This window comes from Sorex fumeus, unplaced genomic scaffold (assembly GCF_029834395.1).
Source record: "Sorex fumeus unplaced genomic scaffold, SorFum_2.1 ptg000155l, whole genome shotgun sequence".
Taxonomy (NCBI): domain Eukaryota; kingdom Metazoa; phylum Chordata; class Mammalia; order Eulipotyphla; family Soricidae; genus Sorex; species Sorex fumeus.
In genome coordinates, this window is record NW_026606212.1 from 755,216 (window position 1) to 898,606 (window position 143,391).

At 47.5% G+C, this 143,391-nt stretch overlaps 2 protein-coding genes, 1 non-coding gene and 1 pseudogene across 3 annotated transcripts; 1 reads left to right on the top strand and 3 right to left on the bottom strand.

Annotated features, from left to right (window-relative positions):
* Positions 1 to 11,748: 11,748 nt before the first annotated feature.
* Positions 11,749 to 12,218, bottom strand: LOC130016463 (ubiquitin-conjugating enzyme E2 L3-like; annotated as a pseudogene).
* A 3,253-nt stretch (positions 12,219 to 15,471) lies between these two features.
* On the bottom strand, positions 15,472 to 31,967 carry P2RX4 (purinergic receptor P2X 4). Its single transcript, XM_056107142.1, has 12 exons — positions 31,756 to 31,967; positions 27,972 to 28,119; positions 24,731 to 24,802; positions 24,566 to 24,638; positions 24,045 to 24,141; positions 21,344 to 21,424; positions 21,106 to 21,247; positions 20,874 to 21,010; positions 19,011 to 19,104; positions 18,815 to 18,880; positions 18,469 to 18,564; positions 15,472 to 18,272 (listed from the first exon to the last, which is right to left on the bottom strand). Exons 1-12 carry the CDS (start codon positions 31,887 to 31,889, stop codon positions 18,246 to 18,248), a joined length of 1,167 nt encoding a protein of 388 aa, XP_055963117.1. The 5' UTR covers positions 31,890 to 31,967; the 3' UTR covers positions 15,472 to 18,245.
* Positions 31,968 to 51,906: 19,939 nt separating this feature from the next.
* On the bottom strand, positions 51,907 to 109,439 carry P2RX7 (purinergic receptor P2X 7). Its single transcript, XM_056107218.1, has 13 exons — positions 109,315 to 109,439; positions 90,048 to 90,216; positions 88,687 to 88,755; positions 82,360 to 82,432; positions 80,449 to 80,545; positions 79,710 to 79,790; positions 78,600 to 78,729; positions 72,848 to 72,984; positions 65,419 to 65,509; positions 62,819 to 62,884; positions 62,580 to 62,729; positions 59,601 to 59,702; positions 51,907 to 52,634 (listed from the first exon to the last, which is right to left on the bottom strand). The coding sequence occupies exons 1-13, from the start codon at positions 109,437 to 109,439 to the stop codon at positions 52,182 to 52,184; spliced, it is 1,743 nt and encodes a 580-aa protein (XP_055963193.1). The 3' UTR covers positions 51,907 to 52,181.
* A 33,717-nt stretch (positions 109,440 to 143,156) lies between these two features.
* On the top strand, positions 143,157 to 143,218 carry LOC130016530 (U7 small nuclear RNA). Its single transcript, XR_008791240.1, has one exon. It is a non-coding gene; the product is annotated as a U7 small nuclear RNA (small nuclear RNA).
* Positions 143,219 to 143,391: the final 173 nt, after the last annotated feature.

The following is a 143,391-nucleotide window of genomic DNA, read 5'->3' on the forward strand; positions in this document are numbered from 1 at the left end:
ATTTTTATGCCAAAACTCCTTCATTGTGGACTCGGAACCATGCCAGATATACCTAGGGAGTGTGTGTGGGGTTTAGGGTCGTGAGAATGATCCGAAAACCCAGACCATGGAACTGACTGTTGCATTTGGAAGGAGGCAAGAGCAGGTGTAATGGCGGGGGAGGGAATCTAACTCCCCTCCCCTCCCCCACAGCCTTGCCGCCCCCAGGCTACTTAATTGAATTTTACCTTTTTTTTTTTTAAAAAAAAATTATTTAAATGGGTAGAACTTTAGTCAGAAAAAGGAAAGGGCTTCAAACAAACTTAATTGCTTCACAAAAGGGATTTTTCCAGCCCTGGAGGGGCTTTTGGAGGTTGTATGGGAAAATTGGAAAATTGACCGCCCCCCCAACAAGTTTCTCCAGGTCGGTCTTTGAAGCAGTTGAGTGAAAATCTCGTGAATGTCTTATAGAAACGGGCAACTTCAGGGTGAGCTCTTCCCCTCCAGGGACATTTCCGGCCTGGGGCAGACAGACCCCGGTAGCTGAACTAGGGCACCGCAGTTATTTCGCGCTTCAGGATTTATCCCCTCGACTCCGGGCTGGAGTTAGAGCCAGTGAAATCTCTGCCTGTACATTAGCAGCTTCGCTTGTCTGTGGCCTGCGTACGTTAGAGACGGCCGGGGCTTTATTTTCCTCTCAAGCACTCGCTGATTGTCATAGTCCCACGTGTACCCTGATTCTGGAGGGCTGGGTGGGAACTGCTTTCATCCTGATGCTGCGCTCCCTTAGGGTCTGCACGGTAACATTGGGGACCCCCTTCCGCGACAGAAGCGCTGCAACCCAGAGCACGGCGCCTTGCACGCCACTTCCCGTCCCGTAGCCAAAAGTCCAAGGACTTTTTGACTTTTTGACTCTGCCCTTTTTGACTCCCAACCAATACTGGGAAAGTTTGGTTGCTGCCCGGGGCGAATTCCAGAGCCATAGGAGGGGGACTGGGGAGTGAGTTGGGGGTGGGGGGTTGCCCTGGGAGACTTTAAGGTCTGCCTCCCCTGGCTGTCCCAGATGAGCACGCTTAGGAGGCCCGGGTGTCAGGAGGTTCATAGGTTAATCCATTGTGGGGGACGTGGCGAGGGCAGGAGAGGCAAGCCTGGCCCCCCAGCGGAGGGTGGGGGAGTGGGGAACGTCTTCCTCTGGTCTCAGGAGCAGGGGGTGCTGGTTCCCCCCACATTCCCTCCCCCCCATCACTTCGTGGGCCCCTCCCCTCCGTGGCAGAGGGGGTTGGATTCGTTGGTGCAAGGCACCTTTTGGTGGTCGTGGCCCCCTCTTGCTGTGCCCGGGGAGGGTTGTTCCAGTGTTTCCCAAGGCCGAGAGGTGGTGCCCACATTCATTACCCTTTTTAAGAAAAGAAAAAAAAAAAAACGAAAAACCAACAAAACAAACACCAAAGAAAGTGGTGGGAAGGAACTGCCCCCTCTGCCCACGGAGTCCAGGTACAGGTGGAGACGGTGGCTCCCTTGTGTGGCCGAGAGGCCAGCTCTGAGGCTGGTGTCTGGAGCGGGAAGGTGGGGGCCGCTTTCCAGGAGAGCAGACGGGTTCCCCGGCCGCTCTTTCTAATGGCTTGGAGGGACCAGCTTGGTGCAGCCACCTGGCCTGCCTGCAGCCTTGATGGAAGGACAGCGCCCCCCGCCCCCCCTCCCCCGTCTTTCCTTTGTCCTGGTCCCCGGTCCCTTCCTCCACTGGTCTGAACATCCCCCCCACCCTTTCCATTCCTGTGACTTAGGGCTCCCGTTCCTGAAGCCTTTCTGGAACAAGGAGACTAAGACCTGGGCACAGAGACTCAGCCCCACCCTGATGCTCCCTGCATCTCCTCGGGGAGAGCCACATGGGGGAGGGGGTGGGGCAGGACCCACGACCTCCACTCGCTTCCAAAGGTGCTAGGGAAGGTTTCCGGGTCGTGGGATTGGCCACTTTTCTATTCTGTGATTGACGCCCGACGCTTGTGTTTTATTCCTGATCCTTTCTACTATGCATTTTCCTTTTATCAGGTGTACAAAGTTAAATACTGTGTATTTATCACTTAAAAGTCCATGAACTTAAAGAGACAAAATTAAAAAAAAAAATAATAAGCCTTTGGTGTTTTTCCACAAATGTTGAAGCTTCTCTGTAAACTTGAAATAAACAGACAGCGAAATGGTGCAAAGACCAGGCTGCTGGGTTTTTCGTGCTTGTCGATTTCAGTCCGTGTTCTCCAGGTTGTCTGCCCTGATGTCTGTTTTTCTGCTCAGGGTGCTGGTGAGGTCGAATGCTCATGGTGCGGTATTCCGTTATTCACCCCTGATTCGAGCAGGGGTGCCCGGGACGCCAGCATCTCTGGAGGCAAATTCCAGGAGGGAGAGAGCGCTGGTGCCAAGCAGGTTTCCTGCCTCCAACACAGTCAAGGAGTGACCCCTGGGCCCTACCAGGCGTGACGCCAGAACAATCAAAAAGAAGGAATGTAGATGCTCAGCAGGCCAGAGCACTGCTCTGCAGCTGGCAGGTCTGAGTTCCAGCCCCAGCACCTGACGATGCTCTGAACACCTTTGGTTTTGTTCCCCGGAAAATGCAGATTCCCAGTCTCCAAATATCTTTTGTTTTTTGGCCACATCCGGTGGTGCTTAGTGGTTACTCCTGCCTCTGCACTCAGGAATTATTCCTGGTGGTGCTCGGGGTAGCATATGGGGTGCTGGGAATTGAATCTAGGTCGACTGTGTGCAAGGCAAACACCCTCCTCACTGTCCCGTCTCTCCACCTGCCCCCCCAGTCCTGGCAAGTAAACAGAAAGATTTTTTTGTTTGCCTTTTTGGGTCACACCCGATGATGCTCAGGGGTTCCTCCTGGCTCTGCCCTCAGGAATTACCCCTGCCGGTGCTCAGGGGACCATATGGGATGCTGGAATCGAATCCGGGTCGGCCGCATGCAAGGCAAACATCCTACCCGCTGTGCTATCCCTCCAGCCTCAAGCAGGAATTACTTTTAAAAGGCAGCATGAGGGGCAGGAGAGATAGTCCAGCGGGGATGGTGCTTGCCTTGCTGACCTGGGTTCAATCCCCAACATCCTGTGTGGTCCTCTGAGCACTCTCAGCACCACTGGGTGTAGCCCGAAAACCAAAGTGAGGGGTGGAGAAGCCTGGGCAAGTGCTTTCTCAAAGGGGTTTGGTGAACGTTCCCCGCCAGCCAGCTTGGTCCTTTTCCCGTAGAAGCTGCACTTGTGAAATAAACTGTTCCCTCTACAGGGAAAGGAGTCGAGGCCAGGGGAGGGTGGGGCTGCTTTCTGCGGGGAGAAACACCCAGAACACCCAGTTAGGGAGGAAGTGAGAAGCGGCTCATTTTACAATTCAGATACTGGCGTGTGTGTGGGCTGGCGTTCCTCGTTCCTCGGCTGCGGGTAGAGTGGTGGGTTGGGAGGCCGGGGAGAGCGAGTGGAGTGTGGAAACCATTTTCAGGTTCCCTCAGAGTGTGGTCCCTCACTTTTACGTAAAACTGAGCAGAGCCAGGAGCAGTCACTACAGGAAGCGTCTGAGCTCGAGGAGCCCAGCATCGAGGTTCAGAGGAGGAAAACGGAAGGAAAAGGCCTATGCCAGCCTCAGACCCTGGGGAATCGAACCTGGGTCGGCTGTGTGCAAGGCAACCGCCCTACCCGTTGTGCTATCACTCCAGCCCCGATAATAGCAAAATACATTTTTTTTTTTTTTTTTTGCTTTTTTGGGTCATACCTGGTGATGCACAGGAGTTACTCCTGGTTCATGCACTCAGGAATCTCTCCTGGCGGTGCTTGGGGGACCATATGGGATGCTGGGAATCCAACCTGGGTCTGCTGCATGCAAGGCAAACGCCCTACCCGCTGTGCTATTGCTCCAGCCCCTAAAATAATATTTTAATGTTTGATCCTCAACCAACCCGAGCTCTTCTCCAAGGAGGAGCACTGGTTCCTTGCGACTGGCGGGAGGCCCGACAGACACGTCTCTGGTGGGGACAGAAGGCCGCAGCCCGCATGCAAACCCAGGGGTGGCCGCCCCCAACCCTATCCTCCCTCTACATGGGCCACAGAGATGCCAGCTGTCTGCTGGCGACTAGAGTGGGCGCCTGGGAGGGGCCGACAGCCTCACCAGGGTGGGGAGCCGTGCACTGGAAGCTAAACTTGAATTGGAACTTTCTCTAGCAGGGAAACATTTCCTTCTTCCTGCAAGTGTCTTGATGACAACCTTGAAGGACCCTTGAGTGGTCGAGAAAGACGCTGCTTGAAAGATCCCTGCAAGGACACGCCACAGACCCCTCACGACAGTGAGGCTAGTGGCGGAGCACCCGTCTGGGGAAAGTAGGAAGTGAAGCCACTTGGGGAGGGGCAGAGGCAAACGGGTGATGCTGGTGGCCACGGCCAAGGTGCCAGGCTCTGTGCCAGGCCCAGCTCGGGGCTCTCGCTCGCCCCTGGAAGATGAGCAGGGAACGGTGGTCACTCCTGTCCTGCTGAGGCATTCACGGATCCATGCTTCTCCTCCTGAGCTTCTGCCGCTGTCACAAGCTGCCTGCACTGGACAAAGGTGAAAATGAATGAGCCGGGGCTGAGTGATAGCACAGCGGGTGGGGCATTTGCCTTGCACGCGGCTGACCCGGGTTCGATTCCCAGCATCCCATAGGGTCCCCTGAGCACCTCCAGGAGTAATTCCTGACTGCAGAGCCAGGAGTAACCCCTGTGCATCCCCGGGTGTGACCCAAAAAGAAACAAAATGAATGAGCCTTGGTCCCTCCCCCCAGTCACACCTTTCACTGGAAGGAAAAGCCCCCCCAAGGGCATGGTTGGGAGGGAAGGTGGGGGAGAGGGAGGCAGTGCAGGGAAATAGCCTCAGGGGTTAAATGGAGAGTCCAGTAAGTGTGAACCCTGGGGGGACACCACGAAGGGCAGCCAGGGGCCCCCCTCAGGCTGAGCAGTGGAGCCCCTGCCACTTATCACCCCAGCAGGGCCGATGTTGATCATGGTGGGGATGATGTCCAATTTCCCAGTCTGCAAAACAGGAAGCAACCAAGAGCCACTAAGGGTGGGCCAGAGAAGAGCAGAGGAAGGCTCGGGAAGGCCCTGGAGCCCCTGGCCAGCCTGGAAGAGGTGCTCCAGGGGGAGTGGGCACCAGGCTACCTTTCCAAACACGATGGTGTTGAAGCGGATTCCATAGGCCTTGAGCGTGCGGTGCCCGGTGCCACCCAGGTCCTTGAAGTACTTGGCAAACCTGGGGAAGGTCCAGGAAGCATGAGTGAGTGGCTGCGGCGCCCCCTGAGGACAGAATCCCACTGCACTGGCCGAGCACATTGGGCCTCTCCTTGGCAGAGGAGAGTCTGGCAGCAGAGGGCCGGGCTGTGTGGGAGGCCCTGGGAGAGAGTCAAACACAGGCCTGGGCTCTCCCTCAGCGCTTCACCAAACTTGCTCCCCAAGCCTTCCTGACACCCCGGAGTCGCCCGCCTCTCTTGGGGAGACCCTGGCCACTGTACAGGAAGGGGACAGCTCTATGGGCCGGGGACTGAGCTGGCAAGCACACCGCACTGGACAGGCTTCTTCATTAATCGTTATTCCCTGTGGATGAACTGTAAGAAACTGGCAGATGTGCCTGGTGAAGTATGTGGCCTCAGAGGGATGGACACAGTACACAGTACCCCAGGGAGGACCCTCACAACACTGTCGTGCCCAGTAAAAGAGGCCAGGTATGAAAGGTCACGTGATGTCACTCACAGGATGACCGGTCTGGGCAAACCCAGAGGGCCCAGGGCTGACATGGTGAGGGGGAATGATCGCTAAGGGGAAAGGGTTTCTATTGGAGGTGATGATGAAAATGTTCTAAGATTATTTGTGGTGACAGCCGCACCATGACAAACATTCCAAAAATGATGGAACTCTAAACTTTATAAACTCATAGGAAAGCCAGATCTAGTACAGCAGGTAAGGCGCTTGCTCGCAGGAGGGGCTGCTGGTTCTGTGCCAGGCACCACAGATGGTCCCTGCTGGCATCGCTTCGAGTGATGCCTGAGCTCTGCCATATTGGCCGAAGAAAACCACACACAAAACTCACAGGAAAGGAAATGTGGCTGAGGGCTGTGGAGGGACACCGGGTCATTTGCAGCCCCGCGTTGTGTTGTGGAAAAAAACCACCAGGAGCCGAACCCTCAGCCCATGATGTGTCCAGTCTACTGTCCAGATTGGGGCCCAGCCTGTAGAACAGGAGGGTCTGGATGCTGATGGAGTTCCGAAGGATGAGTGTCCTTCTCCCCACCTGGAATTCAAACCCACGCCTGAGTTCTTCCCGGCGGTTCCTACAAGAGCTGTGTACCAGAAGAAACGGCGCCAGCACAAAAATACCATTTGATGGTTAGGTAAAAATTACACAATCTGGGACCTGACAGACTAGTGGGGAAGGAGCTTGCCTTGCATGTAGCGACGCGGGTTCAAGCATCCCATATAGTCCCTAGAGCCATCAGGAATGATCTCTGAGTGAAGAACCAGAAGCATTGCCCAGTATGGCTCAGAAACAAAACTTCCATGATCTAACACTCTGACAAACAGGCGCCAGACTGCGTGGAGGGCAGGGCCCGGTATTTCCTGCTGCTGCTGGGCGCCATCCCACAAGTCACCACTAGAGGGAAACAAGTAAAACATGAAAGCTTGGGCCTCTCTGGCTCCTAGAAGGGCCTAGGACAAGGGCCCGGGAGAGAAGGGGCGTGGCTACAGTTTGCTGCTGCTTTTTTGGTTTTGCTGTTGGGCCACAACCAGAACTTTTGAGGGATAGTCCTGGGTCGACTCGGGAACAGTCGGTGTTGGGGAACCAACCGGGACCTCCTGCATGAGAAGCTCATGCTCTGCCGGAGAGCATCTCCCAGCTCAGCCCAGACTTTCCTGCTTAAGAAGTGGCTGCCCTGGAGTGTTAGTACCGTGTTAGTACAGCCAACTGGGGTTTGATCCCCAGCATCCTCTATGGTCCCCCGAGCACCGCTAGGAGTAATTCCTGAGTTCAAAGCCAGGAGTAACCCCTGTACATTGCTGAGTGTGACCCAAAAAGCGTCCCCCCCAAAAAAAATAGAAAAGAAAAAGAAAAAGTGGTCGCTTTGACCTGGCCTCTGAGGAGGTGCCTTTGGCATGTTGGCTCCGTGCACTGGGGATAGCACCAGCCACCATCATCCCCAAGGCACAAGAAATGGGGCCCACCTGAAATTGTAGCAGGGGGACACATTGTGGTTCATGTCCCTGGGGTCGAGGCGGCGGAAGGAGTACTTGGGCAGACAGAGGGCGGCGGCTCTATCCAGGTTGCAGGCCCAGTTGATCTGGATCCCCATGATGCCTCCCTGTGGGGTTTGAGCGGAGACGGAGGTGTAAGACTAAAGCTCTAAAGGATTTGATTTCGCTCGCTCCCTCCACGTTCATGAAACACCTTCACACTCCTGGATGTGCAGAGTCTGGACTGGGGGTTCTCTGGGGGTGCTTGCAGTCTACCTTAGGGACAAAGGGTGTGTAGACACCACCTTGGGTCTGACAAGGTGCTGGCAACACTGGGGTGGTCCGGCATCATTCCAACAAAGGCCCGGCACAAACCTGGCTGGGAGATATGGGGATTGTGACCACAGAAAAATCCTCCAGTGTGTTCCCCCCAGGATGGTTTGTTCCCTAATAATTTCTTTTATAGGGTTTCTAAGAATTCTAGGAACTCAGCTGCAATATAAACTTCCATTAAATTCTGGTGGACACGAAAAAACCCAGGCCATAATGGTCCTCCCGTTGTTCATCGATTTGCTTGAGTGGGCCCAGTAACATCTCCATTGTGAGACCTGTTGTTACTGTGTTTGGCATATCGAATACGTCATGGGTAGCTGCCAGGCTTTGCCGTGCGGGCGAGATACTCTTGGTAGCTTGCCGGGCTCTCCAGGAGGGGTGGAGGAATTGAACTTGGGTTGGCCATATTGGCCGCTTGCAAGGCAAACGCCTTACCCGCCTTACCCGCTGTGCTATGGCTCCAGCCCCCCAGGCCATAACATTCCTTTAAAAAAATTTAAATTCTCTTAACTTCCTGATTCAGCTAATCTCTGTGAAACTGTGATGTCTTTTACCACAGTGGCCTACAGCAAACCCTCCTTTGCTTGTTCTTCCAAAGCGCTGTTCCCCCCTTGAGCACATCTCTCTGCTTTTTCCCACTCTGAGAAGCCTGTGTTCTCTTGACCGTGGGGTCCCCGCCTTGGGCTGGCTGTGTCCCCCCTGCGGGGTCCTGAGGTCATGCTCACACGACGACATAGGCCATTGGCGAACAGCTGCAACGTGTGGTCCATGAGCCGCGCTTGCCTGTTGTGGATTTATTTGCACGATGCACCGTGTCTTGTATTCGAACCGAAATTCGGCCAGCAACGTGCAGCACAGACCCACGCCCTTGCCGCCACCGCTGCCTGCATCACCCAGGGTCTGTGTCCCCACCTGCCTAGAGTTCAACCCGTGGAGCCCCGCCCCGGTCCCCGGAGCCCCGCCCCGCCTGCCAGAGCCCCGCCCCATCCCGGTAGACCCGCCCCTCCCAGCCCCCACAGACCCTCCCCATGCCCCAAGCCCCGCCCCATCCCTGGAGCCCCGCCCCGTCCCCGGAGCCCCGCCCCGTCCCCGGAGCCCCGCCCCGTCCCCGGAGCCCCGCCCCCAGCCCAGTAGACCCGCCCCTGCCCCCGGAGCCCCGCCCTAGCCAGCCGCTACTTCCGGCTGGGCAGGTGCGAACTGCACGGGACTGGTCGGTGTCACGAGGTCGCGCTGAAGGAAGGAGAAGCCCGGGAGCCAGGGGCCCCTGAAGAGGAGAGCCGGCCCTCAGCAGAGTGGGGGGACGGCAGCCATCTGCAGAAGACGGGGGAGTAGCCTAGGAGGGAAGGGCGAGACCCTCAGCTGTGGCGGGGGCAGGGAACGGGTCCCCCTGAGGAAAGTTCCCCTCAGGAGCGAGGTCTAGGCGGCGGGAGTGACCTGACAGGTCTGTGCTTGTCAAGACAAGTTCTGTGTGACAGAACTTGGGGGAGAACCTCTTGTGGGGGGCGGGCTGTGCTGAGGGGCCGCCGCCCTGTGAAACGCGCCCCGCCAACCCCACGTGGTCCGCGGGACCCAGAGCCCGAGAGGCGGGTCTGTGGCCGTCCTGTCCGCTGGGAAGGTTTTTGTCACAGTCCAGGGAGAACTGGGAAGCAGAAGGAAAGTGGAGGCACCCCGTCCGGCCCCAGCGCTCCAGCATCGCCCCCGCCCTCCCGCGGCCCCTCAGCTTCGCTTTCCTGGGTGCGAGCTGAGTTTGGTTCCGCCAGAACAGCCTCCAGCTGTTCATGAGCACGTCGCGTCTGCCAGGGGCCGTCCAGTGGTCAGAGCGGGCCCGGGCGTCCCGCTTTTGTAGGGGAAGACTTCTACCAGGCCGTTGTGCATAAACGGCTCGTTTGCCAGCCTCGTCAGCCGTGGTGCTTTCCGTTTCCTGCCCCACAAGACTTGTTTTCCAAACGTCACTGCAGGCCGGGTGTAAGGAACAGTTCTCTCTAGGGACGGTTTCTCCAGAGAGTGGGCTTCGGTCCCTCACGGCTCTCCCCGATTGCTTCTAGTGTGTGGATTCTATGCATCTTTTTTGTTGTTTCTTGGGTCACACTGGTGGTGCTCAGAGCCTACTCCTGTCTCTGTGCTCATGGATCACTCCTGGTGGTGCTTGGGAGACCATATGCATGCCAGGAGTTGAATCCCTGGTCTGTAGCCCCACGCGGTGCTTTTATTATTAACCTTTTCTAAATATTTTTAAGAGTCAGTACATTTTTTTTTTTTGGTTTTGTTTTAGGTTTTGGGTCACTCCCGGCAATGATCAGGGGTCACTCTGAGCTCTGATCTCAGGAACTGCTACTTCTGGCACTGCTTCAAGGGACCATGTGAGATTCCAGGGATCGAACCCAGATTGGGTACATGCAATACAAGCACCTTACCTGTTGTACTATCTCTCCAGCCCCTAAAGTCATTTAGAAATATTTTAACTTATACATATATATGGGGAGGGGGTTATTTTGGCCACACCTTGCAATGTTCAGAGCGTATCCTGGCCCTGTGCTCAGTGTTCACTTCTGTCAGGGCTTGGGAGGACCATATGGGATTCCAGGTTCTAACTAGTTCGGCCACATGCAGTTCACAATGACTCCCTATTCATTGTACTATCTGGCTCTGACTTACATATTTTAAAAAAAAAACTTCTTTTATAAAAAAAAATATTTTTTATTTTATTTTTGCTTTTCGAGTCACACCCAGTGTTGCTCAGGGATTCTCCTGGCTCTGCACTCAGGAATTACTCTTGGAGGTATTCAGGGACCATATGGGATGCTGAGGATCGAACCCAGACTGGCCGCATGCAAGGCAAACACCCTACCCACTATACTATCATTCTGGCCTCCTAAAAAAAAAATTTTTTTTTTTTGTATCTAGGGGTCAAATCCAAGGCCTCAGTCATGCAAGGCAAGGGCCAGCAGGGTGCTGGTGACCGCAGGTCGATGCTGGCTATGGCCGAGTCCTGCCAATTCTAACCCTGCAAAGGGTCAAAGTGTGCCAAGGGAGGAAAGGCTGGCCACCGTGGGGCTGCTGCACTGAGGAGCTGGCGCAAGCTCCCTGGCACATTCGGGCGGAACTTGGTGACAAATAAACGTGGAAATTCAAATGGGCATTCTGGCTTCTGCGTTGTCTGCAGCCTTTAGCGTATCTTCTATTTGGCTGCAAGAGGCATGCCCTTCTGTTGAGAAATTCCTCGTAGAGTGCAGTCAGTGTCCTCCGGCTGACAGACCCTCCCAGGGGTCACCACAAACCTGATGTTCCCAAGCAGGCAGGGCCAGGTTGGGGTTCAGTCACACACAGAGACATTGGGTTTGCCCATTTAATCAATGTTACTGTGGTAACAATTTGCCAGATTTTTACAGAAAAGTTGGGCCTCCTTTTTTATAGCATGGGGAGGGGGGTGCATAGTGGAGGGAAAATAAGTTAATTAGATTGTTTTTTTAAAAAAAAATTAAAAAAGATGTTATAAACTGGAGTCAGGAGAATTTGAACCAACTTCCACACACCAGGCAGTGTGGCCGGCACAGGAAATGCCAGCACGGTCTCTTCTGTGTAGGAGACGAGGCCTGGATCTGGGGAAGTGAATAAACTGAGGGGCTGGAGCGATAGCACAGCGGGTAGGGCGTTTGCCTTACATGCAGCCAAGATGGCCGACATAGGTTCGATTCCCAGCATTCCATATGGTCCCCTGAGCACTGCCAGGAGCAGTTCCTGAGTGCATGAGCCAGGAGTAACCCCTGAGCATCGCCGGGTGTGACCCAAAAAGCAAAAAAAAAAAAAAAAAAAAAAGCAAAACCCCCCCCCCCCCAAAAAAAAAACCTGAATGAGGCAGGGAAAAGGAGAACCACAACCCTTTTTTAGTTTTTTTTGTTTTTTTAACCTTTAAGGACTAAATGTAAATTGAAGATTTGGGATAAATTTGGAAAAGAAGAGAAACACCATTCTTTTAAAGTAGATTGAAGCAGTGATTTTTAAAACAAAGAAAGCAGAACTAGAACATCTTAATTTTTTAATCCTTTCTTTACAGGTTACCTAAACCACTTTTGATTAAGAAAACTGTAGAAAGTTAGTAACTGCCACAGGCGAGCGGCAGGCGGTGGCAGATGTCAATTTTCCACAGAGTCCTGCTTTGCGGGTGTTTGAATGCTCACACTTGCTGGAATCAATCATGACAGATTTAGACCACGGGTCACTTTTCCCCATATTTCTTTGTAAACTCTTCAGCATTCTTACAGAATTTTTTACGGTCCTTAGAGTATTCTTCAGCTAGGTCAGCCCAAAGTGGGTGCTCAGGCTGGGGGTCGTTCACCAGTGCAATGAGGGACTGGATTACTTGGTTAGTTTTGGTTGCCTGCTTCCAGTTTCCAGCACTAATTGCTGGCAGACAGACCTGCCCCTTTTCATCAATGTTTGGGTGATAGATCTTTGTTTTAAATGTGATCTTCGGTGGTTTGAATGGGTACCCTGCTGGAAAGTTTATTTCGATTCTGAAGGCCCCCTTTTCTTATGGAGGATTGTCAGGAACAATAAGCCCTTTCCAAGTCAATAAATTAACTTCATCAACCTGGTTGTTACAAAAGTTTTTCATTCCACATTTGCGGATTTCTTCAAGCTCCTTCATCGGCCTCCTGCTGGCCGCCATCTTGGATCTGGTCTCCAGCCCAGTTTTTAGCAATAAACATTTAAAATTTTAATTTTTCTGTTTTGTGGGGGGGTGGGTCACACTCAGCAATGATTAGAACTTGCTCTTGGCTCTGTGTTCAGGGATCACTCCTGGTGAGGTTTGGGGACCATATGGGATGGCAAGGATTGAACCCTGGTTGACCACATGCTAAGCAGATGCCCTACCTACTGTATATCTGGCTCTCCCAATTTTAAAAAATTTTATTTTAGACATAGTGCTATTGTGTACTTAGTAACAGACAGTATTGTGTTAACTTCGTAAATTTTCTTTTGTTTTTGGACCACACCCGGTTGTGCTCAGGGCTTACTCAAGGCTTTATGCTCAGGGATCACTCCTGGTGGGCTCAAGGGACCATATGGGATGCCAGGGATCGAACTCAGGTTGGTTGCATGGAAGGCAAATGCATTATCTTCTGTACTCTCACTCTAGTCCCCAAACTTAAGTTTTATATGCCCCTGGAATCCACAAAGTAACTCACTTTTTCTGAGACATTTGTTATATTGTGACATCTGGAAGGAACCCACAATATCTCTTATGTGTCTGTATGTATTTATTAACTGGGGGAACCATGTCTAAGAAAATGTTTTTTCCCCTTTTTATTTTTCTAAGGATATACTCTGAGATATGAATATAAAGGAGCCAATTTTCTCAATGGTGGGGGAAAATTATTTGTTGGGGATCAACAGTCTGCCAGCTACAGGTAAGTTTTCTGGGAGAAGGCTTACTTCTTAGGCACTATAGCTCTGAAAACTGGTAGAGGTTGCATCAGGAAAAAAATTATACCTATATTTCTTTGGGTGGGCTGGAGCAATAGCACAGTGGGTAGGGCATTTGCCTTGCATGCCACCGACCCAGGTTCGATTCCTCTGCCCTTCTCGGAGAGCCCGGCAAGCTACTGAGAGCATCCCGCCCGCACAGCAAAGCCTGGCAAGCTACCCTGATGTATTCGATATGCCAAAAACAGTAACAAGTCTCACAATGGAGATGTTACTGGTGCCTGCTCGAGCAAATCAATGAACAATGGGAGGACAGTACAGTGCAGTACTATACTTCTTTGGGGGAAGATCAAGTTTCTTTTTCTTTCTTTTTTTTTTTTTTTGCTTTTTTGGGGTCACACCTGGCGATGCACAGGGGTTACTCCTGGCTCTGCGCTCAGGAATCACCCCTGGCGGTGCTCAGGGGACCATATGGGATGCTGGGAATTGAACCCGGGTCGGCCGCGTGCAAGACAAACGCCCTACCCGCTGTGCTATTGCTCCAGCCCCTTCCTTCCTTCCTTCCTTCCTTCCTTCCTTCCTTCCTTCCTTCCTTTCTCTCTCTCTCTTTCTCTTTTTCTTTCCTTTTTTTGTGGGGGAGGCTCCCTGAAACAAAAAAACCTCAACATGAACATAGCATAGTAGCCAAGGATAGGAAGTGAGGTGAACTATGGTCCTGAGAGGTTGTTGGTCTGAGTTGGTTCAGATCTTATAGGCCATGGTATGGACTTTTGATTTTAGTTAACACAGGAGAGCCCGGCAAGCTACCGAGAGTATCTTGCCCGTACGGCAAAGCCTAGCAAGCTCCCCGTGACGTATTCAATATGCCAAACACAGTAACAATTGTCACAATGGAGACGTTACTAGGCCTGCTCGAGCAAATCAATGAACAACAGGAGGACAGTGACAGTGACAGTGACATGACAGAGTATTCAAATTGCCACATACCAGGTGATGTGCTTTGTTTAAGTTTGTAAGGTGCCATTGACCTTATTGTATTAACAATGGAGGGAACATGTTAAAAGTACCTTATAGGTAGCTCAAATTTTACCTTTTGCAAATAAGAAAAGTAAGACGAGGTCTACAGGGTTCTCACTGGTAGTCAGTGAAAGCCCAGCTCTACAGATAGTCCCTTGTTTCTTTGCTAGGAAGCTCTGAAAAGGGACTGTGTGCAATATCATTCTAATGCTTTGAAGGAATTTTATCTTGTCTCAAATCACTTTGTAAAGCATAAAATACTCACACCCTAATTACGCCCTATTTGCTTATTTTGTAAGTCTAGATTTTAATTAGATTGAGTTTTTTTAAAGTGATTTTCCCACTGGGACTCCTTCCTATCCTAAAATATTCTGCTCACTCTAATTTTACCCTTTATTTTTTTGCTTCATTCTGACATTTTTCTGTGAGGCAGACAACTTGAGCTTGCCCTATATTCAGTATCTGGGGTGCCACCTTCATATCCGGGACGGTGTGTCACAGCCCTTTTTGGATGAGGCCTTTGTGGCACATTCAACCCCTGCATGTTGCAGACACTCCCAGTAATCACTTGCTGTTTGCGGGTTTCCTCACTTCCCAGTCTGGAGCATGGCCTTTTGGGTCTCCCCGCAGCACAGGAGCAGAAGCAGATGCTGAGCTGGCAAAGCTGCTCTCCTCAGTGCATGAGACCCGCAACGATGCCCGCCTGCTTCAGCTCAGGGGTCAGTGATTGGTAACTTGAGCCTCACTGAGTATCCAGAGGTGATTCCAGAAATGGACTTCTCCTGGAGCTCAGGAGAAGTGCTTGGGCACTGTCCAAGTAATCATACTACTAGTCGGCATCATTAAATGTCTGGCTAATTCTTTAAACAATGAGATTTTCTAGCATTTGTTGCTTTCTCTGATCTGGGCGTGGGTTAAGTGCTTTTCATATATTGACATTTATAACATGGGAGTTAAAACACCCCTACACACAAAGGTACAACTGAGGTTTCTAAGGGTTGGACAAGCCAACCAATACCACGCCTTAAGCGGTTGCTGAGATAGGCTATGAGCCCAGTTTTGTTTCTGGTGTCACAATTCTACCCCATTGCCCTGTGCTGGAATAGGCACCAGAGGCACAAACCCTGAGAGGCTCTGTGCCTTTGCGGAGCTTCCTGTTTGCATGGGAAATGAAATACAACTCATAAATCACAGTACTCAGCTGTGCTGCATAATAAGGTCCTTTCCTACTGTCAAGTATGAAAATTACTTGGGATGACTCCTAGCAGATCTTGGGGGACCATTTGGGGTGCTGAGGATCAAACCCTGGTCAACTGCATACTAGGCAAGTTCCCTATCTACTGTACTATCTCACCAGCCTTCCTCACAACATACTGTATTATGTGTAGTGAGTGACTCTGATGAATGAATGTGTCCGTGAATGAGCTGTGATTTGGGGGAATCTTCTGGAAAAAAGGAAGTAAAGGGAATCCAAGTATGATTTATGTGTTTTTTTTTTTAATGATCAAAAGTCATGTTAAGACATTAGGAAGGTCTTTTAAAGCATTCCCTCTGAAGAGAAAAAGGCAAGTCCATTCCCATCTCTCCATGAGGTCAGAGGAGTGAGAGCAAGCAAGCAAGCAAGGAAGCGGTCAGGTGTTGAGCAGATGCTGAGCTGTGAGGTTGCTGAACAGCTAGCTACCAGTCAGAAGAGTGAACTGGAGTACTAGAAAAAAAACCCACAAAACCTGATTCTCCATGGGATGCCTGTGGCAATATTATTTTAAGCAGTAGACTAAAAATACAAATATGACGTGTTGTTGTGGAAGCATCAGGCATTTTATACACAGTTAACATCACACATCCCCCATTCACCCAGAGCATCTGGGGGAAGGTGAAGACAGGCAGTCTTCAAGTAGATCAAGGAATTCTTTTGTCACTTGAGATTCATACTCCATTTAGGATTCTATGAGGCAACAAATGCACTGGCATCAGAGGCCATCAAAATATCTATACTATTCACATAGAATTCTTTTTTTGTTGTTGTTGTTTCTTTTTGGGTTACACCCGGCGATGCACAGAGGTTACTCCTGGCTCTGCACTCAGGAATTACTCCTGGCGGGGCTCAGGGGACCATATGGGATGCTGGGAATAAAACTCGGGTTGGTGCAAGGCAAACCCCCTACCTGCTGTGCTATCACTCCAGTCCCCAATAGTGTTTTTTTTTTTAATGTATCAAAATGGTAAACCTTAAGAGTATGGGGGGGAAATCACAGATTGTGCATCATATATAATATTGAATAGTGGTCTCTATTCTTCAAAATAATTGCTACAGTGAAGTTTATTATCACAATTATGAAAAGGAAATCCTTCGGGAGGAGCTTACAAATACCCATTTACATATTCATAGTGGCTGATGTAGAGAAATGATAAGGGTTGGGGGGGACTACTCTTCAAGTACCCATCTAGGTTTATTCAAGGCACAAAGCTAAACTTTGCAGTTTCTAACAGCAGCAGTTATTTCCCACCATAGGAATGTGACGCAAGTTGCACTGTATTGGGTAACTCAGCTGTGAGATTTGATGGATTGCAGGCTGAAGAGTGAATTTACCTGATTTGGCCATCAGCCTTTCTAGAATTACCAAATAGAAACCCAGGGCCCCTAAGGATGGACAGACTTAGAACCAGGAAAATTATGGGCAGAGTCACCATCAGATCTCCTCTCTATGTAGTTATCTGTTGCTATTTAACATTTTCATCTAAAAAGTAGTGGCTTAAAAGATTTCATGGGATCCAAAAGATACTATAGTGGGCTGGGTAACTGCCTCGCACAAGGCCAACCTGGGTTTAATCTCTAGCACCCATATGGTCCCCTGAACCCCACCAGGAGTGTTCCCTGAGAGCAGAGCCAGGACTAAGTCCTGAGCACTGCCAAGTGTGGCCCCCCAAAAGGCAAAAAAACAAAACCAACCCCCCCAAATAATTTCATTCTGTGTGTCCAAGTTGTCCTCTTAGATGTCTTGGTAATTGTGGTCAAGTTAGAGACGGAAGTTCCTGAAATCTGGTCCGACATCTCTCCATGTGACTTCCAGGCTCTCTGTCCTCTGCTCAGGACTGTCTCAAGATCGGCATACTCATCTCTGGGGGCTGGCTTTCTTTCCAGCCAGGCTGCCAAGGGCCAGGAAGTGGGGGCCTCCAAGGCTCAATTTACCTAGTAGTGCAATGTCAATGCACAACTGGAGAGAGCAGTCAAAGCTGCACTGATGCAAGGGCCGACCTAACCTCGGGTCCTGAGATATGCGTCAAATAACTTGGGGCCATTTTTAGTCCTCCGCATGCTGCAAACAGGACCTAGGGGGCTTTTTTCATAGTTTCCTAGTCTGACATTCATTTTCCTCATTATGCATTAAGGAGAAAGTGCAGTGTTGGCCATCAATGCCTCGGGGAGATAGTAGGCTGGTGAGAAGGTGAGGTAAAGCGGTTAAAAGCCCAGGATCACATTACTTTTTAGGGACAGAGCCGAGACCCAAATCTAAATCTCCTGGTTCATGGTCCATGCTGAGGACCCTTGGTTTGTCTGATTTCCCAGGACTCAGCTCTCTGACTCCTACAGAGAGGTGGGAGGAACGTACACTTCCCTCTGGCTGAAAATTTGGCCACAGACCTTTGCAGGTGAGGCTCAAGGTGTAGGCAAAGGCTCCAGGAATGACTGCCCAGCCTGAGCCATCAGTAAGTCCTTGAAGCCACTCTACTGGCCTTCACTCTTGGGAAATTCTTCCCGTATTCTCCAGCGGCAGCAGCTGGGCAGGACGGCAAAGTCAGCCAGGTCCTGGGAGCCGAAACGCCAGGTGATATAGCACCTGTAGGCACAGTGTCGCAGCTCACTTTTGTGGGGGGCGGGGAACAGCAGTCCCAGTGTGCAAAACACAGGTGACCAACCTAGAGGTGACACGCAGGGTCCTTCCTTCCCATCTAAAGTGCTTGAGCTGGGCAAGTAGCGCGGCCTGTCACTGTCTGATGATTGTGGGGGATTCTGCAGACGCTGGGCCTGGGTATACAACACTCCCACGTCCCAGGGCCAGGGCTTGCCTGCTCACCCGGCAGGGCAGGAGGTGACCTTCCATGCTTCCCATGGAAACCCTGCGCCCCAAAACAAAGGCACCTTCAGGCTCTGGGGAAGTAGAGCCTGCATCCAAAGCTGGGATATTCTACCTGGGGTGATCTTTTTTTCCTTTGTTGATGTGCTTAGATAACGGTGCCAGAGGGCCCCGGGAGGTCTCACTGCTCCTGTTCCCCAGCAAGGCCCTGGAAGAAGAACACACAACACGTCACTTATTGGGACGGGTTAGAACTGAAAGTCCATATGAAGAAAGTAGGAAGTGAATCCCAGTTGTGATGGATTAGAAATGGAGCAGGTAGGCGATGCTGGGCTGCCCAGCTCAGGGTTCTCGCTGAGGTATGTGAGGCAGTTAAAGGGAGGTAACTTTGGGATGCAACCTACCTGCTCATAGTCTTCCACATATTTGTATTTCTTCTCCCGATAGTAGTACTTCTTCTTCATGCAGTAGAGGACAATGACGTCACAGAGCACTGTTGCCTGAATTTAGGAAAGGGAAGAAACTTGACCTTGCAAGGTTTGGTCCCTTCCCCTAGCCCACACCTTTCACTGGAAGGAAGGACCCCCACTGGCATGGTTGGGAGACGGAAGGTGGGGGAGCAGCACAGGGAAACAGCCTGAGGGGTCGAATGGAGAGTCCAGTGTGAGCCCTGGGCGGACACCGCTAGGATGGCCAGGGGCCCCCCCTCAGGCTGAGCAGTGCCCCCCCAACGCCCCCCCCGCCACTTACCACCCCCAGCAGTGCCAGGCCAGAGCCGATGTTGATCATAGTGGGGATGATGTCGAATTTCCCAGCCTGCAAGACAGGAAGCAACCGAGTGCCACTAGGGGCGGGGGCAGAGAAGAACGGAGGAAGGTGTGGGGAGGCCCCGGGGCCCCTGGCCAGCCTGAAAGAGGCGCCCAGGGAGGAGCAGGCACCAGGCTACCTTCCCAAACACGATGACGTCGAAGCGGATGCCGTAGGCCTTGATGAGTGTGCGGTGCTCGGTGCCACCCGGGTCCTTGAAGTACTTGGCAAACCTGGGGAAGATCCAGGGAGCGTGAGTGAGTGGCTGCAACCCCCCTGGGAACAGAATCCCACTGCACTGGTCGAGCACCTTGGGCCTCTCCTTGGCAGAGGAGAGTCTGGCAGCGGAGGGCCGGGCTGTGTGGGAGGCCCTGGGAGAGAGTCAAACACAGGCCTGGGCTCTCCCTCAGCACCACCAAACTTGCTCCCCAAGCCTTCCTGACACCCGAGTCGCCTGCCTCTCTCGGGGAGACCCTGGCCACTGTGCAGGAAGGGGACAGCCCTATGGGCCGGGGACTGAGCTGGCCAGCACACCGCAGCACCGGATACGCTTCTCATTGACCTTTACTCGGGAGGGTGAGGGGCCAGACTGCGTGGACGGCAGGGCCTGACATTTCCTGCGGCAGCTGGGCGCCATCCCACACGTCACCAGTAGAGGGCGACAAGTAAAACACGAAAGGGGCCTGAGAGAAGGGGCGTGGCTACAGTTTGCTGCTGCTTTTTTCTGTTTGTTTTTTCCCCCTCCCCCCCATGGCCCCAGGCCAAGCCCCAAGCATTTCTTTTCTTTTTCTTTCTTTTTTGCTTTTTGGGCCACACCCGCCGATGCTCAGGGGTTCCTCCTGGCTTTGCACTCAGGAATCACTCCTGGCGGTGCTGGGGGGACCATATGGGATGCTGGGAACTGATCCTGGGTCTGCCGCGTGCAAGGCAAACGCCCTACCCCCTCCCCGCTGTGCTATTGCTCCAGCCTCTGCTTTTTTGTTTTATGCTGTTGGGCCACAACCAGAACTTTTGAGGCATAGTCCTGGCTCTGCTCGGGAACGGTGTGGCGCTGGGGATCAACCCGGGGCCTCCTGCATGAGAAGCACATGCTCTGCCTGTTGGGCATCTCCCAGTCCAGCCAAGACTTTCCTCCTTAAGTGGCCGCCCTGACCTGGCCTCCGCTATCAGACTGTCAACTGGGCTGGGCTCAGCATCAGTCCCCTCTGCCCCGCCCTGGCCCCTGCTATCAGACTGCCATCTGAGCTGGGATCAGCTCGGCCCCCTCCGTCCTGCCCTGGCCCCTGCCATCAGACTGCCAACTGTGCTGGTCTCAGCATCGGCCCCCACTCTCCCCTAGTTGATCTCCGGGTGTGAATGTGAGGGATTCGTGCTGGATTGGGGGGCTCAATCCAGTTTGGCTGGTGATGGGTGGAGGAGAAGCAGCCGAAGGTCTCATGGAGGAAGAGGAGGAGAATTTGTGATCGTGAGTGAGCAACGGATCCCCATGATTGCCAGGAGCCACCAGAAGTTATATGAGGTCTAGAAAGAGCCTGTCCTTGCTGGCACCTGGATCGGGGACCTCTGTCACCACCACTGTGGCAGAACCGGCTGCCCCAAGCCACCCACCGGTGAGCAGCAAACCCTGTGCATCAGCCCTTGAGCCAAAGCCCCAGGACTCAGCGGAGAGGATCAGCGGAGGCATTTTCTGAGGCTAAGACTGGGGTCCCCACCCTCAGGGCACATCCTCGGGGACACCAGGAGCAGTGTGGGTGGGGGTTCTGAAAGCAGCCAGCCTCTCCGTGGCTCTGCCCATCCTCCCCGCACCGCCCCCAGTCCCTCTGGTTTTTTGAGGCAGAACAGAACAAGGTGGCTCGAAGCCCAGGAAGTCACAGGTACAGGACTAGCCAGCCACTGTCCCCGGCCCTCCCCCCCCCCGATGAGGGGCCTTTGGTGCATGGCTCTGTGCACTGGGGACAGCACCAGCCACCGTCATCCCCAAGGCACGAGCAATGGGGCCCACCTGAAATTGTAGCCGGGGGACACATTGTGGTCCATGTCCCTGGTATCGAGGCGGCGGAAGGAGTACTTGGGCAGGCAGAGGGAGGCGGCTCTGTCCAGGTTGCAGGCCCAGTTGATCTGGATCCCCATGATGCCTCCCTGCAGGGTTCGAGCAGAGACGAAGCCAGCTTTCCTCAGAGCCTGTTCTAGAAGGAGTTGGGTCACTGGGCTGAGGCAGCCGGGCCTGTGCCTACCTCCACAGCCATGTCCTGGAAGCTGTGTCCCGCGTACTCCACTATTTTCCCCAGACGGAAAATGGGGCAGAAAGGATCCGTGAGGGGGTCGTAAATGCAGGACTTGAGGTAGGTGGTCGTGGTGTTGGGAAGGATATTCCTCCTAAAGCCGTGAGGAAGTAGAGAAATGAGAAAAACTTTAAGAACCAGAAGCTTCTCTCAGCCTCGGGGGACTCACAAAACTGACGGTGGCACTTACTTGCTGAAGTTGAACTTGGGGTACCAGATGTTGTTCTTAACCAAAAGGGTGAAGTTTTCCGCAGCATTTAGAAAAGCAGGACTGGAAAACAAAGATGCTGCACTGTGAGTGAAAGTCCACCTCACAGGCCTCAGCTGTCTCCACACAGCAGTACACACGTCCCATGACGTCTTTGGGCAAGAACGAAACATTTCTAGCACTTTCTATTCTCTGCTGCCTAAACAAGTCAAGAAGCGGGGCCTGTGTTTGTTTTGGGGTTGGGCGCTGTCTCTGGCCAGGGCTGGGTTCCCTTTGTGATGCCGGGTGGAATCTTGCTCCTCGCCTTCTCTCCTGTCTCACGGCCCCGTTGGAGGAGGGCTCTGTCAGCGCGCCTTCTGTTCTCCTACTGCCAAGGGAGCACTTGGAACAGGAGCTGAGCAGATGAGCTCCTCCGGCAGCCTTAGCTGTCACTTTGGGTCTGGCCTCTCTGAGTGCTCGAATCTGGTTTTACAGGTTAGAGCTAGAGAAAGTTCAGGTGCAGGCTGAACTGACCTCATCTCAGAAGTACACAAAAAGGTCGTGCCTGCTAGCTCGTGGCCTGTTCTCCAAGTTCCACGTCAGCGGGACCGCAGAGAAAGAGCCGGTAAGTGGCAACTGGGGGGTTCAGTTCCTGGTCCCTTATATGCTGCCAGGAATGACTGTGGAGTACAGAGCCAAGTAATCAGGGATTACTCAGCTGCATTTGACTTGGAATTGGAAGTTCCAATTTTTGGTGTCTTTTTTTGTTTGTTTGCTTTTTGGGTCATACCTGGTGATGCACAGGGGTTACTCCTGGCTCATGCACTCAGGAATTACTCCTGGCAGTGCTCAGGGGACTATATGGGATGCTGGGAATTGAACCCGGGTCGGCCGCGTGCAAGGCAAACACCCTACTCATTGTACTATCACTCCAGCCCCTTTTGGTATCTTTTGACAGGAGCATGTTGATCCCACTCTCTGAGCAAGCTCCCCTGCCCCCCCCAACCCCACACCCCACATACATAACGTCAGTTATCTGTTGATGCAGCAAGTAGAGCTCTTTCTTTTCCTCAGGGATTCAATTCCCCTTATTTCTGTATCTGATGTAATTTTTTTTCTTTTGAACTTTAAACTTATTTATGTCAGGTATCATATTGAGGGCTGCATGACTGCATACAAGAAATGCATGCATGTGTTCTGCTACTGACCACATCCCACCACAGGCCAGGGTTTTAAAAAAATACCTGCTCGGGGCTGGAGCAGCAGCACAGCGGGTAGGGCATTTGCCTTGCACATGACCAAACCAGGTTCAATTCCCAGCACCCCATATGGTCTCCTGAGCACCGCCAGGGGTAATTCCTGAGTGCAGAGCCAGGAACAACCCCTGTGCATTGCTAGGTGAGACTCAAAACGCCAAATAAATAAATAAAAACAAACAAAAAACCAAAAACACCTGCTCTATACCATAATCTCTCCTCCACATGTCTGTATCTTGTACAAAACTGTTAACATGAACTGATCTGAGGTGGAACTCACAGAACACTTAAAGAATACCGTTTTAGGGTGTGGTCATGTAGACCATACTTGGCAGTACTCAACGGCAGTGAAATAAACCTTTATCTCAGTATATCTGAAATATTACTCTAACGTAAACATGATGAAATATTATCATTACTTTGGTGTTCGGGTCACACTTAGCAGTGTTTAGGGGGCTCCTCGCACCGTGGTTCTTGAGGGATGTCATTCCTGGCTGTGTACAGGGGACCGTGCAATGCTGGGGATTTATCTTGGGACTCTGCGGTGGTCTCCAGACATTCTAATTAATGAGCTGCTTCCATGTTCTGAATCGAGCACATATCACATGCTGCTGTCATAGCCTACTGGGGACGCAGCCACGTGTCCCAGGTGCCACAGCCTCATGGGCCAGTGGCTCCACCGCGAGCACAGCTCTCCAATCTCCACCTCTCACAAGTGAGGATTCTGGCCAAACATGTCGTTCAGTGTCAGAGTGCCAGTCCCACATGTGTGAGGCCCTGGGTTCCAGACCCAGCATCGAAAATAATGAAATGCTACCCTTCTTTTTTTTCAGTACTTTCCTAGTTGCAGTGGCTGGACTAAGAAATCTCCAAGCCAGGGGCTGGAGAGATAGCACAGCAGGCAGGGTGTTTGCCTTGTATGCGGCCTGCGGCCGACCCGGGTTCAATTCCCAGCATCCCATATGGTCCCCTGAGTACCACCAGGAGTAACTCCTGAGTGCAGAGCCAGGAGTAACCCCTGTGCGCATCGCCAGCTGTGACCCAAAAAGAAAAAAAAATAAAAGGAATCTTCAAGCCAGTTCTCAATCTTCTCTTTGGTCCCCAGATCTCCAAGATGAGGTAACACTCAGCTGTTGACCTCTGTGCCCAGATCAGCCGTGCTGAGGTTACTGTCTGTGGTCAGATGGATGATAAATGGCATAGTATGTGTGTGTATGTGTGCCCGTAACATATGTACTTTAAGGCTCAGAGAACTGTTCGCTGTCAGTTCCTGGAATAAGTCTTCTGCAGGCTTCCATAATATACCAGGGGCCCCTGTCTGATGCCTTGTGATGAGTGACGCCTGAGGCCACAGGGACACCAAGAGAACAAAGTCACATACACAGGCCACCTTCCCTCTGGCCTGGGAGCAGAGGCTTGGCACCTTCCTTCCCATGGCCAGGACTTACTTTGGCACCTGCTCGTCTTCCTCCACCGGGCACCAGGCTGCCACCTCGCATGTCTTCACGGTCTGGTTGAAAGGCACACACCTTCCCGTTGCAACTCCTACAGAAGCGAGGGGAGATGCAGGTCTTTTTGTTAGGAGGAGGAGACCCTCCACTATGACACCCCATGCGGTGACTTTTGAGCCATGCTGGTTTGGAGAGTGTCCATTGGTGTGTGTGTGTGTGGGGGGGGAGTTGGGGTTTGCGGGAATCCTAGCTGTATCTCTGCTCTGCAGTTGCTAGACTTGGGGTGATGTCAAGCCTTAGCACTGGTGAAGATCTGAGATGGCTTTGGGGGGAAATCAATGATGGGGTGAATGCCAAGATCCTCACCCCCCAACCTGTGCCCCAGTCTCTAGGGTGGCGGGAGGCAGATGGGTCACTTCCTTATCCCTCAGGCTGCACAGTGATAGGTACCCCTCCGGGGGAGTGGCCCGCTGCCTTGTCTAAGCATCTATTCGGGGGTCACGGCCGCACACATGTACCGCTGCTGTGGGTGCCGGCAGAGCCCGCGGAACAGTTGGCATCTGATTGACACATGGTGGACTCATCTGGAAACTGGAGGAAAAAAAGAAGTGAAAACAAGTTCCGTGTGGACGCGGCCCCAGCGGGCAGACCGGCCCTGAGGCTATGTCCGAGAAGATTCCTACCTCAGGACAGAGGCCTTGTGTTTGGTTCATGGTGGCGATGATGTTGGTCATGATGAAGATGGAGTTTTCTTCCTGCAGAGGGGGCAACGGCAGAGAGCACACTGTCGTGTGTCCTTCCGAGAACAGAGCAGAGTCTGAGCAAAGCTGGAGTTCAGTCTGCCGGCTGGCGCCCTTCGCTTTAACACGTGCACAGCGAAGAAACCGCAGACAGGAGAGGAGCACAGCAGACGGAGCACACGCATCACATGTGGCAGCCCCAAGGGGGAGTGACTCCTGAGTGCCACACCAGGACGGCCCCCAAGCCACCACCAGGTGTAGTACCCCCCCAACAAACATCCCCTCCCCCAAGCGCATACAGATCTTCTGGTCTTCTCGTCTCTCCTGTGACTGTCCTCACTGAAAACGGACCTGGAGAGATACATGTGACTGTCTCTTCACGGCAGCTCCATCACAGGAGCCCATGGTGGACACAGGCCAGTGTCTCTGGACAGGCAACTGGGTCTGCAGTGTGATCTGTTTGGGAAGCTGGGAAGGAACGGAGCGCTGAGGATAGGCTCCAACTCGGAGGAGCTGAAGCACGACGTTGAGGGCACGGAGCCATCACAGAGGGCCGCACATCGGATGAGCCTGTCCACAGGAAACGTCCCAAAGCGGCAAACGCAGAGGCAGGAAGTGGAAGGGTGGTTGTCAGGGAGGGGGCTTGGGGGAGATGTGGACAGACTGCTCGGGAGTACAGGGTTTAGATCAGGAGTAAAGCCTGAGCACTGTCAGGTATGGCCCCTAAACAAAAAACAAAATACTTCTCTCCAACCAAAAAAAGTTTTGGGAATTAGACTGAGGTGCTAGGTACACAACTTTGTAAATGTACTAAAAGCCATGGAAAATTCCATTTTGAAGCACTTTATGATAAGTCAGTTTTACCTCTTGATATTAAAAATTCCTTCACATAAATGGTGCCTTCATAAAACTTGACTTTATGAAATCAAGCAATACTTGAAACAGCCTCTGCTTACTCAAAGGTGCAAAAACAGGAGCCTCAAAGGTCTCATATCTGGCAGGGGCTCTTTCCTGACCAGAACTAGAACAAACAGCACATTCAAGACAAGACTAAGGACTAGCATTTAACACTTCCTTTTGCAAAGAGTCCGCTCTCTCCTATGTAGGAAGCTCCAAGTGTTGGTTTAAGGGCGCTGGAGAGCAATTCACCGAGGCTAAGACGGAAGAATGAAGTAGGACACCCCAGCGTGAGTTGTAAAAGGCAGAAACTCTGAAACGTTTGACTTGGCTCACCCCCTCATAGGCACCGGCGTTCATGAAACACCTTCACACTCCTGGGTGTGCAGTCTGGACTGGGGGTTCTCTGGGGGTGCTCACAGGATACGTCGGGGACAAAGGGTGTGCAGACACCACTACACATCTGACAAGGTGCTGGCAGCCCTGGGGAGGTCTGGTGTCATTCCAACAAAGGCCCAGCACAAACCTTGCTGGGAGACATGGGGATTAGTGGGCACAGAAAACCCTCTAGTGTGTTCCCCGGCACCCCTGTTGGACCCAGGGCTTCTGTGTGTCCCTGGCACCCCTGTCAGGACCAGGGGCTTCTGTGTGTGCCATGGTACCCCCGTCGGACCCAGAGCTTCTTGTGGATGTTCATTCAAGGCTGCGCCTATGCTCCTGAGGGAGACCAAGCACTCGTCTCCTTTTCATCTCCTTCTTTTCTATTTTAAGTTCAGAGAAATTTCAGATTGAGATGAGCCAAGTAGACGCAGGCAAACGGATATTTGCTCCATTTCTGCAGAAGCGATTGGGCGTTGTGAATGCACATGAAGAGAGCCCCGTGGGCCAATGAGACCCCAGCCTGCCTGGTCCTCAGGCACTGAAGCGGGGCCTGGACCTTTGGGGTTCAGTCAACTTCCTGAGTGTGATCTTCCCAGAACGTGCCAAGATGAGGCCGTGTCTCCACAGGCAGCAGAGGCCCCTTTGCTGAGACAGGTGGCTGCCAACAGCACCCCCACCTCGAGCCTGCTCGGAATCTGGTCCCCTTTGATCGTCACGACTCACCCAATTTATGTGCTCTCTGGGCACCCTGCAAGGCCCTTCTCCTGAGCAGGCAGGAAGACAGTGAACACATTTGAGGACAGAGGGATTTTCTGAAGTCTTTATATCCCCTGGCAGGACGAGCCAAGGTTATCCGCCTTTGGCCTGCCAGGTCACCCTGGCACGTCTGCCATCTGGAGGAATCTGCTGGGGTTGGCGGTGCTGAGTATAGTTATCACAATGGCTATGGAAAGTCAATATTTAATTTAGCTTTGTGCTTACAGATTAGAGCCGAGGGTTCTGCATCGAACAACTTCTTCCCTCTGGTTCCTGATACAACCTTCTGTTAGGTATCTGTTTCCTTCTTGTTTGCTTTGCATCTCCAAAGTTTTACACTAAAAATATTTACCGTGGGTTCACAATACAACACATACAACAACGTGGAAAGATGATATTTTGGTTGAATTTTCCCAGGATTTAAGACATTATCTTTTTTCACTTTCCGGGGCTAGAGAGATGACTGTGGCTATGCTAGTCATGTTAGAGTTGAAGAAACACGATTGAATATGATCACAGAGTTTAAGCAGAAGGAGATCAGGCTGGGATGTGTCTCAGCACACTTGCCTTGCATGTGTGAGGCAGATCCCTTACCTTGCATGTATGAGGTCCTGGATTTGAACTCCAGGGTTGCCATATTTCTTTTAAAAATCGATTTTGGGGGCTGGACCAAGAGCACAGTGGATAGGCCATTTGCCTTGCATGCAGCCGACCCGGGTTCGAGTCCCAGCATCCCATAGGGTCCCCCAAGAACTGCCAGGAATAATTCCTGAGTGCATGAGCCAGGAGTAACGCCTGTGCATCACTGGGTGTGACCCAAAAAGAAAAAAAAACATAGAAAAATAGATTTTTGCCACAAAGATCAGTTTGGGGGCTAGAGAGATAGTACAACATGTAAAGTATTTGTCTTACAGGCAGTGACCTGGGTTTAATCCTCAGCACCACACTTGTTCTTTGAGCATTGCCAGGAGTGATCCCTAAGCAAAGAACCAGGATAAGCCCTGAGCACTGGTGAGAATGGCCCCCGTCCCCCAGAGAATTTCCCTTGCCTTTCTCGAACTGAAACTGTCAGTCTGGTTAATCAGTGATAGTATGCAAGTGTGCACAGTCAGTTTAAAAGGGGAGCAAGCGAAGGCATACGGAGGCCTACCTGAGCTGGAATCACGTAATCAGCCACATCCCAGATCCGGAATCCCAGCTTAGAGGTATTGGTCACAGTCACGCCCTTGGCTTTGGTAGTTACCGAGCTGACCACAGAGTCCATTTCTTGGTAGCCTTTTTCCCACACAAACACCCACCTGCAAAGCAAAGCAGGTATCTTAAATTGCCATTAGATTCATTGCATCTGAATTCATGCTAGGGGGCCTATGTGGGCCCAAGGCTACATGTACCAGGTTTACTTATTCCCGTGACTTTGCAAAAACTATCTTCTAGAGAGCTCTAATTCTACTTTTTGTTTTTGGTGGAGCGAAATCTGACTTGCTCAGGGCTTACTCCAGGCTCAGCACTAAGATCACTCCTGATGAGGGGGAGGGGAGGGGGGGCTTCTGGGGTGCTGATGATTGAACAGCCTCCTGCAGGCAAGCACTCGACCTGTTCTACGATTTGTCCAGCCCTTCCAACTCTGTTTTTGCAAAGTGCGGATCAAATCTGTGCGAAGCGTGATGATGCAAGGGAAGCAGTGATTAGCATAAAGAAAATACTCAGTGCTGTCTGTCTTGTTAGATATTTGAGTGCTTTCTATGCCTTAAGACCTGCACAATTATACACAATGATGTGGGTAATTCTTTAGTTTATAATACATCACTGTATCACTGTCCTCCCGTTGTTCATCGATTTGCTCGAGCGGGCCCAGTAACGTCTCCATTGTGAGACTTTTGTTGTTCCTGTGTTTGGCATATCGAATACGTCACAGGTAGCTTGCCAGGCTCTGCCGTGCAGGCGAGATACTCTCGGTAGTTGTTAAAAAATTTAAAAGTATGACAATAGCTATCATTTGAGTACTCAGAGACAGGTGATGTTCTAAGCTCATTAGATGCATTATTTAATTTGAACCACTTTAGGAAACGGTTTAGGAACCACTTTATTTATTTTTTTAAAAGAATTTTTCAACAACTTATTTATTTATTTATTCTTTTTTGCTTTTTTGGTCACAGCCGGTGCTGCACAGAGTTTATTCCTGGCTCTGCACTCAGGAACGACTCCTAGCAGTGCTCAGGGGGACCATATGGGATGTTGGGAATCAAACCAGGTTGGCCGTGTGCAAGGCAAACGCCCTAACCGCTAAGCTATTGCTCCAGCCCCTAGGAACCTCTTTAGATACTATATTCTATTTGATAGAGAAAAGACACAGAGAGCTTAAGTCACTTTCCAATGGCCATATAGCTAGTGAGTATCCAACTCTTTTTGCCTTTTCTATAATTTAGACTTTAGGCATCCTTCCCTTCTATGAAGTGGGGATATTTCTATCCATCTGAATACTAAAACATCTAAAGGTGAGAAAAGATAGTGGTTAGGGTACTGGAACAAGACTGAAGCCAAGAATACAGACAAATTCATGGCTCAGCTCCACCATGTACTAACTAGCTTTCAGCCTTGGCCAGATTGCTTCTGTGTGTCAGTTTCCCCCGTCGTAAAATGGGACTATAGGGGTCAGAGAGAGGGAATACATGCTTGGCATGTGGGAGCCTGGGATTCAGGCCCTGGTGCTGTATAATTCTCTGAGTACTGGTAGGAATGGCCCAGAAGCAGTACCAGGTGTAGTTCAAAAGAAAAGATGGGAATATAACAATGGCTGGGAGATAAAAATAATGTGTTTAGAACTCCCAACACAATATTTAGAACAATGATTCAACTTCAAAGATGAAACTGGTCCTGATATTTATACTGTGGGGATTGGCCAATACCCAAACCAGAACTCATCTATACCAGAGGTATTGTTAAATGTCTTCCAGTAAGTACTATTATTTCTTTTAGAATCAAGAAATGTTAGAATCATCCTCTTTTCCTTATATACCCTGGATGCTGAGATTTTGGAAATTTACTGGTTTGGTTAGTTCCTGAAGGGGTTACCTGGTCTGAGCATTCTCCAGGGTCATTGCTTATCTGAGGGATGACTTGTTTTTAAGGGTTGCTAAGAATTCCAGGAACTCAGCTGCAATATAAACTCCCATTCAATTCTGTTGGATACAGAAAAACAGGACACAAGAGTCCTCCCCTAAGCACCACCAGGAATAATTCCTGAGTGCAAAGCCAGGAGTAACCCTTGTGCATCACCGGGTGTGACCCCAAAAGTAAAAAAAAAAATTAAAATTCTGGGGCTGGAGCAAAAGTACAGTAGGGCGTTTGCCTTGCACGTGGCTGACCCGGGTTGGATTCCTAAAATCCCATATGGTCCCCTGAGCACCGCCAGGAGTAACTCCTGAGTACAAAGCCAGGACTAACACCTGTGTACTGCCGGGTGTGACCCCCCAAAAAACAAACACTGTCCTCCTGTTGTTCATCGATTTGCTCGAGCGGGCCCAGTAACGTCTCCATTGGAGACTTTGTTGTTACTGTGTTTGGCATATCGAATACGTCACGGGTAGCTTGCCAGGCTTTGCCGCACAGGCGAGATACTCTCGGTAGCTTGCCGGGCTCTTTGAGAGGAATCGAACCCAGCTTGGCCGGGCTGGCTGTGCGCAAGGCAAACAGAAAAAAAAAATTAAAAGTTCTCTTTAACTTCCTCATCTAGTTAAGCTCTGAAATTGTGATGTCTTTTACTACATGTCTTTTACTATAGCAAACCTTCCTTAAAGAGACCAAGGGGTCAGATAGCACATTGATAAGGGCGCTGGCCTGGGCTCCACCCTGATTCCCCCAGCACTCTGAGCACATCAGAAGTGAACCAAGAGCCAGGAGCAAGCACTAAGGAGAAGGGGGGGAGAGGGAGAAAGACAGATAGAGACAGAGGAAGGGAGAGAGGGAGGGGGAGAAAGGATTGGAGTGTATGCTTGCATATGGAAAACAGGGGTTCAATACCCTCACCCACCCACCCACAGCATCACATTAGCCCCAAGAGTACTTCTGAGTGTTCTCCCCACCCCCAGACTGAACACAACTTTGTCATTTATCTAATTCTGTCATCAATCACATGATGAAGAGGGTGTCAGAACTTCGGGGTGTAGCAACTTAACTGGAGGCTAGAAAGTTGTTGAAGTTAATGAATCCCAGCCTGGAGGCTGTAAGCACATGCCTGAAAGGCCAATTCATTCCTTCCATACTGCTGCAGGCTTCACCGAGGTTAAAAGCCAGCAAGCAGCACACCTAGTTCCCTCAGGCAAGCGTTAACATACCTGAAGCCCCACCTCAGTGTGGGGGATGAGTTCCTTTTCAACAGTTCCTAAATGACTGTAATTTGGGGATCACTGTCTTAGGCCTTCTGCACCCGCAGACAATGTAGCACTGGGGGGGGGATTCTTGGAGGTGGCCCACTTGGTAAGGTAACCCTCAAGTTTTGGTGCAGTCTAAGGGTGCACTGGATCAGAAGCAGGCACTTGGTGAGGTCAGAAGTCGGGACACTGAGATGGGCTCAAAGGACACCCTACAAAGGAAGCAGCTGGAAACCCCAGCTGGTCTCTGCCAGCGGATCACCGGAATGGGAAGTGCCTCCATTGAGATTTACGGTCGGGTGCCGGGCCCAGGCCCGGGGCTGCAGGAAACCGGAGGGCAAGAAGCGGGAAAGGTGGGGGGGACGGTCTGGTCAGGCTGTGCCTTTAAAACACATCAAAGCCGTTTGGGGGGTACCCGGGGTGCTGGGAAAGGTCTGTCTGGCTTAAGAACCCCTGGGCTGGTCCCGCCGCGGGGGTCCCTCCCGGAGAAGGCTGTCCGGGCGTGGAGAGCTCCCGGGGGGCGCGTCTCGGTCGTGGGGTCCCCGGTCCCGCGAGCGCGCTCACCCGATGACGTAGGCCAGGATGAACAGCTGCACTGCGCGGTTCATGAGCCCCACTTTCCGGCTGCGGATGAGAACGATGCGCGGCGTGTCGTACTCGAACAGGAAGCCGCGCAGCACGGCGCAGCAGCCCGCCATGGCTCAGCTGCTGTGCGGCCGGAGCCACCCGAGCCGCCGGCGATCCGTTCGGCCGCGGCCCGCAGGTCCAACTCGCCGGGCTCCAACCCCTGCCCCCGGAGCCCCGCCCCCTGCCCTCGGTCAGGCCCGGCCCCGCCCACTGCCCGGGAGCCCCGCCCCGCCGTGGCCCCGCCCCATGGCCCCGCCCCGAAGTGACCACGCACGCCCACAAGGAGCTCCGCCCCCTGCCCTCGGTCACGGCCCGGCCCCGCCCACTGCCCGGGAGCCCCGCCCCGCGGTGACCACGCCCACCAGGAGCTCCGCCTCCTGCCCGTCTAGTCACGCCCCCGTTCCCTTAAGGTTCGCAGGGCCGTCTGCTCCTGTTCGCCCGCTGGGGCCAGGCTGGTGAAGCCACCCCTCAAGACGAGGGATCCCCCACCACGAGTGTCAGGGCGAGGGCGTGTGGCGGGGTTGGAGCGACGCCCCTCGGAGAGCTTGGTCGGACCGGCGCGCTCCCACAGGGCTTGGAGTGGCTCCCTCAGGAGAGAGAATGATCTGCTCTGGCTAGTCTAGGAGGACGAGCGGCCGGCCCAGAGGGGTGGGGCAGCGCGGGCGGGGCGACCCCCGAGAAGAGACAGGGCTAGGGAGGATGAGCCCCCCACACACCTCAGAGCGCTGGCGGGGTAGGGTCGGAGCCCCCCTCAGGAGCCACGGGTTTGGGGGGCCCAGGAGGAGCAGTGACCCTGCTCCGCGTGGAGAGATGTGGACTAAGAATCCTGCAGTTAGAGAGAGACACACAGGGACTAAGAGGGACTAAGATTCAGGAGGTGGAGGGGCAGAGCTATGCAGTCGCTCCGGGGTCAGAAACGGGGCGGGGGCGTGAGAGGGGGCATGGAAGACCCGAGGAAAAGCCTGAGCTTCACGCACTCTCCGGGCCCTTTGGCAGGGCCGGTTCTCTGTGAAATGCGCCCCTAAGGGCCGCTGCCCCGCCAGCTCCACGCCAGGTGCCCGACAGGTCCGCGGGACCCAGAGCCCGAGAGGCGGGTCTGTGGCCGTCCTGTCCGCTGGGAAGGTTTTTGTCACAGTGCAGGGAGAACTGGGAAGCAGAGGGAAAGTGGAGGCACCCCGTCCGGCCCCAGCGCTCCAGCATCGCTCCCACCCTCCCGCGGCCCCTCAGCTTCGCTTTCCTGGGTGCGAGCTGAGTTTGGTTCCGCCAGAACAGTCTCCAGCTGTTCATGAGCACGTCGCGTCTGCCAGGTGCGGTCCAGTGGTCAGAGCGGGCCCAGGCATCCCGTTTTTGTAGGGGAAGACTTCTACCAGGCCATTGTGTATAAACGGTTCGCCAGCCTAGTCAGCCATGATGCTTTGTAGAAACAAATTCCGCACAGCGGAATTTTTGCACAGCGAGGAGCTGTGTAAAACCCTACTCGCAGGGCTGTGTAAGCCCCTCACGCGCGGGAATTACAGTGAGGATGTTCGCGGGCTCTCTGGGCAGCTCTCTCTCGCTGCTCGGGTTCTGTGCTCTCCAGACGCTTCTCCACCCAGGACGACTGTTGCCTTGGACACACGAAGGAAGAGCGAGAGCCAAGCTGGTTGCTTATTAGTTGCCGTTTATTCAATCTCTCCTCTCTCCCAGCTCTCTCCAGCCCTCTCCCTGTGTGTCTCTTTCTAACTGCAGGATTCTTTCTGCCGCTGTATCCTCTCCTCTCTCTCTGCTGTCTCTGTAACTGTCTCTCCTTCAATCCCCCTGCAGCAACCTTCAATCAATCCATCAACCAACAATCCCTTTCTCCAATTATCAACGCCCCCCCCCCCCCCCTTTCTCCTGGCAGCTGCTCTTTTTTTTTTTTTTTTTTTTTTTTTTGCTTTTTGGGTCACACCTGGCGATGAACAGGGTTACTCCTGGCTCTGCACTCAGGAGTTACTCCTGGCAGTGCTCAGGGGACCATATGGGATGCTGGGAATCGAACCTGGGTCGGCTGCGTGCAAGGCAAACGCCCTACCCGCTGTGCTATCTCTCCAGCCCCTGCCGCTTTTTCAATCCTCTCACCAGCCTCTCCAACCACGCCTCCCCACAGGGGAGCATGATCAAAAATGTTTTTCCAGACTTCTCGACCACCTGCAGTACATGAGGGCAAAATAGCCTTTAGGTGTGTTTCTCCTCTCCTTAGACCTGCGACTTAATTAGCATCTTTAAGGTAAAGGTAAAGGCCCTCCCTTTGATCGTTGATTTGCTCGAGGGGGCCCAGTAACGTCTCCATTGGAGACTTTGTTGTTACTGTGTCTGGCATATCAAATACTCTCCGTAGCTTGCCGGGCTCTCTGAGAGGGGCAGAGGAATCGAACTCGGGTCGGCCATGTTGGCCGCTTGTAAGGAGAACGCCCTACCGCTGTGCTATCGCTCCTACCGCTTTTGGGCACTTTGGCCAGGCCCTTTTCGATGCCAGGGTAGCTCATAGCTCACCACTTGCCCTGGGTCCCATCCCTCGTCGAGACCCTGCTTTTGGGGATCTAGGAAGTGAGGGCAACTGAGGCTTAAGTCGAGAGAGCAGATGTCCAGGAGGTAATATTATCTGGAGACAATCAACTCCCAAGCCACAGGTTTGTCTTTTTAACTATCTTTCTGTATTCATACAAAAAGCATCTGCTTTGAAATAATAATCCTGCAAAGGACATTAAGGAGAAGAGAAAGACAATATTTACAAGTCAGAGTCTGATTGACAGGTTTAGGGGCAATCAACAAACACAAGCTCCCAGCAGCCAGGGAGGAAGGGCAAACCAATGTTATCCTACAGTGCTTTCCGTTTTCTGCTCCACAAGACTTGTTTTCCAAATGTTACTGCAGACTGGGCATAAGTAACATTTCACTCTAGGGACGGTTTCTCCAGAGAGTGGGCCTCATTCCCTAATGGCTCTCCTCTGCTTCTAGTGTGTGGATCCTATTGAGCATCTTTGATGCAACGTATTAGTTTATTCCTTGAATATGAAATTCCTAGGGCCACCATCTTGCATTTAAAAATATGAAAAGGTGAATCTAAGGAATTTTGCAGAGAATAGTTTCTGCTTCAACAGTTGGAGTTGTTGAGTTAGAGGGAGGAATAGAAGTACTGTCTGATTGAATTCAAAATGGTTCCAGAAAAAGATGGTGACCTGTGGGATTTTATGCATTTATTAGCTGGATATCTGGGTGTCTGTTAGGCAGTTGGCACTGTTCTTGATGCTAGGAATATGAGGACAAACTGACAGACAAAGTCTGCTAAGAAAGCTCTGAACTGTATTATATTTGTAAAGGGCAGATTTTATTATATGTTAATTGTTAAATCCGGGATTCTGGGTTCCCAAGCAGCGTGATGGACAGAGACACGAACAAAATAATGCAAAAGCAGTAGGAGTTTTATTCCAGTTTACTGGGGTCAACTATCTCACCCACAGAGTGGTCTCTTGATAGCGACCCCGGCTTCAGGCAGCAAGCAGTTTATATATAGTTTGATTACATAAGCAGTACATGCTGTATTGTTTCAGAAAAATCTTACTTAGTTACTAAACAAAGGTATTTTGGCAAGTGTCTAGGATATATGTTGGACTTTGATAGGCTTGTGGGTGCTGGTGTACATTCTGTATGGTTTCTGGCACACTGTGATCGACTGAGTCCACTTGCCCACTTTCTGGGCCCAGGAGCTTTCCAGGGGGATTCAGGTTGGCTAGTTACACATTGTTTCATTGCTGGGAAACTGAAACTTAACTGTTCCCTTAACTGAACCTGAGGCCTAGCTGATTTTGCTGATTTCTAATGCCTGTCATGGTGTCAGTTTTACCCTTACATTAATTATATCTCAAACTTTCGTTTTGGGGGGCCACACACAGTACTGCTCAGAGCTTACATTAATTGTTCAGACATCACTTCTGGTGGGCTCTTCTTTCCTAAGCTAACAGACTTTTGAAATATGTAATTGGAAAAGACTTTGACCATGGTGCTAGATTTCAGGTCCAGTAATGTACACATTAACACAAATGTTTGTGTGAACACAACAAATTTGAGACTGAAGGCTCTTCCTGAGACTGCTCTCAGTAATAGCAGCAAAAATATAGATTAATAGTCCATAAAAGAAGAGTTGAGCACTCAAAAAGCCCATTAATCTTGGACCATTTAGTGAGAGGTCATCATTGGCTGTCATTTGTTTATTGTTTTGGAGGAATGTTTCCCAAGGTGAACTTGAGACAGATTGGACTTCAGTCGGATGAAACAGTATCCTGTGTTCAGGAGTACCTTCAATGAAAAAATTTTTAAATGTAATATGTAGGCATTTAAAGAGTTAAGAGTCTAAACAGATAGACTTTGTGAAATTAACCTTTATGTATAATAACAATGACCACAAAAACCAAGTACATGTGATTTAAGTGTGTAACTACCTCTAGAAACTGCCATTCCTCCCACCCCACCCCCACCCCACATACATAAAGCTGAAGTTTGTAGCAAAGATATTTTGCTGTTGTTTTCTCCATGAAGTACAAGATCAAGAAACTATTACAGAACATAAAAGAAAAATAAAAGCCTTACTCTTATCAACTAGGCCTTAGGCTGACTGTAGATAAAACTATCTGCTTGATGGATGAATCTCAACTCTATCAGATTCATGTGCCCTTATTATTTTTTTTTAACAGTGATTGCCGTGGTGCTGGGTCGTGGGAGAACTATAGCAACAATACTCAGCATGGCAGTGTGGGACTAATGGCATAGTGCTGGGGTTGGTTTGGGGTGTACCAGGGTAGCATCTGGCAGTGCTTGAGGGGCCATATGGTACCACGGAGAGACCAGAAGACCTCGTGCATGTGTTCTATCACTTGAGCTATCTCCCTAGTTCTGTTCTGTGTCTTTAAAAATAAAAGTTTTCTAATAGCACTGTAGTAGCTCAAAAAAAAAGTAAATATGAAATATGATCCACACTACCTCTACTACCCAGCCGTCGCCACACTTCAGGATGCTTTTTGGACTTGCGCGGCTGCTTTGCGGCTGCGTGACACATCATAAGACACTAAATACCCATCTTCTGGAATTGTCGTACCATATTTGATAGGGTTCAAATATGGTAACATCTACAAGGGTGATTAGAGGTCGCCCCAAAAGCCTCTATCCCTCTCGGAAAGACCGGCAAGCTACCGAGAGTATTCCGCCCGCACGGAAGAGCCTGGCAAGCTATCCGTTGTGTATTCGATATGCCAAAACCAGTAACTACAACTGGTCTCATTCACCTGATCCTGAAGGCTTCACCGACATGGCAGCACTGAGAAGGATGAGAAAGGAGAGGCCGACAAAATCTCAAGGCCGAACTAGGCTGCAACAACGACGGAAGACAAAAATGATCGTCTGTACTTTCAATGCACGTACGCTAGCATCAGATACATCCATCAAGGACCTGATGGTACAAGCGCTAATGATCAAGTACGACATCATTGGTCTGACCCAAACAAGAAGGCACGAATCTCACCATGCCGTTTTCGACACTGGAGAAGAATTGTTCCTCGGAACATGTGATAAAAGAGGCGTTGGAGGCGTCGGTGTCCTTGTCAACACAAACTTGGCCAAGAGCATTGATTCATTCGAATGCCTAACAACCCAAATCAGACGTTTACATTTGAATAGATGTGGCTCACTGCCTGCAGTTTCTATTTTTGTTGTCTACGCACCAACATCTCATTATGATGAAAAAGAAATAGAGAAGTTCTACATGGAGCTGGAGAAGTTCTATAAAGAAGACCACACCTTCTACAAGATCATTGTGGGTGATTTTAATGCCAAGATAGGACCGAGAAGATCAGCTGAAGAACTTCACATCGGGACCCATGGCCTAGAATGGAACGAACAGGGTGAGAGACTGTCTGAGTTCATCATGTCGACCAAGACCATCCATGGTAACTCACAGTTCCAGAAGGCAGAATCTAAACGTTGGACATGGGAATCTCCCGGTAGACGATTCCACAACGAAAGAGACCACATCATATTCAATCGACGGTTTTGCCTGACCGATGTCGCTCTTGTCCCAAAATTTCGAACGGGATCGGACCACCGTCTCCTTCGTGCAAAATTCTAGTTCACAGAGCGGGGAGAAAGGGCTGCAAAGTTCAAAAAGAGAACTCCCAGAACGACCACCAACTGGGAACTCTTTGGCACTATTGCGGCAACATGGGAAGATGCCATAGTTGACAACATTGACGAGGAATACGATTGACTGGTTCAGCACCTCCATGAATGTGCGAGGAACGCCAAGAGAGAGATAGCCACAAAAAAACGCCTGTCTTCGAAAACTCTTGAGCTAATTCGCCAGCGTGGTTTGGCGCATGCCTCAGGCAACCGCAAGCTAATGTCCAAGCTCGCAAAGCAGTGCAGAGATGTGATCAAGGAAGACCTCAAAGAGAGAAGAGCAGAAGTACTGGTAGATGCGGCAGAAGCCGGGAAAAGTATTCGTTACGCCCGCCTGTCCTTCGCCAACTACAAGACCAAGATGACTGCCCTCCGACGTCCTGATGGATCCACCACATCCTCCAGAACGGCGATGGAGAAGATTATCCATGACTTCTACTCAAATCTCTTTGATAGCCATGTCCACTTGTCGACATACCAAATTCCACAGGATGGATATGTTGTTCCCAACGTTCTCCCTTCCGAAATCCGACACGCCATTTCGTCAGTAAAGAAACAAACAGCACCCGGCCCAGACAAGGTCAGACCTGAACACCTGAAGAACCTGCCATCAGTACTCATCAATACACTGGCTCGGCTCTTCACTCGCTACCTGTCTGAATGCAAGGTTCCATCCCAATGGAAAACCAGCAGGACCGTACTACTGTTCAAGAAGGGAGACATCCATGACATTGGCAACTATCACCCGATCTGCCTATTGTCTGTCACCTACAAGTTGTTCACTCGAGTCATCCTAAATAGGATTGGCAGAACACTAGATGAAGGACAACCATGCGAGCAAGCCGGGTTCCGCAAAGGATTCAGCACCATCGACCATATCCACACGATAACCAAGCTCATTGAGGTTTCTCGGGAGTTCAAGATGCCGCTCTGTTTAACGTTCATTGATTTAAAGAAGGCCTTTGATTCTGTTGAGACGGAAGCGGTCATTGAAGCCCTGGCCAATCAGGGCATTCAAGCCCAATACATCAGGATCCTCCGTGAGCTGTATTGCGGATTCACTACCAAGATCTCACCATTCTACAAAGAAGTGATCATTGATGTCAAGAGAGGGTTTCAGCAGAGTGATACCATTTCACCAAAACTCTTCAGTGCCACCCTCGAGAACATCATGCGACGACTGGAATGGGAAGGAATGGGAGTGAAGATAGATGGTCGGCAACTACACCACCTCCGCTTTGCTGATGACATTGTTTTAATAACACCAAACATCAGCCAAGCGGCACAAATGCTGGCCGACTTTGACCGTGAGTGTGGAAAGATAGGACTACAGCTGAATCTTACGAAGACAATGTTTATGAGAAACAACCTCGTTCCTGATGCCCCATTCGCTCTCAATGGAACGACCATCTCCGAATGCAACAGCTATGTGTACCTAGGTCGAGAGGTCAACATGACAAATGACCTGGCACCTGAGCTGCGCAGGAGGAAGAGAGCGGCTTGGAACGCCTTCAAGAACGTTGAAGAAATAGTTAAGAGGATGAAGGACCTCCGGCTCCGGGCACATCTCTTTGATTCCACTGTTCTTCCTGCATTAACATATGCCTCAGAGACCTGGGCCCTATGCAAACAGGATGAAAACGCTATTCAGGTCTCCCAAAGAAGAATAGAAAGAGCTATGCTTGGAATATCACGTTTCACTCAAATGAGAGAAAAAATCCGGAGTTCCGACATCCGTCGACGATCAAGAATCAGGCACGCTGTGTCATTTGCCAAGGTGTATAAAATCAGATGGGCTGGTCACGTAATGAGATTTAAAGACGACCGCTGGACTAGAGCTGTTACTGACTGGATTCCACGGGATGTCAAAAGACCGCGTGGCCGCCCATCTACCAGATGGTCAGACTTCTTCGTCAAGATCATGAACGATCGGTTTGAGGCTCTTCATGTTTCCAGAGCGAACAGATGCCATTGGGCTACACTAGCACGCAACAGGGACAAATGGAGACGTTACTGGCTCCCGCTCGAGCAAATCGACGACTAACGGGAGGTTAAGTGATTAAGTGATTAAGTGATGAAATATAATCTATTAATATTCAATTAAATGAGTTTGTGTTTCCGACTTGTCTTTTCATAATGTGTAATGTTTTTAGTGAGCTTCTCATATGCATATTAACTATTTGTATATATATTATTAGAACGATAGTACAGCACTGTGACACTGTCCTCCAGTTGTTCATCAATTTGTTCTAGCGGACTCAGTAACGTCCCCATTGTGAGACTTGTTGTTACTGTGTTTGGCATATCGAATACGTCACGAGTAGCTTGCTAGGCTTTGCCGTGAGGGCAAAATACTCTTGGTAGCTTGCCGGGCTCTCTGAGAGGGGCAGAGGAATCGAACCGGCTCAGCCGGGCTGGCTGTGCACAAGGCAAACGCCCTACCGCTGCACTATCGCTCTAGCCCTTTTAATTAAATTTTAGACCACTGCCGGCAGTGCCGAGGATTTATTCCTGTTCTACACTCAGGGATCAATCCTGGGGAGCTCAGACACCATATGGGATGTTGGGGGATCAAAACCAAGTTAGCTGCATGCAAGGCAAATGCCTTCCCCACTGAATGATCTCTCCAGTCCCAAAAGATGTCTGTTATTAAAAAAAAATTATTGTTTTTTTTTTTTTTTTGAGAAGGTTGAGTCATAACTGACAGTGGTCAGGACTTACTCCTAGCTCTCTGCTCAGGGATCACTCCTGGCAGCACTCAGGGAACATATGTGAAGCCAGGGATGAAACTGGGGTCAGATTGTGAAAGGCAAGTGCCTTAGCCCCTATACTAGCTGTTTGGCCCATACGCCTTTTTGTACATGTTCTGTATGTATTCTATGAGGATGCAACTTGGACGCTGGATTCTTCGAAATATGCCCCATTTTATTGCATTGTTTCATTGTGCCTTAGACCACTTTCTTTTTTACCACAAGATATTCCACCAGCAAAAAGATTATGGCCTGATAAAAGTTCAGAAGATGATTTGTTTAAAGCAATAAAATATTTAATTTTATGGCTTGTATCTTTTTTTTAGGACAAAGTGCTATTGTATACTTAATGGACTAAATTTATATTTAAAGTATAAATTTAACAACAGTGTAAACTTAACTTTTAAGTATACTGTAAAGCCAGTAAATTGGAGTGACTCACTAATTTGCATTATTTGTTTATTGAAATGTCTGGAACAGAACTTGCAATATCTCTGACATGAGCCTGTGTATATTTACTAGTTGAGGGAGCCTCTCTAATAAAATACTAATTTTGAGATCTGATATTACGAAGCGAATTTTGTGAAAATCTGGGGAGAAAGTGTCTGTTTGGAAGCAAAAATCTGCCAGCTCCAAGTAAGTATTTTTGGGCAAAAGGTTTACTCCATGGGAATGGCTCTTGAAGGCTGGTAGAGTTTATACTAATATATATATGTATATATATATATATATATATATATATATTTAAACTTCTCTAAGGATCTCTCCCTCACTGTACAGGGAAAAACCTAGTCTTCTGTTGATGTTGTTGGCGGTTGAGGGGCTCCCAAGTTATGCTCAGAGGGCATGTGGGCCATTCCTGGCAATATTTGCCTGGCCATGGAGGCCTCACAGCTCAGTGCTTGGGCCAAGCAGTACAGTGCTTCTTGGGCCTCATGGTGTTTGGGGGTCACTAGGTGCTCAAGGGGCCATATAGTACTGGAGGACAGGGCATAGCATGTTCAAAGCATGAGCAGTTATCTCCCAGGCCTAAACCTAATCTCTATCTTTTCAATGGAGAAGGCGGAAGTCAAATATTCATCACATTCTTATCTCTGTTCACTGTGCCTTCTCTGGTAATCTTACAGACTGACTTTTCCTGCCACATCCTCCCTTGTCTTAACTAAGATATTTAAGATGTTTCTGAAGCCCTATGGGAGAGCTACTTTGTTTCACTGAATCTTCCCATACACTGTATGTAGCACTGTAGCACTGTCCTCCTGTTGTTCATCAATTTGCTCGAGCAGGCCCAGTAACGTCTCTATCATGAGACTTGTTGTTACTGTGTTTGGAATATTGAATATTTGAAATAGCTTGCCAGGCTTTGCTGTGCGGGCGAGATACTCTCGGTAGCTTGCCGGGCTCTCTGAGAGGGGTGGAGGAATCGAACCCAGCTCAGCTGGACTGGCTGCACACAAGGCAAACACCCTACTGCTGTGCTATTTCTCCAGTCCTTCCCATTCACATCAGAGGTAATTCGTGTTCTCATTAAACCTCTCTTTGTCTTTTATTCTTTTTTTCTTTTTCATTTTTGCTTTTTGGGCCACACCCGATGATGCTCAGGGGTTACTCATGGCTCTGTACTCAGAAACAGAAATTACTTCTGGTGGTGCTGGGGAGACCGTTTGGGATGCCAGGGATTGAACCCGGTCAGTCATGTGCAAGAAAAATGCCCTACCTGCTGTGCTATTGCTCCAACCCTATCTTTTTCTTACCATTCCAGTGATTGCTTATTTCATAGCCTAGATGAACTAAGAGGGGTATGGGGTGATTTCATTTGCATCTCAACCTATCCCTCACAGAGGAATAGTGATGGAGAGACCTGTGGTAGAATGAATATGGTGTGTTCCAAGAATAGAAAGAAAACAAAAATGAATGCAACGTAATCAGCAATGAGGGGAGTGAGGTGAACTATGGTCCTGAGAGGTAGTTAGGCTAAATTGGTTAGGGCCTTAAGACCATGGTATGGACCTTTGATTTTAGTTAACACAGAGCATTTAATTCAAATTGTCACTTACCAGTTGGTATGCCAAGCACTTTGTGTACTCTTAGTGAAGTGCCATTGACCTCATTTAATATAATGAAGAGAGCATGTTGAGTTAAAAGTACCTTGTAGATTACATGTAGTTCAAATTTTTCCTTCTGTGAATAAGAAAAGTAAGACGAGGTCTAAAGGTTGTCTCACTAGTTGTCAGTGAAAGCCCAACTCTACAGAGAGTCCTTTGTTTCTTTGCTAGGAAGCTCTGAAAAGGGACTGTGTGCAATTTCATTCTAATGCTTTGAAGGAATTTTATCTTGTCACAAATCACTTTGTAAAGCATAAAATAGTCACACCCTAATTACACCCTATTTGCTTATTTTGTAAGTCTAGATTTTAATAGAGTTTATTTATCCCACAGGGACTCCTTCCTGTTCTAAAATATTCTGCTCACTCTAATTTTACCCTTTTTTTTTTTTTTTTTTTTGCTTTACTCTGACATTTTTCCGTGAGACAGGCAACTTGAGCTTGCCCTATATTATTCAGTATCTGGGGTGCCACCTTCATATCCGGGATGGTGTGTCACAGTCCTTTTTGGATGAGGCCTCTGTGGCACATTCAACCCCTGCATGTTGCAGACACTCCCAGTAATCACTTGCTGTTTGCGGGTTTCCTCACTTCCCAGTCTGGAGCATGGCCTCTTGGGTCTCCCCGCAGCACAGGAGCAGAAGCAGATGCTGAGCTGGCAAAGCTGCTCTCCTCAGTGCATGAGACCCGCAACGATGCCGCCTGCTTCAGCTCAGGGGTCGGTGATTGGGAACTTGAGCCTCACTGAGTATCCAGAGGTGATTCCAGAAATGGACTTCTCCTGGAGCTCAGGAGAAGTGCTTGGGCACTGTCCAAGTAATCATACTACTAGTCGGCATCATTAAATGTCTGGCTAATTCTTTAAACAATGAGATTTTCTAAACATTTGCTGCTTTCTCTGATCTGGGCGTGGGTTAAGTGCTTTTCATATATTGACATTTATAACATGGGCGTTAAAACACCCCTACACACAAAGGTGCAACTGAGGTTTCTAAGGGTTGGACAAGCCACCCAATACCACGTCCCAAGCAGTTGCTGAGCCAGGATGTGAGCCCAGGTTTTCTGTTCCTGGTGTCACAGCTCTGCACCCTTGCCTTGTGCTGGAATAGGCAGCAGAGGTCCAAACCCTGAAAGGCCCTGTGCATTTGAGGAGCTTCCTGCTTGCACGGGAAATGAAATACAACTCATAAATCGCAGTACTCAGCTGTGTTGCATAATAAAGTCCTTTCCTAACTCTGTCCAAAGTATGAAAATTTCTTGAGCAAAATGATGTGTCAGTGGTGGCTACCTCTTCCTCTGATTTCTAAACTGTTTCATATGACCGGGACAGTTCATAGAGGAAAGAGCTGAGGATGTTAAAATCCAAGATCACCATTTATCTTGGAACTTGATTAAGAAAAAAAACTTCAGGGACTAGAGAAGAGGAAACTAACAAATGTCAGTAGAGGAAAGGAAGATAGTGATATCTCAATGTCTTTAAAAGAACAAGAGGAGTTGAGTCAGGGGACACTCTGGGGTTAGTTTGAGAAACCTCCAAGTACCAGAAAGTGAAACATTATTCAAGCCAATCAGATGACTGGATTGCTTAAGTGACTGCTGAGAAGGTGTCAGTTTCTTGGGGCCTCAAGAGGCAGGATTTTGTCTAGATAAAGAGTGAAGCCAGGGCTGGAGCGATAGCACAGGCGGTAGGGTGTTTGCCTTGCACGCAGCTGACCCGGGTTTGATTCCCAGCATCCCGTATGGTCCCCCGAGCACCGCCAGGAGTAATTCCTGAGTGCATGAGCCAGGAATAACCCCTGTGCATCGCTGGGTGTGACCCAAAATGCAAAAAAAAAAAAAAAAAAAAGAGTGAAGCCAAAAGGTGTGTGTGTGTGTGAGAGAGAGAGAGAGAGAGAGAGAGAGAGAGAGAGAGAGAGAGAGAGAGGTCACTGGTACTGGGAAATGTACACTGGTGGAGGGATCACTTGTAATCACTTGTCATCCTGTTGTTTGTCGATTTGCTCAAATGGACGCCAGTAACATCTCCATGTGACCCTGTCGCGAGCTAGTGTAGCCCAATGGCGTCTGCTCACTCCAGGAACAAGACAAGTATCAAACCATTTGTTCAGGGTCTTGACGAAGAAGTCCAACGATCTCATAGGTGGGTGGCCATGAGTTCTTTTGACGGCCCATGGAATCCAGTTGGTAATAGCTCTAGTCCAGCGGTTGTCTCTAAATCACATTATGTATCCAGCCCATCTGATTTTCGACACCTTGGCAAAAGAGGCAGCATCCCTGATCTTCGATCATTGACAAAGATCAGAATTCCGGATTCCTTCTCTCACTTGAGTGAAGCATGATACTCCAAGGATAGCTCTTTCGATTCCTCTTTGGGTGATCTGAATAGTGTTCTTGTCCTGTTTTCGTAGGGCCCAGGTCTCTGAGGCGTATGTTAGTGCAGGAAAAACGGTGGAGTAGAAAAGATGTGCCCGGAGCTGGAGGTTCTTTTTTCTCTTAACTACTCTTCTTCGATGCTCTTGAAGGTGTTCCATGCTGCTTTCTTTCTCCTGTGCAGTTCTGGCTCTACATCATTTCTCATGTTGAGTTCTCGACCCAGGTACACATAACTGCTACATTCAGAGATATTAATTCCATTGAGAGAAAATGGAACATCAGGAACTAGTTCGTTTTTCATGAACATTGTCTTAGTGAGATTCAGCTGCAATCTGACCTGTCTACACTCATGGTCGAAGTCAGTAAGCATTTGTGGTGCTTGGCTAATGTTTGGTGTTATTAGAACAATGTCATCAGTGAAGCAGAGGTGGTGTAGTTGCCAATCATCTATCTTCACCCCCACTTCTTTCCATTCCAGTTGATGCATGATGTTCTCGACAGTGGCACTGAAGAGTTTCGGTGAAATGGTATCACCCTGCCGAACCGCTCTCTTTTCGTCAATGATCACTTCCTTGTAGAATGGTGAGATCTTGGTGGTGAATCCATAATACAGCTCGTGGAGGATCCTGATGTACTGAGTTTGAACACCATGTTTGACTAGGGCTTCGATAACCGCTTCAGTCTCAATAGAATCAAAGGCCTTTTTAAAATTGATGAACATTAGGCAGAGTGGCATCTTGAACTCTCAAGAAACCTCACTGAGCTTGGTCACCAGGTGGATATGGTCGATTGTGCTGAATCCTTTTCAGAACCCGGCTTGCTCGCATGGTTGTTGTTTGTCTAGTGTTCTGCCTATTCTATTCAGGATGACTCTAGTGAACAACTTGTAGATGACAGACAACAGGCAGATCGGGCGTTAGTTGCCAATGTCATGGATGTCTCCCTTCTTGTACAACAGAATGGTCCTGCTGGTTTTCCACTGGGATGGAACCTTGCATTCAGACAGGTAGCATGCGAAGAGCTGAGCCAGTGTATTGATGAGTACTGGTGGAGGGATAGGTGTTGGAATACTGTATGACTGAAATCTAATCACGAATGGCTTTGTAATGCTCTATCCCACAGTGATTCAATAAAAAAGTTAAAAAAAAAAGAGTGAAGAAGCCAAGTACCTAATTTCGGGAGGAAGCTGGATTAGGATTACTTTATTCACCTCTCTTTTTACCCCATTTGCAAGGGAGTAATTCCCGCCTTGGAGATATGGGCATGACAGAACATATGGAAATCAACACCAGATAGAAGAAATTAGGGGCCATTTATTAATCACACTCACAGCTCAGAAAAGCATGACCCCAACTGAAGATTGCCCTGGCTTTTTTGTTTGTTTCTGTTTTGGGGTCACATCCAGGAGTACTCAGGGCTTACTCCTGGCTGTGAGCTCAGGGATCACTCCTAGTGGAACTCGGGGGACCATGTGTGATAGGACCAGATGGCTACATGCAAGGGAAGTGACTAACCCAGTGTACTATCTTTCTGGATCCTGGGGATTGCTTTTAGGACAAGATGAACTGACAGAGGCTGTGGAGGCACAGTTGCTTTAAGGTATTCAGTGATTCCTGCAGGATTAAATTCTTTTGAATAATTCTGTGGACTGGATGGAAACTTATACCCATTATTGAGCATTTGGTCCATTTGATAAGGAGGTCTTTGAGGAGGTGACCTTGGCCACAGGAGTGTACTAGGGAGAAAGCACTTGTGGTTGGGTTGGTCAGTCCTTCCTGATTTCCTAGATATCAGGTAGTCATAATTAGACTTGACTTTTTTTTTTTTTCCTGGAGTGGGCCACATCTAGTTGTGCTCAGGGCTTACTCCTGAATCTGTGATCAGGAGTCATTCCTGGAGATGCTTGGGGCGGGGGGCTCAGATATGGCAAGCCCCATACTTTCTGTATTATCTCTCCACCCTTAGACCTTACTTTTAAGCATATACCTTGTGCAGGAGGTGGTGCTGGGGGTCGGGGGTGGTAGAGACATCAGTAAGCGCTGTGAACTGCTTTTTGCAGATTCGGCACATTCTTGCCCCTGCCTCTCTCATGCCTACTTACATCACAGCCACAAGTTGGGAAATCCCATAACTCCATCTTCAGATTCAATAATTTACTATAGTGGCTAAGAATTCAGGGAAGCACATTATAAAGGTTATAATAAAAGATATGGATGAGTAACCAGATGAAGAGGTACATAGCGGGTGATTCAGAAGTTTCTGAGTCTGCAGAGTTGGGGTGTACCTCCCTCTTCTCAGCCTGTGAGTGTATTTTTCAGTTCTCAAGCTCTCAAAATATTACTGTTTTTAATATTATTTTTAATATTATTGTGCTGCCCTGGCATGTAGGTGACCCTGGTTGGATTCCTGGCATTCCATATATCCCCTGAGAACTGCCAGGAGTAATTCCTGAGTGTAGAGCCAGGAGTAACCCCTGGGTATAGCTGGGTGTGGACCCCAAACAAACGAAAAAATAAACAAATGGAATTTTATGGAGGCTTTATTACACCAGCATAATCAGTTCACAACTTTCTCCCACTCTACAGGATGAGGGGTGGTGCTTGAAGTTCCAACCTTCCAAGATCACGGTTTGTCTTTCTAGTGACCAACCTCTGTCCTAACATCATCTAGGAGTCCACTGAGCCACTTACTAGAACACAAGACATTCCTCTCACCCAGAAAATTCCAAGGAATTTAGGAGTTCTCTTGTCAGAAAGCAGGGGCAGAGATGAGTAAATACCTTATGTGCAGTCCTCAGTGACTCTAGTGTATGAATGAATGTGTCAGTGAATGAATTGTGATTTTGGAAATCTTCTGGACAAAGGAAGTAAAGACAACCCTTAGGTAATTATGATATTTATATTATTTTATATTATCAAAACTGTCAGGTTAAGACATAAGATCTCTAAGCTAGAATTAGGAAGCCCTTAAAAGCCATCCCATTTGAAGAGAAAAAGGCAAATTCATTCACAGCTCTCCATGACATCATTTAGAGTTTCAACACGTAAACAGGTCTTTGGCACAGAGATGGAGCTTTGTGATGATGGGTAACTACCAGTCAGAAGAATGATCTAGAGTACAAGAAACAGATCCTGTAAATTGTTACTCTCCTTAGGATGCCTTTGGCAATGATATTATTCTAAATAGTCTAATACAAATATAACGTGTTGTCATGGAAAGCGTCAGATTTTTATACTAAAAAAAATTAACATCACACATCTAGTCACCAAGTGTTTCTGTGGGGAAGATGAAGGCTGGAAGGAAGTAGATCAAGAGATTCTTTGTCATTCAAGACTCATACTGCATCTGGGACTCCATGAGATTACAAATGCATTTGGCATAAGGCACCGATAAGAACTCAGAGGCTATCAAAATGGATATCTCTACCATTACATAGAACTCTTGAAGTAAGAAATTGAAATCTTAAAGAAGTTATATATGTATTTCATATTTTGCCCTGGATTTGCTCCCCAGTACTGCCTGCTTCCCCCAATTCCTAGCACTGCTAGGTATGCCTCCCTCCCACAATCCACCCTGCCCCAATCCCCCGTCTCAATACTCTGCAATAATATATATGAAAGGTAGTAAAAATGAAAGTTCAGTCTGATCCATTAACTTCATCCTGAGTTTTAAGACTGAAAAGTGTCCAAAACCATCTCTCCCTAAAGTTTTTGTTGATATTGTTTTGTGAGCAGTAGTAAGTTGATAGTATTTTTTTCTTGGGGGGCCACACAGCAATACTTATGGCTTACTTCTAGCTCTACACTCAGGAATTACTCCTGGTGGTGCTGAGGGGGAACTGGGGTACTGGGGATTAAACCTGAGTTGACTGTGTGCAAGGCAAGCGCCCTACCCACGGTAATATCTCTTTGGCCCCAGTTGATAGTTCTTTAAAGTATCAAAATAAGACTATCACTTGATCACTTGACTTCCCGTTAATCATCGATTTGCTCGAGTGGGCACCAGTAACATCTCCATTCGTCCCTGTGGCATGCTAGTGTAGCCCAATGGTGTTTGTTCATTCTAGGAACACAAAGAGCTTCAAACTGATCATTCCGGGTCTTGACGAAGAAGTGTGACCATCTTGTAGGTGGGCGGCCACGCAATCTTTTAACATCCCGTGGAATCCAGTCGGTAACAGCTCTAGTCCAGCAGTCGTCTCCAAATCTCATTACATGTCTTGTCTATCTGATTTTTGATGCCTTGGCAAACGAGACAGCGTCCCTGATTCTTGACTGTCAATGAAGTTCAGAACTCCGGATTCTTCCTCTCCTTTCAGTGAAACGTGATACTCCAAGCATAGCTCTTTTGATTCCTCTTTGGGAGACCTAATGGCATTCTCATCCTGTTTTCGTAGGGCCCAGATCTCTGAGGCGTATATTAATGCAGGAAGAACAGTGGAATTGAAGAGATGTGCCGACGTATTGTAACACACTTAATACCTATCTTCCAGGGCTGCCGCACCATATTTGATAGGGCTCAAATATGGTTTGAACCATGGGAACACCTCCAAGGGCGATTAGAGGCCACCCCAAAAGCCTCTATCCCTCTTGGAGAGCCTGGCAAGCTACTGAGAGTATTCCACCCGCATGGCAGAACCTGGCAAGCTATCCGTTCTGTATTCAATATGCCAAAACCAGTAATGACAATGGGTCTCATTTCCCTGATCCTGAAGGAGTCACCAATTTGGCAATGTTGAGAAGGATGAGGAAGGAGAGGCTGATAAAATCTCAAGGCTGAACTAGGCTGCCAAAATGAAGAAAGACAAAAATGATTGTACTTTCAATGCACGTACGCTGGCATCAGATGCATCTATAGAGAACCTGATGGTACAAGTGCGAAAGATCAAGTATGACATCATTGGTGTGACTGAGACAAGAAGGCATCAATCACATCATGCCGTTTTCGACACTGGAGAACTGTTCCTCGGAACTTGTGATAAAAGAGGCGTTGGAGGCGTCGGTGTCCTTGTCAACACGAACTTGGCCATGAGCATTGATTCATTCGAATGCCTAACAATCCAAATCGGACGACTACACTTGAATAGATGTGGCTCACTGCCGGCAGTTTCTATCTTCATTGACTACGCACCAACGTCCAATTATGATGAAGAAGAAATTGAGAAGTTCTACATGGAGCTGGAGAAGTTCTATGAAGAAGACCACACCTTCTACAATATCATTGTTGGTGATTTTTTTTTTCGCTTTTTTTTTGGGGGGGCGGTCACACCCGGCGATACACAGGAGTTACTCCTGGCTCATGCACTCAGGAATTTCTCCTGGTGGTGCTCGGGGGACCATATGGGATGCTGGGAATCGAACTTGGGTTGGGCCGCGTGCAAGGCAAATGCCCTACCCTCTGTGCTATCACTCCAGCCCCACTGTTGGTGATTTTAATGCCAAAATAAGACTATAAGAAAAAAATCTTAAGACTATGAGAAAACAATTCATCATTCATAATATTGAATAGTGGTCTCTATTCTTCAAAATAGTTGCTAGAAGGAGTGAATTTTAGTGCCAGAGCCATGAAAAGGAAAATCCTACAGCCTACATTTGTTGTGGCTGGTGTAGAGAAACAGTAAAGTTTTCCCATTTTTTCCATTTCTAAGAGTAAGAGTTATTTCCCATCATAGGAATGCAATGCAGGTTGGACCGTTAGATTTAATGGATCCGAGGAATGAAATGTTAGTTACCTGATTTGGCCTTCAGCCTTCCCAGAATTGCCAAAGAGAAGTCTAGGCAGGCCCTTTGGGTTACAGCCCAGGAGTTCCAGGGGTGGTGAAGTCTCCCTGAATCTCAGAAAGTTGTGGGTTAAGTCCAGGTTAAGTCCAGGTCCATATGAACAAAGTTGCTTTCAGTTGCTGTATAACTAACAATCAAAAATTCAGTGGCATAAAACAATTATTTCATTCCATGGTTCCCTGAGCAGGGGCATACCCTGGGATGTCTCAAGAGTGTGGTCAAGTTAGCAGGTCTGAAGTTCTCTGAAGGCCAGGAGCTGGTCCGGTATCTCCTCTCCCTACGACTTCTAGGGTTTCCTTTATGCAGGACAATCTCGGGATCGGCTTTTCTATGAGGGCTGGCTCTCTTTCCAGCCAGAATGCCAAAGATCAGGAAGTGGGAACTTCCAACTCTAAGACCAAGGCCTAAGACCACACAGTCACTTGCACTATTGGATAGAACAATCAAAACTGCACAGCAGCCGGGTGGGATGGGGGGGGATGGGGGTGGAAGGGATACTAGGACCCGTGGTGGGGGAGGATGGGCACTGGTGGAGGGATGGGTACTTGATCATTGTATAACTGAAACCCAAGCACAAAAATTTATAAGTCTATAAGTGTACTTCATGGTGTTTCACTAATAAAAAAAATGATAAAAAAAAAAAGCTTCTGCAATATTAAAAAAAAAAACTGCACTAATGCAAGGGCAGAACTAACCTCAGGTCCTGAGGGATGTGTCAAATAACTTGGGGCCAGTTTTAATTCCCCACATGCTCCAAACAGGACTTTTTTCATAGTTCTTTAGCCTCCTAGTCTGACCATTTTCCTCATTATGCATTAAGGAGAAAGTTCATGTACATTTTCAGTTGGCGATCAGTGCCTCTGGGAGATAGTAGGCTGGTGAGAAGGTGAGGTAAAGCGGTTAAAAGCCCAGGATCACATTACTTTTTAGGGACAGAGCCGAGACCCAAATCTAAATCTCCTGGTTCATGGTCCATGCTGAGGACCCTTGGTTTGTCTGATTTCCCAGGACTCAGCTCTCTGACTCCTACAGAGAGGTGGGAGGAACGTACATTTCCCTCTGGCTGAAAATTTGGCCACAGACTTTTGCAGGTGAGGCTCAAGGTGTAGGCAAAGGCTCCAGGAATGACTGCCCAGCCTGAGCCATCAGTAAGTCCTTGAAGCCACTCTACTGGCCTTCACTCTTGGGAAATTCTTCCCGTATTCTCCAGCGGCAGCAGCTGGGCAGGACGGCAAAGTCAGCCAGGTCCTGGGAGCCGAAACGCCAGGTGATATAGCACCTGTAGGCACAGTGTCGCAGTTTACTGTTGGTGGAATCTGCATCCAGTGCCAGGAAGGGCTCCTTGTAGAGTAGAAGAAACTGAAGGACATCTCTGGATAGAACGAGGCTCTTGAATAGCTGTGAGGTGGTGATGCAGGGTCCCTGAGTTTTTCGACAGCACAGTTCCTCCAGGTGCTTGTTCTTAGGGTGTTGGGATGGGAGGCAGTTTCCACACTGGCACCACGGTAGTCCACTATGTTTTTTACACAGTTCTATCTTCTCTTGCTGTCCAGAAGTGTGGCGTGGGCTATAGACAGACAGGGGCAGTCTTGACAAGTCCGTGAAGTCTATCTGGGGTTTCTGAAAAATTCAAGTTTCAAAATCCATTAAAAATGACAACCCCTAAGATCCTAGATTCTTTTATTTTACTATTAATTTATTAAACACTGTTAATGTTATATTAATACAAGAGGTTAACTGAACACATATTAGTGTGCTAGTGTTTATAAGTACTGGCCCATGTAAGCTCTTAAAGAACTTAATTTTACCTCCATTTTACAAATTTGAAACCTAAATTAAAAAAAATCTATATGTAGATATTACCTCTTCTGGTAGACCTTCTTACCCTAATTCCCCCCTAGGTGATTGTCCCCTCAGACTCTTTTCTTGCTACATCATGATATTCTGTGTTGTTTATATTACTTATCACCATGCACTACCTAACCGCTGCCACACTCCAGGCTGCTTTCTACATGCTCAGGCTGAGCCTCACGCCTGAGTGAAGTCCCACGGAACCCAAGTAATGTGGAACTTTGTGACCTTGGACTCTGGGCTCAATGGGACCCAGGAGCAGAGGTCCTCTGCCTGCTTCCCCCAGTCTCTGGCGACCTAGGGGTCACGCCCATAAGCCACCTCCTGCTGGTGCCAGATAATCTCCTCATCAGCCACCCTCCAGAAGTCATGGCTACTTCTTCCGGAAGGGAGCATAAAATGAGGCCCCCCTAACCATGCCACTGAACTCCACGCCAGGCTGTGAAAACTCAGGGCCCAGAGTGGGGTGGGTGAGAGCCCTCCCCACCCCAAGGGCCCCAGCCCCGGCAGCCAACCTCCACTACCCAGCTGCCACCATGCTCCAGGCCACTTTCCACATGCTTGGGCCAAGCCTCACATATGAGTTAACATATTCCTGGACCGCACAGCCATGACACATCATAAGACACTCCCTACCCATTTTCCATAATTACCACACCATATTTAATGGAGTTCAGACAGTAGGCAACAAGTCATAGAGGGATATATATATACACACACACATATATATATATATACATAGAGGGATATATATATATATATATATATACATACACACACACACACATATATATATATACCTCTCGGGGAGCCCGACAAGCTAACGAGAGTATACTGCCCTCATGGCAGAGTCTGGCAAGCTACCTGTGGCGTATTCAATATACCAAAAACAGTAACAATAATGGGTCTCATTCCCCTGACCCAGAAAGAACCTCCAATATGGCAGCGTTGGGAAAGACGAGTAAGGAGAGGATGCTAAAATCTCAGGGCTGGGATGAATGGAGATATTATTGGTGCCTGCTCGAGTAAACCGATGAACAACGGGATGACAATGATACAGTGACACAGTAATCATCATCTGAAACTAGCTTATTAACTAGTAAAGGCTCTTCTTCCATATGAAGGCAAGGGTCCTGACTGCTTTCCTTACTACATATCACCAATTCTTTGGACAATATCCAGAACTTACTAAACAGTATATGTTGACTTAGTTCCACTCTCTTCCTTCAATCAGGAGTCCTCTTTTTTTTTTTTTAATGTAGGAGTACTGCTATTTATTCAGCCACTGGTTAGCTGATTGAATTGTGCATGAACTCCACCTTACTTTTTTTTTTCATTTTTTATAATTTTATTTATTGAATCACCGTGAGAGCAGTTACAAAGTTTTCAGGTCTAAGTCTCAGTCATACAATGAAACACCCGTACCTTCACCAGTGCCCATTCTCCACCACCATATCCCCAATATATCCCCATCCCACACCCTCCCCCTACCTGTGGGGCAGATGATTTCCACATTACTCTCTCTCTACTTTGATCACATTCAATATTTCGACACCAGGGAGTCCTCTTTTTGCAGTTTTATTTGTTATTCTCCAAGAGAAATACTATAGTCAAATTAGTTGCCAAATTTATGTTCCTTCTTTGTCATAATTGCTATCATTTGTACCTGAATTTGATCCCTAGTACTTCCTGACTGAGCACAGAGCTAGGAGTAGTTCCTGAGCACTACTCGGTGCAATCCCAAACATACTACCTATGAAAAATGTAAGAAAACAAATAAATGAAAAGAATATGATACTAGAACAATAAAATACTAGAAGACTACAATATGGATGAGCCTTGAAGATATGGTTCTAAGTGAAAGAAGCCAGATATAAAAGTTCACATATTATATCATTCTATTGATAGGAAATGATCAAAATAGGCAAATACATAAAATTAGAAAGCATATTAGTGAATGCTAGGGTCTGGAGGAAACAGGAAAGTGGTCACTGAGTAGATATGAGATTCCCTTTGGTGATGATGAAATGCATGAAACTAGATGATTACAACACCATTGTGGATGTACTAAATGCCACTGAATTGCATACTTTAAGTTAGTAAAGTTTGTTATGTGTATTTTATCACACACAAGAATTTATAACTATTACAAGCATGGAAAAATATTGGTTAGTGTCTCAAGTAAGTAAGTAAAGTAAAGGCCCTCCCGTTGATCATCGATTTGCTCGAGTGGGCCCAGTAACGTCTCCATTGGAGACTTTGTTGTTACTGTGTTTGGCATATCAAATACATCACCGGGAGCTTGCCAGGCTCTGCCGTGCAGGCGAGACTCTCGGTAGCTTGCCGGGCTCTCCGAGAGGGGTGGAGGACACTCACTTAGTGTCTCAAGAAGAAAGATAAAATCGTATATAATAGTGAACTAAATTCAACAGTGAATATAAAGAATGATACATCACAGTCAAACCTCTTTTTTAAATTTGGGGCTGGGGGAGGGCTTACCCTGTAGTGCTCAGGGCTTACTCCTGGCTCTATGCTCAGGGATCACTCCTGGTAATGCTTGGGGGTCTATATGTGGTATTGGGGGTATTGGGGATTAAAAGAGGGTCAGCCATGTGCAAGCAAAGAGCCTTAACTCCTGTGCTATCTCTCTGGCTTCACAGTGTCCTTTTCTTACTCTGTTAGAGTTCTTTAATGACCTACAACAATGGTGGTCCTCAGAATCATAAGGCCTGAGCAGTGTTGCATTGTTGCATCCTAGTATTGAACCATCTGGTCCAGCTGGCCAAGTACCACTGGGAGTAGCACTCCTGAACTGGAGGATTCCCGGTCACTGCTTGAGAGAAACTTCCCCCAACCTGTAGCAAATACTATAATGAATAGAGAAATACAGGAAACTTTGACAAAGATATAGGAAATGAGATAAAGATATACCAGAACTGGAAGAAGTAAGGAAGAATAAAAAGGATAATTCCCTAGAACCATGGAAGGAACATAGTACTACCAACATCTAGTTTCAGACTTTAGTTTCCAGAACTGTGAGAGAATGTGTTTCTATTGTTTCAAGTTATCTAGTTTGTGGTAATTTATTATGACGGTAGTAAAAGGCTAATATAATTAGTAAAGATGTACAACAATTAAAACTTCTGGGGAAAGGGTCTTTAGAGAACTGTTTGATACTATTTTCTTTTTTTCTTTTCTTTCAAATATTGTAGTATTTTATTATGCTCCAGAGGGTGAGGAAAAAAAGTAATCAGCTACATTCAATGTTGCCATTTATCCTGTTTTGCAATAATAAGTTAGCTCAATCATTCTTGATTGAGCTAGACAATATTAAATTTATCATGTGATCACAGTTTTAAAATTAACATAATAACAAGAGGGTATGGTGCTGCCAGCAGGTCATTCTGTACCTGTGAGGTGAGTGCATCAGCAGCCTGATGGCAACGTCAGACTTTCAGATACCCCAAAATTGCTGCTGTGCCTTTGGCTAGACCCCAAAAACTTGGGGAAAGTTTACCAAGAAAGTAAACGTCCAAGAGTTAGGTATGTGGGAGACACATCCACAAACCACCTGTGGCTCAGCTATATAATGGGAAGCATGGCCTCTCTGGTTCCTCATTGAACTGCTTAATGGCCATGACCCCAGAGTCTCAGAAACGAATCTCGGAACCCAAAGGCTTTTGGCAGAAATGCGTCCTGTTCCTGCAGTAGGTTACTGGCGCTGGGCCACTCCAGGTGGGAATAGGTTCCATACCTTGGCCTGTTCCCCTTGGCAGCCTGGTTACCACCAATCCTCCAGAGGCCACTGGACAGTTAGGTTTGGGCCTGCAGTGACGAGACACACGGGGCCTCACCACATGGGGGTGGAGCCGACCCTTTCTCCCCATCCCAACGAGACCCCGAGTTGCTGCTTACAAACAGCCTCTCTGGCTCCTGATCAAGCTGATTAATGGCCATGATACCGGAGACTCAGAAACAAATCTTGAAACCCAGCGGGTTTTGGCAGAAATGCATCTGGACTGCAAACAAGGTGGCTGCCGGCTCAGAGCTTATTGGAAAGTCAGGTATGAGTCGATGGTGACGGGGCAACTGCAGTCTCATGGGAAGGAGGCGGTACCGGCTTGTCCTTCACGCCCTACCGAGGTCACGAGTTGCCCCCCACGAGTGGCTCTCTGGCACAGCTATGGTTCCAGCGGCAAAAGGACTTAACCCAGAGCCCGGAAGCTTGTGGCAGAAAAGTGAATGGACCATGTGTTAAACTCTGGCTCCATGCCTCCCCGGGAGGGAAAGGGTATTGCTCCCTTCCGCCTTTTTCCCCCCTGGCAGCAAGGTGACCACCACCTCAGAGCTTATTGGAAAGCCAGGTATGAACCGGTGGTGAAAGGGCAACTACAGTCTCATGGGAAGGGGGGCGGTACCAGCACGTCCTTCATGCCCTACAAAGGTCACGAGTTACCCACCACGAGCGGCTCTCCGGCACCAACATAACACCAGACACACAGAAACCAATCTCGTAATTATCTGGCTCTTTGCAGAAATCCAACATCGTGGCTGCATGACATTATATGATTCTCATAACCAGCTATAGAAAACAAAATATTTCACAATGCCTTTTCAGCATTTCTGATTGTTTGGGGGAAATTCTAAACAATAATGGTGCATCTTTTGTGGAAATAATGAATGTAATCAATGTAGAGAAGAGTTAAGTGGAAATCATCTGCCTCACAGGCATTGGGAGGGGTGGGAGGGAGGGTATACTGGGGTTCTTGGTGGTGAAAAATTAGTACTGGTGAAGGGAAAGGTGTTTGATCATTGTATGACCGAGACTTAAACCTGAAACTTTTTCCACAGTGATTCAATAAATAAATATGAAAAGAAAAAAAATAAATAAAATTTAAAAAATTAAGGTGGAGTTCATGCCCAATTCAATCAGCTAATCAGTGGCTGAATAAATAGCAGTACTCCTACAAAAATTAACATAACAAAAACATAAGAATGATTTTATTAATGGAAGCATAGCATTCTGATATTTTTCTTGATTTTCTGTTCTTGATCTAGAAACAAGTGAAAACTTTCTATCTTGAGTTTTTATTTGTAGAAGACTCATGTACTTTTATTTACAATTATGATTTTTGATTAGTGATTTTAAGTGGAAATTTTATTTACTTTATTATTTTTTTAATTTTTAAAATTTTTTATTTTTTTATGTTTTTAGTTAAATTTATTTATTGAATCACTGTGAGAAAAGTTACAAAGCTTTCAGGTTTAAGTCTCAGTCATACAATGATCAAACACCCTTCCCTTCACCAGTACTTATTTTTCACCACCAAGAATCCCCCTTCCCACCCCTCCCAATATCTGTGAGGCAGATGATTTCTACTTAACTCTCTCTTTCTCTCTCTCTCTACTTTGATTACATTCATTATTTTGACAAGAGATGCACCATTATTGTTTGGAATTTCCCCCCAACAATCAGAACTGCAGGAAAGGCATTGTGAAATAATTTGTTTTTTATTGCTGGTTATGAAAACCATATGATGTTGCGTGGCCTCAACATCTGATTGGATTTCTGATATTTTACTAATTAAGTCTGGAGGGATTTCTGCCAAGAGCCGGATAATTACAAGATTGGTTTCTGTGTGTCTGGTGCCATGGCTGTGCCGAAGAGCCGCTCGTGGAGGGCAACTCGTGGCCTCGATAGGGCATGAAGAACAATCTGGTTCCGCCCTCCCATCCCATGAGACTGCAGTTGCTCCCCGCCTTTTTTTAAAATGTGATACTGTCTTCTAATGAGGCATAGAAGCCTGTTGTGACTAATGGTTCTACTATTAAGTGCCATACGTTTACCCTGGCAGCATCATGGACATGATCCCCAAACTGGAAATTCCTCAAATGCCCATCAACAATAGGATGGGTAGCACTGTAGCACTGTCCTCCCGTTGTTCATCGATTTGCTCGAGCGGGCCCAGTAACATCTCCTTTGTGGGACTTGTCGTTACCGTGTTTGGCATATTGAATACGTCACGGGTAGCTTGCCAGGCTTTGCCATGCGGGCGAGATACTCTTGGTAGCTTGCCGGGCTCTCGGAGAGGGGCGGAAGAATCGAACCTGACTCGGCCAGGTGGGCTGCATGCAAGGCAAATGCCCTACTGCTGTGCTATCGCTCCAGGGAAATAATATAACAATGAGGATGACTATCACTAGGTGCAATGACATGGATAAAGTAGTGTTAAGTGAATGACTAGATACTCAATGGAGTATATTATGAATATGCGGTATAGAATCCAAATTTTATAAAATTCTATAAGGGTAAAACTAACCTCTGACTACAGGATAATGACTGCTTTTACGATAGGGTAGTAATTGAGTGGATAATGAAAGGGAATTATGCTAGTAATACTTTTATTTGTGGATGCTGGTTACATGTTTACTTTGTTAAAATTCACTTATATACATTGTCAAATCAATTTTCATAAATATTTGTATTCATGCTTAGTAGTAAGATTTTCTTTTTTAAAAAGAGAAGTTAAGGGGCTGGAGAGTTAGTACAGCAAGTACTTGCCTTATGTATGCTGATGCAATTCAATCCCCTATAGTCCCTTGAGCTCTACCAGGAGTTATCCCTGAGCACAGAGTCAGGAGTAAGCTCTGAGCACTTCCAGATGTGGCCAAAAAAACAAACGAGCATCAACAACCAAAACACAATAAAAAGAGAGGTTAAATGTCTGAACTTACTGAGACTGTTTCACCCTCGACATATTGTAGACTTGTCTCACCATCATAATGTTTCACCATTCTGATATGGGGTTCATCCACAAAAGACACATATTTTAATGTCTAGGAAAAGAAGGTGGGAAAATTTATCAAGAATTGCCTATCTGAGTATATCTAAACTGTTACCACCATTTATCAAAAGACAAAATATTAAACAAGCTAATGAAAAACTTGCTAACCAAGAATATATCATTCTGAATCAACAGGTAAATCAGGAATGGAACCCCGGTCACCTGAGCCTATTGATTTAGAGTAGTCACATTTTACTGCCCACTTCTACCGAGAGTATTCGATATGCCAGACACAGTAACAACAAAGTCTCCAATGGAGATGTTACTGGGCCCGCTCGAGCAAATCGACGATCAACGGGAGGGCCTTTACCTTTACCTTTTTTAGAAGATATCAGAGGACAGTATTTTAGGTTCTCCAAGTAGCACTGTAGCACTGTCCTCCTGTTCATCAATTTGCTTGAGCGGGCACCAGTAATGTCTTACAACAAATTGTGAGACTTGTTGTCACTGTTTTTGGCATATTGAATACGTCACGGGGAGCTTACCAGGCTTTGCCGTGAGGGCGAGATACTCTTAGTAGCTTGCCGGGCTCTCCGAGAGGGGCCAAATGAATCAAATCAAAACCATACATAAAAGCTAAAGTTTTCTTGACTACTCTCCACACTTTAAGGTCTTTTTAAGAAGCATCCACGTGAGTGTTCAGTACCTTTATCAGAAGGGTCTCTGCAGCTGTACTTGTCATCCCAGGGGCCTCTCCTGGCCGTACTCAGCCTGACGGTGCAGTCCTAATGATTCAGTCCTTGAGCCTGGAAATACTTAGGCCCAGACGTTCTAGGGGTCACCAGGGCCACACTTGGTAGCCCTCAGGGAACTATATGGTATTAGGAATTGAACTTGGGGCTTAGCACACAAAAGGCATATGTATGAACCATCTCCTTAGCACCTCTGGTACCCGTGTGTGTGTGTGTGTGTGTGTTACCTGCTGGACTTATGTGTGTATTGCATGTTGATATTAAAAATTGTAGCACTGTAGCACTGTCCTCCCGTTGTTCATTGATTTGCTCGAGCAGGCCCAGTAACGTCTCCATTGTGAGACTTTATTATTACTGTGTCTGGCATATTGAGTACATCACGGGTAGCTTGCCAGGCTCTCCGAGAGGGGCGGAGGAATTGAACTTGGGTCGGCCAGGTTGGCTGCATGCAAGGCAAATGCCCTACCCGCTGTGCTATCACTCCAGCTATTAAAAATAAATAGTATATATTTCTCTATGCATGTCTATACAGATATATACAGATAGTACATAATATCAGTACATATATACAGATAGTACATAAAACTATGCCATTTAGGTAATGCATAGATTAACATATAAATATTATATATATATCATACTATATGTTGTTTTCTATAATTTGCCATTTTTTGTTTTTGGGCCACCTCATTGGTACTCAGGGTTTACTTGGGGTACTGTTCTCAGGGATCACTCCTAGTGGGGCTTGGGGGACCATATGGAATGCTGGAAATTAAACCTACGTTGGCCATGTGCAATGCAAGATAAGTACCCAACCTGCTATACTATTTCTCTAGCTCCTGTGATTTACCTTTTTGTTTGTTTGTTTTTTGTTTTGGGGCCACACCTGACGGTGCTCTGGGCTTACTCCTGGCTCTGCACTCAGGGATCATATGTGGTGCTGGGAATTGAGTCCAGGTTGGCTATGTGCAAGGCGAATGCACTGCCCGCTGTACTATTGCTCTGCTCATCCTATCGTTTACTTTTTTTCTCAACAAAAATCTTAGTTATTGGTTTATTCCAGTTCTTATATATAGTATGGTAGTTATAAACATGGATTCTAAGACCAGCTTGCCTGTATTGGCATTTATTTCTTCCATTTATTTGTTTTTGGTTTTGGAGTCATACTCAGTGTACTTGGGATTCACTCTTGGCTCTGAAGTCAGGGATCACTTTTGGCAGGGCTCAGGGGACCATATGTGGTGCTGGGGATCAAACCAGGGCTGGGCACATGCAAGGCAAGAGCCTTACCCCATTGTATTCTCTTTCCAGCCTTCATTCTATGACTTTAGGAACATTTTTTAACCTTCCTGTGCCTCAATTTCATAATCAATAGACAAAAGTAATACTGGCATCTACCTATATCCTATAGTCATGGAAATCTATAGAGTGTCTCTGAAGATTCAATGAGTTTGAATAGATAAACTCATATATAACTTCAAAGTGCTTTGTAACTATCTTTTATTATCATCTACCTCATTTCTTTAAACTAGGCCCAGGCATTCCTTATCAAAGATTGTTTTATTATCACCAATTGAACATTGGGCTTCTTTCATGGTTATGAATAGCACTGTGATGGACATCTTGGCTACCTGTGGATCTTGGTACCCCTGTGATATATCCTAGGGCAAGTATGGGGAAGTGGAAATGCCAAGCAATGAAGTATGTCTCATTTAAATGTTGGCAAACACTGCCAAATTAATCTCCAAGGTCATTACACTATTTTTTTTACTGTAACTATGCAGTAAATATGATAAATGCTGGAACATAAAGTTGTCTTTTCCCTATATCTTACCTCACTATTTTTGTTCAATTCTTCCCTAAGATCAAAGTATTCATTTAAGAGATGATAGATTTGAGTTCAGAAACTTGTCCATCAGATTAACCTATAATTGTGACCTTATTCTTGCACATTTTTTTTTGCTTTTTGGGTCACACCTGGCGATGCACAGGGCTCTGCACTCAGGAATTACTCCTGGCGGTAGCTCAGGGGACCATATGGGATGCTGGGAATCAAACCTGGGTCTGCCGCGTGCAAGGCAAACACCCTACCCACTGTGCTATCACTCCAGTCCCTCTTGCACATTTCTCTGTGATGTGAGAGACCTTCTCTCTACCACAGACAGTGTGAGCCTTACCGCCTTTGGCTCCACAATAATCTCATACTTCTTCTGGTAGTAGTACTCATTGACCACGCAGGACTTACAGAAGTTGCAACGGGAATAAACCTGGGATCGACAGCATTTACTTGAGTATGTGTTGATAAGAAAATCAATGATTAGAGTGGCCTGGAAAAAAACCCAGATAGGCATCTTTGTCAGTGAAACTTCTTTTTGCCAGATGATTTTCATAAAGTGTGGGAAAGAGAATGTCTTACCAAACCAAAATAGGAGAGGGTTGAGCCAATGTTCACAAGCAGATTGATTATGTTAAATTTTCCTCCCTGAAAACAAAGTGGGAAGAGTTAATGAGTGGGAATTCAGAGCAGTGCTCTTTCAACCCAGACAGGTTCACCCCAGCAGGAAGGGGATTCTATATCAGTCACAGCTTTTGCTGTAGATGTAGCCAAGGTCTTCCAGGCCACCGGCATAAGAGACAGAAATGAGGGCTCTTCTTTGTCCTAATTCTGTCTCCCTGGGTATATTTAAAACAGGAACCTTTCAACAGTGAAGCACTGGAGCCCACATATTGAGAGAGAAAACCATAGATTTGTTGCCTTTGCATACAAAGTGAGGGTTTCAGATAAATTCTGCCTAAAAGAGGCAGGAGATTACTTTGGAAGCAGAGGGAAGGAATGTCAGTACAAATTCTTCCCTTATTTGTCCTTGAGGCTTTTATTCCCAGTGGCCTTTCTGCCTCCTCTGCTATATTTCACTGTGAGGCTTGTCACCCAGTACCTAAGCAGAATGCTGTTGCATAAGCAGCGGTAGGTATCTATTGATTTGGGCATACCCGGTGTCCATTTCTTCCCTATTTTAATTTTTTTTTTTTTTTTTTTTTGCTTTTTGGGTCACACCTGGCGATGCTCCTGGCTCATGCACTCAGGAATTGCTCCTGGCATGCTCGGGGGACCATATGGGATGCTGGGAATCGAACCTGTGTCAGCTATGTTGGCTGCGTGCAAGGCAAACGCCCTCCCCGCTGTGCTATCGCTCCAGCCCCTCTTCCCTATTTTGGAGACAACATTCCAACTTTCTTTTTTTCAAAAGAATTTTTAGTTTTGGACCATATCCAACAGTGTTCAGAGGTTAACTCTTACCTCTGTGCTTGGGGATCATTCTTGGCAGTACTTGGGGGACCATGTGGGATGCTAGGGACCGAACCCAGATCGGCTGCTTGCAAGGCAGACACCCTGCCCATTTTATCACTCCAGTTCTCCAATTTTATTTTTTTTATTTTAAAATATGTTTATAACAGTAAGCCCTTTCCAATAATAGTGGTAATCACTAACATAAATAACATAATGTCTCATTCACTGTCTTTAATACTTCACAAGTACTCTCACAATGATCGTAAATGCTAGAAATCACGATAATCTTCATTTTCCCCCCTGAGAAAATGGATTTAACAAATGACCCGTGAAGTCTTGGAGCATTCAGGAGAGGATGTGTTGAGAGAGAATAAGAAGGAAAGTGCCTGCCATAGAGGCAGGGGGTGGGTAGGGTGGGGGTGCTAGGAGGGATACTGGTTACACTGGTGGAGGGAAATGCACACTGGCGGAGGGATGGATATTCGATCATGGTATGACTGCAACTCAATCATAAAGGCTTTGGAACTGTATCCAATCTTCTTTTAAATAACCATCTCTGTCCACACTGGTACCTAGTAGTTTGGAAAGGAGCACAGAGGCATTCTGTGACTGGGAATTCTATATCAGTCACACCTTTTGGTGTAGATGTAGTCAAGGTCTTCCAGGCAACCAGCATAAGAGACAGAAATGAGGGCTCTTGTTTGTCCTAATTCTGTCTCCCTGGGTATATTTAAAACAGGAATCTTTCAACAGGCAATAGCACAGCGGGTAGGGCGTTTGCCTTGCATGCGGCTGACCCAGGTTCGATTCCCAGCACCCATATGGTCCCCTGAGCACTGCCAGGGGTGATTCCTGAGTGCAGAGCCAGGAGTAACCCCTTTTCATTGCCAGGTGTAACCCAAAGAGAAAAAAATATATATATATACATATATATATATATGCCATAAAGACAGGCTGGGGGCAGCAGCGGGAGAGAAACTGGGGACATTGCTCCAGCCCCTATGGCATCTATATTTTTAAAGTTCAGGTACGGAAGCCTCAGGGCCCTTCTTTTCCCTCCGTCCCTCCACTTCCTCTCTCTATTTTAAGTAAAATAATTTTATTTTGAGGAGAGAGAGATTCAGAAAGATTCAGGTGAGAGTCTAGGATTCTCCAGAGGGAAGAGAGCCAAAAGTACACATCACAGGTTGAGATGTGAGAATGAATGTTCCCAAGATGGAGAATGTGCCATCCGGTAAATGGAAGGAATTACATAACTCAAGTTAAAACATGGGCAAACTCTCAAGATAGAAAATGCAACTCTTCTCCATCCTTTAAGCCACAAGTACAGTGCATCTGTGACCAGAGTGTCCACTCCTTGAAGGGTCAGAGGGCTAGTACTGGAGTTAAGGAAATTTTCTTGTATGTGGCTGACACCAGTTTGATCCAAGCACTACTAGGAATGACCCCTGAGCCAGAAGTAGCCAGTGAGCACTACTGAGTATGGCCCCAAATGTGGGCTCAGGGCTGTTCTCCACATGCTCGTGCCAAGCCTCATCCACGAGTGAATCTGCAGAAACTCCAGGTATGCAGGACTTGCGACTGAAAACCCCAGGTTCAAGGGGACCGGGAATGGGTGACTCTGCCCATGTCCCCCCACATATCCTGCGACTTGGCAGTCACCTTTTGCACAATAATTAGGACCCAGTGATAGGAAGGAGTTGAAGTAGTTGAGAGCAGAGACTTACAGTGCCAAAAACCAGGATGTCGAAACGGATCCCAAAGACTTTGATCAGAGTCCGTTTTTCAATGTTGTTCTCCTTATAGTACTTGGCATATCTAGAGGAAGTAAAAGAACTCGATAAAGAACCTATCTGAAGGTGCTGGCCTTTTATGAAAAGACAAACACAGCAGTAACTTATCTAGTCTTTCTGCTCATCTCCTATTTCGGAAGAGGTTGACTAAAGGTCAGCCCAAACCCAAAAATTACTTTCTCTGATCCCCTGGGTCAAAAGGCTCCCCACAGGGCTGGAGCGATAGCACAGCTGGTAGGGCGTTTGCCTTGCACGCAGCCAACATGGCCGACCCGGGTTCGATCCCCAGCATCCCATATGGTCCCCCAAGCACCGCCAGGAGTAATTTCTGAGTGCATGAGCCAGGAGTAACCCCTGAGCATCGCCGGGTGTGACCCAAAAAGCAAGAAAAAAAAAAGGCTCCCCACACTACCTCTGCTTCTTTCCCCATCACAGAGCTATGAAAATCAGTTTTCAATTTTAGCCAATATAGGATTAACAATAAGAAGAGATATTAAAATAGTAACACTTCAAGAAATCTGACTTTTCCTTAAAAGAGAAAAATATGTTTGACTTCTGGAACAAAGCATATATATGCAAATTTAGAGGCTCATTTCTAGATTGGGGACAAACACATTTTAGTAATTTGTTCAGTGTTTTATTTTTCTTGTGGTATTGAATCCAGGTCTCGTAAAACATGCATATTATCACTGAGCCCCTGCATTGTCTGTTTGTTGGAGGGGTGGGGTGGGGGAAGCATGCCTTATGGTGCCCAGTGGCTTCTCCTAGCATGGTGCTCAGAGATTGCTCTTGGAAGTTCTTGGAGGAGCACGGACTTCTGGGCATTGAACCCAAGTCTCCTGCATGCAAAAGCATGTACACTAGCCCTGCGAGTAATCTTTTCTGGCGCCCTAAGTATATTTTCTTAGGATTCTCTATTTGCTGTGGGCTTGGGAGATGGATGACTGAGTAACAAAAAAAGTGCCTGCCTGTAAGTACAAGACATCAAGTTTCATTCCCAGTGTTTTCCCACCTCTGCCGAGTTTAGTTCCGGTAGCTCAGCAGTCTGGACTCTCAGCACTACAATAGGGGGCGTGATGTCTGGTGCACAGCCAGGTGCGTGTACGAGCACAACCAATGTGTTGGATACCTGGTGAGCACTTTGATTGAGTGTGCAAGCACCACAAGCCCGTATGCACAACCATCTGTTATCACAGCACAACAACGAAGGGAGGGGAAGTGGAGGACAAGATGCATACTGTATTTTCTACATGATGTTTATTCTTACAGAATCAAACTAACGGCCAGACTTGTATCTTTCCCGTGATCTAGCTTTTGCAAGTATGTGAAATCATATCATAAACTCTGACCAATCTTGAGTCCATATCCCCAACCACCTTCTTTATCTAACTCTCTCACACACAGCCAGTATTTCCTGTGTCCTCAGCCATCCAGGGCCATGCACTGGACAATGGAGACTACCCCTATCGTCCAGACGTTGCAACCTACTGACATTTCTCAGATTAGCTACTCCCAAGCCATTCTCCCTGCCCTGCCTGCCTTTACCATCTAGTGAAGTTTATGAGCCTTGCTTTCCCCTGGCTTGTCTGACCTCCTGAGCAAACCTAGTGTTCTCCTGTTGCCCTGTGTAGCATGGGGTGCACCCCTCTTTGGGGAAAAGAAATAAAATTCTCTCCCTTCAGTGACATTGTCTGATCTGTGCCTGTGCCATTACTTTGTTACCTTTACAAATAAAGGCCTGGGTACAAATCACATTCGACCCCAATCCACAACTCTCACTAGTTCTACCAGTAGGAAAGCGGGATGTTTTGTTTTTCATTAATAAGTAGGAAGGCTTGGGGGTATGGTGCCACCAGCAGGTCAATCTGTACCTGTGAGGCGAGTGCATCAGCAGCCTCATGGCACCTTCTGACTTCCAGATACCCCAAAATTGCTGCTGTGCCTTTGGCCAGACCTCAAAAACTTGGGGCAAAGTTTACCAAGAAAGTAAATGGCCAAAAGTTAGGTATGTGGGAGACACACCCACAAACCACCTCCGGCTCAGATATATAATCGAAGGCATGGCTTCTCTGGTTCCTGATTGAACTCCTTAATGGGCATGATCCCAGAGACTCAGAAACAAATGTCGAAACCCAACGGCTTTTGGCAGAAATGCGTCCGGTCCCTGCAGTAGGTTACTGGTGCTGGGTCAACCCAGGTGGGAATAGGTTTCGTGCCTTGGACTGTTCCTCCCGGCGGCCCAGTGGCCGCCATCCTTCAGAGGTCACTGGACAGTCAGGTTTGGGCCCCCAGCGATGAGACACGCAAGGCCTCACGGGATGGGGGTGGAGCCGGTCCTGTCCTCCCCACCCCAGTGAGACCCCAAGTCGTCGCCTACGAATGGCCTCTCTGGCTCCTGATCCGGCTGCTTAACGGCCGTGATCCCAGAGACTCAGAAACAAATCTCAAAACCCAGTGGCTTTTGGTAGAAATGGGCCCGGGCCCCACAGTACGTTACTGTCACCGGGCCACCCCAGGGAGGAAAGGGTGTTGTCACTTCGCCTGCTCCCTCTTGGCGGCTCAGGGCCGTCATCCTCCAGAGGCCATTGGACAGTCAGACTTGGGCCCGCAGTGACGAAACTTGTTGGGCCTCACGGGATGGGGGTGGAGCCGGGCCTGTCCTCCCCACCCCAACGAGACCCCAAGTCATCGCCCACAAACGGCCTCTCTGGCTCCTGATCAAGCTGCTCAACGGCCATGATCCCAAAGACTCAGGAGCAAATCTCGAAACCCAGTGGCTTTTGGCAGAAATTCCTCCAGAGTTAAGGTAGGTAAAAGGTAAAGGCCCTCCCGTTGATCGTCGATTTGCTCGAGCGGGCCCAGTAATGTCTCCATTGGAGACTTTGTTGTTACTGTGTCTGGCATATCGAATACTCTCGTAGCTTGCCGGGCTCTCCCAGAGGGGCGGAGGAATCGAACTCGGGTCGGCCATGTTGGCCGCTTGTAAGGCGAACACCCTACCCGCTGTGCTATCGCTCCAGCCCAGAGTTAAGTGTTAAAATTTTGTAATTTCAAAATCACATGCAGGCTACTGCAGCCACGCGACATCATATCTTATTCATAACCAGCAATAGAACACAAATTGTCTACTGTTACCTTTTCAGCAGATGAGTATTGGGGTAAAATCTCAAATAATAATGGTGAGTCTGGTGTCGAAATATTGAATGTGATCAAAGTAGACAGAGAGTAATGTGGAAATCATCTGCCCCACCGGTAGGGGGAGGGTGTGGGATGGGGGTATATTGGGGATTTCGGTAGTGGAGAATGGGCACTGGTGAAGGTACGGGTGTTTCATTGTATGACGGAGACTTAGACCTGAAAGCTTTGTAACTGCTCTCACGGTGATTCAATAAATACAGTTATAAAAAATGAAAAAAAAAAGTAAGGTGGAGTTCATGCACAATTTAATCAGCTAATCAATGGCTGAATAAATAGCAGTACTCCTATATAAATAAAAATAAGTAGGAAGGCCTAAAATACATGCCTTGCAAAACTTTTATTCATTATTATTTTTTCCTTTGGATTGGCTGAGTTTTAGGCTACACCCAACAGTGCTCAAGGGCTACTCCTAGCTTGGTGCTTAGGGATTGGAGTGGTATTTGAAGTGGGAGGTTTGGTTCATTTTATCGGGGGGCTACGTCTAACACTGCCCAAGGGCTCCTTGCTTGGTACCTAAGGGCTTGCAGAGGTGTGAGAGGGGAGGGGAACCGTGCAGTGCCAGGGATTGAACCTGGACCTTCTAAAGGTGAAGCACGTACTCATGTACTCAGGTCTTTAAGCTCTCTCCTCAGGAAAATTCTATTTACTTTTTGTTTTGACTGCTGGGAGTGGGCCTCACAGTGGTCCAGGCAAGTGTTCTACCACTGGCCTGATACATGGTCCAGGAAAGTACTCTACTTTCTTGGCCTCACAAAACTTTTCAGTTGGCCCCTCCCACTTAGCACCTCTTGGTGGTGGTTTTTAGACCCCGCTAGTCTGGAACCTCTGGAACTTTGTTTCTGATTCCAACCACTTTTTTGCAGTATGTTAGTTCAGCTGCTTCAATGCTTGTTTCTTCCTAGAGAGGAAGTTAGCTGTTGGTTGTCCTCCTTCCATCACAGTCCTCTCTCTCCCTGCTTTATTGAGTGATAGATTCATTTTTTTTAAAAAAAATCCTTAAAAATTAAGGTTGCATTGCTCCATGGCTGGGGATCCGTTATCTTTGCATTCACGGTCTTGGTAAAGTGCTTCTCAAACTGAGGGCAGTAATCACTTGAGAAACGTGTGCAAAAGGCAAATTCCTGTTCCTCACCACCAACTGGTTGCTTCTGAAAGCCTCAAAGAATTCGAGGTGTTTGCATTTCCAAGAAGGGTAATGGGAGGCTCCACTGTAGTTGGTCAGTGGGTCACCTTTAGAAACAAGAGGCCCCATGCAGGGGTGTTTTATTATTTTCAGTAATAGGTTGAATAGTAACAACCCCCTGATTCTCCTCCAAACAACCTTCTTAATCCAAAGATTTGTCAAAGTTTTGACCTCTGTTCTTTGGTTTTGTGGGTAACAGGGTCTATGTCCAGAGGTGGTTCAGGGGACAAGCACACTACTGTCTCTCCAGCCCCACTTCTCAAATTTTTATGTGCACGGAAGTTCTAGGAATCTTGTAAAATGAAGATATTTTGTTTGTTTGTTTGTTTGGGTGCCATACCCAGCAGTGTTCCTGGCTCTGTACTCAGGGATTACTCCTGTCAGGCTCGGGGGGACCTTCTGGGGTTCTGGGGATCGAACCCAGGTTGACTGCATGCAAGGCAAATTCCCTACACATTTCACTATCCCTCCAGTCACTGAAATGCAGATTTGATTCAGGAAATTGAGAGTGGAGCCTGGGACCCTGCACTGTACTTATCTCCCAGGGGAGACCACGCTGCTTGTTCCAGGACCACACTGAGTGTCAGGGGGCTTGGCTAGTGGCACATCAGAACTCTGAGGGCCTGTGGAGTATCTGACTCATGGAGGTCTGAGGTACAGCCTGAGAACTTATTTTGGAGGAGATTTTGTCTTGTGGTACCATGTACCAAACCTAGGGCCTCACACTGGCAAGTGCTTCTATACTGTTTAATTTTTTTTTAAATTGTATTGTTTTAGGGCATCAAAAAAAAAAAGCACATCTTTAAAATTTCACAGTTTAGTATGTCAGTTCAGATAAATTTTGATTCAACATAATATTTTGATTTTGTTTTGGAGTCACACTTGGTGGTGCTCAGGGCTTACTCCTGGATCTGCGTGCAGGGATCACTCCTGGCAGGGCTTGGAGAACCATATGTAGTGCTAGGGATTAAACCTGGGTCTGCTCAAAGTTGGCAAAACTCTCCATGATATTGAAGCTAATGGTATCTTCAAAGATGTCACGCCACTGGCCGAGCAAGTGAAAACAGAGATAGACAAATAGGACTATCTTAAACTAAGAAGCTTCTGCACCTCAAAAGAAACAGTGACCAAAATACAAAGAGAGCCTACAGAATGGGAAAGGATATTCACCAAATACACATCCGACAAGGGGTTGATATCAAGGATATACAAGGTACTGGTTAAACTCCACAAGAAGAAATCACCCAACCCCATCAAAAAATGGGGCGAGGAAATGAACAGAAACTTTCGCAAAGAAGAAATTCGAATGGCAAAAAGGCACATGAGAAAATGCTCTACATCACTAATCATCAGAGAGATGCAGATCAAAACCACAATGAGATATCATTTCACACCACAGAGACTGGCCCACATCCACAAGAACAAAAGCAACCAATGCTGGCACGGATGTGGCGAGAAAGGGACCCTCCTTCACTGCTGGTGGGAATGCCGGCTGGTCCAACCCTTTTGGAAAACAGTATGGACGATTCTCAAAAAATTAGAATTTGATCTGCCATTTGACCCAGCTATAGCACTCCTGGGAATATAACCCAGAGAGGCAAAAAGGTATAGTCGAAGTGACATCTGCAATTGTTTGTTCATTGCAGCACTCTTTACAATAGCCAGAATCTGGAAAAAACCTGAGTGCCCAAGAGCAGATGACTGGTTAAAGAAACTTTGGTACATTTACACAATGGAGTACTATGTAGCTGTTAGAAAAGACGAAGTTATGAAATTTACATACAAGTGATACTACATGGAAAGTATCATGTTAAGTGAAATGAGTCAGAAAGAGTGGGATAGACACAGAAAGATTGCATTCATCTGGGGAACATAAAGCAACAAAAAGGGGGACTAACACCCAGGAATGGCTGAGATTAGTACCAGGAATTTTGCTCCATGACTGGAAGGCCAGCCACACGTGCTAGGTGAAAAGGAAGCTCAGATAGAGAAGAGAGCACCAAATAAAGGGTGTTTTGAGGACCCTCCCAGGGTGGGAGAAGCATGCTAAAAGTAGTGTATAGACCAAACATGATTGCCACTCAATGCCTCTCTTGCAAAACACAGTACCCAAAAGAAGAGAGAGAGAACAAGGGGTAATACCCTGCCACAGAGGCAGGATGGGACGGGGGGGGGGGGGGGGTGGGGGTGGGGGGAATGCTGGGACCCGTGGTGATGGATGACGGGCACTGGCGGAGGGATGTGCACTTGATTATTGTATAACTGAAACCCAAGCACAAAATTTGTAAGTCTATAAGTGTACCTCATGGCGTTTCACTAATAAAAAAAAGAAAACCTGGGTCTGCTTCGTCAAGACAAACACCCTACCTACTGTACTATCACTCTAGCTCTAGAATTAGCATTTTAAACAAGTTTCTGTATGATGATGCTTTTGCTGGGAACGCTATATGAGAATCACTGACCTAGAGACCATTAGTACTAGTGGGATGCCAGGGATTGAAACCATGTCGGCCTCATGCAAGATAAAAGCCTGTGCTGTCACTCTGGCCCCAAGATTTGATAGTTTTTTTTTGTTGTTGTTGTTGTTGTTGGTTTATTTTTGGCTCCAAATAGTGCTTAGGAGGTCTTGGGACCACTCCTGGCAGTACCCGGCCAGAGAGTTCAATGCTCTGGTCCAACTCCAGTTCATCTTTTAGCACTGCATATGGTACGCTAGGCGCCACCAGGAATGACCCCTTACATGCCCAGAAGTAAGTCTTGAGAACAGCCGGGTTTGACTGACCCCAAAACAGAAACAAATGCAAAAGCAAGATTTTCAGCAGTTACTTCCCGTAGCACTGAGCCATGAGTTGAGAGCAAGTCACCATTGCAGATGTTTGATTGAAGGTGACAGAACATTGGTCATCACTTGTTTACAGCCAGCCAGGCCCAGAAGGTCCCTGTGTTGCTAAGGGTGGTTGGTTGCACCTGGAGGGCGGTTACCTGAAGTTGTAGCCAGGGAAAGAGGACTCATTGGCAGTTTTGTCGTCAAGGCGACGGAAACTGTATTTTGGACGGCAGCTATGGAGCCATTTGTCAAGGTTGCAGTCCCAGTAGATTTCAATGCCCATGATTCCTCCCTGGGGAAGACAATCAGAAACAATCAGTAACCTGCTGGACATAGGTGACACGGCACCAGACATCTTGCATAGCAGTGACCATTGAAGGAGTTTTCTTTCAGAGGAAAAGAGTAAAGACAGAGCCAAGAGTTCAGTCCTGATCCACATATGCACGTACCCTCATCCCTGCCCACCCCCACTGCTGCTCCTCCATACCACCATCAGGTTGATTTTTGAAAGATGTGACTCTCTAAAAACTGCGCCCAAGTAAGACACCCTTAATTGCAAACATTCCCCTTAAAAATTAAGTTGAAACTTGTTAACTAGGACTCAAGGTGCCCCATTACATATCTTTATCTTGGTGCATTATCTCCCAGTGCTCCCTCAGAGAAGGCTCTTATTCATTTTTTGTTAAACAAATTTTTAATTCACATATAAACTTGCCCAAGTGTACAATTCAAGCGTTCTTAATGTAGTCAAATATGTGTGTAGCCACCATCACAATAAATTTTCCAACAGTTTCATTACCTTTGGTTAGAACCTCTCTTCCCCTCCTCAGTTGCCAGGCCTAGGCAACTGTAATCTACTTTAGAGTTCTTAGTTCTTACTCCGAACTTTCCTATGAATTAAACCAAATAATTTGTGGCATATATATGTATATATATTCTTTTTTACTTAAAATGTTTGTAAAGTTCATCCATATTGTGCATGTCACAGAGCTTCATTTTTTTTTTGTAAGGTAAAGGTAAAAGGTAAAGGCCCTCCCGTTGATCGTCGATTTGCTCGAGCGGGCCCAGTAACGTCTCCATTGGAGACTTTGTTGTTACTGTGTCTGGCATATCGAATACGTCACGGGGAGCTTGCCAGGATCTGCCGTGCGGGCGAGATACTCTCGGTAGCTTGCCGGGCTCTCCGAGAGGGGCGGAGGAATCGAACTCGGGTCGGCCATGTTGGCCGCTTGTAAGGCGAACGCCCTACCCGCTGTGCTATCGCTCCAGCCCTCAAAAAGGTAAAGGCCCTCCCGTTGATCGTCGATTTGCTCGAGCAGGCCCAGTAACGTCTCCATTGGAGACTTTGTTGTTACTGTGTCTGGCATATCGAATACTCTCGGTAGCTTGCCGGGCTCTCCGAGAGGGGCGGAGGAATCGAACTCGGGTCGGCCATGTTGGCCGCTTGTAAGGCGAACGCCCTACCCGCTGTGCTATCGCTCCAGCCCTCAAAAAGGTAAAGGCCCTCCCGTTGATCGTCGATTTGCTCGAGCGGGCCCAGTAACGTCTCCATTGGAGACTTTGTTGTTACTGTGTCTGGCATATCGAATACTCTCGGTAGCTTGCCGGGCTCTCCGAGAGGGGCGGAGGAATCGAACTCGGGTCGGCCATGTTGGCCGCTTGTAAGGCGAACGCCCTACCCGCTGTGCTATCGCTCCAGCCCTCAAAAAGGTAAAGGCCCTCCCGTTGATCGTCGATTTGCTCGAGCGGGCCCAGTAACGTCTCCATTGGAGACTTTGTTGTTACTGTGTCTGGCATATCGAATACTCTCGGTAGCTTGCCGGGCTCTCCGAGAGGGGCGGAGGAATCGAACTCGGGTCGGCCATGTTGGCCGCTTGTAAGGCGAACGCCCTACCCGCTGTGCTATCGCTCCAGCCCTCAAAAAGGTAAAGGCCCTCCCGTTGATCGTCGATTTGCTCGAGCGGGCCCAGTAACGTCTCCATTGGAGACTTTGTTGTTACTGTGTCTGGCATATCGAATACTCTCGGTAGCTTGCCAGGCTCTCCGAGAGGGGCGGAGGAATCGAACTCGGGTCGGCCATGTTGGCTGCGTGCAAGGCAGACGCCCTACCGCTGTGCTATCACTCCAGCCCATTTTTTTTTTTTTGATATGCCAAACACAGTAACAACAAAGTCTGCAATGGAGACGTTACTGGACCCGCTCAAGCAATTTATTTTTTTTTGTAGTAGAAGTATATTCCACTGCATGGTATTGCATTTAATTATTCATTCATTAAAGGATAAGCAATTGAGTTTTGTTCTCATACACACACACAATTGAGTTGTTTCCAACTTTTGGCTACTATGATGCTACTGTGAACATTTGTATACAAGTGTTTGTAGGTGTATGTATTGTCATTTCTCTTGGGTATAAAATTTCACTTAGGAGTGGAATTACTGAGAACATTTCTAATTACTGGAATATGTTTAGATATTGGCTCTCACCCTTTTCTCCTACCTACCTTTCTGGCTAACTCCTATCTCATCCTCCAAGTACCTCCTTCCTCATTGTTCAGCTGTCCCTGTCTTCATTTCAAGGCCGTTCTCTCCCCTGAACTTTTTATTGTTTGTTTGGTTGTTTGCTTTTGGGCTTTACCTAACTGTGTTCAGGGTTCACTCCTGGCTCTGCATTCAGGGATCACTCTTGGGAAAGTTCAGGGGAGCATATGGGGTTCCAGGGAACAAAGCCTGGCCCATATTAAACCTGGATTCACCACACACAAGGCAAACATTCTACCTCTCAGGTCTGTCTTCTGCACTTCTAAAGAGAAACTATTATTTATTTCCTAATTCTTCTTTTTTTGTTTGTTTTGGTTTAGGGTCATACCAAGCAGTGCTCACTACTTATTCCTGGCTCTGCACTCAGGAATAACTTCTGGTGAGGCTCAGGGGACTGTGTGGGGTGCAGGCGATTGAACCGGGTTGGCTGTATGCAAAGCAAGTGCCCTACCCTCCGTACCATCTCTCCAGCCTCTATTCCTAATACTTCTTTATTCTACAAACATTTTTCCAAGCACTGACTATCACATTATATTTCATCTTAGACATGATTGCTTGTATGGCATATTTTTTATATTCCCTTAAGAAAAAAATGTTCTGCAAATTAAACAGTGAGAATCTATTGAAAGTACTTCCTGGTTTCAAAACTACTAAAATGTGAAAAAAAAAAGACTGAATTAATGAAATTCCTCCGCCCCTCTCAGAGAGCCCGGCAAGCTCCCGAGAGTATCTCGCCCGCATGGCAGAGCCTGGCAAGCTCCCCGTGACGTATTCGATATGCCAGACACAGTAACAACAAAGTCTCCGATGGAGATGTTACTGGGCCCGCTCGAGCAAATTGACGATCAACGGGAGGGCCTTTACTTTACTTTTACTAATGAAATATGGTACTTCAACACCGTATGCTAGATGCTAAATTGAATAATAAGCAGGCTCTAACTTAGAGAAAAGGCATGTAAACAAATAATCACATATGCCATTTACTGGCCAGGCATTAAGTTAGGTCCACAATGTACCGTAGCAAATAGCTAATGTTTCGTCATTAGGCTTTCAATTTTCCTTCTTCTGGAAAGGTACCTTGAATTACCTTTGAGAAATATCCCTCCCAACTCTTAATGGTTTGAGTGGATCCCTTTTCACAGCTTTAGAAATGAACACTAGACCCAAGCTGGACTGCTCAAAAACAGTGCATCCCTCTGGACCAGGAGATTTGCTTAGGAATAGGTCAGAGGCCCATGGAAGAACACTCAGAGTCCTCCCTTAGTTTTTGTTATAATCTTAGGAATAGAGTCCCTCTCTTGGCTGGGATCTCTAGTTGTATAGCGAGTAAAGCAAAGTTGTTCAGCAGAAGTTTCTGTGAGGATGGAAATAATCTAATTCATGCTGAGTTGAGTAGCCACACATATTATTGAGTACTTGAAAAGTGACCATTATGACAAAGGAAATAGATTTTAATTTATTTAGAGTGATAACACAGCAGGTAGGGCATTTGCCTTGCACACAGCCGACATGGCCAACCGAGTTTGATTCCTCCGCCCCTCTCGGAGAGCCCGAGAGTATCTTGCCTGCTCTGCAAACGCCTGGCAAGCTACCTGTGACGTATTCGATATGCCAAACACACTAACAAGTCTCACAATGTTACTGGGCCCGCTCGAGCAAATCGATAAACAACGGGAGGACAGTGACAGTAATTTTAATTAATTTGAGGCACTGGTATGTATTGTATTAGTAGCACAGTCCTAGGCTATAGTGATTGTCTTGATATCACAGCATCATCATGGAGATAATCAAGAGATGAGAAGAATCAGATTTCTAAGGACATCACTTGAGTTCCTGAATGCAGCTGTGCCTACAGCTATCACGTCCTCCATTCACGCAACAAATATTGAGTATCCTGTGCTAAGTGTAAAATATGTCAGAGAATGCTAGCTGCCAGCATGAACAGCTTCATAACTGTGTACCTCAAGGTGATTCAATTAAAAAAAAAGCCCAACTTTGAATAACCTAGTTATTCATGATCCTTTAAATAAAATTTTGAGAAAAAATTTAAGAAGGACCCTCAGGCATGCTGGATGGTGGTGGAAAATAGTTGTATTAAATGTGATAAAAGGAAGCTTCATTGAGCTTATTTGAGGGAAATATTGGGTATAAGTGAGAGGATGGCTAGTGCTATGTCTGGTGCAAGGCTGTTTCAGGCAGCGAAAACAGCTAAAGAAAACTACCCAGGCGAGAAGATACCATACATTTTCTAGAAAGTTCATTACACTCACCCCATATCATAAACTTGTCTTTTTGCAGGAGTTAATGTGCCTTCTTTTTCTACCGAAACCAGCTGAGTTTGGTTTCTCTTACTTGCCTCCCAAAATATTTTTTAATTAATTTTTTCTCTTACATTAGATGAGTGGACTGGAGCGATAGCACTGTGGGTAGGGTGTTTGCCTTTCACGAGGTCGACCAGGCCGACCCGAGTTTGATTCCTCCGCCCCTCTCAGAGAGCCCGGCAAGCTACTGAGAGTATCTCGCCGCACAGCAAAGTCTGGCAAGCTACCTGTGACATATTCGATATGCCAAACACAGTAACAACAAATCTCACAATTTTACTGGGCCTGCTCGAGCAAATCGATGAACAATGGAAGGATAGTGACAGTGACAAAGACAACAGATGAGTTGAATTTCTATCACTTGCAACTAGAGAGGACCCAGACTAATGCAAGTGTGGTCGTTTGAATAACATGTGGGTCTCAAATATTCGTAATCGAAGGACCTCCAAATATGCTAGCTTAGAAGGCAAGAGATACTGTGTAGATAGGAGTAAATTAATGATTTGAGATCGAGGATTATCTTGGTGACCCTAAATTCTGCCTTTTATAACACCATGCTAGCGGTAGAGGGATATTTGACAGAGAATTTAGAGTCAGTGTGACCAAAAGCAAGATACAAAGCTGCTGGTTTCAGAGTGAGAATGGGAGCTGTGAATCATGCCAGAAATGCAGCTTTGGTGGGTGGGAAAAGTCAGGAAATAGACTCTCTAGAGCCGTGGAAGGACTATGACTCTGTTAATATCTTCACCTTTATTTTCTGACCTTCAGACGTGTAAAAAAAAAAAGTGTTTGAAGCCATCTAGTTTGTGGAAATTTGCTGCATAAGTCACTGAGAACTAACTAATACACCAAGAATCATACTCACAGGGTTGTGGTAGAATCTTATGAGGTAATAGTCCAGGATGCAGAGATTAACTAACTACTCAATAATGTGAGTTATAGTATTAAGGCTCCATGGCCCACCCTCTTAGCCATCTACCTTTCTTCAGCTTTTGACACCACCCCCACTGCCCCGCTCCCAAATTCCACTGTACAAAGGCACCACCAACCTGAATTGCCACTTCTGAAAAATTATCGCCTACTTCTTTGAAGATATCTCCTAGTCGGAAAACAGGGCACTGTGGATTCTGAATCTTATGAAAGATACAGGTAATGTTTAAGCCTGGTAAGATGTTTCTCCTGCACAAATAGAAAGCAAACAAACATCTCTTTTGAAAAATAACATCCTGTCACAGAGGGACCACAAATGAGGGAAGGAAAGAGAGGGAGGGAGGGAGGGAGGAAAGGAAGGAAGAAGGAAGGAAGGAAGGAAGGAAGGGAAAAAGGAAGGAAGGAAGAAGGAAGGAAGGAAGGAAGGGAAAAAGGAAGGAAGGAAGAAGGAAGAAAGGAAGGAAGGAAGGAAGGGAAAAAGGAAGGAAGGTAGGAAGGAAGGAAGGAAGGAAGGAGAGAGAGATCCATTTCTTTCATTTTCAAATGTCTCCATAGAAAAATGGCATCCTGTCTCAAAGGGGACACAAATCAGGGAAGGAAGGAAGGAAGGAAGGAAGGAAGGAAGGAAGGAAGGAAGGAGGGAGGGAAGGAAGGAAGGAAGGAAGGAAGGAAGGAAGGAAGGGAGGGAGGGAGGGAGGGAATGTGGGAGGAAAGGAATCCTTTTTTTTCATTTTCACCTTAGTGGACAGTATAGAATCTGGGTTCCATGAGAACTCCAAGTGATCTCCACCTCTTGGGATTCACAACCTTGTCTCCTACACTGAGTGACCAATATCGTGGCATCAGAAATGGAGTGCCACTTTCAAGATCAAGTATAAAGACTGCAGCTTCCTTCTTGGTGACTAGCTGGCATGCTGGCTCTCTGTCTCTCTCCGACATCTTCCTGAACATGTCCTAAGGACCGCAAGCAGTCCTAGGGGTAAAGAACTGAGCCCTCCTACTGACAAGCACTACTGAGTGAGTGAGCTCCAGAGATTATTATCCCTAGAGGTAATTGCATGCCCACTGACTGCCATCTGAGAGAACCTGAACTCAAGTGAAGCCATCCCCAAATTCCTGACCCACAAAAAGCTACATGAAATAATGTCTGTTGTTTTTAGCTTCCGAGTATTGTGGTAATCTGATACACAGAGTAGATAACTAAAACAGCCAACATTCTGGGCACTTACGTGGTATAGTTGTGACCGGGGAAGTCGATATTGTTCTTGATGAGGACGGTGAAGTTTTCAGCACTGTTCAAGAGTGCAGGCCTGAGAGAGAATTTGAAATAGGAATTAGTGACTACGGGAACCAACGTTGTCCATGGGCCGGTGGAACCAGAGGCTCTGCTTTCTTGCCTGGGTTATTCTGATGAGTGCAGAAAAATGCAAGTGGGCCTCCTGACATTCCAAACTTCTCTGGCTTTTACAGAAGGATTTCTTCCTTCTTGAGATACCACAGTATTTACTCTAACGCTTCTATATAGTTAGATGTGTAAGTATGGAGATTGGTGTGATGATAGAGGTGTTACAACCAGTCTTCAGAAAATAAAATGTAGCATTTAGCATTATTGTGGTATAAATACTCACACCATAGTTGATTTCAAGCCACCAGTGGGACATCCTGAACTTGGAATTATCGATGGGGGGGCATCTTAGACATCTCAGACATCTCAGACATCTTGGCTCAGAGCCGATAAAAGCCAACTCCCACACATCCCTGTTTGCATCTGTCCCCGTAGGTCTGACATTCCCATAGGACTGGGCCATCACTTTCTCATCTGACCATCCCCAGTCTTTTGCAAGGTCTCATCCATATTGTTTACTCTGGAAGTGTCTCTTTAGAGGCCCTGAGTAGCATAAATCTCCCCCAAGAGGGAGAGGAATCCAAAGTTTAGGCAACCCTGTTTGTCTGTCCCCCACAACTCACCGGGGAGGGTCTTCCACTGCTTCAGTGGGGCACCAGGCAGAGACTTCACAGGTCTTCAGAGTCCCTTTATACATGATACACCTTCCTGTCTGGATTCCTGTGGAGTGAGGTAGGAGCACAGTTGTGAAAGGACTTGGGGGGGATCTGCAGGAGGTGCTGTCACCCAGCCCCCGTAAGACACTTGCTTTCCAACACAAGTTGTGTGGGGTTTTCTCTCACCCCCACCCAAGTCACAGCAAGCAGCACGCCAGCTTTCATAAAAGGGTCAGAGAGACACTAAAGACCACAGTTGTTGCTGGCTCTTCTAGTTTCTTTGTAAGAAGAAATGTCGGTGGTGGGAGCCAATTCTCAGACATATCCTTTGGGCTGGAATGGATGACTAGAGCCTGTTCTAGCTGGGCATGTCCTAGGGATGCACAGTTTGTACCAGAGCTGTGTACAGAATAAACAGGATATATCTTCCTGAAGTCACAGGGCACTAACAGGTTTCCAAAAGGGCACATCAGTAGTATGTCATGTTAAAATGATCTCTAAGCCTTGGGGCCAGAGCTATAGTACAGCAGGTAGGACACTTGGCTTTGCACACAGCCGACCTGGGTTTTGTCCCTGGCATAATATATTATACCCCAACTCCCACCCCAGCAAGCCAAGAGTAATTTCTGAATTCAGAGCCAAAAATAACTCCAGAGCATAACTGGGTGTATTCCCAAAACAAAACAAACAGAAGATATCTTCAGGTCAGTACAAATGAAAATAAATTATGGAATAGAATTCAGAACTCCTACAGGCCAGAGAGGTAGCATGGGGTTAGGATGTACGCCTTGCGTGTGGCCAACTCGCTTCGATCTTTGGCTTCCAGAGCATCACAAGGTGTAGCCCTGATTGGCCAGAATCCTTGGGACAGAGCCTGGTCTCCTGAGGACTACTTGGAAACCCCTCCATTCCCACCCACCCCTCCCCACCCCATCCCCATCATACACACAAAAAATTAACATTCCTGTGATGTCTTTGTGTTACAAACACAAGTTTTTTTTCTTTCTTTTTGTTTGTTGGGGTTTTGTTTGTTTGGGGGCCACAGCCAGTGGCTCACACAGCAGTGCCCAAGGACTATTACTGGTTCTTTGCTCAGGAATGACCTTTGTGGGGGTTGGGAGACCAAATGCAGTACTGGGGATTGATTCGGGGTCAGTCACATTCAAGGCAAGGGTCTTTACCCCTGTTCTATCTCTAGCTCTGTTTTTGATTTGGTTTTGATTTTGGTTTTTGGGCCATACCTGGTGGTGCCAAGTCCATACTCCTGGCTCTGTGCTCAGGAATAATTTCTGACAGGGCTCAAGGTACCATCTAGGGTACAGGGGTCAAACCCAGGCTGGTTGTGTGCAAAGCAAGCATATTACCCACTATACTATCTCTCTGACTCATTTTCCTTTTAAAAATAATGGTCATCTTTTAAATTATTATAGATTATTTTTATTGGATGTTTTCACTGTAATGTAGAATGTCTTTTTAAGTTTAAATAAGAGATATGGAAATTCTAGGTTAATAGGGGTATTTCTCAGGTGCTTTGGGCTATAAATTAATGCTCCTTGACTTTTGGGGGGAATTCATGGAGGGAAAACTTAAAATACTCAGATAACGCTATGGGCCATTTGATTTTTCTATCAAATAGAACCAAAAAGTGCTCATTCTGTGGGGTGGTCAGTAGTCGCCCTTACTGGAAATCAGAGTCACGTTCGGCGTCAACAGCTGTTCCCGGGGGGCAGAATAGAAACTGAGACTGAGATTCTCCCAGGTCTGGTGGGTGTGGAAGAAAGTAGCCAGGAGCCAGCAGCCAACGCCATGAACCAGGCATTGTGAATGACACCAAGATTCCCGACCATCCATGCCAGGGTTTCTTGAAAGAGATTGTACCTTTGCTCAGCGGGTCCATCCAGCCCTTTTTACAGTTCCGGTCAGAATTACATATGGTCCTACGGGTGGGTTGCTGCAGGGAGGACAAGACAGAGACATGCAGTAAGCACTATGTGTCTTTGTGGTAGAAAGCAAATGCATGTGTCCACAGAGAAATTTGAACATGAGGGGCTGGAGCGATAGCACAGTGGGGAGGGTGTTTGCCTTGCATGTGGCCGACCCGGGTTTGATTCCCAGCATCCCATAGGGTCCCTCAAGAACCACCATGAGTAATTCCTGAGTACCTGAGCCAGGAGTGTAACAGGCATAACCCCTGTGCATGCCGGGTGTGACCCAAAAAAAGCAAAAAAAAAAAAAATTTGCACACGAATGCCCACGGCAACATTGTTCATAAACACCAAAAGGTAGAAATAGTCAAATATTCACCAATGAGTAGATGGACAAACAAAGTATCGTACACCCTTACAATGGAATATATTTAGCCAAAAAAGGAGTAAGGTGGGAGAAACAGATAACTCAAAGACTTGGAGCAGATGTCATGTTCAGTGCCCCAAATTCAATTCCATATGCTTCCCCACCCCCAGACACTACCAGGTATAGGCCTGATTCCAGTACTCCTGAATTGAGTAGCAGTACATCACACTAAACCTTTAGGCCCACTCTGCCATCTGAGTATTACTGGAAGTGGTCCCTGTGCCCCCTGAGCTTTCTTAGGAACAACCGCCCCCCACCCCTGCCCCCTACCCCACACGCCACCGCAAGGAATGAAATACTGATTCATGCTTCATGGATTAAACTTGTAAAAAAAAAAAGTGAAAGAAAAAAAAGTAAAAGAAAACAGGCACAAAAAGCCACATATTGTGTGATCCCAGTTATATGAAATTTCCAGAAGACTCGAATCCATCAACATCAAGAGTAGATCAGAGGTTGCCAGGGACTGAAGGTGGGTCAGGGGGAATGGGATGTTGCTGCTAATGAATATTGGATTTTTTTGCAGGAGAGGGATAAACATGGTTTAGACTTAAATAGCAATGATGGATGTACAACTCTGTGAATAAACTAAAGGCCACGGGAGTCAGTACTTTAAAGTGATGAATTTTATGGCATGTGAATTCTGTCTTGATAAAAAGAAATGCAAATACAAAGGGAGCAGATGTCAGAGCAACCAGGAACCATGTCTAGATATGGCATGTGGAATGGAGAGCAGGTGGCTGATGCTAGCAGTTCAACGGCGGCAGAAAGCAAAGCAGACGGGAACAAGGGCCCAGCAGGAAATGTGGAAATTAAGGACAGTGGCCACCACTTTCTCCTGGCCTGAAAAAAATAGGTCAGCTGGTCTCAGGGCTGAGGACAGAATAAGGAAACGGATGAATTGGTTTATGCAGTTCATCTGCCTTTTTCTGGAGATCCAACTTAAAGACCAGCCTTAGGGAAGCCAGGACCTAATCTAGGTGTAAAAACAGCCTCTTTTGTGCAATTTGTGACTTTTACAGAAATTCAGGACTGGAGCCCAGGTGTTCTCAGATTCAGCTATACTGTATCGTTTTCTAATTGAGTGACACTGGCCAAGTCATTCACCTCTCTAAGCTACAGTTTCCTCATTTGTGATTGAATGAAGACTTTTTGTGGTTGTTTGGTCTGAGTATTAAAAGAAATGATAATTGTTGTTTTGGGGGGTATTCATTTTTGGTCCATGCCCAGTGCCACTCAGGGCTTATTATTGGGTCTGTGCTCAGGAATAACTCTTGGAGAGTTCGGGGGACCATAAGGCATGCCGGGGATTGAACCCTGGTCAGCCGGCTGCAAGGCAAATGCACTACCCATTATACTACTTTTCCAACCTCTACAAGAAAATATTGTTGAGCTCAGAGCCTTTACTCAGTGGATATGTCTCTTATAGTTTTCAATCCCTGCATATTCTCTTTTCTTTCTAGGTTATCTTTTCCCTGTCACCCAGCATGTTCTTAGTTTCCTCCTCTTGTGGCCCCCTGCTAGACTGTGAACCCTTTGATCACAAAGTCCGCGTCAAATCATATCTTTGTAACTTGAGTATCTGATACATGTTGGATCTTGATAAGTGGAAAATGAATGACCATTTACTCTGCCTTCTGGAAGTTTAATTATTTTTATTATCAAGCAGAAGGAAATCTCAGGAAAAGAGATAAACTATTTCACTCCTCAGAATGTATTTAAAATGATTACTTTTCAGTCCCCCCTCCCTTTATTTTGTGATTGTCACATGGATTAAAGATAGGTCACACATTTTTTGTCATTCTTGCCCCATCCCGTCCTCCTTTGCAGCATGGCTGCCCCTGTGAGTGAATAATTGGAAGGGAGCAGAATTCATGCTCTCAAACTCCAGGTCTAAGTTGAAAGGCTGAGATGTTTCTTTTGGTTTGGGGACACCTGAGTTGTTATTAGAAAGCTTGAAGAGACAATATTGAGAGACTTTGCAAGAAGAAGCCTTGTGAACCCTGGAAGAGAAGGAGGTGTCCAGCCATCCCAGCAACTGAGTTGATCCTTCCTGGTGCCAGCCCACAGTCACCATCTAATTGCAACCCAGGAGAGATCTTGAACAAGTTTAGCGGATCAACGCAGCTGAAGGTAGCCAACCATAAGAGCTAACAAAATGCTTTGTACTCTGTAGCAATAGGTAACTAAATGTGCAGAGCAAGTGTCTTTCAGCATATTAACAGGGCTTGGCATATAACTGGACAACATTTACTCAGAACTTAGCCTGACTTGCAGCTCCAGATCAGAGTTTGTGAGTGTGGGTGTCAGTTTGAAAGAGAGAAAGTGACGGAGAGCCAGAGTGATAGTACAGCCGATAGGACACTTGTCTTGCACATGGGCAACCTGGATTTGATCCCCGGCATCTCATATGGTCCCCAGATTCTGCCAGGAGTGATTTCCTAAATGCAGAACCAGGATTGACCTTTGAGCATTGCCACGTGTGGCCCAAATCCCCCACCTCCCACCCCAACGCCCTCTCCCCCAAAGAAAGAGGAAGTGAATATGGTATAAAATTAGAACAGCCTGGAGCATGGATTAAACCCCTATGCTATTCTTAGTGTTCTGGGTCGGCAATACATCCATGGAGCCCTTTGATTCCCAGCCAGTCTGAATGATGCCCCTTTGTAGAACGACTTGTCATTAGATTCAGATAGTTTTCTTCTTCTTCTTCTTCTTTTTTTTTTTTTTGCATTTTGGGTCACACCGGCGATGCACAGAGGTTACTCCTGGCTCTGCACTCAGGAATTCCTCCTGGTGGTGCTCAGGGGGCCATATGGGATGCTGGGAATTGAACCTGGGTCGGCCACATGCAAGGCAAATGCCCTACCTGCTGTGCTATCACTCCAGCCCCTCAGATAGTTCATTTTTTTTGAGTAATTATGATGTTCTCACCCTATTTCCAGCCTGTCACAGATAGTTACTCATAATATCTAGGTCTGATTAGGACTCCTTTATAAGTAAGTACATCAAAGCACAGAGAAGTGAAGTTACCTGACCAAAATCACAAAGTCAGTAAGTCAGGTTTTGAACCATTGTACCCTAGCTCCTGAATTCAGGCTCTTAGACTTTGGCATTTCTAACTCTTTCCTACAAAGATCAATAACGTGAAAAGTACTGGTGAGAAGGGCCATGGGGGACAGAAGATGGGGCAGAGAGGATCATGTTGGGCCAAAGAGACCCAGGATTCCCAAACTGAATTCAAGCCTGGAAGCTGCTAGGGCAAGGGGCGTTTTCTTCAGATGAACTGACAGCTACTTTATTAGAAGCATTTAAATTAAGACAGGGACAAAGTTAACTTAGGTGTTTTAAAAAAAATTGAAATAGAAGGTTAGCTTGTTTCCAAATTTGGGTAGAAATGACTGCAAAGGCTGTGTTAGGAGAGATTATATCTACCTTGAACTCTCAGGATACAGGAAATCAAAAGTGACTTATGAGCAGGACCCACAGGCAGGCTTATCTTGCCCCTAAGCAGGTGGCCCAGTTCATTGTCACCACAATTCTGCATCTCTCAGCATTGTGACCACTTCCCAGGGTTAAATTTTCCAGTAAGAGGTAGGAAAAGTGAGGAGTGTGGAGAGAACAAAGTTAGGACGTGGTAGTGGAGATACACAGGGACACAAACCAGAATCTGCGCTGAGACTCAGAAATGAAACTCCCAGAAGAGAGCATCATAGAATGACACGGCGCAGATATGACCCAGATCCCGTGCCAGGCTGTCTCATCCAGGGCAACCTGAAGTGGGGCCCGGTGAGTTCCCCTTCCCGCCCCAGCAGAGCCCCAGCAGCTGGAAACCTCCAGAACTCAATCACGGGCATGCTCATGGCCGCTCTGCACAGGATTGGATGAGCCTCATCTCTGAGTGAATGTGCTGAATAAATGTAATTTAAATTTTAGAATTCTCATACTTGACACCAAGAGTAGCACACCACATTTGATGGGGTTTAAAGTAGAAGGCAATCAGCCTTGGGGGGCAGGGGAAATAAATGTATTAGCACACAAGGCTCAACCTTTAACAGCAGGTTAGTTATCTCTTATAGAAGGGCTTAAATGGGGCTGGAGCAATAGCATAGCAGGTAGGGCATTTGCCTTGCGTGCGGAAAACCCGGGTTCGATTCCCAGCATCCCATATGGTCCTCTGAGCACCACCAGGAGTGGTTCCTGAGTGCAGAGCCAGGAGTAACCTCTGGCATTGCTGGGTGTGACCCAAAAAGAAAAAAAAAAGGCTTAGTGGATTCCAGGGTGAAATACAACAATCTTCACACACTTTCCTCCAAGGAAAGTTTTTTGGATCATTTTTATTGGATCATTCATAACAAGCAATACAAAATAAATTATTTTGGTTCTGCTTTGGGGGCAGGGTTTGGAGTTGGTTTGGGGTGGAAACATTTGAAATGTGGTCATGGGAAAGTGTAATGGTGGTGGGATTGGTGTTCAAATAGTAAATATAATAAATTATTGTGAAAAAGAAAACTTAAACTGCAATCTGAAAAAATAAAAACAGAATCTGCATTCCAAACCCCAGAAATGGGATGAAAAGGAAAACTGTAGCCACTTCTCAAGGCTTCCTGGTCCTGGCCTTGCAGACAGCTCCCAGGGGATTCAGGGAGCAAAGGACATCAGGCTATTAAAGTCTGCCGTGTGCCCTTGAAGAAGTCACCGAACCTCTCTCATCTTTCTCTGGCCTGTTAAAGGAGGCGGGGATGCTCCCGCCCTCCAGATGTGCTTGTGAGGCCCCAGCGAAATGCTGCTCTAATGCCCAGCATTGCTATAGTCACAGGGGGCCAGCAAGGGACAGAGGAGACTCCAGTCTGTGCAGGCTCTCAGGACTGGAGCTGAAGGCAGAGGGGAACAGACAAAGATGTGGTGACTAGAGGGGCTGGAGCGATAGAATAGTGGGTAGGGTGTTTGCCTTGCACCCAGCTGACCTGGGTTCGATTCCCAGCATCCCATATGGTCCCCTGAGCACCGCTGTGAGGTCCAAAAGCAGGCTCCTCAGTAACCATGAGAAGTTGCAGCTAACATTAAGTCTCAGCTAGGCCTCAGTTTCCCCAGAGTTGGACTGCAGCTTCTGGTAAACACCCAGTTGAGTAATTCACCTAGATAAGAAACTGGGCACTTGGATCTGGCTAGTCATGAGGGGTCGCCGCACCCTTCTTGGAATGAACCCCAAACCGTTACTCGTACCTGCTGTCTAATTGCTGACCACTGTTGTAATAGGGCAATACTAAACCAGTACATAAACCGCTTCTTAACTGAACCCTATAGAAACTGCTTGTGAGTTGGAGTTGGGGTCCTTGTCAAGACTCCACTGTATTTGGATGAGACTTAGACTCTAGCTTTGCTTTTGCGTTATCATGTGTAGAACTGGGTCTCTCTGCAATTGGGGATCTGAAACTTGGCTACAACACCGCCAGGGGTAATTCCTGAGTGCAGAGCCAGGAGTATTCCCTGTGCATCATCAAGTGTGACCCAAAAAGGAAAAAAAAAGATCTGATTAGAAAGAGAGACTGTCATGTCCCCTCACCCTCTTCCATCCAGCCCCAGGCTACTCCACTTCTGGGCTTAAACACTTCCGGGTCTCAGTTTTCATTTCCTGCCCTATGCCTCTTCGAAGAACTCTATCTCTTTCTCTCTTTTTTTTTGTTTTTTTTTGGATTTCTTTGCTGATGGATGGTTGGGGGCCACTCCTTTTCAGGGTTCAGGGGTCACTCCTGGGGATGCATACAGTTCCAGGGATGGACCTTGGGCCTCCTGCTTGCAAAACACACACTGCAGACCTTCGTGCCACCTTCCCACTGCAGACCCCCTTCTTACCTCAGGGCACAGCCCCCGCACTTGACCTTCTGTCTTGAGAAAGTTTGTCATCACAAAGAAGGAGTTTCCCTGTGGGAGAAAAGGCAGAGAAGGCAAAAAGCAAAGCCTGAGGAACAGAACTACTTAATCATAGTAATCCCGTTTGCTAAGTGCCTGGGGGCGAGGCTTTTGGCGCTTTTAAATTGCAGTCTGGAAATTAGGGTCCCGGAGCATCTTGGATTATGCAGCCGGTTTAATATCAAAGCTGCATGAGCCGCCCTGCTGAGATGAGGGAGGAGCTGGAAACATTGGAACTGATTGAGTATTCATTTTCCATTTCAGCCTCAAAAGCAGCCTTTTTATTTTTTTTCAGACACGGTATAATTCCATGAAATTGGAACTCAAGAGACCTGGGGAGGTGGAGATGGGGGTGGGATGTCAGAACGTTGTTTCTCAGTTTCTTCAGAACTTTAATTCAAGTCCAATAGGACAACCCACCTCTCCGTAAGTAGCTGGAAGTTTTAATGAGCCACTGTTAGAACAGGAACAGATAATTGCTGGGGGCTTTATGGTTTTGCTTTATGGTTTTGGTGCTCTGAGCTCCCAGAGCTGGAAATGTGTCCTTTTATCCCTCCTGTCGTGTGTGTGCCCAACCCCACTTGGATTTCTCCATTTCAATCATTCCACTTCATTTTCTCTTCTTGCAAATTTAGACAGCTTTGTGCCTTTTTTTGGTATGACCCAGGTCTTTCCTTTTTGTCATTTATAGCTTCCTTTGTGCAAAAACATACCCCAAGAATGTTTTCTTAGAAACATTTTTGTTGCTAAAATGTCCCCCAGGGTTGGACATGTAGCTCAGCAGTATAGCGCTTGCCTTGCCTGTGTAAGGCTCTGGGTTCAAAATGCGCCCCTGCCCCCCCTCAAAAGGGGAAAACTGAATAAGTAAATAAATAAATAAATAAGTAAAAGAACAAGGCACCCAGACCTCGAACAGCTGACAAGGGTGGACTTCTCTAAGCAGAAGCTCTTTGCGCTTCTGAATCCAGACACACCTTGCTGACTGCTGGCCCCGCTTCTAAAAAGCCGTGTCTGAGTCAAGTGTGGGTGAGTCGAATCCTGTTTCAAATGCACCAGGACATACTGCTATTTTGAGAAATCCTGTAGGACTTGATAAAGCAAAGAATCCTCTCCATTGAGCTGCTGGATCTGACCCAATTTTGCAATTTTTAGGTTTTCTCAGTGGGGACTTTCAAAGGGCCTTTAAAACAAGGCCAGTGTTTTTCTGGAGTGAGGCTCTTGATTCCAGGGAAAGTGGGTAGGTGGGTGGGAATCTGATGGCAGTGATGGAGGGTTGGGGGAGGGGGACACTTTCAAATGCTCACCTGCAAGGGGAAGGTGTAATCGGCGGTGTCAAATACAGTGTTCTTGACTTGGTTCGATCCATTTTGTATAAACTCCTCCTTTACCTCTGCGACCCCTTTCACCTTGGTGTGCACAGAACTGATCAGAGACTCCTTATGTTGATACAGCTTGTCACTCAGCAAAGCAAAGCTAAATATCAGACACACAAGAGCATCAGTAGCCAGAATGCAGGGTTGGAGATGCAGGTCCCAAAGGCTGTGGGGCAAGAAAGTTGACTTCTCATGGGCCAGGCGATAGTACAATGAGTAAGGTGTTTGCTTTGGGCATGGCTGATCTGGGTTCGATCCCTGGTATCCCATGTTGTCCCCCTAGTACTGCTAGGAGTGATTCCTGAACGTAGAGGCAGGAGTAACCACTCAGCATCGCTGGATGTGACCCAAAACAGTCAAAGAAAAAAAAAGAATAAGAAAGAAAAGAAAGTTGACTTCTCTGTGTGACTCAGCTTCCTTATCTGTGAAATGGGACTCATAGATTTGTCTACACCTGATCGTAAGGCTGTGTCACGACCAGCCGATACTCTCAGCGGAACCTCAGAAGCACACTGGCATAAGTACTCACTCACTTGTCCCCAGTACCGACCTCTGAGGTGATCTCATGGAGACAGCTTTTTGGATACCAAACTTCAGCCCAGGCTCCTGAGAGGGTGTGGCTGACAGGTGAGTCCCCGTCTTTCCCAAACCCTGCTAGTCTTAGCTTTTTCCATGAGCACAGTGGAGGCCAGTTCCCTTCATTCGTACAACAGTGGGGTTAGTTCCTATAATTGTCACGCCTGGTCGATGTGGGAATGGACTCAGAGAAGGAACTTGTCCATGGTGATAGAGATAGTGGCAAAATTGAGGTTCTTGGCCTCTCAACATGTACCCCAAGCCTGACCGTTTCCCATGTGCTATACTTGCTCTCATGTGACATAGCTGTACTTCTGCTTTCCTGCCTTTTTTAAAAAAAATTTTATTAGTGAAACACCATGAGATACAGTTGTAGTCTTACAGATTTTTGTGTTTGGGTTTCAGTTATACAATGATCGAGTACCCATCCCTCCACCAGTGCCCATTCTCCCCACCACTAATTCCAGTATCCCTCCCACCCCACATCCCCCACCCCACCCTGCGTCTGTGGCAAGGCATTCCCTTTTGTTCTCTCTCTCCTTTTGGGTGCTGTGGTTTGCAAAAGAGGCATTGAGTGGCAATCATGTTTGGTCTATAGTCTACTTTCAGCATGCTTCTCCCATCCTGGGAGGATCCCCCCTGCTTTCCTGCCTTTTGATCAGTTCTTTAACTGTTAATGCCTTTTCTGACGCGATAGCACAGTGGTAGGGCCTTTGCCTTGCATGCTTGGCTGACCTGAGTTTTATTCCTCCTGCCCTCTCGGAGAACCTGGCAAGCTACCGAGAGTATCTCGCCTGCACAGCAAAGCCTGGCAAGCTCCCCATGGCATACTCGATATGCCAAACACAGTAACAACAAGTCTCACAATGAAGACGTTACTGGGCCCACTCGAGCAAATCGATGAACAACGGGAGGACAGTGCTACAGTGCCTTTTCTGAAACGTGATCCTAAATTATTCTCATGGAGAGAGGGAGGGAGTAAGTGATTTGGAACCAGAGAGATAGTATAGCAGGTTGGGTCTTGCATGTGGCCGTCCTGGGATCGATTCCCAGCACCCCATATGATCCCTTGAGCCCACCAGGAGTGATCCCTGAGCTCAGAGCCAGGTGTAAGTTCTGAGCACTGCTGGATGTGCTCCCTCCCCCACACCAAATAAACGAATGAGAGAAATAAGGAAGGGAGAAGGGGCTGGAGCTACAGTACAGTGGGTACGTTAGGGTGCAATCCAGATTTGTTCCCACCACATAATATGGTTCTTGGAGTCCTGCCAGGAGTGATTCCTGAGTGCAAAGCCAGGAATAAGCCTTGAGCACCACTGTGTTGGCTCCCAAATCAAATATCACAGATTTCAGGGAATAGAGATGTGGCTCAAGTGTAGAGCACATTTCTTGCATATATGAACCCCAAGTTCCGTCCCTGATACTACATGCTTCACCCCACAGCACCAGCATGGGGTGACCTGGTACCGCTCTCCTATTAGTTTTGGGTGTGTCCCTGGTGGTCACTGGACTACAAGCACTTCTGGGAGTGGCCTCCCCTAAAAGAAAGACATCTTGTACCCCATTTATTATTCTCCCCATTTCCCTGAATGATTCAGAGTTGATTTTACATGCCGTATTCATTTGGAGTATACGTATCTATTCTTTTCCTTCTGCACAGTCCCAAATATCTGAATGACATGAGCAAGTGGACTCCACAGCAGCCCTCTGAGCCAGCTGTGGGGATCCCAGAGGGGCTGACTGCCCTTAGCTTTAATCACCTGGTGTAATTATCCAGGAAACTTTCAGGACTGCCAGTCCCTCCCTGGAAAGTCATCCAGCCCACTCTGGGGTATGGTGTGGTACCTCGAGGTGGTTTGTTTGTTGATGAATTCCCCCAGGTGATTCCATTGTGCATTAGGGATGAGAACCGCTGAGACTCATGCATTTGGTAATATCAAGCACAGTTAAAGAAGTACATTCATTCCCTGTGATTCTGCTCTTATATAGACGCCCTTGGAGAAAACTCTCATTCATGTGCCCGAGGAATGTTCATAAAAAATGTGGAGGCCATACATGGTGGTGCTTGGGGTGGGGCATGTCTTGTCAGGGATCGAACCCAGGCCCTCATACACATAAGGCATGTGCTCTGTCACTTGAGTCACAGCCCTGGCTCTAAAGAAAAATGGCTCAGTGGCTCGGGAGAAGACACTCAACAATGCTCAGAGATCATTCTTGAAGGTGCTTGGGAGACCATAAATGGTGTCGGGAATTGAACTGGGGTCAGTCAAATGTAAGACAAGCACTTTAATCCCTGTACTATCTCTTCAGCTCTAAGTAGCTTTATATTAAGAGGGTTAAGAGGGAAAAAATGGATATACCCTAAATGTCATTTAATGTTGAATGAGTGAATAAGCTGCTGGGATTCATTCAGTGGGACGCTTTCCAGTGAAAATAAATTGAATAGAGCTACTTGTATAATTAACATAAAAATGAGCAAACAAAGCAAGCTGAAGTATGATATGAAATTTTAAAAACTGAACAATAACATTATTGTTATTATTGTATTATAATGCTGAATAATAAGATGGGTGTGCATGCTTTGCATGAGGGAGACCTGCCCTTTCCCTAACACTGATTAAATATAGCTCCCCCTACCCACCCCAGGAGGACTGAAATGTTGAGACAGGCATTACTATGGAGGTTAATTACAGGATGCTAAGTCGAGGAAGACAAACTACACTAAAGTCACATACAATCCATGCCTGTGTGTATGAAATATCCAGGCTAAGTTCATAGAGACAGAGAGGCTGGTCATGGCCAGAGGCTGGGAGAAGGGAATGGAGGTCTGGGGTTTCCTTTTGGGGCAATGAAAAGTGTTTTGGAACTCTGTGGAGGTGAGGATTGTGCACCGTTGTAAGGTGCTAAGTCCCACTCAACATTGATTTTTAACACAAACACGTGTTGGTTAACAACACTCTGGTAAGCAACCATTTACAGGAGTGATCCCAATAGACGACCATTTAGGCTTGTGTGATTGCACTCTCTGTTTGGACAACAATGAAATTGCCTAATGACACATTTCTCAGATCAAATCTCTGTCTGTAAGCAATGTATGATGTGTGGTTAATCTTATGTGATTTGAATTTCCCCCTCAATAAAATCAAATGGCAAACCAAATTCAACATGTTGTTTAAAAAATGGGGAGGACTCTAATAGCTAGAGAAATTCTTGGGAAAAAGAAAATGGGAGGAATCAACCTCCCTAACTTCAAACTCTACTACAAAGCAGTAATTAATTAAAACAGCATGGTACTGGAACAAAGGCAGAGCTGCAGACCAATGGAACAGGGTTGAATATATGAATATACTGACATCTCCCCTCAAACATATGATCATCTAATCTTTGATAAAGGAGCAGGAAATGTGAAATGGAGTAAGGAAAGTCTCTTGAACAAATTGTGCTGGCAAAACTGGACGGCTACATGCAAAAAAATGGGCTCAGATCTTTGCCTAACACCATGTACAAAAGTGAAGATCAAAATGTATTAAAGACCTCAATGCCACTGGCGGAGCAAGTGAAAACAGAGATAGACATATGGAACTATCTTAAACTAAGAAGCTTCTGCACCTCAATAGAAACAATGACAAAAATACAAAGACAGCCTACAGAATGGGAAAGGATATTCGCCGAATACACATTAGACAAGGGGTTGATATCAAGGATATATAAAGTACTGATTGAACTCCACAAGAAGAAAACATCCATCCCCATAAAAAAATGGGGCAACGAAATGAACAGAAACTTTCTCAAAGAAGAAATCCGAATGGCAAAAAAGCACATGAGAAAATGCTCTACATCATTAATCATCAGGGAGATGCAGATCAAAACCACAATGAGATATCATCTCACACCACAGAGACTGGCCCACATCCAAAAGAACAAAAGCAACTGGTGTCGGCGCAGATGTGGCGAGAAAGGGACCCTCCTTCACTGCTGGTGGGAATGCCAATTGGTTCAACCCTTTTGGAAAACAGTGTGGACGATTCTCCAAAAATTAGAAATTGAATTCCCATTTGACCCAGCAATACTACTCTTGGAAATATATCCCAGAGAGGCAAAAAAGTATAAAAATAAAGTATAAAGAGAAAGTATAAACAGAAAGATTTGTGTTTATACTTTCTGTTTATAAAAAAGTATAAACAGAAAGATTGCATTCATCTGGGGAACATAAAGTAACAAAATGGGAGACTAACACTGAGGAGTGGCCGAGATTAGTACCAGGAATTTTGCTCCATGACTTGGAGGCCAGCCACACGTGCTAGGGGAAAAGGAAGCTCAGATAGAGAAGGGAGCACCAAATAAAGGGTGTTGGGAGGATCCTCCCAGGATGGGAGAAGCATGCTGAAAGTAGACTATAGACAAAACATGATTGCCACTCAGTGCCTCTCTTGCAAACCACAGCACCCCAAAGGAGAGAGAGAGAGAGAGCAAAAGGGAATGCCCTGCCACAGAGGCAGGGTGGGATGGGGGGGATGGGGGGGTGGGAGGGATGCTGGGACCTGTGGTGGTGGAGGATGGGTGCTAGTGGAGGGATGGGTACTTGATCATTGTATAACTGAAACCCAAGCACAAAACTTTGTAAGTCTACAACTGTACCTCACGGTGTCTCACTAATAAAAAAAAATTATAGTCGAAGTGACATCTGCACTTGTTTGTTCATTGCAGCACTCTTTACAATAGCCAGAATCTGGAAAAAACCTGAGTTCCTGAGAACAGATGACTGGTTAAAGAAACTTTGGTACATTTACACAATGGAGTACTATGTAGCTGTTAGAAAAGATGAAGTCATGAAATTTACATACAAGTGGTACTACATGGAAAGTATCATACTAAGCGAAATAGTATAGAGATAGAGAGGGATAGAGAGGGATAGACAGATAGGGAGGGATAGACATAGAAAGATTGCATTCATCTGGGGAACATAAAGTAACAAAATAGGAGACTAACACCCAAGAATAGCCGAGATTAGTACCAGGAGGTTTACTCCATGGCTTGGTGGCCAGCCACACATGCTAGGGGAAAAGGCAGCTCAGATAGAGAAGGGAGCACCAAATAAAGTGTGTTGGGAGGATCCTCCCAGGATAGGAGAAGCATGCTGAAAGTAGACTATAGACCGAACATGATTGCCACTCAATGCCTCTTTTGCAAACCACAACACCCAATAAGAAAGAGAGAACAAAAGGGAATGCCCTGCTACAGTGGCAGGGTGGGATGGGGGGATGAGGGGTGGGAGGGATACTGGGATCATTGGTGGTGGAGAATGGGCACTGGTGGAGAGATGGGTATTTGATCATTGTATAATTGAAACCCAAGCACAAAAATTTGTAAGTCTACAATTGTACCTCATGGTGTTTCACTAATAATTTTTTTTAAATGGGGAGGAAAGGGAAAGTGCTAAAGACTGGTTTTACAGGGAGCTAAAACTGAGTTTTATTTCTTTTTTAAATAAATAATAAATAAATAAATGTTTTATTTATTTTTCAGGGTGGGGGGGTTGTTTTGAGCCATACCCATCTGTGCTCAGTGCTTCCTCCTCCTGACTCTGTACTCTACTCAGGAATTACTTCTGTTGAGGGATTATTTATGATGCATAGGGGACTATAAGCGGTGCTGAGGATTGAACCTGAGTCAGCCACGTGCAAGGCAAATGCCTAATCCCCTGTATTATCTCTCTGTCCCGTATTTTATTTCTTTTTTTTCTTCTTTCTTTTTGGGGGGGTCACACTTAGCGATGCACAGGGGTTACTCCTGGCTCATGTACTCAGGAATTACTCCTGGCATTACTCGGGGGACCGTATGGGATGTTGGGAATTGGACCCAGGTTGGCCGCGTGCAAGCCAAATGCCCTACTCGCTGTGCTATTGCTCCAGCCCCCATATTTTATTTCTTAGGGTAGATGGTAATGTGTTTTAGTCTTCTCTCAACTCATTTTAGTATTGTCAGTCTTTTCATAACATTCATTAGAAAGTAAAGCTCATCAATAAGCAACTGATGCCAGAAATCCAGACTAATATCTCGTCAGTATGTGAGACAGCGCTGTTAAATATAATACCCAAGGTTGGAGGGATAATCCAATGGGTAGGCACTTGCCTTGCATATGATCCATCCGGGTTCAGTCCCTGGAATCCCATATCATATGATCTACCGAGCCCACCAGGAGTGATCCCTGAGTGCAGAACCGAGAGTAAGCCCTGAACACTGTTAGGTGTGCCCCAAAGCAAAAAATCCTATACTAAATCCCATCATAGTGATCAACACAAACACGAGTGTGGCAGTGATGTTTGTGTGTTGTGTGCTGATATTACAAAATTCTCCAATAACTCGGACCTGTTATTTGCTTAATTCTAATCTTTCTTCCGTATAGTCTTTGTATTCATTTCAGTCTTTCATATTCATTCCCGAATGCATAAGATCGGCCTTAATGGAAGTCAACACCACTCCCAAATGTCTTTACATTATTATGAAAGTATTTTAAAAATTAAAATGCATCAGAGCCACATCAAAGAAAAGACAGTTCTCAGTAACGTGTCCCAACTGCTTTCCTTCAAATCACTTGGTGATTCAAACCAGTCTTGCCACCTTTCTGGGCTATAGGTGCAATCCAGGACTGAGGTGATAATTGCAGGATCTTTTTGCTCTAAGAAGTAATGAGTCTGTACATTCAGGCGGTAGAAAAACACCTGGTTTCTGGAGGGACTTTGACCAGGCAGTGGAAGACAAGAATAGAGAGAGATGACAGGGTGAAGAACTAAAGGGAGTCTGGGAAAGTCGAAGAAATGTACTGTGAGAAGGGCCGGAGCAATAGGACAGCAGGTAGGGCATTTGCTTTGCACCCAGCTGACCCATGTTCGATCCCTGGCATCCCATATGGTCTCCCGATCACCGCCAGGAATGAGTGTTGAGCCAGGAGTAACCTGTGAGCATCACTGGGTGTAATCCAAAAAGAAAAAGAAAGGTAATGTGATAGAAGCCAGGGAGTTGCAAGCAAGCTGTGGAGGGACCAGAGGAGAAAATAATGGAAAGACGAGAGCAAGGGGGGCCTCCCAGGATACCCCCAGCTGGCACAGGGCACCAGACTCACCAGATATAAAGTAGGATCCCCACCAGGAGGAAGTTCTTCAGGATCCCAATCCATACGCTCTCAATATAAACCACTTTCATGGTCGGGTACTTGCACCTTGTTTGGAATGGGCCACATGCCAGCATGGTGAGAGGGTCCCCAAATCCCCTTGTCACAGATGTACCTGTTGGTGAAACTGGGCTGTCTCAGCAACAAGGCTCATTGAGCGGAGAGAATGCTCAAGTGAAAGGTGTGACCTGAATGTGAATGGTATGACCTGAATTCAAACTTGAATTCAAAGCTCTCATTGGTGAACTTTGCTCTCATGTGGCCAAACCCACAGTCTCTAGATATTTTGAGGTTTTCAAAAACAAAACAAAACAAAACAAAATCCCCCCCCCCCCCCCGTAGGATAACATTGGGTTTGTCCTTTCAGCCTTGCCGCAGGGAACTTAGTTTACCTTAAAGCAATGTCCTTTCTGTATGGTCACAGGAAGACAGTAAATATCATGCTTTTGTAACTTGGGATTTGATTGACTCTGAATAATATTTACTCTTGGGCATCTGCTTTCTCGACTCAGTTGCCCTTAGTTCCTAGCAACCCAAAAGCAGAGTCCCAACGAGGGACTGAATGGACCTAGGGCAAGCTGTGAGCTACTCTGGCATCGAAATGGGCCAGGCCAAAGCGCCACAATACTCAACTATAAGTTGAGAGCATGATCATGGACAAATGCTGTCATGATCCAGAAGAGACAAAGAGATTAGGATCCTGCTGGGGTTAGGAAGACTAGCCTGGCCTGAGGACTGTGGTCTGGATTATATAGTGAGATGTCCTCAGGAAGAACTAAACTTTAAGTTGATATATCTCTTAGTGTGCTCATACAGAATGACATTGATAGAAATATTAGAAGTAGATTTACTACAACTATTCAAGTGGATTACCAGCTGAGGAAAGAAGAAAGTGACACACCCCGGACACAGCCCGACCACACCCTGGATGGGATCCCGTCCTTAATCGGATCTCCTAGTAATCTGGAACAATCTCTTCAGATGAGATTTTATCCTTGAGTTAATCTCCTGGAGGAGTGGTCTTACCTCTCTTTGTTGATTTGTTAATGTTCAACCCACCTTTATATCACCGCCCTATGTGAACTAAGGCTATAAGGTCAGAGGGAGAGTGAGAATCAGGCTAGTGAGAATCAGGGGTCAGAGTTGGAGGCAGAAAGAGAGAGTCGGGGAGTCGTCGGAGCCAGAAGTAGGTGAGAGGGCACCAGAGAGAGAAGCAGAAGGGGAATCAGAGGAGAATGGAGAGGAGACTGGAATAAACTGCAATTGATACCGACCAGCCTGGCCCTCGTTTCTTCCTTCGCTTCCCATTGCCAACAGCCATCTGATCCAGTCCATACACAGCGGCTAGAGAGAGCTGCCCAGAGAGCCCGCGAACACACAACACACCACATCTTTCTGCGCATGCATATTAGTTTTTACACCTCCCTATTTCAGAGCTTTGTGGGCCTCTTTGAGGAGTAAGGGTGGCTATTGGGTGAGAACCGAGAGCACTGAGGGCTGCCCATACAGGTGCTATCACCATACTATCTGGTTATATGGTGATCACTGTGGCAAGCTCGGGTGCCCATCACCTTGACTCCCTGGGATCCCGCAGGCCTGATCTCCCAACTCCTCATTCTTTCTGGCTGACTTGCGGTCACCTCTTGCCCCTCTGCTGTACTATTTCTCCAGCCCTGAATAGATTTTTTCATTTTAAGAACTTTGCCTAACAGGGACTGGAGAGATAGTAGAGCAGACAGGTTGAATCTCCGGTACCCCATATGTTCCACTGAGCCCTGCCAGGAGTGATCCCTGAGCACAGAACCAGGAGTAAGCCCTGAGCATCTCCAGTGTGCCCCACACCTGCTACTACCACTAAACAAACAAACAAACAAAAAACCAACAAACTTTGACTAGCTAAGATTGGTCATAGATGTCCCCCCACCTCTGTTGTTTTCATTTATCCTGTTTATATTTCAAAATCATGAAAACGGAGTGAGGGGTAGTGCTGAAGGGGGACCACTCTAGAAGAGGGAATGGTGTGGAATTTTATATGCAGGAAACCCTGTCATTAACAGTATTTTAAATTACAGTGCCTGAAATTAAAAAAATTGGAAAAAATGGAGCCAGAGGGATATCCAGTAGGTGAAGCATTTACCTTGCACCAACCCTGGCTCAGTCCCTGGCATCCCATATGGTTCTCTGAGCCCCACCAAGAATGATCCCTGAGTACAGTACCAGGAGTAAGCCCTGAGCATAGCAGGGTGTAGCCCCCCACCCCAAATTAAAACAAACAAACAAAAATGGAAGAAAAACAAAATCATGAAACAATTCCAGTTCACGTAATTAAAATGATATTAATTTGGGGGTGGAAGGGCACACCCAGCAGTACTTCTTACTCCTGGTTCTGTGCTCAGGGATCCCTCCTGGCAGTCCTTGGGGACCATCTGTGGTGCTGGAAATTGAATCCAGGTCGCAGCATGTAAGGCAAGTGCCCTACCTACTGTACTATCTCTCTGGCCCCCAAAAGAATATCTTTTTTCTTTTTTTTTGCTTTTGGGTCATACCTGGCAATGCACAGGGGTTACTCCTGGTTCTGCACTCAGGAATCACCCTTGGCGGTGCTCAGGAGACCATATGGGATGCTGGAAATTGAACCTGGGTCAGCTGCGTGCAAGGCAAATGCCCTGTCTGCTGTGCTATTGCTCCAGCCCCCAAAAGGATATCTTGAAGGTAATTTTATTGAAGATGATAAGGGAATACGCTTAAAAGCATTTCTATGAGATGTATATGGGCAATACTTAGGAACGTGACTGTTTACCAAAATAAGAAACTTGCCTTCCTAATAAAACTAAGCTGTATTTCACCAAAACCTGGGACGATCCCTTAGTTCATAGGTCACAAAACACAAAGGGTGTCACTGTTTGGTAAGTTAAGCTTCAATGATTATAATTATAAAAAAAATAAATAACATAGAACAAACTCTGGAAACATGAACACAGTCTTGAATGGAGAGTCAGCATAATGATTTTGCTGTTAGTAACAATTGCAGGATGTTTATTCTATTTTAAATTGTTTTGTATGTGAGATTTCAAATCTTCCCCTGACTCTCGTAAAATAAAGCTGGTAAACAACTGTGCTTGCCAGAAACCATTCATGTGAACGAAGCAAGTTACTGTTTTATTGTCTCCCTGCTTCTAATCTAATTGCAAACTAGGCCAGCCCCAAAACCATCATAGAGCTCTCTAGTCATCACACTTTTTGGAAGGCATCTTTACATTATTATACAAAAATTGAGGAATAAATGTCCTCTGCTTTGGGTTTTTAACAAAAAAGAATGGCCTGGAGAAAAAAACTCAACTGGTTGAGAACAGGCTTTACATGCAGGAGAGCTGAGGTAAATTCAATCCCCAATACCGCATTATCTTCTGAAAAGAGAGAGAGAGAGAGAGAGAGAGAGAGAGAGAGAGAGAGAGAGAGAGAGAGAGAGAGAGAGAAACACAGAGAGAGAGAGAGAAAAACACAGAGAGAGAGAAACACAGAGAGAGAGAAACACAGAGAGAGAGAAACACAGAGAGAGAAACTAGAAGACAGAGACAGAGAGACAGAGAGAGAGCATCAAAGAACAGAGGGCAGCAAGAAATCACTGAGTATAAGTCAGTGGGGGGCACCCCCAAGGCAAGTTGTCTAGCAATTTCTCATTGCTGATGGAGCAAAGCATGATTTTTGTGGTTTTAAACAGCCCAGACTTGGAGATCAGGAGATTTTCTGCAGTCAAGGGCTTTGCTGTGCCGGGATTCAAATCCAGGCACCACATCTCCCTCTCCAGCCCAGCTAGGTGTATCTCCAAGGCTCCTGGGCAGGCCTGAGTGGTTTCACATCCTTGGTCTTTATCATTGACTGCCCAGCCCAGTTTGCTGAGTGTCATGGGAAGTTTCCCCAGAGCCTCCTGAGCAATCCTGGGAAATACAACACAAGTAAAAATACAACAACTCAAATTCCCAGTTCTGGGGGTTGGAGGTCTAACAGCAGTCTGACAGACTAAAATCAAGGTAGCAGAAAGATGGGACCCGTGGGGGGACTCCACACAAGAACCTGAACCTTGCCTCTTCTAGTTTCTCTAGAGGCTGCCTTGGCACTTCTGGGCTATATCCATGTCACTGCAAACTCAGTTTCCTGCTAGCATATCTTCTTTTCCCCAGTTTTGGCCCTCTGACTTCCTGCTCAAAGGATATGTGCATGATTTCACTGGGGCCATTCTGCCAATCCAGGATAAATTCCTTATCTCCAAAGACTTTGAACTTAGTAACATCTTCACAATTTTTTTTGTCATGTAAGATAACATAATCCTAGGTTTCAGGGTTCAGAAAATGGACATTGGGGTCTGCGAGTGCATTACAGTGAAGAGTTTCCCCATCCCACCCTACCCTTTTTTTATGAGACAGGCTAGGGGCAGTCTTGGCATTCCATCTCCAACAGGATCTGCGGAACACTGGATGGGGGTCCCCTGCCAGGTTCCCTGTTCCTTATGGAATCTTTCCAGAGCCAGGGAAGAGCTGAGAAGGGGCGGGTGAAGAGAGGACAAGAGAGGGACGGAGATGGGGCCAAGGGGCTCCCTTGCTACTTCTTCTACCCAGTGTGGACCTTCTAGCGCAGACTGCTTGCCTTTGAACCACAAGTGGGTTCTCCCTACACGCTGACTCTGGTGCCTTCATCTGGGACTCCTCGGCCTCCAGACTCTGAGAATGACCTCTGCATGTGTGAGTTCCAGCCTGTGGTACTTTGTTGATGTAGTACTGTAGACTCAGACACGTTGCAACACCAGAACCAGAATGTCGGTATTTTGGATGCTCCCGCAAATGGAAGTGATTTCTCATTTCTCTTTTTTGTGTTGCTTCTTTATTTTTCCCAGTCATATTTTGGGCCATACTGGTAAAGGTCAGGGGGTGTTCTGGCCTGTTGCTTATGGGTTGTTGCTGACAGTTCTCAGGGGACCATATGGTGTCAGTGATTGAACCTGGGCCTCCTCCCTGCTACACTCCAGTCCCTTGAGATCTTCCCAGACCACGGTTTTCTTCTTGCTAGTATATAAAAGCATAACTAATTTTTGGTTTGGGGATTTTTTTTCCCTTTGGGGAGTTTGAGGCACACCCAGTGGTGCTGGGACCTACTTTTGGTTTGGTTCTCAAGTGTCACTCCCAGCAGTCCTCAGAGGACCATGCAGTGCCAGGCATCAAACTTGGGTTTTCTGCATGCAAAACCAGGCACTTGCCAGTTGAATTCTCTCCAGCCTCACAGTAGATTTTTATGTGTTTATCTTGTACTTTGCAACTTTACTGAATTCCTTTATTAACTTTAACTCTGTGTACCAAGAGTATCCCACCCGCATGGCAGAGCCTGGCAAGCTTCCTGTGGTATATTCAATATGCCAAAAACTGTAACAACAAGTCTCACAACGGAGATGCTACTGGTGCCTGCTGGAGAAAATGGATGAACGGGAGGACAGTGCTACAGTGCAGTGTGTGTGTGTGTGTGTGTGTGTGTGTGTGTGTGTGTGTGTGTGAATTCTTTGGGACACTAAATATATGATTATGTCATCTACATATAAAGATAGGTCTACTTCTGGACTGGAGCAATAGCATAGCGGGTAGGACGTTTGCCTTGCACGCGGCCGACCCGGGTTTGATTCCCAGCATCTCATATGGTCCCCTGAGCACCGCCAGGAGTAATTCTTGAGTGCAGAGCCAGGAGTAACCCCTGTGCATCACCAGGTGTGACCAAAAAGCAAAACAAACAAAGATAGATCTACTTCTTCCTTTCCATGTTGGGTGCCTTTTCTTTCTTTTTCTTTCCTAATTGCTCTGGTTAGAATATTGAATAGTTGACTAGAATGTTGACAGCTTCACAGTGGAGGTGGACGTCCTTGTCTTTGTCTTGTTCCTGTCCTCCGGGAGAAAGCAGGCAGCCTTCTACCTACTGAGTGAGGTTAGTCTGTTCTCTTGCCTCTGCATACCTCTCTCATGCTGCTGACATAGACTTACAGGATAATTGGCTGGAGAGATTATCCAGGGAGTAAGGCATTTGCCTTGTATGCAACTGGTCTTGGTTCAGTCTCCAGCACCGGAACCTAAACACTGCCAGGAGTGATCCCCGAGCACAGAGCCAGGAATAGGCTCTGAGCACAGCCAGGTGTGGCCCAGTAGCCATCCCCCAAATCTTCTCATGCCTAATTATTAGATTTGGGGGTCAGAGAAAGTGCATTCTATATCTAAGTTAGTTTTCTGTAAACTATAAGTTTGAATCACTTCCTGCCTTTGCCAGAGAAGTAAGAATGCCTGCATTCGGCCCCCGGGGATCCCTGAGCACCACCAGGGTGGTCCTGGTGATCCCTAGCACTACTGAGTTTGCGTGACCAGCATCGCAATCTCAAGCTGTAACCCTGCACCTCCTGCCCCGTTGGTGGAGTATCACTTAAGAGTGGTCCCCAGGGTTCTCTGAGCACTCCTTGGAAGAAAAAGAGAAGAAAACGAGCGTCACTTTTTAAATTTTTTCTTAAGTTTGGGGCCACCCCTGGCAGTGCCGAAGGGCTACTCCCAGCTTGGTACTTTGAGGGACTCTGGTGCAGGAGACCAAGCCTGGGCCTCCCACATGCAAAGCATCTGCTTAGGCCCTTGAGCCATCTCTCTGGTGCTACTTGGACGATCTTCTAAGATGGCCTTATCAAGCAAGAGGCTGGTCGAGGGAGTTTGAGGTGGGCCAGTGCCTGGACACTAGAGATACCAGCGGGAGGTATGGGCTCTCATTAGGAAGCAAAGGAGGAATCCAGTGGCAGGTACTGCCATTTGATGACTGTCAAGTCGAAGAAGAACCGCAGGGGAAAACTCTACCCAAAAAGGAAAAGTAGAGGGAGATTGATTTTTGCTCAAAGTAAGACAGAAAGGTTTAGCACTTAGAGTAGTCCCAGAATAGAACAAGCGTTGCCTGTGCTGTTGGTGACGACAACTGGTGGTAATGGTTTCCCTGTCTCCCACCCGCTCCCTCTCTCTGCTCTCTGCACCATTTGCATTTAAACACTGCTTCTTATGTTAAAAATAACCCTCCCTCCACCCCACCCTTTTCTCCTCCTGCCTCCTGGTGCCTCCCTTCTTCTTAGCACCCAAGTCCCTTGAAGGAGTGAGTCATCACATCCCTTTCCACATCCTCATTCACTCTCGGCCCACTCCAGTCTGGCTCCCACCCCCACTACTTCTTCAAAGCCTCTTGCCGAGTAGACAGTCACTGCCACTGAATCCAACTAGACGGGTCAGTAACCTGATCTTCGTGGAAACTCTCAGCAGTTTTGACACCACTGACCATGCAGCCGCCTCCCTCCTCTTTTTTCCTTAGCTTTCTAGAGACCTTCTCCTGGGTTTCTTTGGATTTCTGTGCCCACCCTCTGGGACTCTTTCAGGGACCTCTGTGCTCCCCATCACAATCAGGTTAGTGTGCCTTTGTGGTCTAAGCTCCTTGCCTTTTCTTCTTTATCTTCTCTTCTTGGCCAGTGCAGTTACTTTCATGTTCTGGCCTCTGTCCACACAGCTCCAGACACATGGATTCAGTTACCCACTACTACGTGCCTTCCTTTCCGAACTCATATTCCACCCCAAATGAGGTTTTCTTCTCCATTACCCAATAAGACTTTCCATTGACCATCATTTACCCAAATCCAAAACTTACTGCATTCCTTTCCTCCTTTTCTCCTTCATTCTCCCTCATCTATTCAGTTGCCGAATCCTGTTGCCTTTTCGTTTTGTTTTTTACTTTGAAGCCTCACCCAGCGATGCTAAAGGCTTTCTCCTGACTCTTGCTCAAGGATCACCCTGAGTGGGCTGTAGGGACCATCGGGGTGCCAGAATTGAACCTCGTTGGCTACATGCAAGGCAAGTACCCTACCTGCTATACTGTCCCTCCATCCCTGCATGGCGTTCCTCCTGACATGTTGCTGGGGCGTCACCCTCAGCCACGATTGCGGCATTATGTCATGTGGGAGAAAACCTGGACCTCATGCATGCAAAACACTCTAACCCTTTATCTATCTCCCTGGTCTTTCTTCCTCTTTTAAAAAACTTAATTGAGATGTAAGTTATGTATCATAAAATCACTCATTTTTTAAAATTTTTATTTTTTGCTTTTTGGGTCACACCTGGCAATGAACAGGGGTTACTCCTGGCTCTGCACTCAGCAGTTACTCCTGGCGGTGCTCAGGGGGCCATATGGGATGCTGGGAATCGAACCCGGGTCGGCTGCATGCAAGGCAAACGCCCTACCCGCTGTGCTATCTCTCCAGTCCCAAAATCACTCATTTTAAGGACTTGTTTTAATGATTTTTAGTAAATTTGCTTAGTTGTGCAACCATTAGCAAACTCAGTTTGAGATTATATTGGGTGTGTTCAGGGTGGTTTGGTCAGATAGAACATAACCCAGTTCTAGAACCTTTCACTATTCCAATAAGATCTTATTCCAATAAGATCCCTCATTCTTGTTTTCAGTCACTCTCCATTCCTAAAGTAGAGAATTCCCACCAATATCTCTGCTTCTATAATATAATTTGCCTTTTCTAGATAATCTTCCTTAAACTCAGTACAGTGGATTCTGTAGTTTAGCACTAGATACCCTGACCAAGACTCTTACCATAGACATGACGAGTCAGAACATGATCTTAAGAATGCTTAACTTAAGATCATGCAAGGTCATGCAGTTAGTAAGTTGACAGAGCCAAGCTTGAACCCAGTCTCTTGCCAAAGTAAAGGGAGGGAGTGAAACCATCCAGGAACCTAATGGGTCATCCAGGAGAGAATGGACGATAATTTGCACTGAGTGGTGATGATGTAGAAGGGAGAAGTAGAGTGACAAGTAATAAGACAAGACAACAGGACTTAATGGACTGGAGCAAAGGCACAGCAGGTAGGGTGCTTGCCATACATGCAGCTGACCTGGGTTTGATCCCTATCACCCCATATGATGCCAAGAGTAACTCCTGAGCACTGCCAGGTGTGGCCCAAACACGCCTCTACAAAAAAAAAAAATCCTTGTGCACTGTTAGATATGGCCCCAAATCCAAAAAGAAGAAGAAAGTGATTTCTAAAATTCACTGAACACTTCATACTATCTCTTAGAGGACCAACACTCCAGCGTCTTTTTGAACATTTTACATCAAGAGCAACACTAAGGGAACAGAAATGACCCAAAGAAAAGATGTTGGGGCTGGAGTGATAGCATAGTGGGTAGGGAGTTTGCCTTGCACACGGCCAACCCAGGTTCAATTGATTCCCAGCATCCCATATGGTCCCCTGAGCACCACCAGGGGTAATTCCTGAGTGCAGAAGCAGGAGTAACCCCTGTGCATCCCTGGTGTGACCCCCCCCCAAAAAAAAAAGAATGAAAGAAAGAAAAGATGTCAGCTAGCTATGGCTGAGGACATGGGAACGTGATCACAGACATGGGCCGCCTCTAACAATACTGTTTGGGACTGGGTTTGGGATCTCAATCACTGCTGTCCCCTGAATAATCGCTCCCAGTGCTCCCAGATCCAGATCGCTGGAACCTATAAAATGAGTATATTTAGGGAAAGGGTCTTTGCTGACGTGATTCTGAGATGGTGAGACTCTCCACATGACCTTTCATGTGTCCTTATCAGAGAGGGAGGGAAGATTGCACACACACACACACACACAGAAAGGAGGAAAAAGTTTGTGAAGATGCATCAGGGAGAGCCAAACATTCTGGCCTTGAAGACTGGAATGTTGGGCTACAAGCCAAGGAACACCAGCCGCCCCCAGAAGCAGAAAGAACCTGGGAAGGATGGGCCTCAGGATCCACCTCAGAACCCGAAGAGGAAGCGTGGCCTGGCGACTGACACCTCGGTGTCGGCCCCAGAACTGAGAGGATAAATTGCTGCCTTAACTCACCAAGTTTGGGGTGATTTGCTGCAGGAAATTAACACCTGGGCGAGAGAACAAGCAGAAGCCTGAAGACGGCATGTTTAACATTTAAAAGTCATAACAGACTTTAAAATAAAATGTGTTCGCTCATCTACCCTGACAAATATAACTTCATTAAAATCTGGAATGCCAGACTTAAATTTAGAATTCTTGGCACCTCGGGATCCTGCGCTGAAGCACAAGCTCTCGTTGAAGCCCTTGGACACGCCCCTCCCGGCTCCTCCCACCTCCGGCTCCTCCCACCTCCGGCTCCTCCCACCTCCGGCTCCTCCCACCTCCGGCTCCTCCCACCTCCGGCTCCTCCCACTTCCGGCTCCTCCCACCTCCGGCTCCTCCCATCTCTCTGAGCGGCCTGGGGACAGGTATGTGGAGCCACCGGACCAGACCGAAGGCCCAGGTTCCCGCCACCATCTACCACGTAGAGCTACTCCGTGGTCATGACCTTGGGGGTAGATACCCAGGGTGGGTTCTCTGAAGCTGTTCAAGACCGGATGGAAAGAGAGCACGGGGAGATGCATATGCGGAGCGTGGTGGGACAGGAGTGCAGCTCTGGGTGCAAGCATTCTGCCCCTGGACACGGCGGCATTCTAAAATGACCCATTTCAGGACCAGATCAGAGGTGGAGGATGGTGATGATGGTGACGATGGTGGTTCGGCTTTGGGGCCACACCCCGCCGTGCTCCGGGATCATTCCTGGCAGGGCTCAGGGGACCATCGGCGAAGCTGCTGATGGAACCCGGATCTGCCCCCGCCCGAGGCCAGTGCCCTACTGTTGCTCTGCCCCGCTCCTCTCCCCACCTTCCTTTCTGTGGTGCCAGGCACTGGACCCAGGGCCTCAAACATGTGGTGCTTGTGCTCTGTCCCTCAGCCACATCCTGTGTCTAGTGTGGGATTTCTTCCTGAAGCTATGAAAATATTCTCAGCCCGATTGTGATGAGCTTCCTGTGGTCAGACAGCTCAGTGAACACACGAAATGCCATGAATCACACACTTTAAATGGGAGCTTTGTGTCGCATGCACGCGGTATCGCAGCATGCTGTTGGAAAAAGGAGCAGGAGGCACCTGCTGGATGCTGGGGACTTAAAGTTCCAACTTCAAGTGTGGTGGGATCCCATCCCCGTCAGCGGTGATGGTGCAGAGAGGGGCCTGCATTACCACCAGGGGCATCCCGAACCCAGCTCCTCCCTGGGGAACTCAGGGCACTGCCCTGCTTTTTCCCGCCTTCCTTGGGCATGCATGCCTGGCTCGCCCTGGCAGTCCTGGGGTAGACCCAGGCTTTCCTTCCCTCGCCTCCTGTAATCTTTCCCTGCCGCAGACTGCCTCTGGGTCTCTCCGTGCCTGCTGCTTCCCACCCCTCCTCTGCAGCCAGACTGCCTGCTTACAGAGAGATTTTTAAGCCATATGGAATTCAGGCTCGGCCCGGGAAGCTGCACCTCAGGGGTCTCTGCTGTCAGCTACAGCAGAGTTGGGGCAGCGCCCACACCATACTTACATAATATAGGAGGACATGCTGATGTGGAGGATCCACTTAAAGATGCCATATTTCGTGTTCCGGATCTGGATGACTTTGTTCGTCTCGTGCTGTAAGACATAGCTGCAGATACAGCAGTCTGGCATGGTGCGGGGTTAACGCTCTGCTCGGTTCTGGACCTGGGCCCAGCCCGCCGAGCCTGGGCACTCCTGTCCACCAAGATCAAAAAATGAAACTTTCCCAGTGCTTAGCAGGAACCTTGAAGTTTGCGCTCCTCCAATGATAGCGGAGGGGGGGGGGGGAGGGGGGCGGGGGGGGGGCTGGGGGGGGGGCCGGGGGGGAGGGCTCTGGCAGCTGGCCCAGATGTGACTGATCATAAACAAGAGAAGTCATGTCCTATAGGCCAGGCTGGCAGATGACCCCGCCTCCGCTGCCTCCCTCAGATACCAGCACAAAGATGGTGTTCAGAGGAAGAGCGTTTTTTAGAATATTCCCTTTCCTCACTTCCTGCTTTTCCCATTTCCCTTTTGCTTTTTTTTTTTTTTTTTTTTTTTGCTTTGGTCTTGTTTCAGCTGGGGGAGACTGACAACGCCACAAATAAATATCAAGGGAGTCGCCCAGTGCTCCCATTGTGCGTTAGTGAAAGATCTAGATCTTTCCATCGCCTCAAGCCCGAGTAGAAACTGATGGATTCATTTCAATAACTCTTTATTCAGCTCCAGATGTTTCTGAACTCTGGATGCATGAATGCCTTCCCAACCTCCTCCCCCACTTCTGTTTTGGAAAATAGGGGCCATTCCCAGCACTGCTTGTGGGTTGGGGGCGGGGGGGGGGGGGGGGGGGGGGGGCAGGCAGGCAGTGTCTGGGATTGAATTTAGGGCCTCACATATGCTAGGCACAGCCCTGGCCCCTCCGCTACACTCTCACAACTCTCCCATCTGTAGCTGGCAGGGGGAATGAGTTTAGTGAGGGAAGACATTAATTCTATGCTGTCTATTTCCTGCATGACCTCTAGATTTCTCTCCACACTGTTCTGGGTTCCAGGAAGGGATCCCAGGACTTAGCCCACCTGAGGAACCAGCTTGTTATCCATATGATTAGGTTTAGGGTGAGGGACACGGCTCCATGGTAAAGCACATGTTTTGCATATGTGAGGTCTCAGAAGCCATTTCCCATCTGCAGGGAGGAATGAACATAATTATTCTATGAAATCTTTCAGTGGGGGGAGAGCGTGTGCGAGAGGGGCTACAGGAAACCCGCAAAGGATTGACGTTACCAGATTGGGGAGATGGAATTTAGATGAACTTAAATGAGAGCAGGGTTGATAGGCTGAAAGCAAAGCGTTTCTCTGAAACGCTTCATTTTTGTTCTGGATTATGGAGTCAGAGCCCAGTTTCCTTGGGTGCAGTAAGGAAACTATCTTGTTCCTCAGAGAGTTGGGGAACACTATGTCCAAAACCCCACATCTGAGGCCCCGCACCTGAGTGCAAACCAAGCTGCTACTTGGTGTCAAGGTGACATCAGAGAGTAGAATATTTCATTCATGCTGATGCAGTTTCAAATGCCTATTTGATAGTTTGATCCTTTTAGAGGAGAGTTTGTCACTAAGAAAGAAACGACCTCAAGAAATGAGAGTAGGTGGGTGTGACCAAAAGCCAAAAACAACACCAACACACAGAGATTGTAATGAGACAAGGCATCACTTGGCTGGAGTGATAGCGGGGAGGGTGTTTGCCTCGCACGTGGCCGACCTGGGTTCAATTCCCAGTATCCCATATTGTCCTCCAAACACCGCCAGGAGTAATTTTTGAGTGCAGAGTCAGGAGTAACCCCTGAGCATCGCTGGGTGTGACCCAAAAAGCAAAAAAAAGGAAAATAGAAGAAAGAAAGAAATGGGAGTAGCGGCCAGAGAGGTAGTACAGCAAGTTGTGCACTTGTCTTGTGTGACACTGGCCTGGACTCGATTCTTGGCGCCACATATGGTCCCCTGATCCCCATCAGGAGTCATCACTGAGCACAGAGTCAGGAGTAAGCCCTGAGCTGCTGGTGTAGCTCCCCCAAACAAGAGTCGATTGCTTGGGGGGCTAGAAGCTGATTTAGATTTGATCCTGGCACTACATACGGTCCCCTGATCCTGTCAGGAATTGTCCCTGAATAAGAAGCCAGGAGTAAGCCTTGGCAACTGCCAGATGTGGCACAAAAAACAAAACTAAAAGCCAAAAATCATCTACTATTTGGGTCTGAGAGATAGTACAGAAGCTGAGGCACTTGCCCTGTGGTTCTCTGTGTGTAAGGGCAAAACTGATGCCATGAAAGGCAACAGATATAAGAAAAATCGTTTTTTTTCCCCTTCAGGTTCTTTTAGGAACTTCAGGTTCAGTTCCTGGAACTGAAACAGATTCAGTTTCCCAGCAATAAGACAATGCGTAACTAGCCAACCTGAACCTACCTGGGAAAGTTCCTGGCCTCAGCAAGTGGGCTCAATTAATCAATTCTCACAATGCCCGGGAAGTGGCTTTTTGTTAACCCTGAAAGAATGAGAAGTCTATGTAATCATAAAATTGGTACTGATACTGAAAATTATTGTTTTATTGTTGCCTACCCTCTGTTAGCCTAGACACTTGCCAAAACACCTTTGTTTGGTAACTAAGTAAGATTCTTTTCTGAAACAATAAGGCATGTACTGCTTATGTAATCAAACCCTACATAAACTGCTTGCTGTCTGAAGTTGGGGTTGCTATCAAGAGAAGAGACCACTCTGGGGGCTGGAGCAATAGCACAGCAGGTAGGACATTTGCCTTGCACAGGGCCGACCTAGGTTCGATTCCCAGCATCCCATATGGTTCCCCTGAGCATCACCAGGAGTAATTCCTCAGTGCAGACATAGGAGTAACCCCTGTGCAACGCCAGGTGTGATTGCCCCCCCCGAAAAAAAAAAACAAAAAAGAGAGAGACCACTCTGAGGGTAAGATAGTTGACCTCAGTATACTGGAATAAAACTCCTACTCCTTTTGCATTATTGTGTTAGTGTCTCTGTTCGTCCTGCTGCTAGTGAACCCAGATTCCCGGGCTTAACATGTGTCTGCTGTGACCCTGGTTTAAATCATTGACACCATATATACTTCCTCAGCACTATCAAGCGTCATTCCCGAGCAGAGTCAGAAATAGCCCTGGAAACTTCCAGTTGTGGCCCAAATTTAAAAAAAAAAATTAAAAAGAGTATACTGCTTAGCCCGACAAGCTACTGAGAGTATCTCGCCCGCACGGCAAAGCCTGGCAAGCTACCCGTGTTGTATTTATATACCAAACACAGTAACAATAAGCCTCAAAATGGAGACGTTACTGGGCCTGCTCGAGCAAATCGATGAACAATGGGAGGACAGGACATACTGCTTAAGGATATACCAGTTAGGAAAAAGTTTGGTGCCCTGGTATATATATATATATATATATATATATATATATATATATATATTTGTTGAGTTGTGCTAAACCAGTGCTATCTAGAAGGACAGCTTTGAAATTAAATGAAACTTAAAAGTTAGTTCTTTAGTTCACTATCTGTATTCCCAATGCTCAATGGCCAGCTCTGGCTTATTAGACACTGTAGAGCATTCTTCCATTGTAGAAAGGGCATTCTTCCCTACTCTTAATGTTTTTGGCGGTTTGGACCTGGTACTTATTCCTGGCTCTGCGCTTGGGAGTCAGTCCGGGAGAGATGAGGACCATATGGATTTCTGGAGATCGATCTTTGGGTGTCATATGGTATACTAGGACTCGACCTGCGTTGTCTGTGTGCAAGGCAAGTGCCCTACCCACTGTACTATCACTCTGGGGCCATGCAGAAAGTCCTGGTGGACTGCACTGCCGGCAAATTCTGATCAGAAGCAAAGGTGAGTACAGTTTCAGCTAAGTGAGGAAGATGCAAGTTGGATGGCATTAATTTTCCTTGTGAAATAGGTGGCAGATTTGCCGTCTGAGAGAGGAGAAAGAAGACAGAGAGAGTGGATGTTTGAGCATAGTGGAAAAGACTCAAAACAGTTGCTATGGTGAGCGGGAGAAGTGTACCAACCGGGAAAACAGGAAATCCAGGACGGTGTTGAAACTGTTTCTGCAAGTCTGGAGAGTGAGACAATAACAGGCCTGGGGCCTTTTCTTCTTCCTCCCACTTCCAAGTCTGCCAAGTAATGCAGAGGTTGAGAATTGTAATTATTGGCTTCTCTGATGTTTATTATGGTCTTCTAAATATTTTCCTGACACAGTGTGTGAGAAGTTCTGTCTCTGCCTCTCTTTACCCATCAGTTACCCTTGGCAGACCCACAGTGGAGGTCAGGAATCTCCTCTTTCTCCCTCCAACTTAGCACGATCACCAGGAATGGTTCAGTTGATTCTGGATATAATTTCTCTGCTCTGCTCGTGGGTGCTGAATTCATTTTAATCCCAAGATCTCTTCCTTTCACTCCATCCAAGCCACAGTACACATGCTCTTCTAGTGAAATTTAAAATCTGTTTCTTATTAATACCCAAGAATAGCTGAGATCAACACCAGGAGGATTAGCTTAGAGGCCAGCCGGGCATTCTAGGGGAAAGGGCAGCTCAGAGAGAGAAGGGAGCACCAAATAAAGGGTGTTTGGAGGATCCTCCCAGGAGGGGAGATGCATGTTGAAAGTAGACTATGGACTGAACATGTTTGCCACTCAAAGCCTCTTTTGCAGACCACAACACCCAATAAGAGAGAGAGAGAACAAAAAGGAATGCCCTGCCACAGAGGCAGGGTGAGATGGGAGGGATGGGGGTGGGAGGGATATTATCCATGGTGGTGGAAAATGGGCACTGGTGGAGGGATGGGTATTTGATCATTGTATAATCGAAACCCAAGCACAAAAAAATTGTAAATCTACAACTGTACCTCATGGTGTTTCACTAAAAATAATTAAAAAAATATATATATATATAAAATAAAATCTGTTTCTTTGTCAAGACAATAGACCTCTCTGAAAATAATTGAGGTATTTTGCATTACTGAATCCAGGGGCTGGAAAGGGATAGAGAAAAGGAGTGTTCTCTTGTAGTGGTGGTGTGAGGCCCAAAAGCCGGCTCCTCAGAAGCCATGACAGGCTATAGCTAACATTAAGTCTCAGCTAGGCCTCAGTTTCTGTTTCCCCAGAGCTGGACTGCTTCTGGTAAACTCCTACTTGAGTAATTCACCTGGATAAGAAACTGGGCACTTGAATCTGGCCAGGCATGAGGGGTCGCCGCACCCTTCTTGGAAAGAACCCCAAACTGTTACTGGTACATGCTATCTAATTGCTGACCACTGTTGTAATAGGGCAAAACTAAAAATATGCCAGTATATAAACCGCTTCTTGACTGAACCCTATATAAACTGCTTGTGATTTGGAGTCGAGGTCCTTGTCAAGATTCCACTGTGTTGGATGAGTCTTGGACCCTCGCTCGGGCCAGCACTGGCTTAGGCTAGTATTAAAGTTCCTTTGCTTTTGCATTATTGTGAGTGAACTTGGTCTCTCTGCAATTAGGGATCTGAAACTTGGACGCAACAGTGAATAGTAGAGAAGAGAGCTGTCTGGAGGTTTCTAGAGGCAAGTAGTAGAGATTCATTGTTTTCTCCATCTAGTTTTTTTAAAATATAAGAGTACTGCTATTTATTCAGCCACTGATTAGGCTGATTGAATTGTGCATGAACTCCACCTTGCTTTTCCACCCCATTTTTTATAATTTTATTTATTGAATCACTGTGAGAGCAGTTACTAAGCTTTCGGGTTCAAGTCTCAGTACACTGAAACACCCATACCTTCACCAGTGCCCATTATCCACCACCAAAATCCCCAGTATACCCCCATCCCTCCCCCTCCCCCTACCTGTGGGGCAGATGATTTCCACATTACTCTCTCTATACTTTGATTACATTCAACATTTCGACGCCACACCCACCATTATTTATTTGGGATTTTACCTCAACACTCAGATCTGCCGAAAAGGCAGCAGTAGACAATTTATTTTCTATTGCTGGTTATGAATAACATATGATGTCACGTGGCTGCAGTAAGTGGCAGCGCAATTTTGAAATTCTGAAATTTTAACAATTATACCCGGAGGGATTTCTTGCCAAAACCTGTTGGGTTCCGAGATTTGTTCCTGAGTCTCTGGGATCATGGCCATTAAGCAGCTTGATCAGAAGCCAAAGAGGCCATTTGTGGGCAGCGACTCAGGGTCTTGTTGGGACAGGGAGGAAAAGGCCGGCTCCACCCCCATTCTGTGAGACCCTGCGCGTCTCGTCACTGCGGGCCCAAACCTGACTCTCCAGTGGCCTCTGGAGGATGATGGCCACCAGGCCGCCAGGGGGAATAGGCCAAGGCACAAAACCTATTCCCACGTGGGGTGGCCCAGCACCAGTAACCTACTGCAGGGACCGTACGCATTTCTGCCAAAAGCCATTGGGTTTTGAGATTTGTTTCTGAGTCTCTGGGATCAAGGCTGTTAAGTAGCTTGATCAGGAGCCAGAGAGGCCGTTCATGAGTGGTGACTCGGGGTCTCATTGGGATGGGGAGCAAAGGGCCAGCTCCACCCCCATCCCGTGAGGCCCCGCTTGTCTCGTCACTGCAGGACCAAACTTGACTGTCCAATGGCCTCTGTAAGATGGTGGCTACCAAGCCACCAAGGGTGAGCAGTCGGAGGGACAGCACCCTTTCCCCCCGGGAGTGGATTGGCGACAGTAACCTACTGCACAGTCCAGATGCATTTCTGCCAAAAGCCGCTGGGTTCCGAGATTTGTTTCTGAGTCTCTGGGATCATGGCTGTTTAGTAGCTTGATCAGGAGCCAGAGAGGCCATTCGTGGGCGGTGACTCGGGGTCTCTTTGGGATGGGTAGGAAAGTCTCCATCTAGTTTTCAGCAGGGCAGATATGAACATGGAACAGAGGAAGCTCACCTTTACTCAGGATGAGTTTTGTGTGTGTGTGTGTGTGTGTGTGTACACTCGACAATGCACAGAGGTTACTCCTGACTCTGCACTCAGGAATTACTCCTGGTGGTGCTCAGGGGACCATATGGGATGCTGGGAATCGAACCCGGGTCTGCCACGTGCAAGGCAAACGCCCTACCCTCTGTGCTATCATTCCAGCCCCTAATCAGGATGAGTTTCTACTGGAAGTTGAGAATTGTGTAATTTAGGGGTCTATGGGCCACGTCCAGTGACATTTAAATAGGCAATGTGGCTTCACAATTTGGTTCTCTGGCCCCAGGTGGTGCCAGGGGTCACCAGGGTCACCACAGGGGAGCCAGATGGTGCCATGTATTGGACTCAGGCTTTCATGCATGTGGAACTCAGAAAAAGGTAATTTAGCGGCTTGACAAAAGCAAGACTTCGTGTTCTTTCTGTCCTTCATTGCTCCGCTTGTGGATGGGTTCATCCTCAGAAAGAAAATCAATTCTTCTTTCTGTCCATCTGTTTAAGGAAATCTTTCCCAGAGCTTCCCTCTCTCCATGTCACTCTGCCCTCAAGTGCTAGAGCCAGTCATGTGCCTGTTTCTCCATTGACAAGAGTGAGGATATGGCCACAACCAGTGGCCAAGCTTCTGGGGTGGGGTGGTTACTGGGGCGTCACCCAGCATCTACCACTCCTGAGCTGGCAAAAAAGAGGGCTGTGGAATCTATGTCAGATAGAGCTCAGAGCCAGGATTTACCTGGGCACTGCTGGGTGTGCCACCGCCAAAATAGTTGTGGTAAAATAGACATAACACACTTTACTAAAGTAACCATTTTAGAGTGCCAGTAAGTACTTATGTTGTGCAACCCTTTTGCGCCTTCAGAACTTTTTCATTATTCCAAACCTGAACTCTGCCCGGTTAACACCTGAGCCCCTGACAACAATGTCTGTCTCTATGAGGTTGCCACTTGAGGGTTCTCATGGAAGTGGTTTCGTCTGTGTTCATTCGTGTATCTGAATTATTTCACGTAGCATCACATTTTTCAGATTTATCCACACTGTAGCGGGTGATGGAATTTTATTTCTTTTCAAGACTGAATAAGATTTCATGCATTATTGTGTATCCAGGGCTGGAGTGATAGCACAGCAGGTAGGGCGTTTGCCTTGCAAGCGGCCAACATGGCCGACCCGAGTTCAATTCCTCTGCCTCTCTCGGAGAGAGCCCGGCAAGCTACCAAGAGTATCTCGCCCGCATGGCAGAGCCTGGCAAGCTACCCGTGACGTATTCGATATGCCAGACACAGTAACAAGTCTCACAATGGAGATGTTACTGGGCCCGCTCGAGCAAATCGATGAACAATGGGAGGACAGTGACAGTGTCAATGATTGTGTATCCATTCATCTGTCTACAGACATTTAGTTTGTTCTCTCCATATGACTATCATGAACAATACAGCTACAAATATGGTTGCACGAACTCTTGTTCACATCCCTGTTGTCAATTATTTTGGGTATACAGGCAGTGGCATTGCTGGATCACATAGCAATTCTATGTTTTGTTCTTTAGAGGCACCACAGTTTTTGTTTGTTGCTTTGCATACCAGATTATCCACCTCGACAACCTCTTCACCAACAGCTGGTTACAGCCAAGGAAATACCTTCCTTGTACCAGCGAGTTGCCATCTTCAGCAAAGAAAAAATACCATGAGTTTAATTGCAATGGGGTAGTGTACTACAGAGTCCAGAGGGAGAAAATCGGATAAAAGTATGTAGGATTGATGGAAGATTAGAATATGAATCAAAAATCCTGAGAAATACATAGAGAAGCGAGAGGTACTGATAGTGGGGCTCTAGTGTGGGGACCCCCGGGCACAGGGTCCCTGGAAATGTCTGGGGATTCCTCTTGGTCTTGACTTCATGAAACTTGACTCAGTTACAATTTCTCATGAACTGCCATTTTCTGAATTTCTCTCTGAACTCGTGTTTAGTAAGTCCTTATGGGCCGACAGGAAAAACTGGACCAGGGATGTGGGTCAGCAGTAGAGCTCATGCCTCGCACATGCCTTACACATGTCTCGTATGCCTTGGAAACGTAAGACCCTTGATCTCTGGGACTGCAGCAATAAGTAAATAAAAGGAAAACCTCCATGGATTAGAGCAATAGCTCCTTGGGCTGGAATGAATACTTTGGATGCAGGAGACTTGGGTTCAATCTCTGGCATCGCATAGTCCCAAGCACTGCCAGGAGAGACCTTTGGAGCACAGAGCCAGGAGTATCCCTTGAGCACCTCTGTGCACACATCCTCCCAAAAGAAAAAAAACCTGTTTCTCTCTAGACTCATGTAACTTTTGATACAGAATGTGTGGGGTTTCCATCCTGGATAATTCCCCCTCTCCCCAGACACTAGAGATTAAAGTCTCATTCTCACTTGACTGCCTGCCCCCTAAAGCACCAGCAACAAATAGTGGATCCCAGGTGTGTCACTTAACTGAAAGTAGGGTTTCCCAATATCCGCTCCTCAGATATGATGAGGATGTTTATTAAAATGTGCTCACAAAAATGTGGAGGAGGGGCTGGAGGGTTAGACCAGCAAGTGTTTAGGGGTTACTCTGGCTCTGCACTCAGAAATGACTTCAGGTGGTGTTCAGGGGGCCATATGGGGTGTTGGGAATTGAACCTGGATTGGGCGTGTGCAAGACAAGCGCCCTACCTGTTGTACTATCTCTCTAGCTTCTTTTGTTTGAGGGAGGGAGCGGTTTGGGTCACCCACCCAGCAGTGCTCACAGACCACTCCTGGCTCTGCACTCAGGAGTTACTTCTGGCAGTGCTCAGGGAATCATACAGGATGCCAAGGATTGAACCTGGGTAGTCATGGAAGCGTTTACTGGGTTATTGTAGGTGTTAGGGGTCACCAGGGCTGGTGAGTCAGATGATGCCAGATATTGAACTCGGACTTTCATGCATGCAAAACTTAGAGAAGGGTGATTCAGTGGCTTGACAATAGCAAGAATTCATTATTTTCTATGCCTTCATTCAGAGTAAAGGAAACAAATGAAGGGGTACGTCTGCCTGGAAGGGTCCTGCGCGTAGGAGCTTCTGACTCTCGCATGGAATTGGGGTGTGCAGCCTTCCAGCATGTGAATGTGTTCACCCTTCCAAAAACTCTCCAAACTTGGTAATTTGGGGATTTCTGTGGAGGCTTCATCACAGAGTCAGGCGCCTACTGAGAGTCATTGCACTAGAACAAAAGATGCTCCTATCCAGAAAATTCCAAAAGATTTAAGAGCTCTGTGCCAGCAACCGGGACCGAAGACCAAATGTTGGAACAAAAGATGCTCCACGGAACTCTGTCACTCAGCAAATGCCAGGGTTTAGAGTCTGTCTCAGTAACTGGGGGCAAAGACCAAATAGATATTTTTTTATGATGTCACAGGGACATAGTATGACCGAGTTTTTGTCCTTCACAACATCTGAACAGGGCCGTGTTCTTTTCAGCCCTCCCAATCCAATAGCCCCATTAGATCAAAGATAATTGATCCCCCTGACCCGTTATTTTTCTTTTTTTTTAGGGTCACACCCAGCGATGCTCAGGGTCTACTCCTGGCTTTGCACTCAGAAATCACTCCTGGCAGTGCTGGGGGACCATATGGGATGCCAGGGATTGAACCCGGGTCGGCCACATGCAAGGCAAACGCCCTACCCACTGTACTATCGCTCTCCCCGCCCTGCCCTTTGCGTTGAATCAGCGATGTGCGTTCATCAGAGCAGTCTCGGCCCAGAGTGGTCTCAGGAGCTCCAAGCCCAGGGCTGGAAGAAATAGTACAGTGGTCAGTGTGTTTATCTGACACAGACTGACCAGGCTTCCATCCCCGTCACCCTGTATGGTCCCCTGAATCCCTCCAGAAGTTAGCCCTGAGCACAAACCCACAAGTTTTGTCTTTTTTTCTTTTGGGGTCATACCCGGCGATGCACAGGGGTTACTCTTGGCTCTGCACTCGGGAATTACCCCTTGCGGTGCTCAGGGGACCATATGGGATGCTGGAAATCAAACCCGGGTTGGCTGCGTCCAAGGAAAACGCCCTCCCCGCTGTGCTATTGCTCCAGCCCCCACAAACCCACAAGTTAAGCTCTAGCACAGCTAGGTGCCCCCCAAACAAACACAAGCGGAAAAAGGAGAAATCAACGATAGAGGTAGGAGCTGGGGCCAGGCTGTGTCTCGAAGCACGGAGATGGTGACATGGGGTACAGCAAGGAGAGCAAATAGGAAGTGAAGGCCTGAGCCCGGTGGCCAGACCAGGAGGTGAGACAAAGGTCTCAAGAGGCCCTGGGAAGAGAGGGAGAATTTTTCTCACTAGCTGGAGGGGAGAAAGGATGGTGGTAGAATCCATGATTTAAAAAAACCTCTAGCTTCTCCCTTCCCATTTCATTGTTCCGCTCAAAACTCTCACCGGTCCGCTTAAACCAGCAGACCAACTTTCCCCAGGGGTGTGCTCTCCATCCTGCTTTTCTCGTTTCCCCTCTCATGTCCCTTATCCTTGGCACAGTCCCCGACTTAGCATCTGCCTGCCCCGTTCCTTGCCTTCCTTCACAGTTCCACCTATCACTCCGTTGCTCTGGTTAAGTGAAAGTTGAATAGTCATGCTTCTTTTCCCAAAGCACACCTATTAAATCCTAACTGTCCCTGTATATGTTACTGTATAAAATGACAGATCTCCGATAATGTCAGAGGTCTGACTCTCTTTAAGGAAATGAATATGAGATTACTCATACAAAGCATCCCTCCTGGGGCACTGGGGACATAGCATAGTGGTTCAGGGATACATGTTTGCGTCCCTGGGATCTCAATTCAATCCCTAGCACCGCGTGACCCTCTGACCACTGCCAGAGGGACCTATGTGGTCCCTGGCTCTGCAGGACCCAAGGAGTGCCACACCCCTGTATCGCCAACTTTCACCTGGATCCCCCTGAGCACTGCTTACAAGGCCTCATGCAAAAAAGAGCACTCTGCCTGGTACCTAATAATATTCAGTAAATTGCTGTTAAGTTTTTTTGTTTGGTGCTGGAGATGGAACTAGGGCCTCATACACGTGATCAAACACTGACTACAATCCCGACCAAAATTATTCATCATATTATGCTATTGATAAAGTAACAAAAATAGGAAGAGAACATAAGCTAATAGACAGGGGTGGCAGTTACACTAAGCCCAGGTTCAATAGCCCATCTTCAAATGCATCTTTCTGCCATACCTTCTTTCTCTGGAAAGATAGCACAGTGGTAGGGCATTTGCCTTGCGTGCAGCCAGCCCGGCCGAGTTGGGTTCGATTCCTCTGCACCTTTTCGGAAAGCCCGGCAAGCTACTGAGAGTATCTCGCCCACACGGCAAAGTCTGGCAAGCTACCCGTGACATATTCAATATGCCAAACACAGTTACAACAAGTCTCAAAATGGAGACGTTACTGGGCCTGCTCGAGCAAATCGATGAACAACGGAAGGACGGTGACAGTGACAGTGACCTTCTTTCTCCAAGTGACTCTTTATGACCCAAAACATGGCTAATCAGACCAGGATGGGCTTGTCAGGAGAGTGGACAAGAATGTGGACTGGCAGATATTAAGGGTTTGAGGAAGGAGAGGAAAACTGGAGTCTTCAGTTCAACTTTAAGGGATGCAGTTCCTGGAACTGCCCTGATCCCTGCCCTTCCTGGAGCTGGAGCTTTTCCAAACGTGCCTTTCATAAGTCTCATCCAAGACAGTCTGAGGGCTGAGCCGAGTGAGCGCCTGTTCTGTAGGCAGAAGAAGGAAAATGAGCCCAGACTGAAGGTCATTGTTGATGCGCCCGAGGACCAAGAGCTCATTAGGACTGGAGATGGGGTGGAGAGTGCTGGGCGGGCCTGCTTTGTCTTCACACTTTCCCGTTCATTTATTCAGCAAACAGTGGCTGAGTGTCAGGGAGGATGTGAGTTAATGAGAGACCAAATCCCCAGCCCTTGGCACTTCTCTTTCGAAGAAGCGAACTGAATATAAGAATTTCAGCTCTAGAGGCTACAGAGGACCAGGCGCGTGTCGGAGGAGAAGCAGGAAGGGAGGAAACAGAAGATATGTTCAGGGCTGCACTTTTCTCTTGAGGTGAATTCTACAAGCATGGGATTAACCCTGGGGACATCTTCATCTGGGTCGCTCGCATCCCAGCTCTGGGAGCGTGACCTCTCCAGCACCCGTGGACTGGCCTGTCCCGCCTCTGTCCCACAGACCAGCATCAGGACCACAGCGGACACAACGGGTTTCATCTTGCTACACCTAGGATGCAGCGCTGGCTGGGCCTTCCTTTCCCCTTTGACTTTCATCTCTCACTTGCTTTCGCTTTTTATCGGGTTTTAGATTTTTGGAGGGCATCACACCTACCAGTGCTCAGGCGTCATGCCTGCAGAGCGCTGCAGGGACCATATGCAGTGCCGAGGATTAAAGCCAGGCTTCTTGCCTGCAAAGCCTGCACTCAGTGCATTGAGCTGTTCCTCAGGCCCACTTCTGTTTGGAGAAGCATGCCTTCTCCTTAGAATCAGTAGCATCTAAAATATTGCTGTTTTACTTCCCAAAAATTCGTCATGGATGTGTTTTGAGGATCAGTCCCAGGGTCTTACACACAAGAGCTCTACCCCAGAGTTATATCCCCTCCCCACCCTCGCTCTTTGGAAAATTGAGTATTGTACACTATTTCATTTAGTACACTCATAACTGTGAGATAACCCTTCCTATCTTGTTCTGGAATTGAATTTTGTTGGAAAGGAAGCCCTGTCCCCATTAGCAGTGGCTCTCCATTCCTCTTCTCCAGCCCCTGGTGCAAAGTAGATATTCTTATTTTTTTTTATTGAATCATTGTGAGAACAATCACAAAGCCTTTCAGTTCAAGTCTTGGTCGGTCATAAAATGATCAAACACCCTTCCCTTCACCAGTGCACATTTTCCACCACCAAGAACCCCAGTATACCCCTCTCCTACCCACCTCCCCGCCTGTGTGGCAGATTTCCATTTTACTCTCTCTCTCTCTCTATTGTTGATCACACTCAATATTACGACAAAAGACCCTACGTTGTTATTTGGAATTTTCCCCAACATTCAGACCTGTCACAAAGACATCATTAGATAATTTGTTTTCTATTGCTGATTATGAAGAGCATATAATGTCGTGTGGCCACAACAGCAGCCACGTGAATTTGGATTTCTGATATTTTAGTAATAAACCTAGAGGGATTACTGCCAGAAGCCCCTGGGTTCCCAGATTGGTATGTGTGCCTCTGGGTTCATGGTCAGTCAGAAGCTGGAGGAGGCGCTTGAAGGTGGCAACCCAGAACATTGTCATGGCAGGGAGCAGGGCCGATTCCACCCCCCATCCCATGAAGCCCCATGTGCCTCGTCAATGCAGTCTCATACCTGGCCGTTCATTAGACTCTAAAAGATGCAGGCCACCATGCCGCCGCCGCAAGGGGGACAGGCGGAGGGACAGACACCCTTCCCCAGAGTAGATATTCTTTATTTTTGTGGGTTTCCCTGTTCTGGACATTTCACATGAGTGGAATCCTATGCTGTGTGTGTGTGTGTGTGTGTGTGTGTGTGTTTTGGCTTCCTTTACTTAGTATAATGTTTCTGAAGTGACTCCATATTTAATTTTGGGGGTGGGGTTTATTTGTTGTTGTTGTTTGGGCTGGAGCGATAGCACAGCGGGTAGGGCGTTCGCCTTACAAGCGGCCAACATGGCCGACCCGAGTTCGATTCCTCCGCCCCTCTCGGAGAGCCCGGCAAGCTAGCGAGAGTATTCGATATGCCAGACACAGTAACAACAAAGTCTCCAATGGAGACGTTACTGGGCCCGCTCGAGCAAATCGACGATCAACGGGAGGGCCTTTACCTTTACCTTTACCTGTTGTTTGGGTCACACTAGCTGTGCTCAGGGGTCACTTCTGTCATGGCTTGGGAGACCGTATTGGGGATTGGGGATTGAACCCACACTGACTGCAGGCAAGGCAAGCACTTTGTCCTTGGTTCTATCTGTCCCACCCCAGAGTAAATTTCTTTCTTTTTGGGCAGGGGCACAGGGCTTACTCCTAGCAGTTTGTTCAAGAATCACTCCTAGTGGAGTGCAGGGAACCATATGTGCTGCTGGCGATTGAATCTGGGTCGTGTTCATGTAAAGCAAGCACCCTACTCCCTGTACAAATTTTCCAGTCCTCTTTAAACTCGTTTTCATTTGTGTCTTGATCGTTTGTGCCCCCAAGTGAGCTGAATATCCCCAAATAGGATCCAATACCATACATGGCAACAGGCAAATCAACAGATAATGTACGCGAATGTCAGCGGCATGTGGCTGATGCCCAAATAATTTCCCACACATTGATTCGTCTGTAGCTACCGAGAGTATCTCGCCCACACGGCAAAGCCTGGCAAGCTCCCCGTGATGTACTTAATATGCCAAACACAGTAACAACAAGACTCACGATGGAGACGTTACTGGGCCCGCTCGAGCAAAACGATGAACAACGGGAGGACAGCGACAGTAATTCAGTAATTTGCTGTGTCTGTACAGCAAATACCACTTAGGGCATTCAAAAAAAAATCCACAAGATTTCCTTTTATTTTGTCTTCAACACAAGTTACGGCATTTTTCTCTGTTCCTTTGGTGTCAGTTAGAATGTCAGTTTGGTGTCTATGGTCTCAGGCAAGAGTTCCAGATTCCAGCGCCTGTGCTAACTGGCTGTTGGACCTTGAAAGAAAAAAGGTCTTATTAAGACTTTATTAAGACCCCTGAGCTGAATTTCCTGGGTCAATTTACAAAGCAATTGTAAGGATCTAGGACCATCTGGGACCATCTTTTGTGAGGCAGCCAGCAGCTAACAGGGACTCAGATTTTCTGATCCCTTCCCTTAGTGGCTGCCTAAGCGTGGAGAGAGTGATGGGGGACCCGAGTAGTCTAAGGGCTAAGGAAAAACGAGAGACAGAATCCCAGTCAGATTCTAGAGAAAGTTCTAGAGCACAGCTGAAGTCTACACTTCAGAGTTGCTTCCGCCCTCTGGAAAGGGGAAAAATTAGGTCCCAGCTCTGAAATTCTGATCTGTTCACGGCCAACTCCTTAAGCCATGCTTTTCTCCACCTCTCTGTGCCTCAGTTTCTCAGACCCTCTTATTAGCCAGCTGTAGTTCCACAGCTGAGCAGCAGAGGGCAGCGAAGCCCCAGCATTCTCTCAGCCTTCAAGCCCGTTTGCTATGTTGCTGCCTGAAAACTGCTCAGTGGACAGGACCAGCGCAATGTTTTGTATGTGAGATCCCTGGATTCAATCCCAGAGGCACCAGTTAGAGTGGCCCCAAAAAGAAAAGAATGGTGAATAAAAATAAGGTAAATGTCGTTTTATCTTCCCTCAGCGCTCGGGCAGAAGGAGAGCTCCCACAGTACACAGAATGTATCAGAAGATTCTCGTCTTCTTTCTCCCCATTTTACAGATGAGCAAACCAAAGCTTCTCTAGGTCAAGTTTTAACATCTGAATTAAAATTTTCTTTACCAAAATGAAGTCATGAAATTGACATACAAGTGGTACTACATGGAAAATATTATGCTAAGCGAAATGAGTCAGAAAGAGAGGGACAGACATAGAAAGATTGCATTCATCTGGGTAACATAAAGTAACAAAATAAGAGACTAACACCCAAGAACAGCTGTGATAAATACCAGATTGTTCTCTCCATGGCTGAGAGGCCAGCTGCACTCTCCAGGGGTAAAGGCAGCTCAGATAGAGAAGGGAGCACCAAATAAAGGGTGCTGGGAAGATCTGCCCAGGATGGGTGATGCCTGCTGAAAGTAGTCTATGGACCGAACATGATTGCCACCCAGTGTCTCTTCTGCAGACCACAGCACCCAAAAGGAGAGATAGAACAAAAGGGAGTGCCCTGCCACAGAGGCAGGGTGGGATGGGGGATCGGGGGGGGGGGGTGGAGGGATACTGGGATTGGTGGGGGTGGAGAATGGGCACTGGTGGTGAGATGGTTACTCGATCATTGTATAACTGAAACCCAAGCACGACAACTTGTAAGTCTACAACTGTACCTCATGGTGTTTCACTAATAAAAAACAATTTCTTTACCAGCTCTTAGAAACTTTGGGGTTGAGGGGGTACTCCCAGAAATATTTTGTGTCTTGTGCCAGTTTCAAGATGATGGACATAGTAGGTTTTTGTTTTGCAAAGGAAATTAAGTCTCTCTCTCTCTCTCTCTCTCTCTCTCTCTCTGCTTCAGCATCTGCCATTCCCAAGGGAACTAGAATCGCTTTAGATCAAAAGTGCCACTTAAAAGGAACAACCCCTCAGCCACTGAGAGAATCACTGCTTTGGGGTGGGGTGGCGGTTTACGTACATGTGTACAGTCTTTGGAAGGCTCGAATCAAAACACTTAAATGTGAAATTTTAAATTCGTATAACAAGTGGTTCATGCAGCAATCCAACATCATCAGGATTTACCAGCCCCAAAGAGCTACAGTAATAGAAAAAGATTACTGTGATGGAGGGCAAGAGGGGAGCGGTCAGTGCTGGGGAAAAGTCTAGGTGTAAGTACTATGTGTTTTGGGGGCTTATCTCCCATTCTTCCCCACCACCTTTCTGATAATAATGCCCAGTTTGTCACTGGAATGTCAGTTCCAGGTTAACCCTCAGCTTCCCTTAGAGCTAGTTAATCTCACTTCCATGTTCAGAAGTTGTTTCATATCCTGAATCTGACCCATCTGAGCACCACGTCCCTCTAGACAACGACTCTTTGGTGAGCACATGCTTACACCCAGTCAGTTAGGATCTCTGACAGTCTCCTCCTCTGTTGGAACTGTCTAGATTAGGATGTCTCTTTCTTTTGCTTTAGAGACCTCTGTGAAGCTTAAGACTTTACAAGAAAAATTAATCCTTTCTTGATGCCAACATGTTTCAGTTACCTGCTGCAGCTCTTGTGCCTTTTAACTCCTTTTTTTTGGGGGGGGGGGTCATGCCCAGCAATGCTTGGGGGTTGCTCCTGGCTCTGTACTCAAGATTTACTCCTGGTGGTGCTTGGGTGACCTTATGGGATGCCGGGGACTGAACCTGGGTTCTCTTCGGCTCCAAATCTCTTTGTCTTTAGGTGAATTAACAGCTGGGCAGTGCTTCTCTGATGAGGAGGCAGCCCTGGCGCTTGGCTTTGAACTCCTTCAAGAATCTGCTGCAGTGAACTGAGCAGCCTTTAACTCCTGCTCCTCTGGGGAAACCGGGTTCGTGCCAAGGTCCCCCTTCCCCAGCCTGCTTCCAGCCACTAACCAGGCAAAACGGGCGTGAGAGCAGAACCGTAGCAGCAGCTGCCAAATCAAGGGTTCCTCTTACAGGGAGTGCTCAGGAATATCCCCGAGGCCTCCCGTGCCCCCCACCAACAACTCTGGCGCTGAAGGCTTTCCCACCCACTCTCACTCTTTCCCCCTTGATCTGCACAGGCATGAAGACATTTTGGGTAAGTCTCTTGCACACACACAGCTGATCATGGCATCTCCTCAGAGAATCTCCACTCACTCAGCTAACTTCTGAGTCTACATTTTCTAAGACCAAACTAGTGAAATCTATCACCATCTGAACCCATAATCATCTGCTGTCAAAGCAATGGTTTCACACTAATGGCCAGGCCCACAGACCTTAGAGTCGGAATGCCAGTGGTGAGTCCCTGCTCGCCAGTGATATGACCGTCTGGAAGTTCTTAACCCATCCTGATCCTCTATTTCTTCATATGTTGAGTCAGTGATCTCGACCAAGAATTAGTTTGTCCTCTTCTGTCTATGGGTAATTTTATTACTCCAGCAGGTGGGACAGGAAGGAGAGGGGGTTCCGGCAGAATATTGTTAAATATCCAAGAGTACCCAGAGCAGCCCCTCCAGCTCTCCCTGTGTTAAATGAAGATAATAATGGGAGTCAGTTGAAAAGGCTCTTATAAGGATCAGATGGGATCATTTGTTCATTACCTTTCATTTTTATCTCCTGCCACTTCCTTATTAATTCCATAGGGCAGGGAGCAAATAATTCTAGGTCAGTGTCCTATATAAGATTTTTCAACCTTGTTACATCTCACTGGCAGTTAAAAACCCTGGTTCTAGATCAACAGTGACTTCGGGGTCCCAAAAAACACAACAGAAATGCCACCTGCACTTGTATGTTCATTGCAGCACCATTTATAATAGCCAGAATCTGAAAAAAAATCTGAGTGCCCAAGAATAGACAACTGGATATAGATCAACAATGACTCTGATACAGAAGATAGTAATTAAATGACTATTAACTAAAATCCTTGTAAGATGGATGCAATTTATTATTGTTGTTACCATCATCAGCAGAGCCTGGCAAGCTACCCGTGGCGTACTCGATATGCCCAAAACAGTAACAATAATGGGTCTCATTCCCCTGACCCTGAAAGAACACCCAATAAGCCATTGGGCTACACTATCACGCGACAAGGACTAATGGAGACATTACTGGCTCCCGCTCGAGCGAATCGATGAACAACGGGATGACAAGTGACAAGTGACAAGTGACCATAATCAGAATCTTAATTATCATCACTCTGCCTTCCCTGCCCCGGGGTAGCACTTGGGGCATAATTAGTTCCTCAGTATTTACTTATTTGTTTGTTTTTATGTTTTTGGTGTGTGGATCACAGGGTTATTCCTGCCTCTGCACTCAGGAATCACTCCTGGCATATGGGATGCTGGAGATCGAACCCAGCTCTCTGCATGCAAGGCAGGCGCCCTCCCCGCTGTGCTCTTTCCTTGGTATTTCTTAAATGAATGAACAAGTGAGAAATAAAGGAGTTTTGACTCATCAACTGCTATTCCGTGCTTTCGGAACCCTTAGGAGAGAGGCCTAGTCTTTTTCTATTTACTTGCAAAGAGGAATTATGTTCGCCAAAGAAAAATGACTCTACAGAACCGAGGCCTCTGCCAAGTCAGGCTCGAGGGCCTGACCCGAAGTCACGGAGCGCTCAGGACGCACATCTTGCTTGGCTTCAGCAAAAAAGGAAATGGGCCAGGCTTTGTGCGGACTCGGCCGTGAAACAAGAGCTGTTTTCAGGCCCAGGAACACGCTCTGTCCCATGTTTAATTCCTTCCATCTGTCTGGTATCTGACCTCTGCCGCCCTCTCTCGCCATTGCCACACGTTGTCTGCGCGCGTTCCCATATAAGGCCATCTCGCTCTCTCTCTTCCTCTCTTCCCCGCTCCCTCTCTCTCTCTCTCTCTGCTCTGCAGGCCCTGTTCCCTCCACACCGCGTTCCCCCTCTTGGCCTTCCTGGCAGACTCTGCTGTGAGGACGGATGGCTGGAGAGCAGGAAGGGGCAGGGGGCTGCCAAGGAATGTGGCAGGTTTATTTTTGTGCGGGCTGCATTCCTTGCCAGGCCTGCAGGCCTCAGCCACTTGGGGTTGTCACATGCTGATAAGACAGTGGGGGTGAGCTGTGGCTCAGATCTGCAACACCCCAGGTGTGAGCCATCGTCACAGAGTAGGGGGGCTGGGGTGGGGTCAGCGGGGACTCTGAGGTCGTGGGACTCAGCTTGTCCCGCTGCCCTGTTTCTGACTCCCAGAGAGAGGTACTTGGTCCTTCAGGAAGTCAGTTGCCGGAATGGAGATTTATAACCACTGGGACCCATCTCTGGCAAGAGATAACTTCAAAATCCCAGCAGCCACGTGGAGGAGAGCCTGGTGTCAGGATGGCTTGATGAGCTGTGTGGACTTGGGCAAGTTGCCTGACCTCTCTGACTCAGTTTCCTTATCTGTTGAAGTCATATCAATGATCACGCTAAGCTAGGATCATCGTGAAATGTAAATGCTATAGAGATAGGGATTAAAGTCTGTTCTGATCAGTGTTGTTTCAACAGCACCTGGAATGTTGATAGCACATAGTAGGTGTTCATATATGTATTGAGATATGTATGAGATCATTCTTTGAGGTGTTCCGTGCCCAATAAAAGATAACCGTTACTACCCATTCAACAGATGGTTAGTAAACTCCTACATGGTGCCAAGGAGTAGGGCTTTAAAAGTGAATGAGAAAAATCCCTCTTCTACTCTCAGGGATATGTATAAATGGGGAGATAGGTAATAAATTAAATTAAGTTCAGAGACTGCTAAGTGCTATGGAAGAAAAAAATTTAAAGTATTAGGAAGAAGTATGTTTTTTAATTTTTTTGACTATGACTCACAGCAAGAAATGTTTACTGTGTGACCCCCATGAAACCACATGCATGTTTATTAAATAGAAATTAAAGTTTCACAAAACAGTTGTGATAGGTGTCTGAGAAGCTGTCTGCCAGCTGCCCAGGGGCCAACCTCACTTCTGTAAGCACGAGCCCCTCCCCCGCAGGAGGGAGCAGCCTTGCTTTTCCTCCTCTTGAATCTGAGCAGATCTGACTAGCTATGACCAGAAGAATTCAAAAGAAGCGCTACTGTGCTAGCCCTGGGGCTCAGTTTTTTGTTGTTGCTGTTGTTATTATTATTATTGTTACCTTTTGGTTTTGAGTCAACAGTGGTGGTGCTCAGGGCTTCCTCCTGGCTCTGCACTCAGGAATCACTCCTGGCGCTCTCGGAAGACCATATGGGATGCCGGGGATCGAACCCGGGTCAGCCATGTGCAAGGTAAATGTCCTTTCCGCTGTGCTATCGCTCCAGCCCCTATGGGGCTCAGTCTTAAGGGACCTGGGAGCTTTCACTTTGTGTTCTCGGCACCCAGCCATAATGCCCAGAAGCCCAGTGATGAGGACCCAGTTGAAAGACGGTCAGCAGGAGAAAGAGCGGCCTTTCCTGAGGCCCTGAGAGGAGGGACGGCATCATGGGTGTCCTGGCCCTGGACATCCATGACTCTGGCAGATCCCCCGTGAGCAGAACTTCCTGCTAACCCACAGGGTATTGTGCTACATAGCAAAAAAAAAAAAAGATTTATAATGCACAAGCATTTACCTTTCTTCTTAGTTGTATGTTCTCTTCCACTTCATTTTTTGGAAAGACACTAATAGTACAGAGGTTAACGCAATTGCATTGCATGCAGCTGAGTCTCCTTTGATCCCCAGCACTGCATATGGTTCCCCTCACCCCCGCCGGGGGTCAATCTCGGAGCACCAGCCAGGATTAGCGGCTCAACACCTCCAGGTATGGCCTCCACACCCCAAAAGTAAAAACGGAAAAAGAGTAAGCAAAGGACCCGGGACTGTGCTTCAGTAAGGGGCCTTGCCCCGTGAGGCTGAGCTCGACCCTCTCCCCTCCCCCCCTCCCCCCCTCCCTCCAGCACTGCCCAGCATCTCCAAACCTGACCTCTGGTGCCACAAGTATGCGACATCACAACCACCACAGAGCGAGGGGGAGTGGGCGGGGCAGTACCCACGAACAGGTCCTAACCAACAGTCTGAGAAACGGCGATGCCTGGCAAGGTGATGACTTCATTGAAGTAGGAGGCTTGAAGAAAGGCCTCCCTGAGGGAGTAACACTGGGGCTGAGACCTTAGCGGGGAGGAGCAAGGCTGAGGAAGAGCAGGCATGGAGGGAGCAGTAGAGCAGCAGAGCAGACGTCCCTAGGCGGAGGAGGGTTTGGTGTTTGCAGCAAGAGAGGAGAGACAAGGGTACAATCGGGCCTTGAGCCACAAGCACCTGCAGCTTCTGCACCTCAGCGAGTGCGGCCAGCTCTCTGGAAGCCGGGGCTGGGATGCCCATGGCCCAAGGCCCTGGCTGCCCACCGTCCCTTAGAGCGGAAGGTGAGACTTACATAATGCAGGATTAACCTTTGTGGGGTTTTGTTTGTTTGTTTGGTTTTGGTTTTTGGGGGTTTTTGATTTTTGGGTCACACCCGATGATGCGCAGGGGAATTACCCCTGGCGGTGCTCAGGGGACCATATGGGATGCTGGGAGTCGAACCCAGGTCGGCCGTGTGCAAGGCAAATGCCCTACCCGCTGTGCTGTCGCTCCAGCCCCTGCAGGATTAACCTTTGAAAGGGGGCAAGGGTGGCATTAGCGCATTCACAGTGTTAGGCAACCATCGCCTCTCTCTAGTTTCAGAAGAATTTTGTCAAGCCCAGAGGAAATCCTGCGCTCATTAAGCAGTTGGCTGTGCTTTCTCCCACCCCCAGGCCCTGGAAATCACCAATCTACTTTCCATTTCGAGGGGGGTTGTTTCTCTGTCATGCTCCGTGTCGCCTTTTCTGACAGACTCCTTCCCCTCAGCACCATCTTCCCAAGATCTGCTGTAACAGGATCTCACCTTCCTGCCTTTTATGGCAGAATAACTTTCTATAACTGTCCAGGCCACAGTTTTTAGCCATTTGCCCTGGATTTTGATTCCAGAGTTCATCTCTAGCTCTCTTATAGCCCTGGAGTTGACGTCACGAGCCCAGGAGGAATAAAGGTCCTGGCAATGGAGGGAGGGATTCAAGTGATCCCTGCTGTTCTTGGCCTTTTCTTGTTCCCTCCCATCCACCTTTTTTCTTACATGATCTCAAGCTTCTCGATGTCCCCAAACGCAGCTCCACTGCTGGTTACCCTTAAACACTCCCCCTGAATTCTATAAATACCTCAACACTCGGCTGGGAAAAAACTTTGAAAGGCATCTGAAATGAAAATACACTTTTCTCCCATCGTTGGCCAAGTGTTTTCTTTCCATCTTCCTCCTCTCTGAGTCTGAGACGAGCGCTTGCATTTTGCACCGTTAGCCTGCCTGGGTAAGAGACCGAGTTCCCGAGCAAAGCCCTGGTGGGCAGAGAGAGCAGATGGCCCGGGAACACTGGCCCTCCCACCCCATCCCTCCTCCCACCCCAGCCAGCAGCAGCTCTGTGGGCTTTGGGCTCTGCTGAGCAGGTTTAGAGCCTGTTTAGTAGGTGAGTGACATGACTCGGGGGTCAGGCAAACCCACGTTGGAATCCTGGCTCCGGCAGCTGCCACATAAGGGATGCCGAGCCCTCTCTTAATTCTCCAGCCTCAATTTTCTTGATTCTAAAGAGGCAGAGGGGGGTGCACTGTCGCCCTTGTGGGCTCGTTACGGAGATTAAGTAAGATGTAGTGGGTGTGGGCAGTGTGTGGTGACGCCATCAGCCAACTGCGATGCCTACGAGTCTTGGAAGACTCGGGGGTGGCTTGGTTGACTTCGCTGAGCCTCGTGCCCGGCACTTGGGGGTATAATTCAGTCCAGAATTTCGTTTATAATTCCTTCAGGCTACCCCTCCACCTCCCCTCCCTGTCATTTTCTCAGTGCTGGGAGTCCTGTCTGGTGGTGAGTTCAAGGGCCCACCAGCCCTTCTGCACACCATCAGGTTTAGCCAATGGATGAGCTGCCGGAGGGGAGGCAGGGGGAGGCCCGCACGGCTGCCGCTAAGGGCTGCTGGTAGTGAGTCTCCAGATGGCTGCTCCGCAGACTTCTGGCGCACGTTCCCTTTCTCGCTGCCTCAGCCCAGGCCACTGGCTGCCACTTGATTTCCTTGAACCCTGCCCACACCTTTAAAAACAGTTCTTTACTCAGTTTTCCTCACTCGCCCAGAGTGTGCCAGGAAGTCGACTGAGCAGAGGTTATCTGTCCTGGTCCACAGCTCAGGAAGTATGTTACAGTCACCTGAAATCCAGCTCTGGGCTACCATCATCTTATCATTATTGGGCATTCATACACACACACACACACACACACACACACACACACACACACCACCCTGGGTGCTTCTGCAATGTTCCCTGCAGCCTTTGCTCAGTGGTCCATCCTAGTGACTGCTTGGTTGCCCAGCCCTGGTTCCAGGCTGCATCGTAGTCATTTCTGAAGCAATGACCTTGATGATTTCTTGTGTCTTGGGTCAAGGAAAGACTAGAAGCCATGAGACTTGGGCATTTATACCTAATTCAGAGCTGCCCCTATGAAGTTTCTCAGAAAGAAAGGGAGACTTGTCACCACAGACCCCCAAATGAGCTCATTGATGGTTGTAAGAAAAACTTCTTGGCAAGATTTTCACTCCAGTAAAGGCACTGACTTTTTCTTAGCATCTTTTCTCTCTGTTCTTACTCTGGAAGAAACTCCCTACTCCACAGCCCCTTCTCAAGATGAAAAAGCTGCATTTTATTGGTTTCCGTGAGGTCAGTGCTTCAATCTTGAAAGCATAAAACAAAATTTTAAAAAATTAAGGGCTAGAGGGTACAGAAGTTAAGGGAACCACGAACCTGGTTTGAGTCCCTGGTATCATATAAGATCTGACCCCTGAGCACCATTGAGTGTGGACCCCCCCCATTTTCTTAAGAGAAATATGATTCTACATATAAATTAATAGTTTAATAAATTCTGGCCTGTAGGTGATGTGTTTAACCAAGTTCCTGACATACAGACACCACTCAGTGAATGACAGCATGGCTATTACTTGAGTCCAGTAAGGGTTCTAAATGCACCTTATATTTGAATTCATACTTCGGACCAAGACATTTATTTAGCTGCACGTTAATCTCACAAAACTGACTGAAAATTCATTTGATAAAACTGTACATGGGGCTGGAGAGGTAGGACAGAGGTTTAGGCACTTGCCTTGTATGCAGCTGGGCCCAGTTTGATCTCTGCCACCAGGTATAACAGCTGAGCACAGCTGGGCGGGGGGGCAATGTCCCCGTGTACTCCCAGGTCTGCACTGAGTCTGGAAGCTCATCCATTCAGAACGTTTCACATGTTATGTGTCTTCTCACCTTTGCAGAAAGCTGCTGCTTCTGCTACATGTACCCTGAGGTTTGAAACGACGAGAGCAGAGACAATTAGCCTGTCTGCATGACTCGATTCAGATTCTGTTTACATTTAGTTTCTTTCATCAGCAAGTACCCTAGATGGCAGAGACATTCAACGGCAATTAGTGGGTAACAGAATAACCCATCTCCCAACGCGGTCCTGTGTCTGGGTCATTTTTCCTAGTTTGAAAGAACCAGATAAAGTGGGCTGTGTGCAGAGCAGCCCCAGATGGGGGCAGCTCGAAACTGGCGTTCACTGAATACTCGTGCGGAATCCAGGAATAGCTCATGGTCAGGATGAAAGGTCTAAATTTAATACCAAAAACAGAAAACTGGCTCGGCTCTCCTATGCTCCTCACAAGCAAGTTCTTGTTTGGAAGTTTCGTCTTGAGAAGGGGCTGGAGACGTTCTGTCCGTGGCAAACTCAAGTTTTTGTGGAGATCTGGAGGGTCTGCTACTTCCTCTGACCTACTTTGGCCCATTTATGGAAGCCTGTCAGGAGAAAGAGAATTGGCTGGAGGGAAATCAGAGAGATTTGACGGGTTTGATGGAGAGGTTCTCTAGACAATAAGAATGGGCGCAAGTTTTCCTCTTCTGGTTCTGATTACCACTGTAGGATCTGACCACCTTCCCTGACCATCTCTGCTGGACACTTGTTCTTGTTTCCACAGCGTCCCTCCCTCTGGAAGGGAATCCAACTCTTCTATTTGGGGAACCACCCTTCCTAAAAATCTCTCAGTATATCCACTGGAATCACTGCAGTGGGTTCAAGAATGGCCTAGCAGGCTCTAGAGCAATTTGAGTCAGCCCTGAGAATCTACTGGAACTATTTGGAGAAAAGATGAAACACTTTTGCTGAGGGTTCTAGGCTGTAATAATGTAAGTCTGTTGCTACCACAACCCGTTCAGAGCATAGTAGCACTGGAGCACTGTCCTCCCTTTGTTCATTAATTTGCTCGAGTGGGCACCAGTAACGTCTCCATTGTGAGACATCTTGTTACTGTTTTTGGCATATCGAATACATCATGGGGAGCTTTCCAGGCTCTGCCTTGTGGGCGGGATACTCTCAGTAGCTTGCCAGGCTCTCCGAGAGGTGCAGACGAATCGAACCCAGGTTGGCCGTGTGCAAGGCAAACACCCTACCTACTATGTTATCGCTCCAGCCCAGTCAAAGCATAGTAGGGATGAGAAAGAGAGAGAGAATATGTTAAGATGACATAATTGAACTCCTAGACCAAGCCATTCTTGAAGATAGCAATATCTTTAGATTTATAATTACAGATTCCCATCCTTATTTTTTTTAATTTTATATTAATCTGGCCCTCCCGTTGATCGTCGATTTGCTCGAGCGGGCCCAGTAACGTCTCCATTGGAGACTTTGTTGTTACTGTGTCTGGCATATCCAATACTCTCGGTAGCTTGCCGGGCTCTCCGAGAGGGGCGGAGGAATCGAACTCGGGTCGGCCATGTTGGCCGCTTGTAAGGCGGGCTGGAGCGATAGCACAGCAGGTAGGGCGTTCGCCTTACAAGCGGCCAACATGGCCGACCCGAGTTCGATTCCTCCGCCCCTCTCGGAGAGCCCGGCAAGCTACCGAGAGTATTCGATATGCCAGACACAGTAACAACAAAGTCTCCAATGGAGACGTTACTGGGCCCGCTCGAGCAAATCGACGATCAACGGAAGGGCCTTTACCTTTACTTTATATTAATCTGGGTCTTAAAAAATGGCCAGGACTCATTCCCCTCTGAGTAACCAGAGCAGAAGTTCACAACTATGGGTGGTTCTGGCCTATATTATTTAAGAAAGGGGCTGGGAGCAGTATCGTCTATATCCTCTCCTATCCTCTTCCCCATCCTCTGGAGGCTGGCAGGCATTTGAAGCATACTTCCATGCAACACTTTTCTTATCAGAGAGCTTCATGTAAAAAGCAGAGGGGCATTTTCGTGCTTTGGTAGCAGGGATGAATGGGCGTCAACAATAATCTGTTATGAGCCCAGACTGAAAGATCACACCTTGTGTCCTGTTATCCACAACCATGGGCACTCAAGGGACCAAAAAAAGAAAAAGACCAATCCAAGAATGAATGCTCCATCCCACCACCACAATAAATCCACACTCCTGATGTCCGAGCCCTGCTCACCCGACTTAGCCAGAGAAATGCTTTGTGCATGGGGTATCCACTCATGTTCACTAGGGCTAAGACGTGGAAACAGCCCAAATGTCTGTCAACAGATAAATCCATGCAATGGAATATTATTCTGTCGTTAAAATGGGACAAGGTAATGAAAAATGCTATAACATGTTTCAGATGAATTCTGAAAGTATTGTACTCAAGTGAAAGGGGCCAGTCGCAAAGAGCCATATGTTTTATGATTCATTTATATGAAGAGTCCAGAAAGGGAAAATTCAGAGACAAGGAGAGCAGCTTAGTGGTTGCTAGTCTGCTAGGGAGGTGGCAGGGATTTTTCACTGCAAGTTGGGAAATGATGATGAGGGGGGATGAGGGTTTTTCGTCGCAGAGGTAATGAAAGTGTTTTGGGAGTAGATAATGGCGCTGGCTGCTCGACTTTGAGGCTATGCTCACAGCAACCAAGCTGTGACTTTTGTACGGTTAAATGAGTGAGGTGTACTTATGTGAATCATATATCACTAAGGCTGAGGGAGAATCAGGAAGCAAGCAGGACTCTTTCAGAGAGGTTGTCTCATATCCCTGTGACTTCACCAATTAAAAATGTCAAATGTAGTTCAGCCAAGAGGTTTACAAGAAACACTCAGCATAGCATTGGCAGAAGAGAATAAATCTTCGTGTGGGTGCCTTCACTGGGGTGAAAACATTGCCAAGAAGTTTCTATTACTCATCGAGCCCATCCAAGGATCTGTATTAAATGGTAGCAAGTCTTCCTTTGGCCAATTTCTTTTTTTTTTTTCTTTTTGGATCACACCAAGCGATGTTCAGGGGTTACTCCTGGCTCTGCACTCAGGAATTACTCCTGGCAGTGCTCAGGGGACCATATGGGATGCTGGGAATCGAACCTGGGTTGGCTGCATGCAAGGCAAATGGCCTACTCACTGTGCTATCACTCCAGCCTCCCTTTGGCCAATTTCTGGGGCCCTGGAGACAACCCCAATATTCATAGGCCCTTCTGTCTTTCTCTTTTGCTTCCTGCTAGAATATAAACTGGGTCTGGGGTTCCTCCCTGTGTTCCAGAGCTACTACGTTACGAACACAGTTCATTCAGGTTTGTTGCTGAGTGCATGCCCTGGCGTGCTGGGGGGAGAGCTGCGACCCCCATTCCCCTCCCTCCCTTGATGTTCCTGTAATGTCTGTGCAGCCGCATATGCCAGGTGGCTGCACACCAGGCCTCAGTGCTCGCTGAGGTCACTTGCCTCTAGCTGTGCCCACTCTTGTGTTCCTCAGAGCTGAGGGGCTCTTGCACGTGGCGCTGCAGTTCTTGCAGGGGTTGATCCCTTAAGCCGTGGTGTTTACACATGTGCCCGTGGGGGCTGGGAAGAGCCATGGTTCTGGCCACATAGTCTTCACATCTATTTCGTTGTGGTGCTTACAGAGGGTGGGCTTCCGGAGGGGCAGTGTCATCCTTTAGTTCTGGTGCTCAGAGAGCCGTCAGGATCCCTCATTGTATGCGGTTGGGAATTGAACTTGCAGCCTTATGCTCTCAAGGAGAGTGCTTTGGCCACTGAACCTGCTTCGGCCACTGAACCACCCTCTGGCTTCTTGGATTGCATTCTTATCATTGAAAGTATAATACTGGGGCTGGAGGGAATAGCACAGTCGGGAGGGTGTTTGCCTTGCACGCAGCTGACCTGGGTTCGATCTCCAGCATCCCATATGGTCCCTGAGCACCGCCAGGAATAATTCCTGAGCTCAGAGCCAGGAGTAACCTCTGGGCACTGCCAGACCTCTTTTGTCTTTTAATTCCTTACAGTTGTAGACCCTATGGAAGAAGCAAATCTCTCTCTCTCTCTCTCTCTCTCTCTTTTACTTTTGAGCCACACCTGGCAATGCTCAGGGGTTACTCTTCGCTTTGAGCTTAGGAATTACTCCTGACAGTGCTCGTGGGACCATAGGGATGTTGGGGATCGAACCCAGGACAGTCATGTGCAAGGCAAGTGCCCTACCTGCTGTATTACTGCTCCAGACCCTAAATATCTCCTTTTGTAAAAAACAAATACCCAAAGTGTTCTTAGCTCTTTCAATGTCAATACTATTTGAATTATTTTGCCAGTACCAACTTATTTAAGTCTCACATCAACCCTTTTGAGGAATTATTATAGTCACGTTTTCTTTTATTTCATCTTTTATTGGGGGGGGCACACCCGGTGATGTGCGTGTTCGGGAGATACTCTTGGTGCGGCTGGGGGGACCATGTGGTTCCAAGGATCAAACTTGGGGCTCCTACCTGCACAGCATATACTCCAGCCCTCTGAGTTATCTCCCCAGCTATAACCACTGCTTGTTTGTTTTAGTGCCACACCCTGCTGTGCTCAGAGCTTACTCCTGATTCTGCACTCAGGGATCACCCCTGGGATCATATGGGGTGCCAGGAATCAAACTCGGGTTTCTAAGGCAAATGCCCTACCTACCGTACTCTTCCTTTGACCCCCTATGATCACATTTTATTCTATTTTTGGTTTTGGGACCATACTCAACAGTGCTCAGGGCTTACTCCTGGCTCTGTGCTCAGGGATCATTCCTGGTGATGCTCAGGGGTTCTGAGTTGGCACCATGCAAAGCAAGCACCAAAGTGGCCTTGTACTCTCTCCAACCCCTGCTGGCACATTTTATGAAATGAGGAAACAAAAATTCAGAGGGGTTAGACCACACAGTGATTCAAACCTGAGTAGTCAAAGCATATCCTAATACACCCAATAGAGTCAGTTAGTTATGTAAGCCCTCAGACGAATCTTTGGCCAGGAGTTAAGTTATTTAACTTTTCGAGACCTTAATTGTTGTGCAACACCCTATGAGCATCTGTGAGCTGGGAAAGTTTTAGTTCTCTTCATTTGCTTTGCAGGGTGCAAATAATAAATATATCCCAAATAATAAATATATTTAATAGTTCAGCTGTCTGAAGGCAGCCAAGCAAAGCGCTGTCTTGGAATATTCTGTTCCCCGGCCTGAAAACATTCTCTTTTTTCTTTTTTCTTTTTTTTTTAAACTCTCCCTTAAACATTATTTTGTCCAAGGAACCTCTCCTGATTGTGCACCCCAGATAAACTTGGGACTCTCTTTTTTGCTTTTTGGGTCACACCAGGTGATGCACAGGGGTAACTCCTGGCTCATGCACTCAGGAATTACTCCTGGTGGTGCTCAGGGGATCACATAGGATGCTGGGAATTGAACCCGGGTTGACCACGTGCAAGGCCCTACCCGTTATGCTATTGCTCCAGTCCCAGACTTGGGGCTCTTTACCTAGGTTCATTCATCTTTGGGACCTTTTGTGACAACATTGATTATAGTTGTATTAGTATCACCCATTCTGTAGTCTACACTGGACCTCAGTGGCATGAGGATGGGGCTCAGGAAATCTCTGGCCTCCATTGGTTTGTGGAAGGACATCAGCTTAACGTGCAAATTATTTTTGTTTTAGAAGTCTAATGCTAAATCTGTACTGGTATTTCTCCTCAGAGGTTTGGGCTAGTGACCAAGTCTTCAGTGTCAGGTGTTTGGTGTTTTTCTTCTCTTTTCTCTGACATCACTCAGTACAATGGTCTCCAGTCTAATAGAGGTGGTGTCCACCGGCAGTTCACGGTTCACTGACAAAGAAAGGTCTCTCCTAAGCCAGCAGCTACAATTCCAAGTTTTCTCTCTTGTTCCAGTTGACTTTCGAGAGCCTTCTGCCTGGTCTGGGCACGAAGATCTTTCCCTGGCCTCCTGGGAAATGAAGACTGCTCGGAACTCGGCCTTCCTTTCTGCAGGGGCCTAAAGGGACACTCAGAAGTCAAGGAGAGCTTAGGCCATTGACTTTTTTCCCTCATTTTTTTTTTCTTTTTTCAGGTTCTCAGAAAAAAAATTCAAACTATTGGATCGGGAGACCCCTTTCAATCCCCCTGGCATTACCAGGTCCCTTAAACACTGTGGAATGCTCCCCCTTACCCCCCCCCCCCCAAAAGATTAAAAGAAATTTAATTCCTAGTAGACAATGTGGCCTAGCAAAGGTGGCACAGGCGGCGTTGTATGGGATAAACCGTGCCTTCGTTTAAAGTCCACAATTGTTTCCTCCGGATTACCGGGGAAAACCTTTAAGATGCAGGAAGATGCAGGCAAGGGCCGCGCGGGGGACGGGTTGGGGGTGGGGGCTCCGCCTGCAGACCGCGCCCCCCCCAACATCTCCGAGCGGTCTCCAGACGACGGCAAAACTCAGAGGGAATCTGACGCCAGGCCCAGCCCGCGGGAGGGATGCAAGGGCTGGAGAAGCGGAGGGACGCGGGAGCACAGGCCGCGGACGGCTGGGTCCCGGGCACCCCCACCCCCCAAGCTCCCGCCGGCCCGCCCCCGCCGGAAGTGACGTCCCGCCGCGCCCGGCAACCGTTACCAGGGAGCCGGTCTCCAGGAGCGCGGGAGCCCGGATGCCAGGGGGGTGCGGGGGGCGGGGAAGGGATCTCGTGAGCAGAATTTGAGGTAACCCCGCCACCCCGCGATCGGAGACTCCCCCGAACCCCGAAATAGGGGCGCACTGGCCGCTCCCGCTCGCCTTCCCGGGGCAGCGCCCCCTTCACCGCCCCCCCCACCCCGGGCCTCGCGGGGATTCCGGCGGCGCCCCCGCGGGGTGAGGGTCGGCGGAGGGGGCTGTTGGGGTTCCGGGGCACCCCACCCCTTCTCCCCGGCCGGGGGGCGTGCTAGGGGGCCAAGTCAAAGGAGGGAGCGGCTGGGCCCGGGCTCTGCAGCCCGGCCCCCGGCGCCGCGGCTCGTCGGGGCCAAGTCAAAGCACGTCCTGGTTGGAACCCCCCGCCCCGCGCCCCCCGGTTCCTAAGTGGGCGAGAGCGCGGGGCGGGGGCCGGGGGGGCCCATTGCTTTGGCTCGTTTCAGCCTCAGCGCCCCTGGGCACAGGCAGTACCCGCCGTGCCGGTCTCTGGGCTTGGCGCGCCGCAGGCCGTTTGAGTGGGTGGGCAGCGCGGGGTGCGGGGGACCCCGCAGACTTGCTTCCGCCCCCCGCACCCCAGGAACGTCGGGCACGGCCAGCCCGTGCTGCGTTTCCTCGAGCAAGTCCTGCGTCTTCCCGTGTTCTGGGGGTGCATGCAGGCAGGCCTGGACTTGCACTGCTCTGAGCATCTCGGGACGTCAGACTTGATTTAACCTACAGATTGGCTCCAGCGGGCATCGCATCAGTAACGCCTCCGTTGTGAGACTTGTGACTGTGTTTGGCATATGGAATAAGTGAGGGGTAGCTTGCCAGGCTTTGCCCTGCGAGCGTGATCACACTCTCTCTCGGTAGCTTGCGGGGCTCTCTGAGAGGGGCGAAGGAATCGAACCTGGGTCAGTGGGCCGCGTGCAAGGCAAACGCCCTACCTGCTGTGCTATATCGCTCCAGCCCGATTTAACCTAAGGTTTCTTTTTATAGTTTGAGGGACATTAAGCTATAACATTAGTTATCCTTTCTTCCATCTTTTGGGAATTTTTTTTCAACAACAACGACAAAAATATGTTATCAATGGCTTGATCAAAATTATGGCGCAAAACCCCTCTGTTTACATTTTGGGGGTTTCCTAAATATCCAGTTCTACCCCACTCAGTTTAACAGACCGATTTTAGAGCAAACTGCATGCACTAACGTTTTCGGTAAAATACGAATATCCATTTTCTGGTTAACTCTTGGAGACATACAAGTGGTTTTCCTTTTTTCGAGAAGTTCATTTAAAAAAAAGTTTTTTTTTTAAATGTTTTTGCTAGCTTTAAAAATTGCCTGCCTGCAAACTTGGGGCTATTTTTCCCTGCTACTAAACAAGATATAGTTGCATGCAGGAAGCACTTGGCTCTTGCATTTTGGTGCAATGCATTTTGGCCAATAATGCATTTTGGCAAGTGATCAGATATTCTTTACTTTGTAAAATTATGATCTTTCTTACTGTTACCCACTACTGAAGATCTGGCTTCGACTGTCTGTCTCCAGTACTATATTAAAGGAAGAAAATATATATCTAGTGTTACAGCTCTTTTAGAATTTGTCTATCAGACTTTCTAATCCTTATTGGAAAGCCCATTAAAGTATATTAAATATATGTTATAATTTAATATATAATATACCTTATATATTATATATAATTTAATACATAAGTATATATATAATATATTTCAGTAATAGTACAAAATAGAAAAGCAGTCCCGGGAAAGCAGTGCCCATAAGACCATGGTCAGCTGGAGGGCAGGCACTGTT

Excerpts from the sequence above, each read along its gene's own strand:
- P2RX7 (XM_056107218.1), bottom strand. The coding sequence starts at position 109,439 with ATGCCAGACTGCTGTATCTGCAGCTATGTCTTACAGCACGAGACGAAC. Across the intron at positions 90,217-109,314 it reads AGCATGTCCTCCTATATTAT|CTTTGCTTTGCTGAGTGACA; the intron begins GTAAGTATGGTG and ends TCTGATATTTAG. Across the intron at positions 88,756-90,047 it reads ATTACACCTTCCCCTTGCAG|GGAAACTCCTTCTTTGTGAT; the intron begins GTGAGCATTTGA and ends TTTCTCCCACAG.
- P2RX4 (XM_056107142.1), bottom strand. The coding sequence starts at position 31,889 with ATGGCGGGCTGCTGCGCCGTGCTGCGCGGCTTCCTGTTCGAGTACGAC. Across the intron at positions 24,803-27,971 it reads ATTACGTGATTCCAGCTCAG|GAAGAAAACTCCATCTTCAT; the intron begins GTAGGCCTCCGT and ends CCCCCTCTGCAG. Across the intron at positions 18,565-18,814 it reads GCCTGGCACTGCTGGGGGTG|GCAACAGTGCTCTGTGACGT; the intron begins GTAAGTGGCGGG and ends TCCTAAATTCAG.